The sequence below is a fragment of the Phallusia mammillata genome, chromosome 7 (assembly GCF_965637545.1).
Source record: "Phallusia mammillata chromosome 7, kaPhaMamm4.hap1.1, whole genome shotgun sequence".
In the NCBI taxonomy this organism is placed as follows: domain Eukaryota; kingdom Metazoa; phylum Chordata; class Ascidiacea; order Phlebobranchia; family Ascidiidae; genus Phallusia; species Phallusia mammillata.
Genome location: NC_137258.1, coordinates 8,824,637 through 8,947,135, shown reverse-complemented (window position 1 = coordinate 8,947,135; position 122,499 = coordinate 8,824,637). Strand labels below are relative to the sequence as shown.

At 39.2% G+C, this 122,499-nt stretch overlaps 17 protein-coding genes and 1 long non-coding RNA gene across 28 annotated transcripts; 10 read left to right on the top strand and 8 right to left on the bottom strand.

Annotated features, from left to right (window-relative positions):
- Positions 1 to 2,545: 2,545 nt before the first annotated feature.
- LOC145238509 (U3 small nucleolar RNA-associated protein 18 homolog) lies at positions 2,546 to 3,418 on the top strand. Its single transcript, XM_080101704.1, has 2 exons — positions 2,546 to 2,775; positions 2,896 to 3,418. The coding sequence occupies exons 1-2, from the start codon at positions 2,572 to 2,574 to the stop codon at positions 3,289 to 3,291; spliced, it is 600 nt and encodes a 199-aa protein (XP_079957830.1). The 5' UTR covers positions 2,546 to 2,571; the 3' UTR covers positions 3,292 to 3,418.
- Positions 3,419 to 4,025: 607 nt separating this feature from the next.
- On the top strand, positions 4,026 to 11,872 carry LOC145238507 (galactose-3-O-sulfotransferase 3-like). 2 transcript variants are annotated; one of them, XM_080101703.1, is made up of 7 exons: positions 4,026 to 7,733; positions 7,893 to 8,105; positions 8,955 to 9,106; positions 10,055 to 10,249; positions 10,490 to 10,637; positions 10,703 to 10,828; positions 11,270 to 11,872. In XM_080101703.1, the coding sequence occupies exons 1-7, from the start codon at positions 7,560 to 7,562 to the stop codon at positions 11,501 to 11,503; spliced, it is 1,242 nt and encodes a 413-aa protein (XP_079957829.1). In that variant the 5' UTR covers positions 4,026 to 7,559; the 3' UTR covers positions 11,504 to 11,872. The 2 variants fall into 2 exon arrangements, with proteins under 2 accessions (XP_079957829.1, XP_079957828.1); XM_080101702.1 differs by having other exon boundaries at positions 7,872 to 8,105.
- Positions 11,873 to 15,879: 4,007 nt separating this feature from the next.
- Positions 15,880 to 21,548, top strand: LOC145237423 (uncharacterized). The gene is made up of 11 exons (XM_080100276.1): positions 15,880 to 16,092; positions 16,358 to 16,503; positions 16,698 to 16,867; positions 17,036 to 17,155; positions 17,315 to 17,359; positions 17,637 to 17,711; positions 18,064 to 18,171; positions 18,739 to 18,837; positions 19,211 to 19,372; positions 19,672 to 19,764; positions 20,740 to 21,548. Exons 1-11 carry the CDS (start codon positions 15,952 to 15,954, stop codon positions 20,985 to 20,987), a joined length of 1,407 nt encoding a protein of 468 aa, XP_079956402.1. The 5' UTR covers positions 15,880 to 15,951; the 3' UTR covers positions 20,988 to 21,548.
- Positions 21,549 to 21,630: 82 nt separating this feature from the next.
- On the bottom strand, positions 21,631 to 24,523 carry LOC145237424 (uncharacterized). The gene is made up of 4 exons (XM_080100277.1): positions 23,391 to 24,523; positions 22,677 to 23,086; positions 22,295 to 22,494; positions 21,631 to 22,133 (listed from the first exon to the last, which is right to left on the bottom strand). The coding sequence occupies exons 1-4, from the start codon at positions 23,596 to 23,598 to the stop codon at positions 21,920 to 21,922; spliced, it is 1,032 nt and encodes a 343-aa protein (XP_079956403.1). The 5' UTR covers positions 23,599 to 24,523; the 3' UTR covers positions 21,631 to 21,919.
- A 58-nt stretch (positions 24,524 to 24,581) lies between these two features.
- Positions 24,582 to 39,784, bottom strand: LOC145237422 (chromosome-associated kinesin KIF4A-like). Its single transcript, XM_080100275.1, has 23 exons — positions 39,620 to 39,784; positions 38,785 to 38,899; positions 38,501 to 38,694; positions 38,329 to 38,428; positions 37,817 to 37,961; positions 36,059 to 36,273; positions 35,168 to 35,343; positions 33,889 to 34,068; positions 33,404 to 33,589; positions 33,193 to 33,292; positions 32,706 to 32,818; positions 32,214 to 32,383; positions 31,710 to 31,844; positions 31,502 to 31,622; positions 30,688 to 30,885; positions 29,563 to 29,700; positions 29,074 to 29,283; positions 28,408 to 28,578; positions 27,820 to 27,921; positions 27,238 to 27,381; positions 26,702 to 26,971; positions 25,578 to 25,689; positions 24,582 to 25,055 (listed from the first exon to the last, which is right to left on the bottom strand). The coding sequence occupies exons 1-23, from the start codon at positions 39,743 to 39,745 to the stop codon at positions 24,823 to 24,825; spliced, it is 3,654 nt and encodes a 1,217-aa protein (XP_079956401.1). The 5' UTR covers positions 39,746 to 39,784; the 3' UTR covers positions 24,582 to 24,822.
- A 1,415-nt stretch (positions 39,785 to 41,199) lies between these two features.
- LOC145238414 (inverted formin-2-like) lies at positions 41,200 to 54,015 on the top strand. 7 transcript variants are annotated; one of them, XM_080101565.1, is made up of 20 exons: positions 41,200 to 42,647; positions 42,735 to 42,856; positions 42,933 to 43,015; positions 43,084 to 43,199; positions 43,281 to 43,440; positions 43,506 to 43,539; positions 43,799 to 43,822; positions 44,815 to 44,962; positions 45,027 to 45,922; positions 45,993 to 46,134; positions 46,226 to 46,340; positions 46,759 to 46,995; positions 47,206 to 47,327; positions 47,844 to 48,041; positions 48,360 to 48,557; positions 49,115 to 49,249; positions 49,377 to 49,468; positions 49,567 to 50,726; positions 52,614 to 52,657; positions 53,270 to 53,333. In XM_080101565.1, exons 1-19 carry the CDS (start codon positions 42,456 to 42,458, stop codon positions 52,652 to 52,654), a joined length of 4,215 nt encoding a protein of 1,404 aa, XP_079957691.1. In that variant the 5' UTR covers positions 41,200 to 42,455; the 3' UTR covers positions 52,655 to 52,657; positions 53,270 to 53,333. The 7 variants fall into 7 exon arrangements, with proteins under 7 accessions (XP_079957691.1, XP_079957692.1, XP_079957690.1 ...); XM_080101566.1 differs by lacking the exon at positions 52,614 to 52,657 and adding an exon at positions 51,226 to 51,255; XM_080101564.1 differs by having other exon boundaries at positions 52,614 to 52,650; positions 53,270 to 53,330.
- Positions 54,016 to 55,187: 1,172 nt separating this feature from the next.
- LOC145238399 (large ribosomal subunit protein uL6-like) lies at positions 55,188 to 58,431 on the top strand. Of its 3 annotated transcripts, none has more exons than XM_080101542.1 (5): positions 55,188 to 55,267; positions 55,722 to 55,859; positions 55,920 to 56,045; positions 57,644 to 57,857; positions 58,282 to 58,431. In XM_080101542.1, exons 2-5 carry the CDS (start codon positions 55,734 to 55,736, stop codon positions 58,389 to 58,391), a joined length of 576 nt encoding a protein of 191 aa, XP_079957668.1. In that variant the 5' UTR covers positions 55,188 to 55,267; positions 55,722 to 55,733; the 3' UTR covers positions 58,392 to 58,431. The 3 variants fall into 3 exon arrangements, with proteins under 3 accessions (XP_079957668.1, XP_079957669.1, XP_079957670.1); XM_080101543.1 differs by lacking the exon at positions 55,188 to 55,267 and adding an exon at positions 55,274 to 55,365; XM_080101544.1 differs by lacking the exon at positions 55,188 to 55,267 and adding an exon at positions 55,274 to 55,369.
- A 292-nt stretch (positions 58,432 to 58,723) lies between these two features.
- LOC145238394 (uncharacterized) lies at positions 58,724 to 62,184 on the bottom strand. Its single transcript, XM_080101537.1, has 9 exons — positions 62,122 to 62,184; positions 61,915 to 61,985; positions 61,728 to 61,778; positions 61,552 to 61,665; positions 61,391 to 61,438; positions 61,155 to 61,323; positions 60,755 to 60,953; positions 60,542 to 60,683; positions 58,724 to 60,281 (listed from the first exon to the last, which is right to left on the bottom strand). Exons 2-9 carry the CDS (start codon positions 61,976 to 61,978, stop codon positions 58,828 to 58,830), a joined length of 2,241 nt encoding a protein of 746 aa, XP_079957663.1. The 5' UTR covers positions 61,979 to 61,985; positions 62,122 to 62,184; the 3' UTR covers positions 58,724 to 58,827.
- Positions 62,185 to 62,818: 634 nt separating this feature from the next.
- On the bottom strand, positions 62,819 to 66,545 carry LOC145238396 (uncharacterized). Its single transcript, XM_080101539.1, has 7 exons — positions 65,829 to 66,545; positions 65,636 to 65,758; positions 65,470 to 65,559; positions 65,074 to 65,194; positions 64,807 to 65,005; positions 64,371 to 64,512; positions 62,819 to 64,296 (listed from the first exon to the last, which is right to left on the bottom strand). The coding sequence occupies exons 1-7, from the start codon at positions 65,947 to 65,949 to the stop codon at positions 62,882 to 62,884; spliced, it is 2,211 nt and encodes a 736-aa protein (XP_079957665.1). The 5' UTR covers positions 65,950 to 66,545; the 3' UTR covers positions 62,819 to 62,881.
- A 1,400-nt stretch (positions 66,546 to 67,945) lies between these two features.
- LOC145238390 (uncharacterized) lies at positions 67,946 to 73,165 on the top strand. 2 transcript variants are annotated; one of them, XR_013862114.1, is made up of 8 exons: positions 67,946 to 68,203; positions 68,271 to 68,387; positions 68,456 to 68,527; positions 68,809 to 68,914; positions 69,120 to 69,318; positions 69,688 to 69,826; positions 70,141 to 72,563; positions 72,632 to 73,165. XR_013862114.1 is itself a non-coding variant. In XM_080101533.1 (7 exons), exons 1-7 carry the CDS (start codon positions 68,083 to 68,085, stop codon positions 71,673 to 71,675), a joined length of 2,289 nt encoding a protein of 762 aa, XP_079957659.1. In that variant the 5' UTR covers positions 67,946 to 68,082; the 3' UTR covers positions 71,676 to 73,165. The 2 variants fall into 2 exon arrangements, 1 of the variants encoding a protein (XP_079957659.1); XM_080101533.1 differs by having other exon boundaries at positions 70,141 to 73,165.
- Positions 71,844 to 78,596, bottom strand: LOC145238389 (SNF2 related chromatin remodeling annealing helicase 1-like). The gene is made up of 14 exons (XM_080101532.1): positions 77,997 to 78,596; positions 77,827 to 77,941; positions 77,598 to 77,743; positions 77,348 to 77,528; positions 77,121 to 77,271; positions 76,889 to 77,056; positions 76,581 to 76,787; positions 76,108 to 76,332; positions 74,191 to 74,361; positions 73,923 to 74,105; positions 73,482 to 73,586; positions 73,020 to 73,139; positions 72,726 to 72,832; positions 71,844 to 72,127 (listed from the first exon to the last, which is right to left on the bottom strand). Exons 1-14 carry the CDS (start codon positions 78,322 to 78,324, stop codon positions 71,932 to 71,934), a joined length of 2,403 nt encoding a protein of 800 aa, XP_079957658.1. The 5' UTR covers positions 78,325 to 78,596; the 3' UTR covers positions 71,844 to 71,931.
- Positions 78,597 to 78,874: 278 nt separating this feature from the next.
- Positions 78,875 to 80,337, top strand: LOC145238398 (uncharacterized). Its single transcript, XM_080101541.1, has one exon. The coding sequence runs from the start codon at positions 78,896 to 78,898 to the stop codon at positions 80,288 to 80,290; it is 1,395 nt and encodes a 464-aa protein (XP_079957667.1). The 5' UTR covers positions 78,875 to 78,895; the 3' UTR covers positions 80,291 to 80,337.
- A 41-nt stretch (positions 80,338 to 80,378) lies between these two features.
- Positions 80,379 to 84,701, bottom strand: LOC145238397 (pleiotropic regulator 1-like). Its single transcript, XM_080101540.1, has 13 exons — positions 84,506 to 84,701; positions 84,287 to 84,393; positions 84,084 to 84,202; positions 83,910 to 83,973; positions 83,704 to 83,854; positions 83,535 to 83,627; positions 83,317 to 83,466; positions 83,138 to 83,239; positions 82,978 to 83,070; positions 82,139 to 82,257; positions 81,681 to 81,820; positions 80,824 to 81,017; positions 80,379 to 80,751 (listed from the first exon to the last, which is right to left on the bottom strand). Exons 1-13 carry the CDS (start codon positions 84,509 to 84,511, stop codon positions 80,692 to 80,694), a joined length of 1,398 nt encoding a protein of 465 aa, XP_079957666.1. The 5' UTR covers positions 84,512 to 84,701; the 3' UTR covers positions 80,379 to 80,691.
- Positions 84,702 to 91,832: 7,131 nt separating this feature from the next.
- On the top strand, positions 91,833 to 95,135 carry LOC145238392 (uncharacterized). Its single transcript, XM_080101534.1, has 8 exons — positions 91,833 to 91,931; positions 92,075 to 92,188; positions 92,261 to 92,377; positions 92,559 to 92,633; positions 92,712 to 92,877; positions 93,076 to 93,274; positions 93,350 to 93,491; positions 93,573 to 95,135. Exons 2-8 carry the CDS (start codon positions 92,077 to 92,079, stop codon positions 95,027 to 95,029), a joined length of 2,268 nt encoding a protein of 755 aa, XP_079957660.1. The 5' UTR covers positions 91,833 to 91,931; positions 92,075 to 92,076; the 3' UTR covers positions 95,030 to 95,135.
- Positions 95,136 to 100,258: 5,123 nt separating this feature from the next.
- On the bottom strand, positions 100,259 to 101,791 carry LOC145238400 (uncharacterized). Its single transcript, XR_013862115.1, has 2 exons — positions 101,633 to 101,791; positions 100,259 to 100,691 (listed from the first exon to the last, which is right to left on the bottom strand). It is a non-coding gene; the product is annotated as an uncharacterized LOC145238400 (long non-coding RNA).
- A 1,475-nt stretch (positions 101,792 to 103,266) lies between these two features.
- Positions 103,267 to 106,569, top strand: LOC145238393 (uncharacterized). Its single transcript, XM_080101535.1, has 8 exons — positions 103,267 to 103,364; positions 103,508 to 103,621; positions 103,694 to 103,810; positions 103,992 to 104,066; positions 104,145 to 104,310; positions 104,510 to 104,708; positions 104,784 to 104,925; positions 105,007 to 106,569. The coding sequence occupies exons 2-8, from the start codon at positions 103,510 to 103,512 to the stop codon at positions 106,461 to 106,463; spliced, it is 2,268 nt and encodes a 755-aa protein (XP_079957661.1). The 5' UTR covers positions 103,267 to 103,364; positions 103,508 to 103,509; the 3' UTR covers positions 106,464 to 106,569.
- Positions 106,570 to 110,523: 3,954 nt separating this feature from the next.
- On the top strand, positions 110,524 to 114,625 carry LOC145238395 (uncharacterized). The gene is made up of 9 exons (XM_080101538.1): positions 110,524 to 110,606; positions 110,730 to 110,805; positions 110,864 to 110,917; positions 110,981 to 111,100; positions 111,549 to 111,617; positions 111,685 to 111,865; positions 112,100 to 112,298; positions 112,839 to 112,980; positions 113,065 to 114,625. Exons 2-9 carry the CDS (start codon positions 110,745 to 110,747, stop codon positions 114,447 to 114,449), a joined length of 2,211 nt encoding a protein of 736 aa, XP_079957664.1. The 5' UTR covers positions 110,524 to 110,606; positions 110,730 to 110,744; the 3' UTR covers positions 114,450 to 114,625.
- A 4,604-nt stretch (positions 114,626 to 119,229) lies between these two features.
- Positions 119,230 to 121,938, bottom strand: LOC145238266 (cytochrome P450 10-like). Its single transcript, XM_080101383.1, has 6 exons — positions 121,474 to 121,938; positions 121,177 to 121,355; positions 120,874 to 121,090; positions 120,559 to 120,759; positions 119,846 to 120,382; positions 119,230 to 119,740 (listed from the first exon to the last, which is right to left on the bottom strand). Exons 1-6 carry the CDS (start codon positions 121,899 to 121,901, stop codon positions 119,533 to 119,535), a joined length of 1,770 nt encoding a protein of 589 aa, XP_079957509.1. The 5' UTR covers positions 121,902 to 121,938; the 3' UTR covers positions 119,230 to 119,532.
- Between the last annotated feature and the right edge of the window lie 561 nt (positions 121,939 to 122,499).

Genomic DNA, 122,499 nt, shown 5'->3' with positions numbered 1-122,499 from the left:
ATTGGATAAAATTTGGGTAGTATGTGGACTATGCTATTTGTAGGTTTCAATTGATGTGTTTTACCTTGTAGCCCCACCATTTACTTAACTAGCCCCCTAAAATAAATGAAATTTGAAAAACGTCCTAATTATATGAAATTTGCTAAGTTTATTAAACATACTAAATCCTCAAATGTTATGTTTTGCCCTGTAGCACCACAACTTAACCAACTAATCTCTAAAATGTGTAACCCTTTTCACAATGTTTGAATTGAATGAAAATTGGACAGGTTGTAGAATTTGCTATTCATTTTTTGTTTTACCCCATTATGCCACTACTTACTCCTTCATTTCTTTGAAAAAGAACATTAAATAGGACATACTTCAGACAATACCTGGGGTGATCCTAAATTTACATAGTTTATATATACTCTACATAGTATTATTATTTAAGCCCAGTGCCGATCACTGTGTTTTACCTTACATTAAACTTTCACATGGTTATCTCTTGAAATGCATTATCTACAACTTTGCATGTGTGGGGACCCATGAGTTTCTGCTTGCAGAAACAACTAAGGTTATAAAAGATTGGTATGGGATCCAATATAGAATAAGCATAGGAAATATATCAATGTTTAAAAATAGGTTGTAGTGTATATGCAAGGGCAATATGTGCTAAACCACCCTTCTAGTTTACAAGGTTTTTATGGGTCCCCTTCCCTGAAGGGGACACATATTGTTTTTGTCCGTATTTCTTTTTTCTGTCTAACGCTGGCTTGTTAGACGCGTTTGGTTAAAAAGAGTGCTTCAAATTTATTCAAATTTGCACAGATGTTAGTTATTAATCCTAGTTTGGTCCCCGTGAAATTTGACCCCAAATGACCCAGCGGTTCACCCACAGACCCCCAAAACGTAAAATGTTTAAACGCTCGTTTGTAACGCTCGTTTGGTCAAGAAAGCGTGCTTCAAATTTATTCAAATTTGGACAGATGTTAGTTATTAATCTGAACTTGATCCTCCAAAAGTTTGACCCCGAATGACCCAGCGGTACACCCACAGGCCCCCGAAACGTAAAATGTTTAAACGCTCGTTTGTAACGCTCGTTTGGTCAAGAAAGCGTGCTTCAAATTTATTCAAATTTGGACAGATGTTAGTTATTAATCTGAACTTGATCCTCCAAAAGTTTGACCCCGAATGACCCAGCGGTACACCCACAGGCCCCCGAAACGTAAATGTGTCTAACGCTCGTTTGGTCAAGAAAGACACTGTAGGCAGAAGTCCCAAGAGAGTACGTTTACGAATAATAGGGCAGAGCGGGAGGGCTCGGCTTGACGTCGGACAGACGTTTTACGAGAGGTCGTTTCGGTGATTAGATATCAGCTGTTTTGCACAGCAATGCTATGTCGTTTTATTAAGTTATCACTCACATTTTCAGTTTTGGCAAAGGTTTCACACCTATGACGTGATTTAAACCTAACAACCGTGCTTCGGTTTCGTATATGTCAAACAAAACTTTGTTAATCAGACTAAATATGAAAAAATAAACTTGACTTTTTTGGAAGATAATGTTTTTTAAATGCTCGTTGTCAGGTTGGCCGCTGCATGACCACGAGTTACTTAAGGTCAATTAGTAGGTATTACTAACACAGTTCAGAACTTTCTTTCGTCATAACGTAGCGTTTTTTTAATCAAATACTCAAGGCATGTATAAATTAGGTCAGACAGTGTTGTTGAACACTAAGGACGGCGTGCTATTGAAAACGGTGTCAAAAGGCCAAACAGTCGTTTGGTGTGTGCACCCTAAAAGGTTACTACAGGTCAATGGTACTCGTTTTGCGAAACAAAGTTAAATGAAAAACAATTTGTTATGTATACACTTGCAGCAAATCGCTTTTTAATTTAATGTGTCTGTAACACAACTGTTACAGCTTTCTAGAAAAAAATTGTGTTTAAAACCCGACCTTGGACGACAACATCTGGGTCAAAGCAAGAGATTAAATTGAAAGTATTTGTTTCGTTCTTTTTTAATGTTTTTGTAATTATACGACAATATTAGTGCAAAAAAATACAAACAAATTTTTTTATTGTTGGGTTAATGTTTGTAAAAATTTGTTCTTAAGAATTAAAAAATCACCGCAACATTTGTTTACCGTAAATCCGCACAAACGCGCGTGTGGGGACCCATTAGTTTTTGTTTACAAAAACAATCATATGTGTAGATCAAATGATGTGTATAGTAAATTGGTAAATATCGTATAGAATATATAAAATGGAAGTATATCAGAAAGCCACCATTCTAGTTTACTCTACCTGTTGGGAAGCTTCTATTATTATATCGTACCTATATTTTTTCCACTCGCTGGCTTTTTGATTTATTTTTCAGGTGTAAAACTATATTGCATGTAGACATTACATGAAAACATACGCTCTGCTGGTTACAATTATATGACCAAAAACTTTTGACATATACATACAATACAGCAACAGAAAGAACTATCAGGCAACAATAGTCTCTAACAGCACAGCATGTGGCTTGCAATTGAGGGAGACTTCTAGTTGTGGTCCATTTACAATTGACTAAATGTGTTTAATATGTGTGTTTTTAACAGGTTTGGAAAAATACATGTGATTGATCCCACCACAAAAGAGCACATGTCCACATTGAAAATGAATGGGAGTGTAGAAGATGTGGCATTTAAAAATGGTGGAGATGAGCTTTTGTCCTTTGGTGATGAAGGAATAGTTTATCAATGGGACCTTAGATCAAGAAAGTGCATGTCTACATTTGGAGATGAGGTAACAACTGCTCAGTGCTTGAAAATGCAACATGCTAAGACCATACAATTTGTGTCATTGATATATGAGAAGGTGAAAAGGCTTTTACAGCGAATGTTTTAAGATGTATACTTTTTTCAGGGCTGTGTAAAAGGAACTACAATTGCAGTTTCTCACAACAACAAAATTGCATGTGGGTCTTACAGCGGAATTGTCAACCTTTATGATGAAAGCTCCCTGGACAAATCCCACCCAACCCCCTTAAAAACATTTAAAAACCTGAAATCACCAGTTTCAGGTCTTTGTTTTAACTCCACTTCCGAAATGCTGGCAATGGCCTCGGACTCTGTACAAAACGCAGTAAAGCTAGCTCACGTTTCCTCGCTTAGTGTGTTTTCGAATTTTCCAGGCTTCAACAATCTAAATATGAAATTCCCGCAAGAAATTGGATTTTCCCCAAACAGCGGGTATTTCACCGTCGGTAATAACAAGGGTCGTGCCCTTTTGTACCGTTTAAAGCACTATGCCAATTATTAATTTTAATTGGTTTGATGTTAACATCTGTTATGTCGGTGTTATGTTGTGTGTTTTTACATGAACTGCAGTCGTTTATGTCTCTATGACACTGAACTATGTTAATGTGAAATAAAAAACGCAGAACACACCTAGCGGTTGTAAACAAGCTATAGCACTCGTAAAACGGAACAATGACACAGAAATATATAATATAAACTGCGAAAAAAAAAACAAATATTTATTGTGCGCAGAAAGGGTCTCCAACTCAAACGTTGTCCTGGGCTAATTTACGAACGTTGTCTTGTCCTGGGCCAATTTACGAACTACCCAGAAGCCGCGGGACAAATGCAGTATTAGATGTCAAAATGTTCTGAAAGACCTTGATACTACACGTTACACCAATCATAGAAAAATATGTGGTTACATTACCATGGAATTAACACTACGCCAGATGTTTAAAAACTAGATCATTTCTGGTTGTGTGAACAATAATTGCTAACATAGCATTGAAGACTACAGGTTTATCAGTCGTCATGTCCATTGGGAGTTTTAGGTCACAATAACAATAAGTTAGGCAACCGATTCACCTACCGGTCAATGGATTTTAGCAAACAAGTTTAAAGCTGTAACGAAAATTTCCTAATAATTACTAGCATACAATTTCGTTTTATGTGTTTTTTACATGACCGTGATTTCAACTATATAGTTCACCCCGTCACAAGGGCGCCGGCAGATATTTTTTCAGGGGGGGGGGGGGGGCAAATTTTGACAAATACACACTTGTAGGGATAGATTACTATATGAAGTAGTTATGTACCTACACATCGCATAAAATATGTGCAGTAGATTTGCGTCAACGATAAAATTCCCCTCACAGAAACGAAACTATGAACCTATTTGTCAATTTAGACATTTGCTTTGAGAGAAATTTTTTTAACTTTGCGGTACTTTGAAATTCCAAGGGGGGCAAGTGCCCCCTCTTGCCCCTACGTTAGGGTTGCCATACGTCAGGATTTTCCCTGACATGTCAGGGAATTTAGTGTTTAAATCTGCGTCAGGGAGAAAAGTTAAAATGTACTTAAAAGTCAGGAATTTAAGAGAACAAACTATACGCTATGGAATTAATGTACCAACGGAAAAAGTTTCTTGTAGTTAGCTACAATCGCGTCTATGTAACTGGCGGCGCGCATGTTAACGCACAAGCTACCTGTTTCGTTTTGCAGTGTGCGCGCGCATAACAATACCTGTTTGTTACTAGTGGTCTAACAATAAGCGTTAAGTACAGAAATAAAAATCTGCGTCTCAAGAAAACTCAGCATTCGATGTTACGATTTTAGTCTGTGATTTTACATTTGGATCATTGTATTCGCAATTTTGCATAACTAGCTAAAATCTTGCAATCAATAACTAGCTAAAAATCTCCAACGGGAAGGTCTTTCAATACGCGCCGTAAAGAACATGAAAGGGATGTGGCCAAGAAAGATGCCAAAAAGTCGGCATTAGCACAACATGCTACTGTCCTCAACCACACCATAAACTTTTCTGCCGCCCAGGTGTTAGCGAGAGAAACCGATTTTCACAAGCGAGGTTTCCTGTAGTCGTGGAACATACATTCCCACACCAACACGATGAACGTTAAAACGGACGTTCTAATGCCGATAACTTATCGGTCGCTTTTGCACCATTGAGCTAGGTGTTATCACTCGACCATTGGTGCGCACTGCGTTTTTTACCACCGCCCCCCCCTTTTTTGTATGTGTGTTTCGCCGCCTTTTTCGCTTTATAAATACTTGTGTTTGCAATTTATGTCATTACCCTGATGAAGGTGTTTCGTATGGGACATTGAAACGTTGGCATATTAGAAATAAAAAACTGCCGGAAGAGCTGAACTTTTGTTGATACATTATGCCTGGCAGTATATTCATTGAATGCAAAGGTCTGTACGGACCCAACGTCCTTTCCCAACTGCGGAAATACGTTGATTTGAGACATACGATTGTGCATGCCGTACATTCCCAAGTTCACAGACATAATCCGTTGCATGTTAATCGATTTTTGGGTCTCGGCAGGGATAAAACCAGTCAACACCCTACGTCAGATGCTGTCGCACCCCAAAGACTCCATTGATACAAACGCGGCAAGGGGTGTGGTGTATACGCGATCCCACTGCGATAACAATACGTGGCTACTGCGATAACAATACGATGGCGCTAATTCAAAAAACGTCAATCAAAAGAATGGGATACAATAGGGTGACAAATATTTCCTATGCGCTGTACATTAAACATGGTGATGCCACGCATGCACTGTAGATTCTACAACATACGATTTCTGTTGTCAGTTTTATGCAGTTATTGTGATACAATATAATAGTACGTTGCTGTCAGTTGTACTCCCAAATTTTCTGTAAGTTGTAATAATCATTTTGGCTTCGTAACCTTTGCAAGTTGTAATATGCGTGCTGGAGGAGCGCTATAGCGTACGTACGTATGTCATCAGTGTCGTTCCTGAAAAAGTGGAGAGAAGCGAGTGGAAAAAACGCTCAATGATCTATTCTAAACACTCTAAAAGAAAAATTAAAACAAGTGATCCCAAAGAGCTATTAACCCTTTAACTGCCGAATTTGTTTTGACAAAAAATGATGTTTAGACATGCTCTTGCTCTTTTAGGTTTTATGCAAAATCGATAGAAGATAGGCAAAAACTTTCTCTGGGAAAGTTGTTGGGTATATAATTTTCTACAATTTTAAGATAAAAAAATTTTCGATGACGTCATCACCTATGAAATGACGTCATTTTAATTCTATTTTTTCATGAAATTGCAGTTTATTGATGTTTTTCGTTACAATTATTAGTTACAAGTTGTTTTACAAACACTTCGTTACAAAATTTTGTCTGTGTTATTTTGATTACGTCATTAATTAGCTCATGACGTCATAATCATTAATTTCAGTTTGTTATTTTACAGTATTAAATAATAAAATTAATGTTTTTGAGGGTATGGAACTTGTTTTCAATAATATTTATTGGCTAATTTGACATTTCACTGACTTATTATAATGTTTACCAACCAGCTGTACACACATAATGCATTCATAAGTTTTTTTAAATGGAATGTTTATTATGTATTATTACACCACAACATGTAAAATTTGTAAACACAGTGCATATAAGTTTGCAGAAAAAACACAATTTCAAGCCTTCCCAAGGTACTTTGCATTGATTCTTCTGTATTTGTTGTCCATTCGTGAGGCCACATCTCCTCATCATTTGACAAATGTAAATGCATTTGTGGGCCAGATACAATCATAATATAGGTCAGCAAGCACCAACTTCCAAAGTCAAAGTGCTTCTGCAACAGTTGTTTTCTTGATAAATAACTGTTGTCACCACTAATAATAAAGCTAAACTGACTCATACAGTTGTATATTCAAGCAAATCAAGGCAAATTTACAGGCCCGAACTACCCACTTTCAAGCCCAATTCAGCTGCACACATATCAAATTGTAAACAAAGATGGCCGCAACACGCACGCAAAGCCCTGAAATCAACTCCAAGCAGCTGTCTGTGAATCAGTCAAGCGTAAAATATCAAAAAACGGCTCAAAAACAAAAATTTGAAAAAAACTTGTTTTTTTCTGAATTTTCACTTTCTCCTTACTGTAATTAATTTTTTTCAAATACTAACATATCATTTTTTTCAAATAAATTGAAGCCAATATGCATAAGCTTTCCAACGCACCCCAGTTGGAAAAAAAATTCGCACTAATACGATTTTTGTCGCTGTTAACAACGAGGCATGTCTCCATGCGCATTTATGCGCCCGTGGCAGTTAAAGGGTTAACTAACCGTTCACCGTGAACCTTAGTTAGAAGGACAAAAGGAAATAAAAAAGGTTGCTAGTGAAAAAAGGGGTTTATTGAAAAAAAAAACTTAAAAGTTTAAAGCAGGGGTCACCAAACTCCTCCAGCATATCGGCGTTATAACGCCCGAATGTTTAACAATAGCAAAAGACAATTTAATGCGTATATTAAGAAAACGTTTCCTGGTCATAAAACACAGCGATGCCACATGCATGCATGCACGTTATTTTTTTGTGCGGTGATACATTATTATACTGTTACGGTCAGTTGTACTGTCAACATTGTCATTAAGTTGTTGAGGTTATTTTAAGGTTCTTGCCATTTCAACATATTGTACGGTTTGAAACAGAAAGGTAGTTTTCCATGCTTAGGTGTACTGCTGTAAAATATACTGTTGAAGTTTTTGACTTCGTAAACTTTGCGATAAAATGAGGTTAACCCGTCATTGGATTACGTTTGCTCTTTCTGCTTTTGTTACGTCTGTGATTATTTACTGTTATTTGCCGACTCTAAATGATTTGATTGACACCGAATCTTCGGGTATTGTGACTCATGTGGAAATGGGAGAGATGTACCACGAAAATATAGAAGAAGTGAAAAAGGTAGTTAAAGACAGTTGTTGGACAAATGCAGCATGCGTTTGTTGGCAAATTGTCTGATTTTTGACATGTGATTGTTGGTAAACTGCAAATAAACTTTGTAGGCCTACTTAGAAAACTGTTTTTTTCTGTTGTCCTCAGAGTTCTATTTTCAACTTTCAGCAAGCCAAACTACGTACAAAAACGGCGAAGAATTATACCAACGGATCACAATTTCACTTTCAAGAAACTTCATCTAAACGTACATATGAAGTAACAACCCGAAAATGTACAAAACCTGTTTCAAAATTTGTGTTTATCAAAACTCACAAGACGGGTGGAACATCATTGCGCTTTGTTTTGACGCGAATAATCGAATCCTACAACCAAACAAACGTAGGTCAATTTTATAGCACTCTATATTAGCATAGGCCAACTTAAATATTTTTCCTTTGAAAGTACTGACTTTGTGTATGGTCTGGTTTGTATCCCGAAATTTATTAGCTTAAATTCTACGACTTTTTGTTAAAAATTTATGAATAATTAATTAATGATAAATGTTGCGAAATAGTAAGTAAATTGTAAAGTATAATTAGTAAATATAGTGATAGCAAGTAAATAGTAAACGGCATTTTTAAAGAGATCGGTTCTCACCTGATCCTTATGCACATAAATGTGTGGTAAAATTATAATTTTCCCTAAAAAGATAAAAGCGTTTACAATGAATTGAGTACAATTGGAAAGAAACGGTTTTGTTATCATAAAGTTAATGTTTTACACAATTCGTTACATATGCTCGATGATTTTGTTCTTCAACTGTATGTTAACCACTACCACTTGCTCGAAAATAGATCCAATAAATTTTTTTGTTTGCTTTAACTACAGATGGGTTAAACTATGCAGCCTATGTACCAAACATACTTATAGTTTTACTCTCGCCGACACTCTTTATTCATTTTGTATTTAATCACCAATAAACAGGAAGTAAGAAGTATAGGGCTCGAAGTACTGTGGGTGGTGATAAGTTTTCTGTGTTTTAGACATATTTTATATCATCTCTTATTTGGCAATATAAATATATATATACCACTACCAGAATTGTAAAGCACAATTCAGACCGAAGAATCCTTTTGGAAATTACTTATTATAAGCACTTCTAGTCAATAATGTTTTTGTTGAAAAGCAAGCGCGCTTTGGGACAATGATTTCCCCGTGTTATCCGTTTTCGATAAAATGTTTTTACAGAATGTTGCCATTCACCAACCTGCCAAGTTTGTTGGTGGTTATCCTGGACACTTCAAGTGCAAGTTTATGTGGCCGCGGGGCGCGAGTATTCTTGTCAGGCATTCACGGTTTGATGCAGTTGAGATGAAACAGTGCTTTCATTCCGACACAAGGTAACGAATGACATTTGCTGGGGCCACATATCGTTGCTTAAAAACTAGTTTCCCTACTCGACAAAGATGTATTTTCAAAACAAACATGGGCGACGCGAGATGTAAGAGCAAGACGTGGGGGCACTTGGGGGCACCTGGAGATTTTTTTATTGTGGCCTATAATGTTTCAGATTTTAGGCAACGCAGTTCTCTTGTATTTACTTTATGCCCATACGAACATAATTACTTGATATCGTTATCCACCCATGGAAGCATGTAGCCCAATGGTTCTCAACCAGGGCCAATAGCCCCCCCCAGGGAGCCACGGGTGTAGATTCACCAAAAACACCCACTAAAATACATTTCCTTTTTAACTTTATTCCCTAATTTAATTGACTATTTTACATACTATTTGTCTTTATTGAGGTTTTTTACGATTACGGATTCTTGTTTATTCTATTCGACCTGTAAAAAGTCGAAAATAGTACAGAATTCCAACATGAGATTGCTATTTACATTTTTTAAGGGGGTCACAGGTCCTACAGGGTTACTTGAAGGGGGTCACGAGGTCCAAAAGTTAGTTTTAGGGGCCACGGTCCACGAAAGGTTGAGAACCACTGATGTAGGATAACATGTAAAAAGTGTTCCTCCTGCCAAATATTCTGCCCTGTCGGCGCCCATAAACGTCACTATTATTTAAGGAGGGCTCAAAATCTTCGGATCAAGTCTTTCGAGCAGCATAGCTTGTTGCTATATACAGCTCTCTGAGCGATAAGGAGCGGATATAAACTCATAGTCATTCAATGCATTAGATAACGGCTGTTGGCAATATTTTTTTTCATTCAGAATTTGGTGGCGGAGTAAAAACGTTCAGCAGCTCTGCGAGTGTGTGTGTGTTACTGCCTACGTTGAATAGTCAGAAGGACATCTACTATAGTACACTATTTAACTTACGTGTATCTGTTTTAGATATCTGACAATTATACGCGACCCTTGGGACACATTCCAGTCAACTTACAATTATTATGACAAGAAATTCCATAATCACCCTGCTTGTCCCGGAATGCCAATTGCTTACGTCAACGAAGGTCAAACATTGGACGTGAATCAATTTTTGCTCAAATCGGCTCCCCTTCTTAACAAATCTGTTCCATTTTACTTTAGGTAAGTTATAATTTATTTTTTGGAAAAACTACTCATACTTTTGAATGCCCCACCACCCAAAGGTAAATCAAAATGTTTAATAGAAATAAAAGTATATTTACGCACTGTGTAACAACTCTTGGCAGTTTTTTTATATCTGTCATGTAGCGAGCCTGGACCAAAACTAGTTTTAATTGAAAGAGTACCACTTTCAGGTCTTTAAGAAAAATTAAAAGTATAATGACAAACTTTTATTGACAGGTTTAGAAACTACCAATCCCACGATTTGGGAATTGATCCAATGTTAAAAACGAGAGCAGAAATTGAACAAAAAATTCAAGATTTAGATAAAACTATTGATTTAGTTTTGATACTTGAACACTTGGAAGAGTCTTTAGTTCTTTTAAAGGTAACTGGTAAAGTAAAATGTTTTTTTTAATATTTAGCACCATTTCTATTTATTCCTTTTTTTAGGATCTTTTATGTATTCCCTGGAAGATTTTGGGCGGAATAATTAAAAGTAATCAACGAAACTATGCCAGAAAACATACTTTTTTGACAGAGCTTCACAGGACTACCTTCGAATACATGAACAACATTGTAAGTTTCTTCGTTTAATACGTATAAATGGAACGCGATTAGGAATATTACTACAAAGCATTGCTGGTTGCTGGTCTTTAGGTTCTTATTGGCACAATATTCGCATTGCAAAGATGATATCGAGTTTAGCACAGAAGGCTACGTACAAAAAATAGTTGTACGTTGCTTCAGAATAGACATGACTGAGGAGACCTGTATTCCCCCCTTTAAGCCCTGAACCAGGTTTTTTTTTAAGTTTGGTTTGGGTGACCGCTAAGAAGTTTTAAGAGACCGCAAGTGTTTCATTTAAATACCAAAAACTGTAGTTGTAGTTGCAAGTCCAAACTTTGGGAAACCGCTGGAGAAATTTGGGGGACCGTTTCGGTTCGGCTAAAATAATAAATGTTTAAATAGTATGGTAGTTAATCAACCTACATAACACACAAATCTGTTTTTTTACAGGACATTGCTTTGTATGAGCATTTTAACAAAACGCTTTGGCAACGAGTGGATAGATACGGACGCGAAAACATGGCGAGGGATGTGCAACGTCTTCGAACTATGGCGGTAGTGAGTGTAAATCTAGAAAAAGAAGACTCGACAGTGCAACATCAGTATGAAGAGACGTATAAACAAGCAGAACCGTTAATAAGACAATATATGAGTGAAAACTCGGGGGGTTGCTTTATGCCATGAGCTATTTTGAACCAAGTGGTTTTAAAATCAAGAGAGCGCTTTTAGTGTTCATCGTTTTAGGCTCCAGTTTTCTGTTTTTCAAACATAATTTTGATTTCGTTGATAAAAAAACAATAGCAAAAGTATCGTGGTATTGATCGAATCGTATCGGTATTTTTGTTTTATCGGGAATATTAGTTCCGTTGGTTTAAATAATACCCTACAACGAAGCACCTATTGTATATTTTGTTGTATCAGAATCTATGGAGGAAATAATTACAAAAGCTTAATTTAAAAAAGCCTATATGTTCAATGTAGCGTATGTAAGTTTGTTTTCTTTCGTACTTGGTGAGAAAAATGTTTTCTGCTAAATAAAACGCCGAAGTTGAACCACAGTTTTATGGTATTGAGAGTCAAATATTAAAGACACACTTTCGTGATAGATTGTATTTTATAAACTTTGCCATCTCAGACTTTTTACTGCAGCTTAAAGAGTAAAACAAACAGAAGCAAAACCTTAAATAAAGGTAACTGTGAAATAAAGATCCAAACACAGTACTATGTTAAAACGAGGTACCCGAATTTATCTCAGTTTCACGTCAAATAAGTTAGGATATTACCTTCCAAACTATAACACTTTTAAAGTCTAAGTCGAGTTATTACGCACATCGGACTCTAGTCAAGTCAAAGTTTTCATAAAGGCGACTGGATCAAGACCACGGCCAGAACCACAACGTTGTTCCGGCAGTTTTTGTGGAGTTTAGCAGGGCGCTGCAGAGAAACAATTGTGCTGGTGCGGGACATTTTATTGCCTCTTAGAACAGTAATAATACCCTAATTGGCTTATTAGAAATAAAGTTATCATACAGATTTAAATGCTAAACTCGGCATTCAGCAGCAATATTTTTTTAAGCTCAATTACATCCACTTAACTCAATGCCCTTTGAAAAGCACACAACGCTAGATTGCGATAGTTGGTTACCTTTGAAAACAAACAAAAACGGTTATTCGCTCATCGGATATCTGTAAAAAAGAAATTGTAGTAAGTTAGTAGGAGAGGTAGTAGGAGCTAGCTCTTAGCAGTGTACTGACCTAAGAAAGGTAGACAATAGAAAACACTCCATCTGATTCAAAATCTGAATAAACAAACCTAATGCTGAACAAATTGGTCTAAATGACGCCAAAACACTATAGTTAATATTTACAAGTCTATATTTTGACGAAACAAAACAACAGCGCTACAAGCGGCTGAACATACAACACAAGTACCAAACAGCACTGAGTTATTATCTCACTGTCTCTGTCTTCTGTGCATTTTTAGGTTTTAGGCAACGCATTTCTATTGTATTTAATTTATGCCCATATCAACATGATTGCTTGATATCGTCATCTACCCATGTATTAAGCACTTAGCCTAACATGCAAAAAAATGCCCTTTCTGCCAAATGTTCTGCCCTGTCGGCGCCCATGAACGTTACTATTATTTAAGGAGGGCTAGAAATCTGCGGATCGGGTCGTTCGCGCAGCATGGCTTGTTTCTATACTGCTCTCTGAGCGATTAGTGTAATAAGGGATGGATATAAACTCGTAGACATTCAATGCCTCAGATAACGGCTGTGGTCATTTTTTTTTCAATCTGATATTGGTGGCGGAGTAAAAACATTCAGCAGCTCTGCGATAGAACCCACAATTTGAGAGTATTTTATGCATTACGCGTTACGCCACAGTTGCAAGTCGGGCCTGGCTTTGGGAGCCCCGTTCGGACTCGAGTTCATCAAAACAGGCTTGATTAGGCTCTGCCTTTGCACTCGGTATTACTTTTGGGTCTGCTCCGGGCTTGTTTATGAAAAACTAGGTTTGGGTCGGGTTTTGTGTGTGTGTGTGTGTGTGTGTGTGTGTGTGTGTGTGTGTGTGTGTGTGTGTGTGTGTGTGTGTGTGTGTGTGTGTGTGTGTGTGTGTGTGTGTGTGTGTGTGTGTGTGTGTGTGTGTGTGTGTGTGTGTGTGTGTGTGTGTGTGTGTGTGTGTGTGTGTGTGTGTGTGTGTGTGTGTGTGTGTGTGTGTGTGTGTGTGTGTGTGTGTGTGTGTGTGTGTGTGTGTGTGTGTGTGTGTGTGTGTGTGTGTGTGTGTGTGTGTGTGTGTGTGTGTGTGTGTGTGTGTGTGTGTGTGTGTGTGTGTGTGTGTGTGTGTGTGTGTGTGTGTGTGTGTGTGTGTGTGTGTGTTACTGCCTACGTAGAATAGCCCTGATCCAGAAGGATATATACTATACATATTTAACTTAGACACATTCGAGTCAACTTACAATTATTATGACAAGAAATTCCATAATCACCCTGCAAGTTATAATTTATTTTTTGGGGAAAACTACTCATACTTCTGAATGCCCCACCACCCAAAGGTAGATCAAAATGTTTAATAGAAATAAAAGTATATTTTCGCACTGTGTAACAACGCTTGGCAGTTTTTTTTATATCTGTCAAGTAGCGAGTCTGGACCAAAACTAGTTTTAATTGAAAGAGTACCACTTTCAGGTCTTTAAGAAAAATTAAAAGTATAATGACAAACTTTTATTGACAGGTTTAGAAACTACCAATCCCATGATTTGGGAATTGATCCAATGTTAAAAATGAGAGCAGAAATTTAACAAAAATTCAAGATTTAGATAAAACTATTGATTTAGTTTTGATACTCGAACACTTGGAAGAGTCTTTAGTTCTTTTAAAGGTAACTGGTAGTAAAATGTTTTTTTTTAATAGATCAGCACCCTTTTTATTTATTTATTTTCTTTTAGGATCTTTTATGTATACCCTGGAAGATTTTGGGTGGATTAGTTAAAAGTAATCAACGAACGTAGCATATACCAAAAAACATACTTTTTTGACAGAGCTTCACAAGACTACCTTCGAATACATGAACAGTATTGTAAGTTTCTTTGTTTGATACGTGTAAATGGAACGCGATTCGGAATTTTACTACAAAGCATTGCTGGTTGCTGGTCTTTAGGTTTTTATTGGCACAATATTCGCATTACAAAGAGGATATCGAGTCTAGCACAGAAGGCTATCGTACAAAAAATAGTTGTTGGTTGCTTCAGAATAGACATGACTGAGTAGCCTAGACCCGTATTCATTTCCCCTCCAACAATTGTTTTAAAACTTCGACACAGCTTGCCTCGTAATTTAATTTTTTGACAAAAATCTTTTTACAAATTAAATAATCCATCGAATATTTCTTAGGGATTTGCGCCACACCAACAACTTTAAGTTCCTACAAACGTAGAAAATAAGACGCAATTTTGAAAAAGAAATATATGACTTCGGACAGATAATAGAAAACACACTTTCAGGACAGTTTGACTAAAATGATAAATGTTTACATAGTATGGTAATTAATTACACAACACAAACCTGTTATTTTTCTGTTTGTTTACAGGACATTGCTTTGTATGAGCATTTTAACAAAACGCTTTGGCAACGAGTGGATAGGTACGGACGCGAAAACATGGCGAGGGATGTGCAACGTCTTCGAACTATGAAGAAAAGAAGTGTAGAAAACGAATACTTGACGAGTCGTATAAACAAGTAACCGTTAATAAGGCAATAAGTTATATGAGTGAAAACTCGGGGGGTTGCTTTATGCCATGAGATATTTAAACCAAGTCGTTTTGAAATCAAAACAGTGCTTTTATTTTTTTTCGTATTAGGCTCCAGTTTTCTGTTTTTCACGTAGAATTTTGATTTCGTTGATTAAAAAACAATAGCAAAAGTATCGCACCTGTTGTATATTTTGTTGTATCAAAAATCTATGGAGGAAATAATTAAAGCTTGGATCAAAAAAGCCTATGTTTAATGTAGCGTACATAAGTTGTTTTCTTTCGTAGCTATACTTGGTGAGAACTTTTTTTAATAATATGCCGAAGTTAAACCACAGTTTTGACACAAAACATTGCCATCTCAGGCCTAGGCGCTTTTACTGCAGCTTAAAGTCAAGCTTTTGATAAAGGCGATCTGGGCCAAGTCCACAACACTGCCACAAGCACAACGTCGTTCCTGTAGTTTTTGTAGAGCGTGGCGGGACGCTGTATAGAAGCAAGTGTGCTGGTGCGAGACATTTATTGCCTCTTGGAACAGTAATAATACTCGAAATAAATCATAAAAATTTAAATGCTAAACTCAGCAATCAGCAGCAATATTTTTCTAAGCTAAATTACATCCACTTAACTCAAAGCCTCTTGAAAAGCACACGACGCAAGATTACGATGGTTGGTTACCATTGAAAACAAACAAAAATTTCATCGGATCGCTCATCGGATATCTGTAAAAAAGAAATTGTAGTGAGATGAGATGGGACGCAAAATAAGATTCGTATAAGTTTCTTCAAAGTAATTGTATTGCTATGTGTTTGTTAACTAATTTGTTTTCTCTTTTGTAATAGCGAGTTTGGGGCCGTTGTTATTGATATGTCCAACAAGTATGGAAAATGGCTTGACTTCAAGTAATGGAACAGATGGCGCCCCTGATGACGTTGAAGTTCAGAAACTAAAGGATTTGGTGAAAAAACTCGAAAAGCAAAACGAACACTTGCGAAACAGAACAGGAAGATTAAGTTCTAATGTAATGAACCAATTTTAAAAACAAAAGTTGTTTGTTCTACAGAAGCTGTAATTTACTTTGACATTTTATGTCTCAAGTTTAAACAACTTTTTTTCTTGCATTGTGTGAAAAACATCTGTAAATTTACAACACTGTCATTCCCTAAAACCAAAATGACTTGTTTTGATTTTTCATGATTTTTTGCTAGCAAACTAATTTTTTTCCAAACACAGTTTGTACACTCTTTATTATCTAAAGGAAAGTAATGTGTTTTTATTTTGCACAGGCAAGCAAATTTTCCAAGCCAGCTAACGTTGCTGCGGGGGATGCAGTACAAAACCAAACCAGTGTGACAGATGTAGATGATGTACCTCTTTTTGAGGACAATGATGATTTACTGACCAGTGTTTGTACAGATGATGAATCATCATGGTATGAATTACATCTTTTTGCTTTTTGGCTAAGTTAGTTTACTTGTTTGTTTTTGGCATAGACTGCTACTTTTAAATTTTAACAATGGGTTAGATTGTGCAGTAAATTCGGCAGAAAAATATGCAAGATTGCAGAAGAATACTGTTTTTTCCACTGTAAACAAACTGTTAAAATATTTGTTTGTGGATCTTAAGGCTCTTCATGTCACCAGTTGTTAAATCGAAATCATGCGATTTCTTTGATAATGCTGGTAAGAAGCAATCCCCACAAGATTGGTTGACTGATGAATTGGAACATCCCAAAACACCACAGCTAGCAGCTGCCAAGAAAAACATCTTGTCCAAACTTGAGGGTTCATTGGACAGTAAGCAAAAAAATGGATTACTGTTTGATGTGACTGGTTCATGCTGACGAACTCTGTACCATTTTACAAAACATGTTTTAGGCATTTCATCACTACATTTTGGAAAGTCTTGTATCTAGTTTCAATATTACATAGCAAGAACCTTAGTGCCTGTAACTTGTGTTTCAGTTGACATGCCAGATATCAGCTATCTGCAAAAATCTATTGAGCAGAAGCTAAGTTTTGCTGATGAATACAAACACGAAGATGCTACTGATGTACAAGTTACTGCACGTCTTCAACAAGATGGTGTGTATTTATTATTTTTATTATTGATCACCAGTATGCCTTGTCATATGTGGTGTATGCTTGTGATTAAAAACGGATCAAGAAATTACCACTGTATTTTACTTACACATTTGTTTAGCCTACTACTTTTTTATATATATTCTTAACCTTGACTTTTAGAATTAAGAAAAGGAAGCCCATCATACCCCCGTGAAAACAGCTTTGGTAAGTGTTCTTTTTTTAAAAAAACAAAGCACCGCAAAGCACCGAAAATCACAAGCAACGTTTTTCTACAACCTACTGGAGTAATATTCATTCACATTATCAGATAACAATATAACTATTTCCACCCCAGCTAAAGTATCTACAACTTCTCACACAATAGCATTTCATCTATTCAGTTCCAATTCTTTTGTTGCTGGCTTTCATACCACATACTTTGTTGAGTAAACACGGACTGTGTTTGAATGTGTGGTGAATTCAATATCTCTACTATTGCCAGATGCCTCACCGGTTTCGCACAGACCAAAACATGGCTCAGTAGAAGATGAAACAGAATGGAATTCCTCATCTTCTGGTAACTACACTATGATATTATGTTGCATCAAAAATGGGTTTCGTATCAAGATAAAGCAAATTGGAATGGGAGTGCATCAATTGCTGGGTTTGATCCGGGAACACCCTGTTGGATATATGAAGTGCTCAATTACAACTTTTACAACTAAAACAATTATGCTACAAAAATGCGTCCACACCAACAAAATTTACAATGTAAAATGCCATAGCAAATACTGCCTTTTCAAAATTTAATAATATTTCTCGTTGCAAAAACAATAAGTTTAGTTTAACTGACTGGGCCAGGAACCTTGGCTCTTACACATTACTACAATGTCTTTTTAAATCATTATAAACTGGAATTACATGCACAGGGTCTCCACACCATACACACCACCTTCCTGTTCCAAGTCAGACCATGACTACAGCACATGGCCTCTACCCTTCCGCCTGTGTGGATGAAGAACAAAACACATTAAGAAGTGAGTCTAAATAGTGCATATGCACAGAAAAAAAATTATGTGCACAAAAACAATGTTTTGGTTTTGCTACTGATATTACTGCTACTGTATATATGTTATCATGCTACAACAGTGGTGGCAACCTGTGGTATGTGGAGACTTTTGCCAGTGGCACTCCAATGCAATGAATTGAGGTTGCATTAAGAATCGCTATTAATATTGGGTTGGTTAAATAAGTCTCTTTTACTTGGGCTAAAAGCTATTTATGAAATTACTATTGCTGTATTAAGTTTGTATCAATTCAGGAAGGGGTTATGAAAGAACTTTTTGTAAGAGATTGGCATAACTTTCCAACTAACAAGGTTTTTAAACAGTATCATGTAGTACATAAATAGCTTTGGTTTTGAAACTAAACTTGTGGAAATAACTACTTTAGCTAATCAAAAAATGGGCCTATCTGATGGTCTACCCATTACAAAAAGATTTAGGTGGGACAAAGGGACATGAAAAATTGTTAGGTGGTCTGCAATCTTGAAAAGGTTAAGAACCACTTTGCTACACCTTATCAAATATCATCTTTCTAAATAGGGCCACGTACTCCAACGCGCATGGAAAGGTCACATAATGTGCATGTGGAGAGAAGAGGATCTTCACCTCGTGCTCGAAGTCCTGCCCAGAAGCCTGCAGGTCAGTATTGAACTCATTCAGAAACCTAAAAGTGATTTGGAGATGTGTAAAACATTTTGATGGTTCGTTAATGTTTGTGTTGTCAATATTTACCACAGAAACAAGAGCATCGCCTTGTACAAACTAGTGACAGTGATTGTTAAAGTAAATTCAGTCGAAAAGTCTTGTTAAAGTTACCAGATGTAAGGTAGTATGTGAGACAAATTAACATTTTTCCTGTGCAGGATTTGTATTAAATTGTCATAAGAGAGCAGCTGTATTAAAGTTGCTGGGATTAGAATACCAAAATGATGAAAATGCAAGAAACCTACTTTGCCTTTTACCTGCTAGACTAGTTTTAACAAAATTTCAGAAACCAAATAATTTTTTACAGTGAGAAATAATGTGCGAAGGAGCTTACCTAATCCTACAAGAACGCAAACCCCGACATCCACACGAACAAATTCAAACCTTGTCACAAACTCCCTCCCAGGCGACTTTTCACCCAACAATAGTAGAACTGCCGCTTTGTCTAACGATCACACAACTCCTAGTCGTAAGTTTCTTGTTTGAAGTGGGACAGCTCACGAACCCTTGGGTTTAGATGTTATGGACGTTGCACTCATCTCTGAGTATCATATTTGACACTAGATGCGTTTTTATGAACCCAAAAGATGAACTTAAAGTATGTCCTATGACACTTGAATTTCTATACTTGTGTGCCTTTTTAAGTGGAAACTACAGGACTAAGGAAATTAAGTAACATGGCAACAGATCATATAGGATTTAATCAGTTGATTTCACGAACATCCAACATTTATTTGTGTGTGTTGGTAATGTGTTTCTACTCTTCAGCCAACCAACCTCTTATCAAATCAGCGTTAAGTGCTCCACCATCAAGATTATCAAAACTTGCCACCAAGAGCAACTTGCCCAGTTCACTAAGAGGTATTGCTTTAACCATTGTTTTTATTCCTATAACCCAGTGGTTCTTAACCTGGGGTGAGATAGTTCCAGGGGGTCCACGGAGGGAAATATGTTAAGTATCATTAACCAACAGAAGAATATTTTTAAGTTTCTCAACCGTTTTTACAATCCTGCATACGAGTGTACTCTGTTTATTACACCTTAATAATGCCAAGAACAATTACTTTTTGTGATTGTCTTCCCTATTGTGACATCATAACACACATGGACAATAAACTTAGTAGGACAAGTGATTTGTGAAGTTATATTTACCAGAAATATTATGAATTCGAAGCGTTGGCCACTATTATACAGAAACGTCTTTGATTTTAAAGGACTGTAAGGGCGGATTTAAATGCTTCAAAAGCATGGCAGGGTATAATGGAAGAAGCGTGAAACATAAAAAGACTTATGGTAAATTGCATTGGGGGTCCGCAGACTTACAAAATTCAAAGAGGTCCGTGACTACAAAAAGATTAAGAACCACTGCTATAACCCATCTTTTGTTATTGACCCACTTCTATTAATTTGTTCGAATTGGTATTCAGCATGCATGTCAAAGAAAATCCGCAGTTGTACATTTTGTGATTGGATGATCTTTCAACCGTAGAAATGGTTTGGTCAATAGGACTATAATTGGAGAAAATAACTGTCAGGTTTTACTGTTTGGCATAGTGTTATAGTTATCAGGTTTTGGTTGGTGGAATATATGTCAATCTTTTACATTGCTATAGCCTTTAAGGCCATATAGAAACATACTAATTCAACTGTTTTAAACAAGCGTTTTATTATTTGTTTGATTTATGAAATTGATTTGGGACATACGCAGCTTTTAGATTTGGAAACTAGGACATACTATTATTCGGGTTTCGACCAAAACAATATTTGCATTCTCTCATGTTAAATCCAAACCCTTCTACGACACCATTGCTGGACAGTCTTTCACGTGTTTCGCAGGACGTTCAATTCCAGCGCCACGTTCCAAATCACCGATGACGTCACAACAGCCGGCACGACGCAGCCTTCCGCGGCCGAGCCAGACTTCGACCAGCATGAAGTACATGCAAAGCAGCGGCAGTTCCAGCAAACTGAACACAACTCACACACCATCACCGAAATTAACGCCCCTCGCGAACTCCAGCCCGAACCCCGCCCAAAATACGCCCCCCGCCGATATATGGGCCGATGACGACGAAGTATACTGAACGAAGGTGAAAGGCTTAACTGTGACGTCACGCGTGAATGGAGGAGTCACGTGGGTGAATAATATCGACGACAGCGTCCCAGTGGATTCGCTTGTTGCTGTTTGAGACAAATCATATGTTGTAGAGTCGTTGTACGCGGCTTTGTTTTGTTTTTATCATTGCGCGCCCGTCCGGCATTTGCAACTTCTCTATAACCTGCAGTTTATCGAACAAGCTGCTTCTTGCTTTTGGACATTTTTATACAACAATTAACTAACGTACTGGGATTCTTTGACAAAATCTTTGACAATCGGTACGATGTTGTTTCTGCGGTTCCCGTCCGTTGAGCAGATGTCAAGTTTCGTTGTATGGTTACTGTTATTGCATGGTCACTATTTCTCTTAATTGTCGTATTTGCCTCCATTATTAGTTGCAAACAGTTTTCTGCTCTCGCTATTTCCTTTTAAGTGTTCGGTTTGTCGTTGCCACTTAATCTAGCTGAAGAACCACCATATCCTCGCACATAACTAGACCTTTATTGCTGGTAACAGCATGTTATGAATAAAGTATCAGCTCACGGTATGCATGTCAGAAATGGTTTAGGGTAACTGATCATTGCTGTTATTTTTAACCAACTATTAAGCCAGTAAAGGCATACGCATATTAAAGACTGATAGTGTGACCAAGTATTACGAGACGTACACCTTCACGTTCAGAGCTACAAAACGTGTACCCAACACAATGCTGGTCTATACAGTCTACCACGACAACAACAACACATTACAGTTTTTTGTTGATCACTGGAAATAGTTTGGGGTACAAAAGCGGGTTATGATGATCAGTTTGTTCGTAAGGGCAGATCTGATAGAAAACAAATAATTGTGTAAATTGATGTAGCCATTAAAGTTACAAGAAGCCTGCTATGGTCACTAATTTGAATGCAACGTATTGTTTTACTCAAACTCTTTCATCTCCAGTAAGTCAATGGGTCGTTGCACAATATTTGTGGAACCGAGCAGGGCTGCGACAATCACAAAAGTCACACCCGATGTAATGCAGGCGTAAATGCCGGTCCCAGCAATGAAAAAAGCACCATTTTTGGAGTGGAATTCTTGGTAGGATGGCATCAGAAATAAAAGGTTTGTGTCCAGTGTAAACCACCAACAACTGCAAAAAATCGACGAATTGAGTACAATACACCAAGACTATGTTTATTCACTGTTTGGGACAGATAAAATGTAATATATATTTTGTAAATGCTAACCTACTCATATTTGGTTGTAACCTTGGTGTGCATATTTCTACCAATATTAACAAAAAGGACCAACCTGACCAGCACCAGTATCCCACTAATCATTGACATCGCACTTGCCAATACAGAAAGAACATTCCGACTGTGAAAGTGATGGCGCATTGGATGGGATATGGAACGTTCTCGAATTCGCTTGTCGGCTATAATTGACATCAATGTGACCACGACACACAACCCTCCGGACAGAAGTCCCAGCATCAACATTGTGCGAATGCTCTACATTTAACAGAAAGTTACCGATTGTATGCTTTCAGCAGTACGTTTTTATAGTTTGCTGTGTTTCATAACTTTAAAACTAAGACATGCGAAAGGTATTTAATTTGATATTTTTATCAAACCATTACAATTAAGGGTGGCATTTAAATGAATAAAACTTACAAATAACATAACCAATTTACCAGAAGCAGACAAGAAGTTTTTTCCATCACAATTTTTGTACAATCTTGAATATGTTTCCAGTTGCTGGTCGTGGCAATTTTCTCTCTGCTGTCGTAGAACTGATCAGGCGTGATCACAACAGTCTTCTTCGGCGGTTTCGTAACGTTTCTGCCGCTTTCCTCTAACCCACCAACAGTAGTGGCTTCGCTTTCTCCCGTGTTTTGTGGAGTCGTTATTCCATAGGTTACAGATATGTTCTTCGTATTATAGCGAACTGGCATTGTTTCGAAACGATCAACGCTTATTACAGGCAGGTTGATACATTCTTTCCATAACCCTTTGTGGCCAAGTGTGTGCCAACGCTTGATTAGACGAGTCAATTTGGTTTGATTTGCTGCGTGATGGGAAGTATTTTTCTCAGAAATGATTCCTGTTAACACACATAATTTACACACATAAGTACACAACTAAGAAAATTGAGTAAATTCAAACTGGAGAATGTAAATACATGGATTAAATGGTTAATTTACTGAAGTTTTGATTAATAACTTGACAGGCTTTATCATTTACCACTAAGCTTTACTTGATTGCAAAATAAATGACAAGAATCTTTGCAAAAACTTTATAAAACAGATTTAAAATAAAAGTGGCAACATAATCCCTGAAAAATGTCTGTTAATTTATATTGTCCACAATCATCTAAAAAAGTACGCATAGATTAAAAAATTACTTACCGTAGTGAGAAGTTGTTCCGTTGTCATTCGTTAAAGTCGGATTGGCATAGGTATTCAACTTATGATACGACACGCTAACCTCTTGAAGTCGAACAACACTTCGACACCAATCGGAAATCGCTATTGACGATATACATGCTGCCCAAGCAAACAAAAGCAAAATAAAACCTAGTAACTGGCTGCTGGACACTCGAGATAGATACACCATTGTAGAGTAAAATTTCAGAGAATAAAATCACAATCCTTCAACTCCTTTATCAAGACAGTGAAACAACCCATTTGACTTTTGGCCGCACTGAGGTGAAAAGCTAATTAAGTGGCATTGCATTGGTTGCTAATGAGACGCAGGCAAAAAGCAGATTACCGCAATCAAATGATAGTAATGATCGATCCATACAGTTCTCATGAGAATAGTGTCGCGAGGGGCGTGTTCTTTAACCAATCACTAAGTGAACGCAATTTAATTGACAGCTAGTGTTATGTGCTGTCTAGTAATGTCAAACTCATACTCACCTTCGCTATATTTGTTGTTTGACACCAGAAATGATTTTGTAATTATTGGAGGCTGGACTAAGATGCTTTCGTTATTTGTGAAAGATTGGATCGGTGGTGGAAAAAAATACTGTAGCTACTTTGACATAATGTTTTGAAACTACAAACCCTAACCTATTTCTCTTCAAAAGAGCTGAGTTTAATATCTCTCAGTTAAAATAGATGTGGCAAAAATTACTTTAGTTGCATAGCAACAATGGCATTTGAAGACTGTTCAAATTTTTTCAAACTTCATGTACGAGTGTTTGCAATTATAAAAATGATGTCCCCTCTGTTTTATGTACAGAACCTCCTGGCATAATTTACCGGTCCCCTTGATCCACAAAGTCCAGTATGGCACCATGGGCGCCCGCAGAAAATTTTGCAAGAGGGGGCAAATTTTGGCTGATACTTTACCGCATCAAGAATTTGTTACATATGAAGCCATAAATCGTGTACTTCACAATTGAGTTGACTAAAAGTTAAAGCATTGAACGATGTCACAAATCCCCACGCTGCCAAGTTAATTAGGTTTGCTGCTAAATATGTTAAATTGAGGTACACTGAAATTCCAAGGGGGGGCAAGTGCCCCCTCTTGCCCCTACGTGGCGGCGCCCATGTATGGCACAAACATATCCAATACAAAACTCGTTTGGAACCTTGGGTCGACCGGCAAAAGTGTTTTTTTTGCCAACATTACAAATTTATTGCCACTCTACAAATTACAAGCGACATAAACCGTTACATTAAGTTAACGTTGCTAATGGCAACGAACATTAGATCAGTTAGTTTTGCCAAATTGAAGGAAATGGGAGAATGCCACACAAGTAAGTTTAGCAAAAATAAGCGAAATTGTTAGAGGAACGAGAATCCAGCGATGTTCTGTAATACTCCATAAATTCTATCCCAAAAAGTCCACAGGTTCCAGGAGTCGCCTCTTTCTTTGTTTTGTAGGCGCAACAGAAGGTCGTGGTTTTGAGCCAGACTTTACATCTTCGTCCGTGGACATATCGCTGATGTTCTGCTGACGTTCCTGTAAGGGCGAGTCGAAGTACACTGGTTTGTATTTTTTTACTTCCGCGCTGTTCTTTCCGTTTGGAGCTTTGCTTGGCGATAAAGCAGGACTGTTCTCTGCTGTAAAAATATTTCTCGTTCGGTATATGTTTTTTTTTGTGACAGTACAAAACGGTTTTAACTTTTTTTCAGCAGTTAACATGCAATCTTGTACACCGGCAACGTGCTAAGTTAAAAAAAGGCCTTACAAAAATATTGCTCCGAGAAGAGCAGTGGTTTTCGACTATAAGTTGTAAAAAGTTACCATATGTTCCCCAAGTTATAAAAAAAATGTTGAAAGCAAGTTACATAAGCAAACGAATAATATTGGGGGTCGATGTGATTGGAGGTCACTGTTGCGGAGAGAGGCGTACATAAAGTAAATTACGAAAAGAAAATCATTGGAAGGATAAAGACTCAGTTGGCCCCATATTAAGGCTAAGGCTTTGCGTGTATCCTAAGTCGTTTATCTTGTTCAAAACAAAATTACGCGTGAAGCATATACACAAACGACTTGCAACAAGAACACACACAAACTTAATCTTCAGTAAAACGGTTTACTTTTATTTTTCATTATATATCACAAAAGCCATATCCAAGTACCTGATTCGAAAAGGCCAGTTTTTCTTGCGTAGTATGGAGCAGCCATGTTCTCTGATGTTTCGGCGTCTTCCAGTGTTTTCTCTCCTGTACTGCTTGTAGTTTCGTTGCTGTCCTACAGATAAAATAAATGTTAGCAAAATGCAAAAGCGTTGCCCCCCTCCCAAAAATAAACTTCCCCTTTTATTTAGGGAATAGTGTTTTAAAACATACGATTCGTGCAAACGTTACCCAAAGCTGACAGCAAACATTTTGATCTGAATTAGCTTTTTAATGTTTAAAATGTTGAGAAGACTGAATTTATTCAAAACAAAGTCTCTTGGAAGCATGCTGTATTGTCTGTACCTAACATGCATACACGCTGCAGAACAGAACGCAGTGATAGACCAACCTTAGAATTTCAACGTTGTTTAAAGCAAATTCAATGTTTAAGTTAGTGATGGGACGAGTACCCGGTACCCGGTACCCGGTATCGATGGTATCGAACGATTTCAGTGGTATCGATACTCGTACTACGTATCGAAATATTTTGTCTCAGTTTTCGATACCAACGTGCGAGTACCGAAGGCCGATTTACACCATAAGAATACGGGCAACTTCAATATTTGCTTCGGACAGCACAAAATTAGAAAAAAAAGTTCCGCCAGGTTACGTACATTTTTTTCGCTATCACGTGGTGATTACATTTTTCGGCATGTGCGTGTGCACACCTGTACCCCGGCCATGGCAGATAAATTAGCCAGTGATATACAACTAAGTACAACACTACACTTAAGTACTCGGTATCGAAGGTATATACATGTGGTACTCGTACTCGGTACTCGCTTCAAAATCTGTTATCGTCCCATCACTAGTTTAAGTCCAGGCGCTATTCGAGTGTTAGTGTGATGTGGCGCTGCTTGAGTGAGATCTACTGAGCTAGCAGTATTCTTTAAATATTTTTAGACATGAAGTCAAAAACACTCGAAACGATTTTTTTATTTAACTAATACAGTTAAACCGGATTCAGTTAATCCGGATCTTCTCCTATTTTGGAAATTTTTGGGGGTCCAAACGGATCCAGATTAACCGTGATTTACTGTATAAGCAAATAACGTGTTGTGTTGCATGATTAGTGCAGTACATACCCAGGTTTTATCTTTCGATTCAGAATTACAGCAGCTATCTTTGTCGCAGCCACAGGCGTCGGAACAAATTATTCCAGCTTTGCGGCAAGGACAATGTTTAGTCGAGCAATGTAGCTTGGAACAAAAGCACCCGGTTCTTTTTTTCGTTCGTTTTGGTTTAGGTGTCGGTTCATATTCCGATTCCGACTCAGATTCGTAGTCGGATATTTCTTCGTCATCGTCGTCGCCATCGTCTTCGGTTTCGGATTCGTAGACCCCGTAGTTTCGGGCCTGGAGGAAAACGATTTTATGATGTCTGAGTTAAACTGATATAAATAAACCGGTTCCTCCAAGTTGGTGTTGACTGCAGTGGTGCTATGACAAGTGTAAGGCAGGTATATCAAAAGTGTTAAAACGAAAGGTCCACATTATTAATGTGTATGTGATCAACATGGTAAAGAGGAAACATTTTATTTGACTGAAAAACACCAGTTTGTTGGGTGAAAGGCTGGTGGATTAGGTTTTTTAGTAGGGTAATACGTTGTGTTGTCACCAACCTCAATTTTCGGTTTGGTTGGTTTTTTGAAGGTTGTGTCGAGTGGTTGAAAGAAGGTTTGTTTGTCTCCCGCCTCGCCAATGTACGAATCTCTTCTTGCCATTTCACTCTCCTGCTGTTTACGCATTTCCTCGATAACACTTGCCTATAGATAAAAATAAAACGATTAGCACAGCTTTTAAAAAAAGCAAAAAAAAAAACATGTTTTTACAGTCATGACAAAAAACGATGTTTTCGGGCTGACTTTCACCAACACATACATCTACTACACTGAGATAAACGTCGGGACATTTATTTACGTTGCTGCGTTGTTGTTTTTGCAGGCAGATATACACACATGCAAAGTTGTTAATTCGAGTTCTATAGAAAACGCGAAACACTGTCTGAAGTTGTAGAGTTAACCATAGCAAATATTACAACAAAGTGACATGTTGCACAAGCGGTTTAAATTTAATAAGTTCACACATTTGTTAATTCTTTATTACTAAATTTTAGAAGGTTTGTGAACTAAGTGAGGCATTTGGGACCGCAACCGTTTAGCATGAAGGCCACAAATCTTGCAGGTCCTTGTCACGAAACTCACTTGTATTTTAATTTGCGCCTCCAAGTTTGCCTCACGCTGCGTCGGATTCACCAAAGTTCGATTCGACGACGATTGGTTGAGCTGGCTCGTGAGCAACAACATCTAAAATCAACTGGGTTTGAAAGGAGTTTCAACTCAGCTTATGAGGACAATGAAAAAGATGGCTTTTTATATGTAATCAAATGTTGTAAATTGTATGCCGGTCAGTCGCATGTTACGTTTCAAATGCATCACAATCATGAAGCAAAAATCGTAGTACATGTGCAGTAAACCTCGGCCCGGATTCGGTTAATTCGGATCTTCGCCTAATTTAGACAAACTTGAGATATACATGATTTTTAATGCAGTAAGGCTTTAAGTAATCGACATCGGTCCATCTGGAACCTCGCCACATCAGAAATTTGTTTTTAGCCCAAACGGCTCCGGATTAACGGAGGTTTACTGAATACGATTTGTCTATGATAAAGAAAAGTTCATTTTTCGCATACATTTTTCGATTTGCTTTTGCGACATAAAGCAATCATAAAAAGTTTCCAGAACACAAAATTAACATTTTTAAAACAATTCGCATATATATATCCTTCCTACTTGTTCGTGATATGTGGTCTCAAGGGCAGTAATACTGTGTTCCTGGTCTCGTTTATTTTGCTCTATCTCGTTCTCCAACTCCCTGCATACAGCGCGCGCTTTATTGCCTTCCTCTATCGCACGTTTTTTCGCCTCCAAACATTCTTCCTCGGACATACGCGAAGCAACAATCTGTGAGTACAAGTATGTTATCACAGAAGTACTTTTTCCTACATTTCCCAATTAATTCTGAACATCTTCCCCTAACAAATTTAGGTACATGAAAGCAAAAATTTGACAAATACTACATTCGGTTGTGGGAAATTGGGACAAACGATTTTTGAAATCTTTTACGAGCTTAAGCGAGCAGTCGCCAGTCCCGCCGTGTTTTTAAATAACATTTACCACTTGGATATTTTTAATAAAGTGGTAACAAAACAAGTTTGTCAGAGGAAAAAAATACCAACTCTATATTACTTCTATGTTCTTATTTACACATTTGTTTTATTTACACATTTTACCTACATTGCACATATTATAACCACTTTTGAAAACACTCGATAACAAATCACGTTAAACATTTTTTTCAACAGGCCAAATTTGGTTTTCAATAGTTTTGTTTTTAAATGTGATAAACATAATAAAAAGGTCTCAAACCCAAAGTTTTAGAACGCCACGATCTCTCACCAATCCAAAAAGGTGTTTCATAATCGCTCTGGCCTCAGCGATGCTGGTGATTTGAACCCATCGCGTCTGTTGTCGTGTTCGCGCGTCTTTCGCATCGCTTAGCTTGCTTTTTAGATCTTTTACTTGTGCTTCTTTGAGCTCCACTTCGTCTTCAAGCTCCCGTTTTCGCCTCACAAGATCGTCGGCATCCGACTTCACGAACGTTCGTCTCTGCAAAGTGGTAATGGTTAGGGATGGGTCGAACCGAGCCAAAACCCGAGTACTCGGTACCGAGTTAATGCCGACCTTGAAAGAAGTATTTAAGAAAATATGCTTTGAACGATCTCAGCACGTGTGATATCGAGAATCGCGGAAATAAAACGCGCGTTTTTTATTAGTTGCGGTTGTTACTCAAAACAACGTAGGTGCTAGTGTCTTTCACAAAGTTGAACGAAGTCACATTACCACTATTTCATTTGCTCATACACCGAAAAACAGTACACTGCTTACCCGCTTGCTTGGTGAATCACTATTTTCCATGTTCTGTAAATCCTCTTGCAGAACTTTTAGATCTTCTTCCAATCCTTCCAAGTGTCTTTTAGCTTCTTTCGACCGAACTGCAATCTCGATATCTTCCTCCAACCAAAACTGTATGCGAAATATGATGTGATCAACTGGTTGTAAAAATCCAACAAACCATGCAGTTGAGGTTTTTAACTATGTGTTGGATTTACCATGACACATTGTACACTGACAGTTTAAGTGGTATGGCATTTGTAGATAGGAAACACAATAAGCAGACTTTACAAATTTCGATTCCTGTTTAACGCAATTCCAAACTGCCAAGCTCTGTTGCAATTAACCGGAATTCCCCTTTTTTCGGAACTTTATAAACAGTACACAGAAGTAAATTTCAAGTTTACACACAATACCCGTGCAATGACACTTATCTACTGCCACAAAAACGCTTATATCTATTTAGTTTTTTTTTTGCAAAGGTTAAAAATTGCCGAGGCCCTGTCACTACTGTCAGCAAGTGCAACATGTCCCAGTTAGCTGATGGGTAGGACTGCGGTCTACAATGTGTGACACGAAAACCGCACATGCATTTGGAGTAGTGATGGGACGATACCAGATTTTGAAGCGAGTACCGATACCGAGTACGAGTACCACATGTATATACCTTCGATACCGAGTACGATTACCGAGTACGATTACCGAGTACGATTACCGAGTACTTAAGTGTAGTGTTGTACTTAGTTGTATATCACTAGCTAATTTATCTGCCATGCTCGGGGTAAAGGCGTGCGCACACACATGCCGAAAAATGTAATCACCACGTGATAGCGAAAAAGGCGTACGTAAACTGGCGGGACTTTTTTCCAATTTTGTACTGTCCGAAGCAAATATTGGCCAAAAGTTGCCCGTATTCTTATGGTGTAAATCGGCCTTCGGTACTCGCACGTTGGTATCGAAAACTGAGACAAAATATTTCGATACCGAGTACGAGTATCGATACCACTGAAATCGTTCGATACCATCGATACCGAGTACCGGGTACCGGGTACTTGTCCCATCACTAATTTGGAGCATTGCCTTAAAAAAACTACTGGTGTCATTGTTCTGCCAACTTACGCGCATTTTAGTGTTGGCGCTATCCAAGGTTCTCGATTGTGACTGTTGACGCTTTGCGGCTGCCATTTTCTGTTTGCTCAAAGCTTCCTTTAGTCTTCGATTGGATGCCGCAGCTTCCTCGGTCTTGCGACGCAGGACATTCTTTTGCTTGACAAAATCTCGTTCCAACTTCACAATTTCATATTGGCGCTTACGATCCTGTATAATATTATCATAGATGGTCAATACTAATAGTCATTCTTTCAAAACATGCCTAAAACTTCAACAAGTATGCACAACACAAATCTATGCCCCTGTCCACATGCATATAAAACCCTGTATACTGGCAGCCATGTATCAATAAATGATTTTTCACACTACAGCACATGCAGTATAGAAAAGTTGTATTCTCTTGGTCAACGATTACCATTGGTAAACCTTTGCTAAAAACACGAGTCGGGCGTGATTAAACGGTGCAACAATGTTCAACCAGACTTGTAGAGTCTTAATGAAATAAAATAACTTGACTATTACGCAAACCCTACTGTTGAATGATGGTCATGCCCAGGTTTTTTTTTAAGGTTTGGTTTGGGTGACCGCTAAGTAGTTTTAAGAGACCGCAAGTGTTTCATTTAAATACCAAAAAATAGCCATATTTGCTTAAATAGCCATTTTGGGAAACCGCTGGAGAAATTTGGGGGACCGAAAAAACACTTTAAAAAAAACACTGGTCATGCCGGTGCAAAAGCTTATACTGTTGACCTTAGTTTACTGTGCAGTTGTGCAACACAAAAATGAGACAGCTTTACGTGAAATTCACAAAGATGGTAATCACCTTCTCCTTGAGTTGTTTCACTTCCCGCTCCTTCTCTTTTTTCATTGCAAGAAACTTTTGATTTTCCTCTTTTATCTGTCGCATCAGTTTTACTCTGCTACTTTTGATCGCTTGGATCTCGCTGTAAAACAAAAAGACAAGTTCAAGGCAAAACTAATTTGTTTTTGCGGGTTCCAAAACCCAAGTAGTTTTTACAGATTTTGCTTACCCGTTGAGTTTTGTGATTTTCTGGTCGCCTTGTGCTTTCAACTTGGAAACTTTTTCCTTCTCTTTCTTCTCCCGTTTCAATTCCTTGATTTGCGTCTCGAGCTCAAGCAATCGCCGTCTTCGTTGTTCGCTAATTCTGCACGGAAACGCAATGTCACAAATTAATAAAACATAACATATATTTGTTAAGTTAAACATAAATTCATAACTGGGATCAGCCTTGACGCATTCGTGCTGACCAGCGATCATGGTACACTTATTTCGAAATCGTTGTGTGTCAGGCCCAGCAGACCACTAAGCATTCCCATATGGCAAGGCAAGAAAAATCTAGCCTTCAGTGAGGTTCGAACCCATGACACAAGCCTTTCCAGGCCTAACGCTGTACCAACTGAGCTACACTTTTTTAACATTGCTTTGTATTTTTTTACACTTGTCAGCTAAGTGTAAGATGAAAGTGAAACTATAGTTAAGTGATACAGGCCAATAGATTCTTTATTCTACTCACGTTCGATTCTCGTTGTTTTTTACCGCGACTTCAAGAGCGGTAGCAAGCGCGTCCTTTTCCTTCTGCAAACTGTCGATCTGTTTGTCCAGTTTCAAAAGTTTATCTTCGTATTGCGACTTCAACACTCCCATGTCTTCACCACCTGCACACATTCGTTTCGCCAGCTCCTCCTGTCGAACAGCAAACCAAAATTTGTTTCGAATTCGTTTGGTTGAACCAGCGATTTTGACAAAGATTTAACTTTAGCCAAAAAGTTTGTTTTGATTCGGCCGAAACCAAATCTTTTACACACAAAAACAACCTTCTGTAACACCAAAATAAAGGCCTAGCCTTATTTCTAAATGCCATTGCTGAGACAAAGTATCTATTTAGCGCACAAAATGCGTATTTCTCGGCTAATTTATAATCGCAGAACATTAGATTTTGGTCCGAGCCCAATTAAGGCGAATCGGGTATGACTATAGTTTAAACTGGCGGTCAAATCTGGTATACCTTCATAGCGAGTGCTTTACTTAACTCCTGTAGCTGGTTGGACAACTTAGCAGTCCGAAGGATGTGTTCTGCTTTCAGACTTGTGTCCATTCCGGTCTCATCTGCCATTGAATCTGCAAGAGGCATGTTAAGCACTTAATTTTTTACTCCTTTTTGCTGGCACGTTTTACAATATGCTGGTACATGTAATGTGCATTTTTTTTCTTTGGCACGATAAGTGGCACAAGGTGTATGCATGTTTAAAATTGGGCGCTAACCGGCCTGAACTTGGATGTGCAAGTTCGAAATCCGACCTGAACCACCTTTCATTATAAACAGCATAGTTAAAACTAGGCCGGAAAGTCGGTAAAATTACAGCACAAATGGTGTGAATTCAGATCCGAATCAAGCCAGCCATGCTCAAGCACGAGTAAGGCCTGAAGAGCGCGATCGATTTCAACTCTGAAGTGGCGTGCGAAGCGTTCAAAAATTCCATGATATTACTTACTGTTGGCACTGGCTCCCTCTTCAGAATCGCGCCTTGTCGCATGTAAAACAGTGGTCAAGTTGGTGATAATATTTCCCGGGGAGTCTTCGTTGCCATTGACCTGATGAAACATGACTGCACTTGTCAGAAAAGGTATAACACGCCATGTAAACTTTTTTACACTTTTTAATGCCTATTTTTTTGTATAACACACAGATTGACAACACCAAACCTGAACATCAAGCAATTTCTTATGCAGGTTGCGAAGGTTGTGGATGCATTCACGTTGTTCCTCTTCTGAGATCGCTTCCTCGGCAAGAGATAAGTCGTGTGGATCGTTCGCCACCTTTTCGGCTTCCGTACGCAGCTCAACCAATTTGCCCTGGAGCTCTTCGCATACCAGGTCCGTAGTAATGGCCTACGTATATAGCAATGACTGTAAACTTGATCTAAGCTGTTCAGAAGTCCTCAATTTAAGATCAAATCAAAAGCTATGTTTTTAAATAGGAATTTAATTTTTAAATAGGAATTTATATGCATAAATACATGTGATTTCAGTTTTTTTGTGTGAGTAAAACCGATGAAAAAGGTGGAGGTGTGATTTGAATTTAAGCTTTTTTCATTTTTAGGCCTTCAGAACAAAACAATGGGCTATTCGGGTCCAGGACTTATGTAAAAGCTCGATCTGGTATACTTTTCTCACTCTTCCACATTTACCTTCTCACACATCTCCGTGTTACTGTCCACAAGTTTTTGCATCTCTGATACGAGCTGGCGATTCTCTTCCTCCAGACTGTTGAGTTTCTCTCGATCAGCAAACGACTCCCGCGGTGTGCTTGTTTCACTGAATGTTGTGCTGGCACCACTTTGAAGAAGTTTAAGTCGAAGTTGTTGTACCTGAAAACAAAAACATCAAGTGAACTTTAACCTTACAGAGCTCTTCTGGCAATTGCATTTTTGTACAGGTACAGGTTCATCGGGGCAAATAACACTAAATGCGCGTATTACATAGTGCACGATAAACAAAGTAAAAAAATAATAATGAAGTAAGGGTTGTCTTAGGTATACCTTGTTTCTTAATACTAACGTTTTAATAATTAGTCACTGATACTGATTTTTAAGATATCCGTACAAGTGCCAACGATATTTCAAAGCAGTGTTTCTCAACTACTTTGAGTATCGGACAATTTTTGACTCGGTATATTATAGGTATCAGCGAACTCAAAAAAATTGTATTGCAATATGGCAGTGGTTCTCAAAGTATGGGTCGCGACCCAAACATGGGTCGCGCAGGGTCCAAAAATGGGTCGTGCTATGGTGATTCAGTTCTGCCCAAACAAACTATTACTGCATTCAGTAAACACAAACGAATTTACTTAATGCAGAAATAAAGTCGCCTCACTCGACTACGTTGTACAGTAAAACCAATTATTACAACATACAGACAATAGCTTTCTAATTTTATTGTTACGCACATGGCGATTGTAACGTCATAGCACGGGAAATAATAGGACAAGTTAATCTTGCATAACTGAACGGGAGATGTAACAGTTAGCGTTAAAGGATGTGTAAGTATTCGTAGAAGGAAACATTTTTAGATTTGGGATTCACTTCTATCAGTGATCATGGCGCTGCAAACCCACAATGTGTGTTATGCAATTGTCGAACGAATCGGCTTCGACCTCATTAAGCCTGCCGCCATTTTGACATGCTGGGCAGACTCCTATGCGGCGGCGAAAATTGCAGTCCGTCTCGTTAATACATTTTTTGATGTTTGAAGCTTGGGTCGTGAGATGTTCATAAAACCCAGATTTGGGTCGCGGTCAAAAAAGTTTGAGAACCACTGCAATATGGTGTAAAACAGCAAGAATCTGTTTATAAATTTTATCAGGTAAACTTTGCCAGCGATAACAACTGTTAGTGTTATCAGATGCCTTTAATTTTACCACAACGACAAAGGCCTTTCGGTCTATATTTTATAAATGAGGATTTTTACCTCTTTGCGAAGCGACACCAGTTCAGCGGTTTGCGGGTCGCGATTCACCATTGGTTTGTTCTTAATCTTTCGCGCTCGGTCAGCATAACGAAGTGTGTTGATCGTTTCTTCCACATTGCAGTCGGCAGGACTCACACAAGCGATCATAACTGTCAGGCTGTTACCACCGAGGGAATCTGTGAGAAAAATACAACAAGCAAATACTTATGATACAGATTGTCGGCAAAAAGTTGCAGGCGGGGCTAAAATTGGGGCCCTAACCCGGTCAGAATCCGAAGTACAACCTGGAAACGTACGTTTTTATAATCAAAGCCTGAAACAGTCCCGAAAGTTGGTGAAAAAATGCCAAGTCTAAATTCAGGCCCGAATCAAGCCTTTTTTATTTCAATTCTTGTCCGAACCTTACTCGAAAAGCCCGACCCGACTTATAATTTTCATTCTTTTTATAGGCTGTCGATAGTACTGAAGGAGTTAGTAAGGTTCACACAGATTGTCGTCTATTTAACGATAACAATGAAATAAGTATTTTTTTTTCAATTCCGAAGGCACCATTGTTTCGTATTATTGGAGGTGACTTAAGTTACTCTTTTGGTGCCGTACATGTTAATCTACCTCAAGCAAACTAAGTTTACGTTGTGATTCAAATGTTCTCACTAAAATGTGCGAGGGTAACAAAAAACTTTTCTTTAGGGTAAAGACGGAATCGGCAAATTAGTGTAGAATAAGTCGGTATCAGTAAATCTGCAACCGAACTCACGACCCTGTTTATCAACATACCTTCTCGCATGAGTTGCATCTCACATACGAGCTTCACGTTGTGATGCAAATATATACTTACATTTTCTTTCCGACATAGACTTTGGCTAACTAATAAAAAAATAAGACATTCACCTTGAAGAATACGCGTTAGTTTGGAATCCCTGTATGGAATGTGTTGATCAGCATTTCGCCTTTCACCCAAGGCACTTATGACATTGCCCAAAGCCAGAAGACCAGCGTTTATCTTGATTCCCTCCTGTAGGCGCTCACCCTGGGCTTTGGTGCGTTTTTGTCTTTCTGAACCGGCCAAGTCCACCAAGTGAAACTTTGAACATGTGTATTCATCTCTGCAAAGATGCAACAAATAAACAATAAATATCAAAGGATTAGGACGAAAAAGGGAAGCTATTTTAACTAGAAGGGTGGCTCAGCACATTTTGTCGTTGCATTTACACTATAACCTGTTTTAAAACATAAATATATTTCCTATGCTTATTTTGTATTGGGTCCCATATTAGCCATCGTCTTTTACAACCTTAGTTGTTTCTGCAGGCAGAAACTCATGGGTCACCACACATGTAAAGTTAAAAATAGTGCATTTCAAGAGACAACCATAGTCCACATGCTACCCAAATTTTAGCCAATAGCCAATTCGAAAAAGTCTGTCGACGGGCATTTCGCCCGACAATAGTTATTTTGGATCAGGCATCGACACCTATAAATGGCATACTCCAAATTTCAGCCAATTCTGACACTCATAGGCGTCGAGTTTTACAAAAATGCAAGGTGGCGGACGTAAATTATGGCGTCACATAAAGTGACGTCACCAATGCGTACAACCACACGAGCTCCAATTAAAAAATAGAATGCAACGTTCGTCAAAAAATTTTGAAATAATATTCATTTGAAACACTTTGCTTTAACGTTATTTTTGGTTCAGCAACGTTTCGTCAAGTTGTTGCTCTCGTATCACCAAAATAACTATTTATAACAGTACAATAGGATTGTACACAATAATGGCCATACATTCAATGCCAACAATTGTGTGTTTGACGTCATAAACGAGACACTAACCAAAACAGGTTGCAGTTTCGGCAGTACGCTTGTTTAAAAGCCAAAATGCTCCCTGAATTTGCGATGTTTCGTACGATACCGCTACAAACAAATCAAAATATCCGCGGTGGCCGCCACCGTGCTTTACAAATCCAAGGTGGCGACGCCACCCGCCACCGCCCACTGGGCGCCTATGCTGACACTGTTTACAAACTCACCCATTTTAGGGGGCTAGCAGGATAAATACTGGGGTTATCAACAAAAACAAAGTGGGATGCATATCTACATACCTATATCTACCATATGTGTAAGTTTCAGCCAAATTAATCAAACATTTGATGGCAAAACAAGTCGGACAAATTTTGGGAAGAAAAATACCCATTTTAGGGGGCTAGCGGGGTAAATACTGGGATTATACTGGGATCAACAAAACCAAAGTGGTATGCACATCTACCATCTGTGTAAATTTCATCCAAGTCCATCAAACATTTGATGGAAAAATGAGTTGGACAAACTTTGGGAAGAAAACAAACAAAGAAAAACAGAGAAAAAAAACAAATTCGAGTAAAATCAATATGTGTCCCCTTCAGGGAAGGGGACCCATAATTAAGATGCAACAGTTTAAATGCAATTCAATAAGTGGTGTTAAATCTCAAACTTACTGCTGTACTTCAGATATAAATGGCATAACAAGTGAAATAAAACTAAAACAGACTAGTAAGATAGAGTATGCAAATATGATAAGTATTCCATTAAAAAAATATTTTTTTTCACTCAAGGATGTCCTTAAACCATCATCAGTTTAAAACCACTATTTTGTTTAATTTTAATACTTACAAATCTTCTAAACTGATTGTAAAAATTGCATGGGAACGAGATGATGTTGCATTCATTGCAGTGGAACCAGTTGACCGGATGGAGTTACCTTGTTCCATGAACTCAAGAGTTTCACATGGACTGGAAACTGTTACTTCTGTTAGACCTGTAAACAAATTAAACATTGAGTTACAGTCAAAAAACGTTTGTTTTATCAATTATCATTAGTAACAATTTGTCCAAGAAATTTAGGCTATTTTAATTTCAAGACTATTTCTCGCAGTTACATTGCTTTGGGGGGATAGGGCTCGAAAGTGGTATCATTTTGCCTCACATCTCTCTGGACATGTTATTTCTCTGTGTGGATAAAAAAAAAAAACGAAATGCTTTACATTACAGTTAAACCCTATTGCAAGTATTTTTAGTTCTGTGACAGAAAAAGTTTATAAGTACTGCTTTAAAGAGTTATCAGCTAGAAATAATTTAATTATGTATGTGATGGCTTTTTTCGTTCGTGCAAAAGCGAAACAAACCTGCTATTCTAATTGACCCATCAGGGTTTTCTCGAATGGCCAAATTTGATTGACGATTTTGTTCTGGTGCAAGAAGGTCTTTTAACTCTTCTTTGTAAATCTAATTACAAAAACAACACAAAACAATAAGACACCATTCCACAGACATTCACAGTGATCTATTTAAAATTACCTCAACATAAGAAACTTTGATACAAAATTTAAACTTAGAACGACTTTCTATTCCATTAAATAGGTCATTTATGACCCTTGGAATAACGCCAACTCCTTCATCAGAAGCAGACTGTGACACACAGTGGGCAGATCCCATTGAGTAAGTTTTCCCACTACCAGTTTGACCATACGCGATTACCGTCCCATTGAATCCTAAATAAATCACGTTCATTATAATAAGTATTGAGTAAATAAGTATTAACAATTGGTTTCATACAAAAATAAACAAATACTCAACAATACCTTTAAATATTCCATCAATCAAAGGGGCAACACTGGTCTTGTATACTATTCCCTGACTAATTGTGGAATCAAATACATAGTCAAAGGTAAATGCTCTGTTTCTGTTGACAACTACCTACAAAAAACCCAAAAGATCGTGCTTATTCGGCACTATGAAGTATGTGAAAAAGACAGTAAAATTTGAGTATGGTGTCCTAAAAGTAGTGAACTGAAGCCAAGAACTATGTGCAAAACATCTGCCTATCGACAGTTCCTTGATTCAACACTTTAATGTCACTCATTTGAAGCTGGGGTTTGAATTTTTGAAACAAGCACCTTACAGTAAATTTAGTGCTGCTAACTATACCTAAATTTCAAGTCATTTGTTTTACTGTCAAAAATTCGTTCACTGTTTCTTTCCATGTAGGCAGTTAAATTTTGTGTTTATTACTAGATTTGATATTTTGACACTTGTAGATCAAAAGTTTAAAAAATTAATTTTTTAAAAAATGTTTCATTACTTTAACTGAACTTTGGAACACTATATACGGATCTGTTCATAAGTTTAATGGTAAAAATAACGGCCCAAATAGACGTAAAAAGCGACATGCTTTATTGTTCAACCGTTTCGGCAAATGCTCATGCCATCATCAGTGAAACGTTTGAACAATAAAGCATGTCGCTTTTTACGTCTATTTGGGCCGTTATTTTTACCATTAACTGAACTTGTAACCCAAAAAATTTTAAGACAAACAGTAATTATAATTATATAAGAACACTATTGAAAATAAAACAAAATTACAATACTAAGCATTGAAATAACAGCAAAAATGTTAAAGTGCAGCAAATAAATCACCTGCTGTGCTTCTTGCACGAATGTTAGGCATTCCTTTGCGCCTTCATTAAGTTCATATGGAAGCAGTGGGCGAGTGCGCAAAGCAACGCGAACAGGAATTGCTTTTCCAGCTGTAAACTCAGACATTACACCTACTGTTGTTTCTTCTGCAAAAAATGTTATAAATTTTATGTACCGCCAATAAAAGTGACAGAAAAATAAATACTACACAAACAATGAAACAATACACTTCGAAAATGCATGACATTCCTATCGAGCACATTTGCTAAGTTTTCAAAACAATACATTACCAGTTCAAGATTGGCGCTTCAAAAGTCGAGCCAAAATATGCGTCATCAAATATTCACTGAAGCGTGAACAGTTTTCCTGTTTTTATATTTTCAGTGGGGAACAACCTTGATTTAAGTTAGGCCGGCCTACCATATGTCCCCTTTTTGGAGGACATGTCCTCCTTTTTAACAAAAACCAAGAGGACCTCCGAGAACAAGAAAAAATGCCCAAATGTCCTCCTTTTGAAGGAATTTCTGATTTATCAAATACATATGTGACAATTGTGCTATTCAAAACAGCAAAATATAGATCTTCAGCATATTTTTTTAAAGAATACAGGTTTTTCTTTTTAAAAATACAAGCTTATTTTAATGTTGTGGTGTGATAAACGCCAAACTTTATCCAAACTATATTGTATATCATTTAATTTCTGAAGCTTTTATTTTTTAGGGGGCCTTAAATTGTTTTTTTATGTTCTTTTTAACAATGTGTCCTCCTTTTTGGGCATGGAAATATGGTAGGCCTATTTAAGTGCGACTGACGATTAGCGTCAATTTGATTTTTTATTTTCAAAAACAGTCCTTGAAATTTCGTCAAGTTTAAAAATTTTCACGACAGGCGACAATACATGGTCGGTCAGTTAATGAATGTGTGCTGCCCCCTAACATTCCAGTCACGAATATAACCAAAGTCAGTCACGCTCAAATCTCAATTATCAACAAACAATACCAAGGCTTTGACGTTATATGATTACCGAAAATGTAAAAGATGGGATATCGCATACCGGCCACAACGGTTGTTAAGACACGTTTCGCTCAGTGGAACTCCAGCTTGTGAATCATTTCACTTTTAAGTAAAGATAAAGTAAGCATAGTATGCTTAGCATACGCAACATGAATTCTTGGTTAATATACATTTTTTCAGAGTTTCGAGAAGTAATATAAAATGAGGAGCATTATATGCCAAGATATGTGGGTCATTTCTTTAAAACATAATAAGCTATATATGCTTCATATTTCCTATAAACGATTAATATTTAGATCTAGATAAGCGATAATATCTCACATTAAAACAAATTACCATTCCTGTTAACAAGCCAAATTACCGTGTGTTGGTACAGTCAAATAAGTTTATTGTTAACAGGACAAATGGTTAATTACTGAGGGTTGTTGGGCCCACTACTGGTAAGCTGCGCTCTTCACTCACAATCACTCAAGCGCGACCACAGAAAAGTTTACTTTGGCGGCGACCGAAAAAGTCTGTCGACGGGCATTTCGCCGGACAATAGTTATTTTGGATCAGGCGTGGTACTTCACGGGTCTTGACTGTTGTAAATATTCATTAACGCATTGGCAAAAATGACGCGTATGCAATTTTGCCGTACATTTTTGCCGTGAAGTTTGATATTTGGTCGTTTGATACGACATTACAAGTTTGGCTACTGTATTCGTGTTGTGGCCGAGCGTAGCATCATTAGAGCAATGTTTAACATCGGGGAGGGGCGGTTTTAACACAGACAAACGTCGCTTTGTGATACCTTTGTGATGTGACCATATTTGTGCACATTGTTGGGTCTGTATAGAAAGCAATATCGGTCTGACAGTATATTATTTGCCGTGTCATTTCAGTACTTGAAACCAGTCGTTTTACTTAGAATTGTAATCAACCAGAAGTTTTTGTTTTGGTTGTTTAAACTATTGTGTTGGTAGAATTTCTGAACCAGTATGTGTATTTTAGAATGACTCAGCCTTATTGCTCCTTTGGTTGAAACAGTTTCCTTTGTAAGGTGTTTGCTGATCTTTGTGGCGTTGTTGCTGGTCAGCTATGGTTTCGCTGATAGTGCTGACGCAAGGCAATTTGGCCTGCTTGGATATAATCACATGGCCTGAGCGACGAAGAACACGTAGATGTTAACGCTGGGCGACGAACTAAAGACATCCTTTCTCTGCGTGAGAGAAAATCCGCGACGACAGCTAAAATTTTTCGCCCATTTGTAATCGCCGTGGGCACGGCTTTAGCTGATTTGTAACTTTAGCTCTTTAAGAGCACGATTATTGAAAAACAAACCAGATGGCATTCTGTTTTGTGCACTGTGATAAGTTGACTTTACTTTCTGTAACTGCGAGAGATAAAGTGATGAATAGCGCAGCTTGGTTTGTGATGATTAATTCATCACGTTTTTATTCATTTTGTCGCCCGTTTGTCATGTCGGCAATTAGTATTTTCAGCTCAAACTTTCAAAAACGCCTAGTATAAACTTATTTGTTTCTGTGTACACTTGTAGTGGTAAAACGTTTAGTTTTCATTTTACAGGGTTGTTTATTGTTAAAGACAATAACACAGATAGAACTCTGAATACAATGACACAGAACGTGAATATTTGAATTACGGTCGTAAATAGTTGACTAGTTGAAAGGGACAATAACTTCACGAGGTTAATATGTTATGAGTTACTGTACAATGTGACACTTTTTAGTATGAGTTCAAAACAAGGGCACTAGCTGTTTTATTTAAGATTATTCAAAACATTAACTTGACTTATGTGTGGTGATTTTTGTACAAGAAAATGCTTAAAAAACGTTGGTCTAGTATTGCTGCCCAGGCCCAGAAAAAAGAGAGGACAGAGGCCGAAGAAACTCTCTCAAACTTAGAAAATGCAGAACCAGAACTCTGCATTAAACTGTTGCACTTTCCATCAGTGCAAAACTTTTCTGGATTAAGAAGAAAAATTCAGGAGTGTTCAGAAGAATGGATGCTTGTAAGCATATAGCTTCACACCGTATTTAAAACAACGTATTCAAGAGATATGGCAAATATAATACGTTACGTACCATGATATGTTTAGGGGTTTTTGGACTTGGACGGACTGGGTGTTCTATTTACCACCCTGGAACGGCTTTCAAACGAAACAGCCCGATCGTCAAAAACGTCGATACTCAAATCCATGGAGTTGCTGCACTGCGTTGGGTGTGTCAACTATACCTGTCCGGTTGTTACGCTGTAAGTTGCTTTGCGAAGACTAATTACATGCCTGTCCAATTAGGTGCGTCAAGTCCGTGATGAACTCTCGCACAGGGCTGGATCACGTGATCTCAAAGAACGATTACACCCGAATGCTATCTACTGGTATGTGCGAATGCGCCAAGCATATGTAATAAACCCATCTAAGTTTACATTTCGTTGTTTGTATTCAGCCCTGGACAGCAGCAACGTGATGGTAAAAAAGCAGGTGTTTGAACTGCTTGCTGCTATGTGTATTTACTCAGCTGATGGAAAACTACGGGCTATTGATGCCATGGAACATTATAAGGTAGAGTTGGCGGCCACTATGCTCCTGTGACCCTGCTACACAATAAATTAACATCAATTTCACTGTATGTTTGTTTTACAGCAATCCAAGTCGCAACGGTATCGCTTCAGCGTGGCTGTAAATGAACTGAAGGCCACCGAAAACGCCCCTTATCAAACCGCAGTGCTCTCTTTCGTTAATGCGGTCATACTGTCGACAGATTCACTACATGACAGAATTCAGTTGCGAAACGAATTTATTGGTAGGTACGAGTATGTTGAAAAATTGTAACCCCGTACTCAAAATTGCTTTTGTTGTCATATTTAGGTTTGCAAATCTTGGATACATTTTCCCAGCTTCGGTAAGCTTTGTTGTAATAGCTTGTATCGATTTTGGGCACAAACATGTGCATGGGCATTTTTTGTTAGCGTAATATCCGTTAACGGTGGAGACGCTTGCAGTTGCTTTGGGCCCATATTGGTTTATTTGTTGTTTACGAAGCGTGACTAACGCTTTGAATGTTGACCAGGTGCTAGTGCACACGGCATGGCATTTTATACCAGGGTATAACTACTGCACTGCATTTGGTTAACAGTAACACTGCTTTCACTCAACCACAGGGAAACTCAGCTCGTTTCCGAATTGTAAGTTGCAGCTCTGGCGAACGCTCAGTAGCATTGTGTGTTAGATGTTGGCTTTCACGGGTTCTGCTAACCATATTACTAACGCCCATTTCACACAGCAATATACTCCCCTTTTTAACCCTATTATATAGAACATTCGCATGTCCTTCACCATACCCCTTCCTGTGTGCGTTGTTAGGCACTTTTGCACTCTTCGACATTGGTTTGTCGGAGAACTGGGGCTGCATGCGTGTCATACGGTGCATGGCGGTGTGTGTGTTGCTTCCCGTGAATTTCTAACAGTTGTAAACATGCTTATGCTGCACGACGACTGCATCAACATATTTGGTTGAACTTCACTCACAGCATATGTAAACTTTACCAGTATTAATCTTGCATTATCTTATCTACAGGTTGATTGAAAATTACAAAAATATAACATTCCTGATGCATTATAACTTCTTAATTGATGCAATATTATCTAAATATTGTACGAATCATTAGTTCCAATATATATCATGAAAGCAAACGGTTTTGTTACTTTCTAGAACCAAAGCGTTTCAGGAGCCCGACAGTTGGTAAAACATGTTTGAACTTTTACGCTTAAAATTTATAACGCTTGAGGCTGGTTTTGCGCCAAGTTGCAATTTCTGGAAAAAGAATTTGCAAATAGCCGCGTTTATTGCCGTAAACTGGATGTTGGAGTATATTGTTGTTATTGTTTGAAATGTTAATCAAGTGTAATAAGTTATTGGTAATTGTTTGGCATTAAACTGCAACTCATAGGATAAACTGGTCAATGAGAAAATCCCTTCCTACATATTGCACAATCTTGTGAAGAACCTAACGCAAAAATCTGATTTATTGAATTGCTTTTTCGCTCTACAAATGTTTGGCAAAAATTGCATGTTCGTGTTGCCGTGATTTTCACTGTGGTTTATTCAGCGTTGCATGAAGTCGCAAAGCATTTTAATCGCTGGTGGTTACGAGACGAGAGTTCATATTGTTCTCAGTCACAGCGAATCCGAGGATTTGCTAATTCAACTTGAAGTGTTTGAGGAGCGCAAACTCGTTGACGATGAAGAGATAGCTGAATTAACAAACGCCTCTGGCATCGACCTTAACAACCACCAAGACGTGTTTTCGGCGGTTTTCAACAAAGTACGTACGTTGTTGTGGGTAATTTGAATTCACATAGACCGATTGGAACTTACATGGTCTTCAGGTTTGCACGGGGCCGCAGGGGAACCATCTTCTTGCCGTGCTTCAAAGTTTTCTCCAGATTAACACGGAAGATCCATTGGCGGACTCAATATGGGAAGCTGTTGAGGTCCTGGTGCAAAAGGCAGTGGTTATAAAAACTGCACAAGAAGGAAAAAAATTGGCAAAAGGGAGAGAAAATTCGACGCGGCGTGCTCCTAAGAAAGACGTCAAGATCCAGACAGACGCTCCCCAGGAAAAGACAAATGTCATCCCGCAACCTCCAATACCAACTCCTTCAAGTATTGTTTCATCCTTACCGCCCCAGGGCAACATTCCCCCTCCACCACCACCACCACCCTCGGGAAGTGTTACTCCTGCAGCAAGTGGTATTCCTCCACCACCCCCAATCAAAGGAATTTCTCCGCCCCCTCCTGCTGGGACGATACCTCCACCGCCTCCAACGGGAGTTATTCCCCCACCTCCACCTATTGGGGGAATTCCATCACCCCCACCTATAGGAGGAATTCCGCTACCTCCACCTTCGGGCGGAATTCCTCCGCCTCCTCCCATGGGAGGAATTCCACCACCTCCACCTATGGTGGGAATTCCTCCGCCTCCTCCTGTAGGAGGAATTCCACCACCTCCTCCAATGGGAGGTATCCCTCCTCCACCACCCATGGGTGGAATTCCTCCGCCTCCTCCAATGGGAGGAATTCCAGCACCTCCACCTATGGGGGGAATTCCACCACCTCCACCTATGGGAGGTATCCCTCCACCACCAGGGGGAATCATCCCAATGACAGCAAATCAGTCTTACAGCACTCTCCCAGTCCGACGCTCTGTGTCTGTACCTAAACCCAGTTCGAAGCTACGTAAGTTCAATTGGCAAAAGATTCCCAGCAACACACTGCGAACAAGGTAAAGTTCAATAATAAATTCAACGTTTCCTTAAACTGGGTGTATTTGAAACGTTTTATGGTTGCTGCAGAAGTAACAGTGTGTGGGATTCACTCGGCCAGCAAGGAGCGACAGATGTCGAACCGAACTACAAAGCTATTGAAGAGCTGTTTGCGCAAAAAGTTATTTCCAAAGCGCCGGCAAAGGAAACAAAAAAATCGGCACCAACTGAAGTATGTATATAAACACATTTTTTGCTGGTTTAGCTTGGCATTGTTGCCTTAATGATGACAAAAACACCATAATGTTTATTTCTTTTCGAAGGTAAGTCTGGTAGATTCCCGTCGCAGTCTCAACATCAATATATTTCTGCGTCAATTTCGACTCAGTAACGACGTGATCGTGCAAGCGCTGAAGGAAGGAAACAGAGAAATCTTAAGTGGGGAGATGAATTATTTATCATTTGGATGTGAAGCCAGTTTATATGTGCTTTAAAAACGGTTTAACAGTATTAGTGAAAATAAGAAGCTTTTATTAGTAGCACTCATTCCACGGCACTCTAGTCGCATTTGCAGCAGCAATACTTCATAGCTTAAGTAAATGTGAAAGTCGATATTTATTACTGGCACTATTTCACTGCCTAGTCACAGTATTTGTAGGAACAATATACTAAATAGCGCTAGGAAATATTCTTCGTATGTTTTCTAAACTTAAACTAAAGATAGGTAAGTTTTTTTCAGTTTTTACTTTATGGGCGGGCATTCTTTGTGGAATTTCATTTTTGGCACAAAAACTGCTTACGCAAAAGGCGTGCCCGTGACCGCAAGTGAATTCATCCGTGAACGATTTTCTCGCAGCCGAAGAGAAATTACGCAACATGCTGAAATTCCTTCCCGAACAATCCGAAATTGAGATGATTCACGCCTATACTGGAGACCCGGCTCTTTTGGGCAACGTTGAGAAGTATTTCCTTGCCCTATCGCAAATTCCCAGTTATCAACTTTGCATTGAAGCCTCCATTATCCGTGAGAGTTTTGAAGACGAGATGTCAGATATCGAGCCCACAATGCGTGACGTCAAAAAGGCGTGTAAAGGTCAGATGGGCTTTTCAAATCTTTTTCATCAGATTAGCAAAAAAATGTCACACTTGGTCTCCAAACAAAACCGTTGTTTCGACAACGTTGTGAACAATGCATTTTCATGACAAGGCAATTTCTGTAATTTACTGACTTCAGTGTGCCTGTATAAAAAAAACTTGTTGCGCAAAGTTACCTAACCTTGTATGGCATCAATATTTTATGTAGAAATTCGTTCTTGCAAGAAGTTAGAAGACTTTCTCTTGCTTATTCTCAAAACGGGCAACTTCATGAACTTCGGTGCACACTCGGGTGACGCGCAAGGTTTCAAAATAACATCACTGCTGAAGGTAAACCCTTTATTTATCGCGCCGAATTGAAAGATTTAATACAACCCAGAATTTGAACGGATTGATATTTTCACGTAACGGCAGAATCAATCACTACTTTCACTGTATACAATGCACCATATGTCGTTGAATGAGCACCAATAACAATGGTGAGCATTCATGACACTCAACAGTGAATGAAACCATCGTACGGGTTGTAATCAACCAAAGCAGTGACACACCAAATATAATGTCATCAAATGTCACAAAGCTGAATAGTTGGTTGGTAGCCGTCAACCAGGGAAATGCCACTCTTATTAGGGATCAACCAAGCTCAGACAAGCACCTGGTACCCCGGATCTAGGGGTTGATGCTTAAAGTAAACAGGCCGGTTGAACTTGATAAACATCAAATGTCAAAGCGGTAACTTGGCTTGGTTTGCTGGTACAACGTGATTGATTCCCCTCGTGGCTTGGATTAAGAGTGTAAAAGCAATTAACCTTGCGGTGACGTACACATAAAGTTAATTATTCGCAGTTGGCTGAAACTAAAGCGAACAAACCTCGTATGACGTTGCTCCATTACGTGGTGATGGAAGCGGAGAAAAAGCACCCAGAACTTCTCACCTTGCCTGAAGATCTAATCGGTGTCGAGAAATGCCAAAATGTGTCGGTCGAGCAGATACAAAAGGACGTGAAGCGCTTGACCGGCGTTATCAGCAAGCTGCAACGTCAGGTTATTCACACTTCTGGTTACGGTCGATAGTCCAACTATTTTAATATAATTTTAACCACATTGTACATCATACTACTAACCACTAAAGGAAGCGGTTTATCGACGTATTTATGTCGTTACATCAAATTTGCATTTAGTGGCTAAAAGCAAACTTGTTTCATATTTAGGTACATGTAGGCCACCTCAGTTTCTCGATGTGTAGGCACTATGTTTTGTCAAATTAGTCATTCCACTAATTAAAACGTCCATGTACAAATATTAAACTTTGGAGTTATTTCGAATGTCAGAATCACTTTTTTCATATCTAAACGTTCTTAGGTCGATAAAGCATCAGATGAGATAAAGAAGCAGTTTGAAGAATTTCTTGGCAATGCAGCAGACCGCGTAAAACTGCTTGAAGACAATTTGGATGAAATCGAGGTGTTACGAACTGATTTGGCAAACTACCTTGTCGAAGATGAAAGGAAATTCAGATTGGAAGATGGAATCTCGACCTTTGCTAAATTTTCAAACCAGGTACTGTAGTCGTTTCATCGCCAGGCACATGCCAATACACAAACCCTTAAAAACCAATAAATCCACTCTGAAATAGAATTGGTATGTTTGGTCTGTAAATACACGTACTGGTTTTACAAGCAGTAAATCATCGCTATTTGTTGTAGCGGTCTCTAATTGCGTTTTGTCATCAGACAACCTAGTGGAGTGTTTGTTAACTGTTTTGACCCAGCACTATCAATTACCGGGCTGCCAATTTCCCTAGCTTGACACGGTTTAGAAATTTAACATTTCATTAATTTGCTTCAGAAAATGCGCGGTTTTGTTAACAGATAACCGTCGCCATTCGTTTTATGGTACTGTATACCTTGCAAATAGATCCCTGTATAAGGTAACCTGTTGTTTTTCGGCATGGAATTGCTAATTTGCAACAGATCGCTGGATTTTCGCCTGTCAAGCGTGTAACAAGGACATGTGCTTGTTTGCGGGTTAAACTTAATTAACATGGTTAAACTGTTTGATAATGGTAAGACAAACCATTTTTTTGGGAGTCATTGATCACATTTTTTGAATTAAAGATTAAGAAAGCAATCAAAGAGAATAAGGAACGCGCCATTGCCGAAGAAAAGAAGAAGAAAAGAGAAGCCCAGGAGGCTGAAAGAATTAAAAGCGGGAAACCCAAGAGCAAAAGACACGCTCCACCACCTGCTGAGGTACAAAGCCTGAAATAACCCCCTACAGTCAACTATTTTGTAGCGTCTCGATTTTGGAAATCGTATTACACAGTTTTGTACTACTATTTTGTCGAAAATACCGTTTGTTTGTGTGTTGTCTTTGCAGGAAAATATTATCGACAACTTGTTGAAAGACATAAGGAAAGGATTTAATTTGAAGAAATCTTCACCAGACCATGCACCGGCTTCTCCAAAAACGTACAATATGTTATTTGTTTTGCATGAATTTTTGTTTTGTAAACAGAAGCCTATTAACGTTCGCAAACACATTACATTCCTCATTTTTGTTACTGCAGAAGTCCCAGAACCGATGCCCTACGCAAGATGAGTGCTACTAAAGCGATAAACGACGATATTAGTCAAAGTCAAACAAAAGTTACCGAAGCTGAATCGAAGCAAAACCAACAGACTACCAGCAAAGATAACTCTTTATGTACAGAAGCTGATGTCGACAAACCAAAGGTTGCTGATAGTACATCAGTAACGCCCCTTGATCGGTCTTCTGTAGATCAACTCCCTGACGCTAAAAAAACCACAGAGGACAGAGAAAAAACCAGCAACCGTCAGCAAACACCAAACCCACCTGACCCCGTAAGCCAACAGCCGACCGACGTTGTTGATTCAATTCCAGTTGCGGAGGCCAGTCATAAAAACGCTTGCACCAATAAACCCAACAATGTTAAAACTGTTGAAGCTGATGTAATTGCCAAAGCTCCCATTGAAACTAATGTCTCTATCGACAAACCCAACAATGTTAAAACTGTTGAAGCTGATGTAATTGCCAAACCTCCCATTGAAGCTAATGTCTCTATCGACAAACCGAACAATGTGAAAACTACTGAAGCTGATGTTCATGTGGAAACTAACACTTCCGACAAAACAAATGACATTAAAATTCTTGAAGTTGATGTGAAAGCCCACTCAAAATCAAACCAGTCTAGTGATACAGAAACTTGCAGCACGGTGAGTGATGACTTAACCGTTAAAGAAATTGGTCAACTTAACGACGTCATGAGTCAGATTTGCCTGGACAAAACGGCTGCGGTTCCTTCGCCTGATATAGAGACCCCAGAAGAGTACATAGAAGTTGAGAAACCCAAAACACGTTCCGAAGATATTCCTCAAGGCAATGAAGAACCTTTGTCGGCCAACGATATCGGTCTTATCGTCGAAGAAATGCTTGAAATGGAAACCACAACTATGTCAAACGGAAAAATCCCAATTCCAGTCACTTTACCAGAGAGCTCGAAAGACATTCCGACTGAACCACCCAAAGACGTCTCTCCCACATTAAACAAAGTCCTCGCAGCCTTTAAACCAAAGCAAGACGCAGTTACTACCGAAGTCAACACGTCTCATGATACTCAAGTACCGACCAGTGGTTCGTCTGTAGATTCTCGAGCAAAAAGTGTGGCATCGAACAACAGTGATAGCGAGGACACGCCACAAATTGCTGGTAGGTTTTCTGCATGAAATCGTGTTAAATATTTCTTGCCACACAAAGGTTAAAACCGTTAAATACGTTATATTTAAATGTCTTTCCAACGTTTGAATGGTTTTTATGTAAAACGACCTTGCAGAAAGGGTTAATATTTACTTTGGTATGTTAAGTTTTTGTTTTTGCAAAACTCATTTAAAATGGCTGTGCTCTATTTTATAGCAATCTATAAAAATAACTGTTTTTCCTGTTTTGGTTATGGCTTTCCTAGCTCGCCAACAGAGGCACCAAGAAGCACAGGCTGATGATCGATGTTCTGTGTCTTGAGTAGCGGCTTGTCGCAAATAGCGTAAAGTTTGTGCAAAACCACTTTTGTTTCACTTTAGCCTTTGGTTGCGTGTTGCAAAACGTTCTGGTTTGACTTAACGATTCAAACCTGAAACTTTATGCATTAAAGATAAACCTTGTTTTATTTATTTCCCTTGGATTTAACTAACTTAGTAACCGTTTTTTACAGAATGTCTTAAATAATCTCATCAATAATAAGGTACGCATACAACATCGGTAAAAAAAGGATGGGTGAAGACTGGTTTACCAAACGAGTCCCTATTGCATTATAGCATAGTCATCCATAATAACCTAAAATAGCGAGTACATTTTTAACCATTAACAACATGTTCATGCCAGCAAATTGCAGCCTGGCATTAATGGTGTAGGTGTTACTGGGGTGTGCCGCACGGCGTGATCGTAAATTCTCGATGCCATTGACAGATGTGACATTTGTGACGTAACTTCGTTTCATTTGTGTCGATTTAGGCGGCGAATGCGGTTATCGGGCGTCTCTGATCGTAAAACAGTGCAAATGTTAACTGGGAATTTCCATCATTTGTCACAAGCCTTTTGATTCGCCTGAAATCCCAGAAAATATTTTAGAAAGGCAAACGTGGATCGATGTCCATAGCGGACGTACAGCGCCTTAACGTTTCATGGCCCGGTTTGTTTTCAGGCATTGATCAAGTGCATGTAGCCATAAAATCACACTTCGTCTCGCCGCTCTCCAACCAGCCACCGTTTTTCAACGAGAGCTCTTCCGACGACGAAGAATTTGAGGACGCGCTTGATTATATTGATTAGCCCGTTTCGATCGTTCCTGGTCAGTACAGGAACCGGTATTGGTCTGTTGTATAAGTTTGAATCATAACAAAATCACGCACGTTACTGAATCAGCGACTCCGAAGGGCTGAAATTTTTTTATCGCACCAGTTGTAAACTGCCACAGCCGCGGAATGCGCTTTGCGGCTTGTTGGTCTGTTGCACTGGTTAGCATGAATTTTGCTTTGAACGTGTTTGTATTTTGCTAAGTTCGAACTGCCACGTTTGTTGTATATGTAAAGAAATGGACGACACACCGGCAGCAATTCGGCTCCCTGCTTCGAGCACTCAAGGCAGCAGAGTGGCGTCGAAAAGCAACCACATATCTAAGCTGGCTGCAGATAAAAAGAAGCAACACTGCGCGCTGCAGTAAAAGCGGGGTTGGTTTCATGGGCTTGCAAAATTGCCACCCTCATTAAAAACGCAATGTCGTAAAGTTCATTTACGGTTGCTTTACTCACCACAAGAATGAGCGATAACCGAACGCTCTGCTGTATACAGCCATGGCTTCGCTTGATTCTAATTTCTAGCGATGTAATTCACACGGTGATGATTGTAGCTAAACATTAGCAACGCGGTTCTTGACACACCAAGAACTGCTACTGGACAAAAATTATTGTCTTGCTTTGCTTGCTTTAAAAGCTGCTGGTAGGCAACTGTCATTAAGGAACAATTTATCACTATCACAAGATACACGATAACCGCATGTCCAGAGAAGCATATATGCTCAAAAGGTTGTTCTGTTTTTTACAGAAACATGGATAAAGATCAAGCATTGGTTTAGGAATTTGTAAGTGGTGTGTACATCACAAGAGATCTTGAAATTCTGTTTGCGCACGTTGTAGCGTTTGCGCTCGTTGCGTTAAGCAACCTCACTTTCGCATCACACAGTAAATAGTAGCAGGCGTCGGTACCTGGCTATGTTCCACTGTGTGCGTTCTGGTCGTCTTATCTCGCCAGTGTAATCATTATGTCGACCAGCATTTCATCAGTGTGTTTTGCCGTAAGGCGTCTTCGCTTGGCCGTGTCGGTTTTATCGAACCGACAGGTCGGTAATTCTATGTACATAACAAACCAGGTCGATAGTTTGACGTGCTTCTAACCGAGTTCACCATAGCATTACTGCGCACCGATTGTTTGCTAGCGTTTGGGTGTTGACTTACAACTAACACATAAAGTTTCCTGCCGGCGGGTTTTGCTCCACTGCATGTTGTAGAGTAGTTTCATCATTCATGCCCGAAAACCTTGCATGCGTAACAAAGTGCTCATGCTGCATTACTAGATTGCATTTAGCTTTGTTGTTGTTTTTCCATCTGCTCTTTTACCATCTGGGTTCTTTTATGTATAGTTAAACTTTTAAAAGGGTGTTGTGCTATTGGTGTTTTAATTTGTTTGCCAACATTTTCTAGGTGAAAAGTCAGGCGACGCCACTTCGGACAATCCAACTTCAAAGCGTAAACTCAGGCCCTCGCAGATTCCTATATCACCGCAAAGGAAATTCGGAAAGCTTTCGTTTTTATCAAGAACAAATCGCGAATTGGCGACGAAACAGCCAGAAAAGGATGTTTCTCGTCCATCTTCTAGCACCCAAAGATGGAAGTCTTTGTCTTTTCGAAAGAAAAAGGGAAATCAGTCTGCTGATCGGTCGACTACAGTAAACATTACTTCGCCAGTAGGACAAAATCGCCAATCAAAAAAACAACGTGCTGCGGCAAAGCCGTCATCTTCTAAGGAAAAAGACATAAACAAGCCACCTCAATCACTTGCGAGGAATTCTTCGCTTCGTCGCTCGATTACAGGCATGTTTCGAAACAAGCAACGTCCCACAGCAAAACCCGAATTTAAAGCATCCACAAGCCGCGTTAAAGTTTCTTCCACTAAAAGAAATGAAACAAAAGCTAAGGCGGTTTCTACGGAAAAGAAACCAAAAGTTGCTGTGAACACACGAAATTTTCCTCGAAGATCATGATTTCAATTGTTACCACTATTTTTGCTTCTCGTGTTGATGCCATTCGACTAAATCCATGGCTGTGTTGCTGGGATAGGTTCTGTCATGAGCCAATAGCGAGCCTAATGTTTGATTTCTTTGCATGTGGTGTGCGGTACAATATATTTTGCGCTGTACCTGCCTAATAAAAGTAGTTCTTGGGTCGTACGTGCTGATCATTACAAAATTCTGTATTTTTTGCTATACGGGAGGGTTTGTTTCACAAAATATGTATAGGCAGAGAACAAAACTGACAGCGACAGTGCGACATTTAGCGGACAGAAATAATCAGATAAAATATTAAGGCCTTAGCGAACATTGAACAATGCATTACAAAGTTTTATTGAATCATGTATTACAAACCAACATTGAATGGTGTATTAACGTGTACTACCAACCCACATGCTAATTTTGCCTTAAAGAAATGCTCCTAAACCTCGTAAGACTCGCATTGAAGGTTAAGAGACATATTTTACACATTTTGGCTCAAATGACTGAAAGATAATGTGAAATGTTTTCGGCTCAGATGACTAAAAAATATGTGAAATGTCGACACTTATCAATAGCGAAGTCTAGATGTCAAATGATGTTTGCGTAGCTAAGCATCACGAAATGAAAATATAGCAGTTCCCCATTTGGTGATACGCTGGCCATCAGTTTGCTTTATAGCCTAAATGTTAAGCAATAAACATGGAAATTGCTCTCCGAGTAAACCGCTTCTAAATGCCCCACCCAGAACGGTCAGTTTCACTGCTCCATTTTGTGGCCAGAACCCGGATTTCTATCAAAAACAATCATCTTGGGGAGAGGTACAAACTTGGCCCATAAAGTTTTTTTTTACATTTTACAGCCTATAGGCCTAATATAGGGGAATCTGTTACTCTTGCTATTTCTCTGCAAAATGCGTTTGCTTTTACATCGGCATTTTACATATTACTGCCGTTGTCATGTCAAACCCTTTTTACCAGCGATTATTTTCGCAAAATAAATAACATTGACAAAAAATCACATTTAATTTACAACTTTTTTGGCCCATGCCGGTAAAACCGTACGCAATCGGACTGTTCTAAAATTCGATGACCTTTCGATACGTAAGGAAAATTTTTGCGTACCTTACTCGATTTTAATCCAGGACTTTTAAGGGTGCAGTTTTGTAATGTTGCAGTAAATTGATAATTGTTAATTGTTGAACTTTCATCTACAGTCAGAATAGCTTTTTTCACATAAGTTTCTCAAAGTACCATTTTCGGTTATTTTTACAATATATGGCCTCTTCTTATAATAATTCCCTAAAAAAAGAAAAATTCCTGTTAAAAATCACAAATTTTTCCGAAGTGCACTCTCTTGCGGTATGTTATAAGCCGGATACCATACAATCGCCGAATCGAGCAATGGTCTTTTTCTAGTGTGTGGCAGTGAGGTAAGTTGTTTTGAGAAAGATCTGAGTAAATCATCGTTGTAATTGAAGAAATAGGGTTAAAAGTTACAGTAAATTAAGTGGCATGGCTTTAGTAACAGGTTGGTACGTAACTTTCCACGTTTGGTATGTTATCATGGGCATTTATGTTCGATAACCAACACGACTTATTCTAGGGCTTTTACATTCTGTTGCTATTATATGTTGGTCATAGGGCCCGAATTCATATTACACGGCATTGTAACCCACAAAGCAGTTCTAACCTTAGTTTAACAATCAATGTCGGCTAATTTGATTTTTTTGATGATCTGTGATGATATTACTCAGCTCACTCTGAGAACTTCATGAGTGATGAACAATACATATCTGAGCTCAATCAGCCGTTGTGTTGCAAGTCAAAACCACATTCTTCATTGTAAATGTACAACAATTAAAGACAGCAATGGATTTTTTGTAGGTGAGCGCCACCATGAAGAACATTCACTCGAATGAAGTTGTTACGCTTCCAGATAACGTGAGTGTCTGGGTAAAAGGGCGCATTGTCACCGTCAGAGGACCAAGGGGTCGTCTTGTAAAAAACTTTGGCCATCTCAAAGTAAGTTGCTTTATATCAGATTAGCTAACATAGTTTATTTACCGTATAATTCTGTTTTAGGTCGAGCTGACAAAGGTCGGCAAGAACAGTGTCAGGGTGGACAAATGGTTTGGAACACGCAAGGACCTGTCATGTGTGCGTACAATTTGCAGTCATATTAAAAACATGGCTACTGGTGTCACAAAGGTATGATACTGTCTGTACTAGTGTTTTATAGTAATTGAGCGCTAAGAAAAATGATGTAAAGAAAAGTATTTACAACATGGAGTTTCTGCTCAACCAGCCTTTGCAGCAATTTTGAGATTTTGAGTATGTTGTGTTGGTTGTCATTCATATGAACAAATTTGTGATCCAACAATGTCATTTGTCTTGTACACCACTTTCCTGTTTTTCATCTATCGGTCATTTTGAGTAATTATGGGTCCCCTTCCCTGAAGGGGATGCATCTTGATTTCACTATGTTTTTTTCTTTTCTTTTTTCCGTCGTGAAGTTTGTCCATGCACTTTTGGCAACAAATCTTTGTTGGATTTGGATGAAACTTTCACAGATGGAAGATATGGTTATGTAGATGTGCCTTTTGGTTTGTTTGACTCGATAGCCCCAATATTTACCCCGTTAGCCCCCTAAAATGGGTAAAATTTTAAACAATGTCCGAATTGGATGAAATTTGGTCAGTTTGTTCATTTTGCCATTTTAAGGCCTCGATTGTTGTGTTTCACCCTGTAGCCCCAATATTTACCCCACCAGCCCCCTAAAATGTGTAAAATTTTAAACAATGTCCGAATTGGATGAAATTTTGACAGTTTGTTCTTTGTGTCATAATTAGGTGTTGATTATTGTGTTTCACCCTGCAGCCCCAATATTTACCCCACCAGCCTCCCAAAAAGGGTGATTTTTAAACAATGCCTGAATGGGATGAAATTTTGACAGTTTGTTCATTTTGCCATAATTAGGTGTTAATTGTAGTTTTTCACACTGCATCCCCAAGATTAATGCCACTGGCCCCCTAAAATGAGTGAATTTCTTAAACAATGTCTGAATTGGATGAAATTTTGACAGTTTATAAAATACATCATCCATTGATCTCTTTTACCCTGTGAGCCCCACCTTCACCCCAGTAACCCCTAAATGGGTGTAATTTCTAAACATTGGCCAACTTGCATGAAATTTTGACAGTTTGTGCAATATGGCATTTTTAGGTGTCGAATTTGACGTTTTACCCTGTAGTCCGATCAGTACCCCACTAGCCCCTTGAAAAGGGTTAACTTTTTAAACAATGTCATGAAATTTAGAAATTTTTTATAATATTCTATTTTGAGGTGTTGATTGTTGAGTTTTGCTCTGCAGTCCCACCATTTACCCCATTAACCCCTGCAATGGTTAAATTTTGCAAACAATTGCCGAATTGAATGTGACTTGAATAGTTTGTACCTCATATAGCATGATTGTGTCTGCAGACTTTTTTATCGCCCTGTTTAAACAGATAGCACCAAAATTTATCATAGTTTTTTTTTTGCAAAATGCATTATTTACAACTTTGCATGTGTGGGGGACCCATGAGTTTCTGCTTGCAGAAACAACTAAGGCTATAAAAGACAGTGGCTGATATGGGACCTATTAAATAAAGTGTATGTAGTGTATGTGCAATGGCAATATGTGCTGAGCCACCCTTCTAGTTAGTGTTTTGTCTTTTTTAAGGCTTAAGTAACAAACTTCTACATAAAACAATTTTGTTGACCTTTTTTGTTCTTTTCAAATTAAATTGACTTTTCTCCATTTTTAGGGATACAAATACAAAATGAGATCAGTTTATGCTCATTTTCCCATCAACTGTAACATCACTGATGAAGGAACTAAAATTGAGATTAGGAATTTCCTCGGTGAGAAGTTTGTCAGGCGAGTGAACATGAAGGAAGGTGTGGTCGTGTCTGCCTCCCCAAAACAAAAGGATGAGCTCATTTTGCAAGGAAATGACATTGAACAAGTTTCCCTCTCAGGTTTGTGGTTATTATTTAATTGCAAAATATTGAACTATGTTGTTGTGAATTTAAGACAAGGTCTTACAAATCAATTTTTCCCCCACACAATAGTGTACATCATTTTTTTCCAAATCAAAACTATATGTGTGATCCATGATGATTAACTCAGCTCACTCTGATCAAATGATGAGCATTTGTACGTCAGTCTGAGGTCACACAATGCAACTTGCACTTCTTGACTAAATCGACATACATAACCTTTCGATTGAAAACATATTTTGGAAATAAATTTATTGCACATGTTTTGAAAAACATTTTCAACAAACTCACCTAAACTGTATATTTCATTTCATGAATACCCTTAAACCTGCATTTTTGGTTTTGTGGGGAAATGTATAAAAAAATTATAAATATTTCTTAAATTTCCTAATGTGTATTTTAGCTGCGCTCATCCAGCAGTCCACAACCGTAAAGAACAAGGACATCCGCAAGTTTTTGGATGGTATCTATGTGTCACAAAAGACCATAGTTGAGGAGGAAGAGGGAAGTTAAGGCACTAAACTGTTCTAATACATTCAAAGAAAACAATAAAGGCGGGTGAATGTTTTTGTTAGCAAAACAGATGGTACAGTTTGAAGGTATAATGTAAGCTGCGAATTAATTTAGCCAAGTGTGGTAGTCTAAGGCAGTTTGCAGAAAAAGTTCAATAAAAGGTTTTTTGTAGCATTTTACAGCACATGTAAATAAATTTGATTTTGGCTAGGCTTTGCTGGGAAAAGGCATATTTGACTAGCTTTTCAATTGTTCGCACTATTGAGTTTCTGCTCAGCCTGTTGTGTACAGCAATTGTGGTTGTCACTGACTCATTGTAACCAAAAACACGCTTTATTACACAAGTGTAATTTATTGCAAAACTGGTAGAGTCTTCACCAAGGACAAAAAGGCGCTTAGTACTATACAGCAATAAAAGTTATTTTGCTCTTTTTACTTATTTTCCAAAGCAGCAATTTACCACTCTAGTCGGACTAAAATCTGCACAATGCGGAGTGCCTCCGTTATACTCGCAAACCCAGGTCTCGGTGCTAGTGCAGGTGTACATGTCGCAAGGACTACTGGAGATTCGCACCGGCTTGCCACAGAACACTTCACACTGTTTCGATTCCACCAGCGGTTCGCTGACGCCTTCACACGAAAACGCGTTGCTGGATATGCACTCTCGCATACGTTGCTTTGACCCTACACCGCATTTCACGTCACAGCGGCTAAATCCGGACCATTGGGTTAAGGTAGGACAGGCACCTCGTTTGCAAGGTCTGTCTTCTCTCTGTTTTCCGGCGCATCCCTGACCATTGGGTTGACACACGCGCTCGCGAATTTCGACACCATTGTTTCCGCACGATTCACTACAGCTTGCCCACAGACCCCAGGGTGTGAAAAAAGGGCAAGGTTCGTTACCACAAGACTCCGTTTCCTCTTGATTTTCGTCAGGACAGTTGTCGGTCCGTTTGTATGCGACACATCGTCTGGTTCTGGTACGAACTCCGCCCCCGCAAGACTTTGAGCACTTGCTCCAAGTTTCCCAAACGGACAGGTAAGGAGATACGCCAGAGCGTTGCAAGACAATTTGATTACGCGGGATGTAACACAGGTTTCTTTCACAGCAACCTTCGAAACTTCCTGTTAGTTGGGGAAAACCGCTGTAGCCGAGATTGTAAAATGGACATTGAGGTTGGAAGCCAGTACCGGGAAATGGCTGAAACGGCGAAAATGGGTTTGTATATGGTCGCATCGGAAACCCGGTGCCCATGTTAGGATAGCTTGGAGGATTAGGAAAACCACCGAAGTTTGGTGAAAAGGGGTTTGGATTGCCCGGAAATCTCAAGCCGAGTCTTGACTGTTCCCCGCTATTTGCATTTGAACCTTGATCGGGCGTAAATGATCTTCCCGCTGTATTAGAATTCTGGTTGTTTTGCAATGCAAGCGTAAAGGCTAGTAAGTTCATCGGATTGGAGGTTAACTGGGACAGAGGGCTCGCATTTGGGTACTGGCGTTTCATTTTGTTCAACTCGTAACGCCAGTTGTCGGCCGAGATCTGATTTTGCTGCACTTTCGTCCAAAATCTGTAGCGGAGGTGCTGAGGAACCATTGTCATTGTAATATTGTACAGGTTCTCTTTAATCACGCCTTCATTGATAATGGGATCGACAACACAGCCCGATTGACGACAGCTGTGGTAAGCGTCGAGAAATTTCGCGGCCGGCCAGTTGATGTCTAATGGTTGGCATAGTGGTTGACCAAAGGTGTTGCCATTTGACGGAATCATTCTTCTTTCGGGATCATCTCCAGAACGCACAGTAACTTGGTTCACTTCTGATGGGTAAAAGCAACCCAGGGTTTGGTCAAAGCAGGCGCCGATCAACGAACATTCGGTTTTACTGATACCTGTAAAAGTAGATTGACTTCTCATTCGTTGTTATTCGCCTGGCACTAGTGTCAGTACTGTGGCTTGCTTCAACACATTATAGCTTGGTCACATAGGTTTTTGTTTTTAGTTAAAAAAAGATTTACGCATATCGTGGTGCTAAAACTTGATTAGTGTTACGGAATGGTATTATATTGTTTTTCTAAATTCCAATTTTATATGCAACCATATTGAGGGTCAGATAATATCTCCCAAAGCTAATAAATATCAGTTGTCTTACCCCGCCATCCAGCAACTTTTGGTCGAATCCCCATGTAAAGAAAGGCTGAAACCATGTAACAACCAGCTGGTTGCTCATGAATCTCTTCCAGATTTTGCTGAATCATGCAGTTTGTAAAGGCGATATTCCACTGTTGATTGCTCTGCAAGCCAATAAACACTTAACATCTGGGGCAAAAAAATCCAATAGCCTACCAAAGGGGGCAAAAATTACCGTTTGTAGATATTTGTTGACAAGGGTGTGAAATCTGGCATTGCGTACAACTTTGTGGCAAACAGGAACACCCGGCAGTGTAGCGTATCCGAACGAAAGGCGATAGGCGTGCAACTCTTGGTCGAAGTAACAACCCGGTGTGGCGTGGCAAGCATTCGGGTTACTTTCTAATGATTGGTCGGACATCGAACAGTGTATTCTTCAAAAGCAAAAAATAAAATTTAAGGACGCGTAACTATCTGTTTATATGTCACCAAACTTGACCAGTAAATTACCAATAAATGCGCATGGTACCTGCTGCCTGCAGTACGGGATTATACACTTAATTGTAGAGTAGACAAAGCGATTCAAAATAAACTGCTTTTGAGATGTATTTGTGGAATCGTCAGAATAAAATTACCTTTGGCAGTAGGGAATATTTACGGGCGGAATTGTCAAGCTGTTCCAATCCAAGCTGAATGGGCTGAGACCACAGTTGTTGGGAAAAGTCGGGCACTGTGTGTTGGGGCCAAACGGTGGTAGCAAGCCTGGTGGCAACAAGCCGTTGTTTGGAAACGGGTTTCCAGTACCTTTAAAATATTTGTTAGAGTTTCCTAAACTTATCATACAACTTTTGCGCAAGCATTTTAAGCTTACCAAATAGTCTTGCATCCACACCTGGGCCCTCCTCACTAGGTAGTGGCACTGAAAACAAAGTGCCGCATTAGTTAACACCTAAATTGAAATTGAAAGTTCTGTATATTAGCAACAGTCGTTTTAATTGCACCTATAGTGTGCGAAAAGGAATGTGCACTTACGCATTTTCAGGTTGCAGTTTCCTTTGTGGATAAAGCAGTGGTTAGGGCAGGACGCGAGGTCCCTGATCACCGCGGAGCTCGCGTTACAAGGGTCGTCCATGCACTCAACTATATCTAAAAAACATGTTGTTGATAAATGTAATAAAAAACCAGCTATTGTAAAACTTTATGCTTACTGTCATGCTTTTCGCCTGAAGCTGCGAGGCTCTTCGCGTTCGCCCGGCAGTCTGCAAAAATGTTTTTTTATGTAGCTTTTTCGAGATAAGCGATTCAAGTTACTTTAGTGCAATAGTGTCTATTATCTTTTTTTTCATGGCTTTATATGTCAGCGCAAACATGCTACTAAATTGTCTGGTTTCTTACCTCCATCGCCCTTCACTGCAGTTTTCAGCAATAATATGGTCAGTGCACAAACAAGAAATTTCATTTTGAATCTAAAAAATAAATAAATTAGATTTGTCCAATGCGAGATCACTAAATAAATTTTGCCACACTAAACCTAGTCAAATATCACACGTTTTGCATTAACATGTAACTTATTTACATGTCACCACACATAAATACATTTACCTGTTTGCTTGTAGTTATCCTTCGCAATAACAAGCGAATATGATGACCGTTGACGGCCGACACCCGTATATATTGTATTCGGGTCAAAAACATTTACTTCGACACCCATCCCTGAGGGCAGACGCCACCTATGGCAACTGCGTCACAACAACTTACGTCACAGGCCCTGCATGCATTTGTTTTAGAAAGCGAAACAAGCACTAATTGTCGCGTCAACGACACCACCCTTTTGCATTCGCCACTATTTATAGCGCTAAACTGCCCTGCCTTGCCACTTTAATTGCGTCACTTGTCCGATGTCACGTGGGTTCAATAAAAATCTGTTTGCGATTTACCTGTGTTTGAAAACGGTGTGACGTCGGATGTTGGCTGAAGTAGTGTCTTTTGCTACTAGAGCATATGACTCGTGTTTTGCCATAGCGTTGTTTTAGGTTAAACTCCTTATGTAATGTGCTAAGGTGAATACATTCGTGAATTGCTTGGGAGACGGGCTTGATTCGGTATCACGCCTTTAATAGGGCTGGTGTCCTCATGTAATGTGTTTAGATTATAAACAATGTGTTTTGTATTTAAATGTGTTCTAAAAGGTAAATAGCCTACAAGCGGGGTATTGAAAGTGTTTTAGCCTGCTGGAGCTTGCCTGATTATAGCCTATATTTTTTTTTCATCTATAACTTCAATTGCACGCAGAATCAAATACGGTAATAACGTGATTTATTTTGAAAGCAAACATAACATATTTTTTTACTGTATACATTAATTACATATCGACTTCATCGCAATCGTTCCACCAACGACAAAGTCGGCATCGGAAACTTCCAAAGCATCGTTGTTTTCTCTCGGCTTTAAAGTTTTCACAGTGACCGTCGACGTAACCACGTGAGGTTTTCATCTTGCACTCATATTTACGAACGATCGCACAGGTGGGAAAACCCTGGCACTTTGACTTGCTCTTTTCCACAATACTGCCGCAAAAGTCGTCACAAACTCGAACCTCTGCAAGAGCTTCCGGCAGGGGGCAGGAGAGAGTCGTCTGGCTGTCATCACAGGTACGGCTGCGATGTTGAAGTCCTGAAGAGCACGATGCATTGCATTGACTCCACTCCGTCCAGTTGCCTAACACCGGACAGTCTTCCGTCATACAGATTTTGCTTTCCTCCGATTCTCCTCTGCAGCCGTCTTCTTCGCATTCTCGGTTTCTTATCGACATTCCACCGCCGCATGTTTTACTGCACGAGCCCCAGCTGCCCCATGCGGCCCATTCTGGACATTTTTCGATAAAGCAAGCCTGCTGCCGTTCCTCCAAGCCTTCGCAGGTGTCGCTTTCCCTGAAGCGCACACAACGTCTTGTAGATGGTCTGATTCCAGGTCCACACTTTTCTGAACACTTACCCCAGGCTCCCCACTCGGCCCAGTATGAAGCTACACCTGATGTTCGACCCGATATGCGGTGACGTGGCGTATAGCAAAGGTGCTGTTTGCAACACCCTGCGAAGGTACCTTTAAGCGGAAAAAGACCGTGAAAGCTGAAAATCTGAAAGGGGCAGAAAGGTTGCACTGGGCCTGTAGGAAAGTTAAGTAAAGAAATAGGCACTGGAGGTTTAGGTACGTCTGATGGTTCTGCAGAAGCAAATTCGGGATGAAGCAACAAAAATCGGTCACTAGCGGTTAGTTCAGGTTTTGTGTTATCTCCTCTTGAGTCGTCCACAAAAGGCCGTTCATTCATGATTTGACCAAGGCGATTTTTGAAATGCATCCAATCAACACTTCGGAACACCTCAACGAAATCATACGGATTTCTCATAATCTCATCAGCTTTGCTTTGCCAATTGTCGGGTCCGATGATTTTCGACTGCACAAGATACCAAAATAACAGGCGTAGGTCTGGCGGCAAGTAGGTCAAAGTAACATTCAATAGATGCTGTTTGACTTCGATATCAACGCCTCTGTCCACAACACAGCCTGATTGCTTGCATTGGTGGTAAGCGCTAAGAAAATGCTCCGGAGTCGACGATCGGTCAAGAGCTTGACATCTCTGTGCCCCAATGCTTTCAAGTACTTGATAGGTCGGTTCTTCCGGTTCGGCACGCAAATTTACTGCATAAGTTTTCATTGGCGCGTAACAGTCTTGTCTCATGCATCCTCCAATCAAGTCGCAGTCCGTTTTAGTGATATCTGAAAAAATGATAGACTTGTAAGTAAGCTGCATAAACCGTTTTGGCTCACTTTTATTGGTATGGCTGACTTACTTTCCCAACCAGCCAGTTTCGGTTGACCTCCCATGTATTCCAGCACATCGATCATGAAACAACCCGGATCAGGGGAGTAAATGCTTTTTCTGTTTTCTTCAAGAAAGCAATTTGTAAAGAGACCATTCCACGGTTTTGCACCCTGTTTTGCATAAATTTTGAAGTCATTAAAAACATTGTGTTTGTTACTTAACAAAAAATACAACTTCTACAAATGAACATGCAATCACGATTAGGATAAAATAAAGGGTTTAAACTCAGCCAAGATTTTTTAAGAGGCATTTGTCTTTCCACAAATGGTATTTGAAACATCGACTAAATTTGTGTAATGCCAATCGTGATTTCTCATGATTTTATACTACACAACGGTTAAGAACAAACGGGTCTTTTTAAGGAAATTCCAAATAACGCATCAGGACTGGTCACAAATGCTCACGTTTTCTGTGTACTCGTTAACCAGCTCGTGGAACTTCCTGTTCCGGATTGCCATTTGACAAACTGGCACCCCTGACAAGATTGAGTGACCGAAGTAGTGCCTCAGATTGTAGAGCTCCACATCGAAGTAACACCCGGGCACTGAGTGGCAAGCAATCCCGTCAAACTCAAGACTAGGATCGGTGTTACGGCACGGTATTCTGTGCAAAAACACAACAGTTGTTGCGCTGTTGATGTTGAAGATAATTGTGCCATTGAAGATTCCTACCTCTGGCAATACGGAATATCAACTGGGGGATCGAGCAAATGCAAATTGTTGGGATCGAATGGTTCTATTTGGCACGAAGCAGGAAATTTCAGGCACCATGGTGGAGTCAGTGGGTTAAATCCTGCGAACAGAATAATGGTAAAACACTAATTAATTCAACTCAAATAATAATGGACCTGGAGTTAAGTAATAATGGAGTTAAGTGGGCGTGAAGTTGGCGCCCGAAACCGAGAATAGCCTACAAGCCCGAAACCTGTCATAAACCCTTTCAAAAAACAACAATCCGACCCAACAATCGGTAAAAATGTGGAAAAAATGATGCCGAGATAAAGTCTGGCCCGAATCAAGCACGAACCTGGTCCAACTTACAAGTCTGTAACGGGGTCTGTAACTTACCAGGCCCAAATCTGCCGCCATCGTCTTCTTTGAGCTTTTCTGCCAAGCCCCGACTGAGGTTGCTGTTCTTGTCGAGCACCACCGTCGTAACTATTTTGTCAAAAACAACAACATTTAAATCACCAAAACTAATTTGGTCAATACAAACGTCAAAACTTTTAAATACCTGTTTTCAATGAGCAGAAGCTTCCGTTCCAGTGGCAAAACGTCTGGTTTTGACAGTCAATTTGTGTTGAAATTATTTGACCAGATTCGTCGCAGGGGTCAATACAATGAAGGCCCGAATTAGCTGGTGAACAATTTTACTCGTTAGTCATTGTTTTCTACATACAAAGGTCGTTTAATCAAGTCGTTCCCACCTGAGTTGTAAGTCCCGTTAACTGCGAGATTTTGTCTTGCATCGTCACACGGTAAGCTTCGTACAAACCCAAGAAATATTATCACCACACATGACACAGTCAGTGCGAAAACTTTCAACATCGTTGCTGAAAACAAAAACTGCCCAGAGGTCAATGAATTGCTCAGATCGTCTGAATCAATCCAGAAATAACAGTACGAATACTAGAGGGTCGTTTATAAGGCTCTGATCGTACGTGTATAATTGATCAGTTCGTTGCGATTTGTGTTGTTAAAATGCAGGATGTAGCTGGAAGGATTCATCAGTAATTGCTTGTATCTCGTTGTATACTCGCATAGTTAGTTGTACTCAGATCATTTACACAATTAGCCAGCCAGTTTCGCGAATTGTCGAACGAACACACATGGTGTGGACAACTTCATTCGTTCGCCTTATTAAAGATTACATCGTACAAGGTGTATGCAAAACTATTTTTGACACAACAAAACTGGACTATGTATTCCAACTATGTATGCATTGCAACGTGAATTTTGACATTAATAACCTAATGTTATAAGGCATCACCGATGATTTTACTCTTCGGGTTCGCAGAAAAACCTGTCGTCGGACGCACGCTGCGGTAGCGACCATAATCGTCAAACTACGGCATCAGTCGAAAACAACTGCGCTAGCTGCCGGAGTTATATACTTTAGATTGTCCTGTTGCATATAGGCATGCAAGACTTGGCTAAAGATTGATTTTTTGTTATGTCAGTTGTTTACGTACAGAAAAGTGTTAAAAATTGCTAGGTCTAGTTGAATGTTAAGCTAAGTGTGAGACCTATAAAAAAGCGTATTGATTCGCACGCAGCCATTTTTGAAGCCACGTCACAAATTTAGCATTTTGCCTGAGGCAGTAAGGTAGTCGCTCAAGCCTAACTATGTTTTGATCAGTTCACATATTTAAGTAAGTTTTGCCACAACAAATACGCCCTAATATACCCTTGACCACACTGATGGAGGCTCCTTAAAAGCTGAATTTATTCCATATATGCTACAGTTTAAGCTGCACTTCAAACTATAGTGATGGCCCAGAATTGCCACAGCCTACTTCTGCGCAAATTTAGGCCCAATAAAAACTGCTCAAAATGCACTCTTTATAGCGTTTGGGTTTCCTTGCTGCGTCACTGTTTATAGCCATATTTGGAATGCTCTTTTTCCGCCAATGGCGTTATACGAAGCGCAACATTTCTTGGGAAACTGAGTCATATTCGCAACAAACTAACAAAATGATTCATGACGTGGGTGTCATCACTTTGGGGACGTGAGTTGATTCTACACCATGTGTGATGTCAATCAACTGTCCATTTCCGCTGTTAATAGTTCAGGGTAGTTTCCCTCAAATTGTGCACCCACTTCATGATTTGTCAAGTCGTTTAGCTCGACAAAGTCGCTCAATTTAACTTTTTTACGTGGTAAATACCGTTTTTTCAATTGGATGATCCCGAATTGATACTTCTTGCTCAGCTTCTGCCATTTTTACTTTTGTCTCTGAAAATGTTTTTGTACGCTACCGGTCCGGTACTTGCAGTCGCCCATTGTCTTTTCGCGCATTCTTGCAAAAAACGTTGGAGGTGTGGCAGTGCTTCACATTTTGTTTAAAATACCCGTAATTGTACTGGCCACTTGAAACTCCTTTGTCCTACAACCTAAATTTGGTTTCTCAAACTTTTTTATGTCGTGACAGCATTAAATTACGATGTTATGGTGTAAATTGATGTGACCAAACAATACAAACGTGCCACCGAATCACAGATGCCTTAAGCACTTTATTGTTGTTTAAATGCAAATTACCGCTTAATTACGCCTTGATGTTGCCCAAACCTGTTAGCATGGCTCTCCTATCTGTACGTGGCCTATTGTGTGACCACTAAGTCCTTCTGTTGTCTATGATTCATGTCGAAAGATTGGTCACGATATGAGACATTACTGTGTAGACCGCCATGTCCACGTACAGATTTCTCCAACAAGGTGTTTGTGTACGCGGGGGCTAAAAATAAGTCGTGAATGTATGCGAATGTCGTTCTGACTCCTCGTCGCTAAACACCGTACATACATACATATATTTATATACATCCGGAAAACACCGCGGGCGGCTGTGGTTTGAGCTGAAGTTGAGCATTCCCGGCGGCACGAAGTTTGAGCCAAGCCATTGCCAAAGTCAACCTATTCGAATGCTTACAGCTTAGGTTATTACACCAAACTGTATAGGAGCAATGAGCGCGGTAGAGCGTTTATGTTTTTTAACGGCAGTCTTTTTTGCCATACTGTCTGCTAGCAAGGCATGCGAATCACCAGCACAAAAACTATTGGAAACGCAAGGAACTTGTTCAGACAGTAAGTTTTAGTTTTTTATTTAATACATTCAAACCTAATTGATGATAAAACGAGCTTTTTGGTTTAGCTTCGCCCCTGCAATGCAGAAATGTTTGCACCGGTGATGCCATCCAAGGAGCAGCAAACTGTGCCAAAGCCAAGCATTGTTGTTGGAAAAGAAACAAGTGTCAACTTAAAATACCGAGTATGTGGCATTAGTCCTGCAGTTTGTAAAGCAGCTATGAGATTTTAAGATTTCCTATTTTTCCGCAGAAAGGCCATCAAAACCAGAAATTACTACACAAGATATTTTTGCTCGTCTTGGCATCGCAGAGCGCAGTCTCAGTAAGTTATGGACACACAATAATATGCTATCATTCACAATAATTTGCCGCAATTGTAAGCTATTTGATTGTGTTCTATTGTATTAATGCTCTTGCTGTTGTAGTTCCCGCCACAAAAAGGGAAAGCAACTTGTTTATAGTTTATCTCGTGTCTGTCGAGGTGTCAATTTAATTCCAATACCACAACTTGCCTTCGGAAAACGTTGTTGCTACATACCTGACCTTTAATTCGACATGCTGTAACCAAATAGCCTCAGGCAGAAAAACATTTATTCTTAACAGCTGTCCCTCTACCACCAATCGGATGCGTCAAATATCCAGATAACTGCAATTCGCAAGGGCCGACTTTTGATATCGAGCCACCTATCAACATACCATACTGTCAAAGGTAATTTGATCAATGAAGATTTCCTTTTGAAAATTCCAAATACCGCTCCTTGGCTTCAGTAAGTTAAACGCACAAAAATCATGATACCTAATCGTTTTCTTTATAGTTCAATGCTAGAATAGACAGAAACAAGATAGTACCCCCTGAAAAACTACCTCCCACAGAAAATAAAATTGTTGTGTGACTTCGCTTTTATTGAATGCAGAATTCCTTGTTCTGCAACCAATGATGTTCTAGATGGCGATTTTGGACTGTGTTTGCTTAATCCTGGATGCGCGTTCGACTTCGAGCTTTTTGTTCATCGCGAGTCGGTTGGACATGCTGTCGTACCAGGTGTACCTGTGTGTCACCTTGCCATCAGAAACCAAGCGTTTCATAAACGGGCTCAAGAATACATTGCTGAGGTAAACGAACCTGTTTTATAATGAAGATACATCTACTGTGTAAAATCTGGACAAAAACATTCCATAAACAACTAACAAAATGATTCTTGACCCTAACCAAAACGGACGCCTTCATTTACCTTTTTGACAAAGTTAAATATATGTATTCGCGAGGTTGATACCGTCCCAGCACCGGTTTAGACTTTAGTTTAGTTCGAAAAAATGTGCTGAAATATTTGCAACATGTTTGAGGGAGCATGAAAATAGGATGTAAAACCTTCTGATAACGGCGATATAAAACACCAAATTTGATGGCAACAAGTTTTTACTGTTTCCTGTAGTAAAAAGACTGTCAAATTAAATTTTCTGACAAAAACAAAACTTGCACAGCATGGACCTTGGGCACCGTCGCTGGCGAAGTGCGTGCTTAAAGAATTCCGTAATGAGACGATGGCTAACAGACCTGGATGTTACATGATCAATGTCCTGGAACATTTTGGTATCAAACCAAAACTGGCAGGATGGCCAAGTAAGAACTTGAATACGTGGGCTATAATTAAAAACACCCAAAATATATTTGTTGCTATCTTTTACTTGATCCAGGTTTTTTTGTCTGTAATTTAACCGCTGATTATATTTACCAATATATATGTTTTAAGGGTATTTCATTATTTTTTGGTTTTAGAAACATTTCTTGTACTAGTTTACAAGTATGGTTTCAAAATGTACTTAAAATTGACTTTAGGGGTTTAGGTTTTTTTTCATAAGTTTCCAAACACTATTCTTCATCGTAAAACATAAGTTAGTTGAAACAGTATATAAAAGCGAGTTATTGCTGTCTAGGCATCAACGAAACGGATTGCTACCTAATCGACGGATGTTGGCGAAACAACATATGTGTGTACCCAATGGATACAGAAATCACAACAACGAGATCTCTAAACGACAATAAGACAGATATCCCAGAAATCTTTTTGCCATCAGGGCAGCCCAAGTGCCAAGAACTGAAAGACGATTCTGCTGCAGAATACTTTCTTGATCAATACAACTCATGTTTATCAGCAGGTTGTGCCGTTGGTGTTGCTGGTAGTCGCGTCCAGAAAGAAATCATAAACACTGTATTTTCCTATCTTCCTCTACATTTACAGTTTCACTTTTGGAAAATGGTGAAATCTGGCCAAGTCCGCGCCGATAACTGGAAAAAGTTAGCGGACGAGGTAATTGCTGATAAACGTAATCTAACTGAGAAGTTTTTTGGTGCCGTGTTTCCCCTTGGCAGTCAGCTCAACCTCCCGGAAGGTGCCAGGATAAGGGTTGTGCCGTTTGCTTTCAACCTTTCGGACCATACCACCCCAGCACCCGAGGCGGCTTCCGAACCAGTGGGAAGACGGTTTGGTTTGTTTCAAGCTGCAAGTGGTCCAAGATACACGGGCAATGGAGTGTACCCAGATCTAGGCACCAATGCCAGTGAAGTATCAGGAAGAAGCGGAAACCTTCCGAATACTGGAGGCGACGATGAACTTCCACCTGGGGCCAACCTTGCGTCGATTACTGCCAGTTTAAGCGGTTCGGGCTTTGCAACATCAGCCTTACTATTAAATTTCTTTAACAGTCCCTTGCAGCTCCAAATTCCGCCGCCTATAGTCCTACCATGTCCGTACCTTCCTTTTCAATGGACTTTTTTTCCTGTTTTGAAGGGTAGCTATGAGACTTGTTGCGATAAACCATTGTGCTACATCCCCAAAGAAGAACTCTCCGGTACGATACGATCTGGGGTTGCTTCCTATCTGGCCGGGTGGGGATCATGGGGTCCGTGCACGTTTTCGTGTGGTAACGGCACCAGCACAAGGCAACGACGCTGTGTTGGTGGCAGCTGCGCGTCGATTGACGAAGAGAGTCAATTCTGCAACACACAATCGTGCACTGGCTGGGTAACATGGTCACCGTGGGGCGAATGCAGTAAGTCGTGCGGCGGCGGTGAACAGAAGAGAATTCGTACTTGCCCGGGTGGTCCAGGAAAATGTCCCGGGAATGCAGAGGAATCAAAACCCTGTAATTCCGGAGTTTGTCCATTATACTCTAATTGGGGGGCGTGGACGGCTTGCAGCGCGGAATGCAGAAAAGATGGAACCAAAACAAGGCACAGGCGGTGTTTCCAGGTTAGCCACCTTCCGTGTCAAGATGGCAGTGAAATTGAAACTGACGACTGCAAGGGGCCATGTGAAAGCGACATAGTACACACGCATTGCGACCAAACGTATTGTCGCTTTATCGAACGGATATGGTGCAAACCGAACCAGAGGAATTGCATTGGAGGGTTTAGAACGCGGGTCACGAACAACCGGTGTTATCAAGGACGTTGTGCGTTTCTTGGATGACCGACAAGGTCGTATTTCTTGTTCCTTTAAAATCCCTTTCGCTATATTGACCAGTGCGCAACAGCAGAGCGTTGACTGCTTTAGAAACTGATTATTTTTTCGCTTTTAAATGTTATTTCTTTTTGTGCAATTCTCTATGGGAAACCACACAATAAAGCAATTTTGCGGTGCAGAAAGGTGATCTTTATTCATTATAACGAAAGACAGTGGAAGTAAGTGGAATAATCGTGTAACCAAAAGAAAAAAAAGTCAAATCCTAAGGCCATGTAGGTGGTACTTTGGCTGAGGCCGTATTGTTCTTTACGGGTGACTTCCGTGTTTTTCGTCGTTTTTCCCGCGATTGGCCTCCGTTTATCTTTTTCTCCCGTTTCAGCGTTTGTGGCCGCGGGCGGTCGTCCGTCTCGATGACGTCACAACCCTTGCGGCCATGTTCAGACGTCGTCAGAGGTGTGCTGCGATAAACCGTGTTATTTATACATCACGATCATTGACGCCAAACACCCGCGCGTACACAGTGATGTAATAATCAGAGGAAGCAAGTCACAACACGTGCCCGGTGGTTAAACGTCATTTAATAGTTACGTGACAATTGTAAAAAGTCATTTCGGTTCAGTTGGAGTAGTGGTTCTCAAACTTTTTTATTGTTTTGGGTGAAATGGTAGTTCTTTAAGTCTGTAAGAAGCCGCAAAAAAAACGAGACCTCAGAAAATCACTAAAGATAATTTCCTTGAAAGCTAAAATAGCAATCTTTGGTGGTTTTCTGAGGTCTGGTGCGAGTCGCAAAATAAGTAGTTGGGAGCCGCATGTGGCCCTGAGCCGCGTTTGAGAATCACTTTTGCAGGCTAATGAAAGGGTAAAATCGTATTTCACGTGTTACACCGGAGAAGGGTAAATATTTCTTGGATGTAACTATAAGAATATGAGATTGACATTCCCTAAGACATGACTTCTTTCAGTAAACCATGAAGGCAAGATTTTGTCTTCGCAAAAGATGTATAAGACGAAAAAGGTTGAGAACCTCTGTGTTACAACATGGGTAAAATTCGATACCTATCTGAATTCGATTCAACTTTTTCTAATGCCTCCAAAAGCAGAAGATCTTCATCTGTGACGTCATCACCAACCTCGGCAGGATTTTCATTCGCATCACGTGATACCTAAAAATGGAGTCCAACAGATTTTTTGTGATTGTGATCATAAAAGCGCTTCGACAAGACTACAACGCATGACATTTCTTGAAACTAATTTTCCATCACATAGTCGATTTCCTGTGCATCATTTGTAACGCAAATTCGGAAATCACCAGATTTGGCAAATTTAGTTTTTCGATTACGCGAGCCGTACTTGGAAATAGTTGAGAAGGTCATTTTGCTTGGGAACTTTCGCCACGTGGCTTTCTGCGTCTTCAAAGTTGGTTTTGTTGAGACCGGCTTTGCCCAACACTTCCAGTTTGTCTTTGACCATCTGCATAATAAAACAGTGTAAATTTATATGTTGATTTCTGTCTATAAAAGATAAAGATGTCCTAGTTACCTACACTTCAAGCTTTGGCTGCCTTTTATGGTGTGCATTTGTTTATTAACAAAATTACATGTGTGCCTACATAATTCTTCAAACCACTTGCATTTTTACAAACGAAGCCAAAATGATACAAAAGACGTACGGATAGTTTTGACAAAAGTTATCTAGGTAACATTATATTTTGTACATGATTATTCATCGGGTGGTGTATCGACTTAGGCTAAAGTGTTTTAACACATAGTTTTCACCGCGGGCAAAAACATTTGCATGATTCACCGCCAGCACCTGCCAAATGTAGTCATCCGCCGTTCCCTTCGCAACAAGATAATGAACGTTAACCACGTCTCGTTGTCCGATGCGGTAACACCGATCCTCCGCCTGAACCAGGATCTATGAGAGAGAAAAATAGGCAACTTTGTGTTGATGTTATGACTCAATCGTTAGACCCTTTGTGATAAAGCCATGGTTAATGATTTGACACATACAGCGATTTGGACCTCAATAGGCACGTTATATCAACTTTTCAAAAGCTACATATTGACTGGTTTTCAAACAAACAAATATTTTAAAAAAGGTGGTTTGCTTAATTGCTGGAGAACTGCATAGCTACTACTTACTGTGGAAGCAGATTATCATCTTCAACAACCACACAAAAAGCAACACTGCATGTACATAGTGGCACAACAAAGAAGTAAACGACACGTAGCCACAATAAACGTTGCGTACCCCAGGATTCCAAAATAACTCGGCAAAAATAACAAGGGACGCTGCGTTCAGGGTAATTCCCATGTTTGCAGCTGTGATACTCAGGAGCGCCACCTTGCAGCACGACTTTTCCTGGAATCTTGTAACTTCCCTTTGGCGCCGTTCGGAAGGAGTGTTGCCGTCAATACGTATGTATTCGCATTTCTAAGTAGAACACACACAAACCAAAAACAGTTAACAGATTTAGATGACCATTACAGTAAATTAATACAGGTACTTGAGGTCATACCTTTTTGTCTAGGTCTTGACCTATGCTGTCTAGCACCATCTTGTGATGCGCGAAGAGCAGAAATTTTCTGTCAGATTCAAGCATGTCCACGACATACGCCTTGACAGCTGGCAACTTCAAATGAGCTGTTTCGTTGAAGTATTGTAGCAGAATGCCATGCTTTTCAAGCGCCTGTAAGTGTAGAGGGTATTTTAGACTATCATAATATAATAAAGTGGTTTCGCGTTCATAACTTTTTATAACTGACAAAAACGTATATGAATTGTATTGTATCGGGCCCCGGGCCAAATTTAATTGTTTTTTTTTAAATACCGATAGGCTAAAACCTATAATTCGTGACTGTTATTGCGCTACCGAGCTTTTACGTGAATGTATAAATAGAAAATACATTTCCAACATAGTAGCTTAATTTGTATGATATACGGCACTTACAACAACAATACACACTTGTACATGTAAATAAACGTCTAATCAAGTAGTTCTCAACGGGGGCGCCGGCGTGTCCCTGGGGGCGTTTGCTATCAACAAGGGGGCGCTGCAGAATAAATGGGCGATTAGGGGGCGCTGGGAAAAGATAGAGCAGATCACGATGATGTCATAATGCATTTTGTGCAAATCACAGTGCGTTATTTGTCGGTCAAAATTTGCAGGTAGTAATTGAGTTGTGCTTGGCTTGTGCTCGGTCGCAGTAACTAAGCCGAGCGTTAGACAATCACTGCAAATATGAATGGATTACCTACTTATTACACAATAGTGTAACAGGCAAGTCACAAACGGGTTTGGTGACATCACAATTCAACGTGTGATTTGTTCACTGCTGACATACCAAAGTTGGGTCCCCAAGAATAAACGTGACTGTTTTTAAAATTGTCGAATAGTGGGAACACGCTTACTCAAAAGTGCTTTCAATTAGTTTCTGTTTATTTCACTTATCGTCGGCTAACCTCATCAGTCATATGCTACGCAGAAGGGCTAGAAAGGGGCCTTAAAATAAGTAAAAACCACCGTGTAAAGGTGTGTGACCGTCACAATACACCGAGCGTGTTCGACCGGGCACCAAGCGTTAAAATAAGATGCTCGACCAAACAATTGCAGTTTTGGCCCATCACTGGAACCAAGTTAAAAGCAATGAGCACTGTCTGCAGTGATATCATGTTGATTAACCATTAGCATGTTATTATAAGTGCCAAAATATAGATTAAAGAGTTGCCTCTAAATTATCGCATTTATATTGTACGTGAAATAAAATCGTTTTGATTTTTGTCAGCTATAAGGGGGGCGTTTATAAATTATGCAGACCTAAAGGGGACGGTAGAGGAAAAAAGGTTGAGAAAGACTGGATTAAACGGACTATTCAAATATCGAACCGGAATATTCGTTTAAACAGAATACTTGATTATCAGGAATATTTGATCAACCGAAATATTCGATTATCCGGAATACTCGATTATCCGGAATATTCGATTAGACGAAATACTCGATTATCCGGAATATTCGAATATGATTAAACGGAATATTCGATTAAACGGAATATTCGATTATCCGGAATATTCGATTGAACGGAATTTTCAAATATCCAAAATATTCGGCTAAACGGAATATTCGATTGAACGGAATATTCGATTATCCGGAATATTCAAATAAACGGAATATTCGATTAACCGTAATATTCGATTCAACAGAATATTCGATTCTCCGGAATATTCGATTGAACGGAATATTTGATTATCCGGAATAAACGAACGTTGGATTAAACGGAGTACACGATTATCTCCAATATTTCATTATCCGTAATATTATCGATTTGATGTCTATCGTGAAATTTTATGGTGGGCGTTTATTAATTACGTTGACGTAAAAGGGGCAGTACAGGAAAAAAGGTTGAGAAATCACAGTCAAATCAAACGGTATTCTCACCGACAATCCTTTTTGTTTTACTGCATTTTTTACTTCTTCTATTGCTTTTTGTTGTTGTGACGAGGTTTTCACTTTGCCCACATCTAATGCCACAGAGCGTCGAAGTTTAGGAGGAAGTTGTGTGAGAACGTCTTCCTTGGTGCGACGGAGCATGATCGTTTCTTGCAAGACCAGACGAAGCTCGTTCATGTTCGAAGAACCCGTGTATTCCCAACCCCAGGGATTCTATAGAAACCAAGAAAGGCAAATTTAACCAAACTGGGTATTGCAATTTTGAAAGGGTTTTGTGTGAGCAGATGTATCTAAAACAGGAAGAAATGTTGTTTACATATTCTTACCACAAAGGAGAATACAAGTTTGCTTACATTTAATACTAGCTTAAATGCATTTTAACGTGCATTATATATTCTTAACAAAACTTTATAAAGGATGTTTACTGTATAGTAAAATAATAACCTCCGTTTCTACTTTACCTTTTTGGCTGCGCAGTACCGAACACCAAAATCATGAAAGTATGGAAATAAATCAGGACGCACAACAGAAAGTTGAGTGTAAAGTTCAGCAGGTCGTGATAAAGCTGGTGTTCCAGACAGCAGCAAAACGTGCTGAGCGTTTTTCAATACAGCTGTAGCAGCTTTGGCTCGAGCTGTTTTAAAGTTCTTGATGAAGTGGGATTCGTCCTAAGAAAGAAAGAATCAAAACGATAATAGGATGTTGAACTTGGAACACAATTTCTTGACCTTGCATTAATGCTCAAACATTTCTCAAAAACAATTTTTACCAATATAACAACTCCATATTGTTTTGATGCAAACTGCTTTTGCTTTTTGTTCAGTAGATCATAGCTAACTATGGTAACTTTGTATTCCTCTGATGTAAAATCTCGGCCAGTAAGGACAAGCTGAATATCATCATCAAAAACCTGACTTGGCAACCACTTCAGCAATGCCTGTAAAAACAAGTGAAAAAGCATTTAAAAAGTATAATCTTTATTTTCTATGAGATCGTTATACCTCTTTCCACATAAGTCGCACAGAAGAAGGACAAATAATAAGTAAGGGCCACTTTTCCATGTAGTACGCTGCAATGCAGATACTTTGAACTGTTTTGCCCAAACCCATATCATCAGCCAACAAAATCCTTCCATTTCTTGATATTGCAAAGCTGCAATATTTAATCAACATGGCTTCAGACTAGTTTCTAGATTATTATTATTAATGCCACAACAAAACACTCATACTTAACACCATCTTTTTGAAATGGCATCAGTGAAGACACAATTTTCTGATCTATATCAAAAAGGTCAAATTCTGGTTTAGATATTTCTGCTTGTTTTCCCAACATTTGATCTTTAAAGACTTGAAGAACAGTTGAGGAAAGTGGTTCAACATAAATGCTGGCTTCTTTTGCAAGACCAGACACTAAAAACAAGTTAGTATGTCATCTGTGATGAATGCAAATATAAGAAAAGAGACAAAAAGGCTACGTACTAAGTTTAGGATAATCTGATAAAGCAAAGTTCCATCTTCGTGTTTTGGCATCATATTCCCTTGATGGTTGAGTCTTAAACATCTCAATACATATGTTGTTATAGGGAATATCAATTTCAAATCTTTGGCGACATATTAGAACACACCTAAAAATCATTTTATAAAATGAGTTGCAGCTATCTATTTGAAAAAACAACATCAGAAAGATAAGGTTGATAATTTTACTTACAATCCTCTACAGACATCATTTAAAGGAACTGTTGACAATGTTGATTCTGTAGATTTTACCAGAACCCCATTGTTCAAATTTGGCAAAACTTGACCAATGTTTTTAAGTTTATTTTCTGAAAAGCAATAGTGTTACAAAGTATGCATGCATTGGCTGAAACATTAACTTACCAAGGGCTGTAAAATCATCCATATCAAATGACCATCCTTTTGACTCGGGATCAAAACGCCTGGATGATATGCTTTTGAAGATGGTCACATACTTTGCATTGTAAGCGCAGCACACCAAAAACCTGTTTCCTCCAATTGCAGAACATTTAAATGGAGATGCAATACTGCTTTTAGCAATACTTTGACTTTTAGCAACAGTTTTTGCTTTAAGAGTGTTCAGTTGGTTTGTGTGTTTGTCAGCACTTGCCAATTTAGCAGCCTTGATGGCTAAAGCTCGTTGTCGACTTGCTTCCATCCTTTCCTGTTGCTCTTTGGTGATTCCAGACATTGTTTTGCAGCATGTAGAATGGTAAACTTCAAAAAAAAGCAAAAACTCTCCAACATGCACAGTGGAAAAACGCCACACACAGTTTGCTTTAGTTGAATCACATCGAATAAAAGATATTACTGCCACTTATGCTCCTAACAGTAAACAAAAAGTCCTACAATTCCAATCATGTAAGCAAACTTTACAGTAAATGCGAACTTAGAAAATCCTGGCTTAAAAACTGACAAAATCAGAGCAATGAAAATCACTTTAAACAAAACAAAACTCCAAGATTAAATGTCCCGGCATCAAAACATAAGTTTAAAGGTTCAAAGGTTGCCGTTCCGCTACATTTAACTTAGAAATCATCTGCAAATAACGTGTTTCGTTGTTGTCTGTCGTCACTAAGTGATGATTGTTTTGGCAAATGCACAAAAACAAAAGATAACAATGGTTTTCCTAAGACAGTCAAAAAGTTTATAGCTGGGCATAAGTGACAGGTTTATTTATTGCACGTGAGAACGTATTTTTTTAGTAAATGAAATTTTGTTGTCTATTAAGGTAAGTCTTCGACTTGATTTAAGTGACAAAAATGGCTAAATCTAAGCGTTCAGTCTACAAGTCTGTACCTGAAGTAAATTCCTGCTCAGGTGATTGTAAAGTTAAAGTGGTATCCATCACGAAGGGGAAGCAACGGTACACAATGTTTGTGAACAAAAATGACCCAATTAGAAATCTTAAAACAATGAAACCAGCAAGGTCAATCCTTAAAAAAGACGTCGAAATTGAAAATGACTGCTCAACGATAAATATTAGTCGCCCATCCCAACTTAGCCCAGAGCAACGTCGATTGACTACCCTAAAATCGATTTGGGATCACACGCAGTGTTCTCTTACGCAAGAAAAGAATACTGGCAGTGAAGAGACAAAACCTACGTTTGCAGCTGTAGTTAGAGCCTCAGCTACAGACCCACGCTGTTTTCGTGCTTTTAAAGCTAACGAAGAACCGGTGGGAATTACAAAACTACTCATGGACTACAAGGCCGGAAAGCCACTATACTCGCCTCCGGGTCGATGTTGGAAGCCAGGCAAAAGCAATAACGGCGTATCAGAGTGTATTGACAGTCGTACGGCCATGCACCGGCTTCATACGAAAGTTATGTCTATGCTCCGAAGAGGTGTAAAGCGTCCTGCACGGATCCATATCAATATGGAAAGTAATAATCATGATGCTGAAGAAACGCTTCAGCTGTGTAAGAAATCCAAAGAGCAAGACTTAAAGAGCAAAAATTTATTTGCAAACATTGCAGAGAAATCATCTTGCGAACAATTACGGTTGAGAACAACTAAAGCCCCAAAACCGGACACGAAACTAAATCCAAGCTATAATGCGGGTTCAAAAACTGTATTCTTTGTGCCTCATATACCTAGCAAAAAATGGAATTTGAAAATGAGTCCTCCGAAACCTATTGAAGGGCGTGACTATTTGTTTCACTTTCGCGAAATTGTGGGCTCGATCCCGATTCAAACTAATTTGTGTGACTTGGTTGCTGAAGATGCACAATGGCCCGCAAATATTCTCGACTATAGACAGTTAATAGTCAACGGAAATAAAACCCAAGCCAAGTACAGACATCTGCAGGGCAAGGGCGACGCAGGTCAGCGTTGTTTACCAAAATGCATTCGCTGTATTAACCGTCGAAAGCAATCACAAAAGCAGACTAAAAATGGACAGCGTCAACACGCATGCCAAAACGTTACCAACAAGGTACGGATAGCATTGGTGGCACAGGTTCAAGAACAGCCGGCGGATACCACGGATAAAGCAGAGTTTTTAAATAGGTGGGATGATGAATTGAAGTCTCAAAACACCAACCCACCTCTAGCGTTTATTAACAACTACCACTGGATGATTCGCCTTTTGTTTGCCTCGCTTAACCTGAAGGAGGGTCGAATGGCCTGTCGCACTTGCACCATCATCAACTAACACAGGATTACGCAAGTAAAAAAGAATGTGGAATGAGTTTTTTGAACTGGAACTGACACTGCTTAACGACTGCACGTAAAACGCGGTATTTGCTGGGCGTCGCCAAGATATTGTAATAAAACAAATGTACGGTATTTGGTATTCACAAAGTGATTTTATAGACATGGGCTAATGTCATCAATGTTAGGTCAATTGTCCCCTAACCAACGATTACCAGGATCGGGAAATTGTTGACCTCCCCCACAATGACAGTGCAATATACGACCACAAAAGTTTGAACCCAACTGTCACTCAAACATGTCGCACAACATTAGGCTTGTAAAGTTTGTAAGGTGGCCGTAAAACGTCACTCCAGCGACTGGCATTTCCAATGGAAAGAATGCGTAAAAATACATTTCTCCTCAGAAGCGTTTCTTGCGCAGGATTTCAGGTTTCCACTGTACGGGATGAGTTTCTTCACTCTACGAGATAAACAAAACACAATTTTGACGAAATTTCACCATTTTGGTGATACAAATACTGGTGCTGCTTACCGCTTCGTCATCTTCTTTGTAGATTTTAATGGTTTTGTCGGCTTCGCACGTGATTAATCGACTCTCGCTCTTGTCGAAAGCCATCGCAAACACTCCGCTCTCGCTATCAAGGGATCCAGGCTGCACTGGGGCTTTCGTACGTTGAAAGTTGTATCCCGTTCGCCAGTCCCACATATGGATCGTGCCGTTGTCAGCTTTATACAATATAGGTCAGTTAACGGTGGGGATTTGAGCACTGGTATTAGCGTCGACCTGAGTTGTACGTCGGACCGGGTTCGGGTATTCAACAAACAGCCTTAAATTCAGGACTGATTTCACATTATGTGTCCGTTATTGTTTAAAATATAAATTATCTAGCAGCTAGTTACTGGGCTAAACCTTACGCCTAACAGCTTTAAAAAGGCTTGTTTACGTTATTGTCTATTGTGCATTTCTTCTTTTTATATGCCTTTCTTTCAAACTTGAACGCGGGCTTCTTAAAACGATTCGGGATCGGGCCCGGTTGCAACTCTAACGTGGACATGGAACGGAGTCATAAACTACAATAAACTAGGTGGGGAGCAGTTTTCGCGACAAAACTACTTTATGATTCTCATTCGGTGTTTATCACTTGAGGACATGGTACATAGTGAATCTAGAATTTTGCGCAACTAACTGTAATTTGTTTACACGTGGACTAAAGCCCGTTTTTGTTATACAGGGACTAAATCGAAAAGCGGATGTGTAAATTTTGCCTATAAAATTAACAACAAAAAAACAGAACGAAAACGATTTCCACCCGAAAGTTATTTCGGAACAAAATAACAAAGCAAGGTTGGGGCGTCTCCCAAAATATGCGTTTTTCCAAGTACTCCTACCTCCTGAAACCAGAACGCCGTCGGTATTTAGTGCCAAACAATTAACAATAGCATTATGACCGGACAAATTCTGTATAAAATCGCCATCGGGAAACTTCCATTGCTTGATATTATCGGGTGCCCCGCTGGCAAACGTGTACCTAAAAACAACAGAAAAGGTTTTACGAGTCCGTTTAACTGCTGGGAATCTGAGGCCTAAAGATAATGTTTGATTTCAACTGTAAATGTTTGCGTTTTCAGTTTCCGCCGCGCGGAGGAAATCTGAAACGTCACTGTATTTGTCAGGGGATTTTCCCAATAAAGATATTCCTCAAAATGCTCGGCCCAAAGGTCCAGTGTGTTTGGCTGTTTGCTACTGAACAGTTTGATACAACTTTTCTAAGATTTATTACACAATTTATGTGACCAACAAATCATGCAAGCAAACTAGGCCAAATAAAGGAAATATAAATGCTTACTGTGTTGGATGAAGGGCAATGGAGCGAACACTTTTCTTGTGGTTTGTCAAAACGGATCTGCTCTTTCCAGCAGCCAAATCCCATAAGCGCACTGTGCAATCATGAGATGCAGTAATCACCTGAATAAAATTTGTTGTAGAACATGTTATGTTTTCAATCTTTATTTTTGATGTAAGTGACTACACCAGGGGTGGGGAACCTGCGGCCCAAAGGCCGCATGCGGCCTTTTAGGGCACTAAGTGCGGCCTTCGATGTCAGAATACCTTTTAGGATGTAGATAATTCACCGTGCACCAGGCACTAAAAACTAGACAGAAACGTATTTTTTTCCTTTATTCCACATTACTATTTGATTGGTTCTAGGGCAGCTGTTTTCAAACTAGAGCCAAGTGGTGCATACTGGTACACAAAGCGATTTCCGTAGGTCTGCCAAGAGACCCAGGTTCTACATACAATATTACTTGTGTTGCAAAAGAACAATTGTTTGCGCATAATCGAATGTCTTAAACTTGTCTGTGATGTCACAAGCTGCTCTTAGATTAATATTGGTAAACAAGCATGTTTCTACATTAATAAAATCCCGAATGTTGTAGTGAGGGTTGAAATGTAGGGAGGAATTTTATTTAGCTTGGACCGTAAGTTCAATAGCACATCCACCAGTCTGTAAGTCAAAAAGTTTGAACACCACTGTCCTTGGCCTGGCAAATAGTCTATGCGGCCTAAACGAGTGTCGATAAACCGTTTGGCGGCCTTTATAAACAAAAAGGTTCCCCACCCCTGGACTACACAATTCAACTATGTTTCCATCATATGATTAGAAACACATTAAAGCAATCTCACCTCTGGAACAGCAGCTTGACATTTAACATCAGCCACTGTGTTTGTGTGGCCAGAGAGTGTCATAATGTTTGATTTTGTCCTCATGTCCCACACCTAAGCAACACAGAGATGTAACATCAGAACTACAAATTTAGCTTGTAGGGTCGTTAAAAGCACCCACCCTTGCAACAGAATCTCTTCCACATGTCACTAAAATGTCAATTGTTGGATGTAGGTCAATTCCATAACATGCACTAAGATGGCCATGGTAATGTCTAACCACCTATAACAATACAAGATAACATGAAATGCCTGTTTAACAGGATTCTTTTTGCTGACACATATAAAACAACATTTTACCTTGTTTTGTTCTAAATCCCAACATTTGACAAGCTTGTCTTCTCCACATGAAAATAAGTAAGGGTTTCTGTCACTAACAGTAAGACCTCTGACAGAACTAATATGACCAGTTAGAGACAGTTTTAATTTGCCACTGGCAAGGTCCCAAATCTAAAAAAGTTGAACTTTGATTTATAATTCACAACAATGATGGTTTTGGCAAAGGTCATTTTAACTACCTTAATAGTTCTATCATTGGAACCTGTACAAAACCATTCATTTCCAGGCTCAAAAGCAATGCACCGTACCCATCCCAAATGACCACTTATAACCTATAAAGTAAAAAGTGTCAACATTTGTTACTTGCGATTTTGCAACCAGCAACACACACTAAAGTCCCATATGTACCCGATAAAGTTTCCATGGTGCATGCCATCTGGGTTTTGGCATAATCTGTGCTTTCCTTGGGGCAATTGGTCGAGTGTTCGCTGCTAGTAATGCTCTGTTGTTTTCTTGAACATTTTTGATGTCTTGTGTTCCGGGTTGGTGTTTCACAGAACTAAATGTATACATGGTGTCAGTTTTATTCAAGTTTTACACAAAAGATTTTCTACCTGGTGTTTGTTTTCGCCGCACCATCAGAAGTTGAATCTGCAGGCATAATGGCAAGCTGTGTACCTGTAAATCAAAAATTATTGATTTAAACATATATTTAATAACAATGGATCTAACTTTCGCATATTGTTTGAATTTAAACAATTTTACCCAAACCCAATTTTCAGACTTACTTTCTGAGCGTCCATTTTGTATTTGATCCTGCTTTGCACTTTGTTTCATCTGCATTTTTGCCAAATGTAAAACAGGTCCATACTCTGAAAGTGCTTTTATTTTTCTACCTATTCTTGACCTAACCATAACAAAAAATATAAACATGCATGCATTTAAAAGTTTATTAAGTTTTGCTTGAAAAAAATATTAAAATATTACTTACGCAGCTTCATTGTCAGGTAACGCAGCACCTTGGTCAGATATAAACATGTCATGTGTTCTCTTTAGACTTCGAAACACCAATGTGTGCATGGAATGCTTTGGTATATCCTAAAATAAATAAATAATTTTGATAAAACTTAGTAGTTACAAGCTTAAGAAATTGTTTAATTTATGTTTCAAGTCAGTTTAGTGATGTTGCCCATAAAAAATAAACACAAACCTCCATACTGTCCAAATTGAAACGTACGTTCAGCAACCCAGAGGAAAGTCAAAATTCCTTACACTATTTTTGTGGAATGTGAAATATATCCACAGAGACTCGTCAAAACTTAAATAGTTAAATGAAGTATATAGTGGTGATGCTAATTCCAAAAAACTACACAAACAAACAAACGTATCAAATCGACGTAAAAAGTTCAAAACGCACACTATAGTCCATAGAGAACGTATACTTTTGGTACTTTGAAGTAGACCTTTAAAGGTAAAAACTTTAACCCACCCACGAAAACTTATGTCTTTAAATTATCTTTTAAATTGGCTTCGAGAATAGAAAAGTGGAATAAAACAAACAAATAAATCTACCACAACATTGAAACATTAACAAAATATCACAAAAAGGATATTACTCATAATTTTACATTTTAAATTTAACTTAAAATAAGTATTGGATTTAATCAAAAATGCCAGAGCTTCGAATAAATTCTTTAAAAAACCTAACATCTATCACAGATGTTTAAACAATCGCTGTCATTATTATTACAAGGAGTTTTTGACAATGTGTTACTTTTTGGTGTGTGGTTTAAGTCACAATGTTTTCAGTCACAATGTGCGTTTGGCCAGTGTGGTAAATACCGCTCGTAAAATTCATTAAACTTTTTTTTGCAAAAATCCCCAATTGTACGACGAAATATTACCGAAACCGAGTTTGCCTGGTCACATTATATAAGCTTAAATCCAACACATTTCATCCACAACCTGATTACCACAACTACTGATAGGTACGAGGAGAACAAGCAACTGTACCGGACGAGGAAGACCTTTATTATTTACACCCAAAATTTCACTGAAAATCGCCGACGTGATGAAATTCATTCTTTTAAATTTATTTTTGGTACTTGTTCTGGCTCCATCTAAAACGTTTTCATTTAATCCAACAACACTCATATCAAGAATGGAAGTACAAAAAAAGTGCAACCTTGTAAAATATTTTCTTGAAGACATCCGGGTATGACAATTTTCATCTTTATATTTTATAGGCTTTAAAATTTTTGGCAAACTGAAAAATTCAACTTAATCTTTTTTTAGCAAGCATGCCCTGCACGAAGACTAGCATCTGTACATTCCTGCGGAGGAAAGAACAGCTCCAAGCATTGTTTGATTTCAGTCTACAAGGCGTTGGACAATAAAGTGGATACCTGCCAAGACACTACACACTGCATTAGCACAAACACGTTTGAACGCCACCACGTTGACGATTGCTGTCAGGCATTATGGTTGCAAAGAAAAACTTTTGATTTTTTATCACGTCTCTACGGTAGTGATTTCAACGCAAAACATATCAAGGTAAAGAAAAACCTAAAAAAAAGTAATTTCTACTTAGTTTAAAAGGCATTTACAGGCAGTATTGCTTTTGCCAAAATTAGCCCAACAATTTACGATATAGCCAAAATGAATATAATGGTGACTTACCAAGCCAAAGTTAAGCATCTTGGACTGTATACCAAATGTTACGTAAGAATTCCAAGTGAACGAAAATTTGTTTTCAACTTCATATTGTGCTCTTTGATCTCCAAATTGTTGCCTAAGTTTAATGTTAAGCGCACTGCCAAAAAAATTACCCAACTAATCCTTTACCTAATAAATTCCCTTAAGGAAATACTGAAACTGCAATCGTTGCAGGGTTATCAAGTCACCCTGAATAGGACAGTCGTTTGTCATAACCTGTTTTTAAGCATTCTAAACCAATCTTTAGCGAAAACATTAACATTATGCTAAACTAACGTTTTCACCAGCGTTTAGAGAAGGAAGTAGCCAGCAATTTGTGCCTCGACATTATACCTTCGATTGTCGATGGCTGTAACCGGGATAAAATGTGAAAAGGGTCATTAAAATTTTAGGGCATGGTAGTGAAAATTCAACCGTAAATTTGTGGATTTGTTTACATTGGAGACCATAACACAGTTTTTTTTTAATTTAATGTTATTTTTAAAAGAGACGTTTTGCCCACAAAACTCTGACGCAGTATTTAATTTATGTAAAGTACGAACCGCCGATTTTTTTTCCTAAACGCCTATAGCATATCTTATGAGCACAATACTGGGAGATACCGCTAAAGTTGTTAAACTTAAACCACTCATTAACAAAGTCGATAGAGGAACACCCTAAAAGCTTTCAATTGTAAAAGATTTAGTGTAACCCGTATTTGATTTACAATTGTTTGTTTTTCACAGGCTAAACGAGATTGGTCGGGTCCCTGTTCTCTTTACAAGGCGGTGTATGGGGTTCTGCAGAAGTTTTGTCATAACTAATTGACGAATTTCAAGATGGACGCTAAGGAAACCAATAAATCAAGACTTTTAGTTTCGATTTTATTTATTGTGTAAAATCATATTTTTTGCGGTTTTTCCCGTTTTTTGCATTTTGCACATGTAATTTTTGGTCTTCTGTTTTGCACAATGACACAACTCTCTATTTATATTTTTACGCCATTTTAGCGTTTTTTAGCAAATAATAAAAGATTACCAGAAGATGATGTATCACCAACATAAAAAAAATGAATAAACCACTAAGGAATCAACAAGGCAAACGCAGGTGATACGATAAAAAAGTCCAGTAAAGGGAAGTGGAAGCTTTATTTCGTAAAAACAAGGCAACATCGTTACTGTAAAAAGAGTTTGTGATTCAGAATCATGTGCTGACAAAACCACGGAGCTGCCAAGGACTGTTTGCATATATGTAACTTTATTACATTTATGACAAACGATATAGTTTTAATACTCCCCTTGAAAAAAATTCAGCTTTCCATAGCAACGTTAGGCAGTGTAAGATAACGAACGAAGCTTATTAACAAATTTGTCCAATCCAACTCCAGTCAACTCTTATATTTTTTAGTCCCTTTTTTATTTTTTTTACTTTTAAATTAAAGATGTACTAATACAGAAATCGTCCTGATCCACGGATGCTTAACAGATTTCAGTCACATATATTGACATATAGCTGACAATTTCAGCACACTCAATTTGTGCATGCAAGGTAGATTTGCTTTCATCCAAAAAAATATATTGGATGATTTATTATATGTCCTGAAAAGTGCAATACCAGTCAACAAGCAAAATCCTTAAATTACACACGAACCGCTACAACACAACATAACTTGGGTATTTTTGTCACAAATTTAAGCCATAAGCACGTTTTTGTCTTCGTCGCCGTACACAGCTATAACCATTCATCGTTGAGCTTTATAGCGATTTTTGGTGCTGTTAAAATTTAATATCCTTTGGCGTTTTTCAATAAATAAAAACAATACATTTTTGTGTACCTAATTTGCTAAGTCGTTTATATCATTTCAACAACTGCTTCATGGCCAAATACTACCAGTCTTTAACTTTCCTCCCATAATAGTGTATGTTTGTAATTCTTGGAACGATTTCTATGAACTATCTAAGACGTAGCACAAACTGAGCGCAATGTGATAACTTAATGAGGCAAAAGTTTATAAACCGCTTGCATAAAAGTTATTTTTAAACATAGTGGAGAAATTATTTCTAAGTAGAAAGAATGGCTTAAACTCTATATTGCCACTGTGCATACCATACGACTTCGTTATTGCTTTTTTCAAATACAACGGATATGTGGTAATTGCGTATATTTGCCTTTCACTTTGGTACCATTGCATGACTTTATTATCTCAATTCTATGTTTGCAGTGATTTACAGCAGAAGCCTGAACCTTTGATCTTTAGTTGTTGTTTCACTATTTTAGTAGTGAACTTACAGGGAATCCACAACAAAGCTTAACATAAAGCGTAACATAATATTGGCCACGGTATAATTTGATAAAGATAAAAATTCATTAAGAAAACCCAGCAGAATGCAACATTCTTCAGAATGCATACTAGTCAGCGTTGATCAGGAATTCGATAGTTTAAAAACTAAAAGCAAAACCTTGTTTGGTGTGGCACACAAGAATTTATATAAACCTGAGAACGCAGTGGTCACAGCGTGTAACTAAATACGATACTATGTAAAACTGTACTGATCCCCAATTTGACCATTTTTAGGCAACTGTGGCAATGAAAGGTGAAATGCGGGCGTCTCACGTCACTAACCTGTTGCGGGCTACAACTGGTTTACCAAATTCGGACATAAAAATAATTGTGGCAGTGTTTTTCATATTTTGTCAAATATTGCAAACCTGGAACAATGCAAACACCACCTTTTGTAGCCTAAAGCTTACATTTTTGTGTAATCGTGATTTGTCCCTTTTTATTGCATATAAATAATCCAACGCATTTTATCGCCGTTTTTTTTTTGTTAGCACGGCAACAAACAGTTGTTACGCAAAATCTTTAGAGCGTCTTTTTTCAATTATTTTTAGAAAAAAACAATTTGTTTTTCTGTTTAATGATGTAGTTGGCACTCTATTATTTTCGTATTGTGCATTCAAACAACTTCATTTCATTTTTGGTGTTTTTACGTACTTTTGGCGTTAGCTAGAAAATAAAAAATAATTTGCACAGAAACGTTCAGTAATATACTAAAAGGGAAACAACGAATTTTTACTGCAAACAACAACAACAAAGAAACAAGTGCAACGGTAAAAAGTGCTTTAAACGGACGTGGAAGCGATACTCTGCAACGACTTATACACTGCCATATCGTTACCATGAAAGGGAGTTGGGGATCCAGCATCCTGTGTTGGCAAAGCTGCATAGCTTCCATTCAAATCACTACCAACATCTGAAACTTTTGTACATCTGCAAAAAAGGTAATAGTCAAAAAGCTTTGAATTGCACAAAAATCATGTCTTAATAACATTGCATCTAAGCAGTATGGGGAAATGGGTTTCAGTCGAATCCAAGTTGAATTAATTTTGTCTCAAAATCAGCCAAGGTTCTTTCATTTGGTTTAGCTACAAGTTATAGCCACGTGAGCGCTTTGGCATTTCGGAATTTTCAATGCAGGTTGCAAATATAAAAAAACATTTAGCAATAACACAGCAATCAAACAAAACCGCCTAGTAAAATGTATGTCAAATTATTGCTTAATGAGGTTGAAGACCCCCCCAAAAAAAAATAATGCAAAATATCTATCGGTTTTGAATACAAAACACGGTTTATGCTAGTGTTTAAATCAAGTCAATCTGCAGCAAGTTTGAGTCGAGTGTAGACTTTCCAACCTGTGACTTAAGTCAAGTCAAGGATTTAGAAAAGCGACTTAAGTGAGGCTCGTATCGAATTAGTGATTTAAGTCTAACAATGCATCTTTGAGATTCCAATGCCCCACTAGTGTGGGCAAGACTGAAAAAGATTCAACCCAAAACAGTTTACCACACTAAATTTAGGAAGACAATAATGAAACTGCTTTGTTACATCGTAAAAACAATCAACGTATTTGTTTTTGATGATATCAGCGTGCATAAGGCGCGGCTTTCCGTCGATGTAAACGCGAAACGGTCGTAACACCAACCACCAACTTATTCAAACATTTGATGCTATACATACACACAGCAAACAAGAAAGACTGTGAGTATATTTTATCATAGTACGGCTGTAGCAATGTTCAGGTACGACAAATACTGAAATTTGGGTATTTATGTTACAATAAAACAGCCTCCTTGTTGCATACCGGAAAACCAAGGCTCCCACACACTTCATAACTACACGTTATATTGGTTATACACACGTAAACTTACCGTCTTGAAATTTCGTAGGCGAAAAAAACTAGGTAAGCTACAACAGTGACTGACACAGGGAACCATATCCGAACGTCGGTTGCCATTTTTCTATTCTTCTTTGCTTTGTTGTTGGCCTGAGTTGTGGACATGACTACTCTCAGGCAAGCAAAAACGCTCACTGCTGAAGCAACATAGTAAATAGGCTGTAACTGGTTAATTGTTTACTCAAACGCAATGTGGCACCTTGTGTGATGTTGGTTCAGAATAGAAAGCTGTTTCCGATGCTATTCGCGTGACTTGTTAAGTCGCAAGCCTTTTGTTTCACTTGATTTGTCGCGCTCTGATGATATCAAATAGGCTAATCATTTTATTGTTGTTGGTAGCTTTGTAGGCAACGCCTTCAATAGGGTATTGATGTAAGTGTAGGTATCCTGAAATGGAACTGGGTGCCACACCTGGAAAATTAATTTGCTGGACTAAAACGTAATGTAAAAATTGAAACCAAAAGCACGACCGCAAACATAAGTGAATGCTTCAGCGTTGACCATAATCAACATTTTCTATTGATTAGAGGTTGCAAAAAGTGCAGTTGCTTTTCATAACTGTCATGGGCGTTGGCCGATGCAATTCAAAATTACTAAATATAGTACCCATTATGCAAATTTCAAAATTGTTCAAAAAAGTACGGTCAACAAATTTGCCCACCAAGAAGAAGTGCCAGGTGACTGCCTTCGTCATACTAATGCAAAACAAAACGATTAAAACTTCAAGTTATAAGCAAAATGCCGCAATAATGTTCCGGGCAATTCCAACATTCGTACACGAATGTTGACGCCTATAGGCGCCAAGCCAAACTATAAGTAGGCGTGAATCACATTTCGCGGGATTTGTCGAAAAAGTCAAATGACACGTCAAAGCTTTATGACGTTCGCGGAACTTGACATTCTTTTGGCGAAAAATAGCTACAGGGAAAACTTCAAGAACGGCCTTAATTTTGCAGCAATACAGCGAAAAATACCATGACACATCAACGCAATATTGCACAGCTTGTTGACTTACTTTTTACTAAATATAATTAACTATAATTACTTCATAGAATGTTTTGAATAATATACAGGGTATGTGGCGATTTTTTTTAAAGGTGCGTTATCTGAAGTTATGCTTTCATAGTCAGGAACAAAGGAGTTATTGCTATTAGTGTAATAGTTAATTCAATGCCGTTTTTTATTTGCCACTCTTGATATCAACTTCCTGAAGATTGATGTTTGCGCTTGTCCCGTAGGTCAAATACGTCAAAATACGTCAAGCGCCTTGCGCCGACCGAGTGCAACAGTTTTCCATAAAACCGCAAATTAAGTGCGATTTAATCCACCGAGTGATTCATATCTGACCACCGTAAACAGCGAATCCAATCAGAAATCCTGTCGTTAATTAAAAAACGTTTTATTTTTGTCTCGACGGAATATTATCGTTTCAAGTTGTTTTTTATTTTTATGGCAAAGTTTGCTTCAGGGAATCCATTACCATTATACGCCTCAATTTTCCCGCCTTTAGGCAAAATCTAGTGACACATTTTGACGTCACATTCCCCTCAGGGCGCGGTGGTTGGTGGCGCAAGCTGTTGTAGCGTATATAAGCAACGCGCTAAGGCTAAGAAATCATTCAAATCGAATTGATAACTGGTTCACCGTTACAATTCAAATTGACACTCAAGAGTTGAAGACAAGTTGGGTACCTCGAAAAGAGACAAGGTAAATGGAGCACGTTTTACGAATACGTGATGTACATTCCGCTTTTGAAACCATTTTGAAATGTTGTAATATCGACTGGTAAAAACTATTAGCGTACGCTAAATTAACATCTACTTCTAATACTAAACCTTGGTTTTCCACAGATATGCATTCGATACTTATTGTTTTTGTTGCCTCGTTGGCTGCCTTGGCCAGAGGACAGCAAAGTAATTGCACTACACTGAATGATTTGGTGAAATACGGAGAAATAGTTCAAGGTAAATACGTTCTAATTGACTGTGAGCATCTTAGACCAAACAATACTTAATTAATCTTTGTTTTAAAAACAGATTCCGCCGTTCCCTGTGTTGAAGATCCTTGTGACGCAAACAGCACAACCATCACTGATCAATCTGCATGTCCACCTCACTGCTCTGTTTACAGCGGAGGATGTTTCTCGAAAATAAGTACGGTTTACAGAATTGCAGCCACTACAAATCAATACTTATATTTATGGCAAAAATAGATATTAAAAAATGTAGGGCGGTCTTTTGAAAATCAAGAAAAAAAGAATACCACTTATTAATTAAAATTAACCTGTGTAATATTTCATGAATTGTATGATTATATTTGGCATTATTTTTGCAGTACCATTTGCTAAACTTGAGGAACTTTATGGAGAGGGAGACTTACTTGGTCGATCTGGTAGCTACTACCCACCAGGTAAGCAAAAACTAGATTAAAAAATTTGAGTACATCTTGTCATTTATCTTATTTGTTAATATTTTTCTGTTTTTAAAGGCGGGCCACCATCTCTGTACAATTACCCTCCTGTGCACATCCCTCCGTTTTTCCCACCAATTAACCAGTGCCCACCAGTGTTTCCTGACAACTGTGGAATTCATGAACATGACCCAAATCTTTACAAGCTCTTTGAGCCTCCAGTGGATGTCCCATATTGCCAAAGGTACGAAAGAACAACTGATAATTATCAGTAATTATCTTATATTATAATATAAGTAACTTCAACCACAAACTCCGGAAAGTATTATATCACAATTTTATTAAAAAAGTTTCTATTTTATATTTACACTTTATCTAAAATATGTTATTCTAACACAAAATATATTTTTTTCTAAAAACATCTTTTATGTCCTTTTGACAGAATCCCATGCAGCGCAAGCGATCCATCTTTGGAAACCAACCCCTTGGCCTGTCACGCAAAACCGGGATGCTACTTCGATACTCAATTGGCTACTGTTCGTCGTGCTCTCGGTCACAGCGTTCTTCCTGGTGTACCAGTGTGCCAGCTTGCTATTCGTAATAAAGAGTTTCACCGTCTGGTCAAAAAATACACAGTCAAGGTAAGATTAAAACAAACAATAATCCTAAACACAAACAGATCCAAATGGTTAAGCAAACTTTCGTATAAATTCTAGAGCGGAAAGCCGTGGAACGGTCTTTACACCAAGTGCCTTATTCAGCAAAACCTTGAGTTGGTCCACAGACAGCCCGCTGGATGTTACATGGTTGATGTTCTTCTTTACATTGGAATTAAGCCCAAGAGAGCAGGATGGCTAGGTACGCTTAAAAATTGTTAAACATTTTTTGGTATCACTATAAATTGGTTGGACTTTGTATAATTGTGCTTTTGATTTTTAGGAATTGCGCCTCAGCAATGTGCATTGATCGGAGGCTGCTCCAAGGCCGGAATTGGCTGCTTCTTTGCTGCGCAACTACATAATGTAAAGGTTCGCTCGGGAAAAGATCCCTACCGCAGCTCCACTCCATCTGGTAGAGACATGTACGGCCAACCAATGTGTCTTCCCTTCAACCAGCATTCGTCTCCATCCGACTATCTCAGCAGCTACCACTACTGTCGTCAATCAGGATGTGTGGTTGATCCGTCTATTACCCATCAAGCTATCCAATACCAGCTCTTTAACATCACTGTCAGCCACGTTCCCGATCATCTGAAGCAATCTTTCTACAAATTAGTCCTTGATGGAGTGATCGCACCTGACAACTGGCAATACTACTTGCAGAAGCTTAAGTCCGAGTACGTTCCAAACACATACGGAAGTCATTTCCCAGGCTACGGCAATTCCATTGACCCAATACTGGCTTACAGTCTTAATCTCACTGGCGGACGTTCATACGGAGGAGTTAATCCCACAAACCTACCCAACAACGGTCCATATTACCCAAACCCTTATCCAAGTGGTCCAAGCTACCCTCAACCAAACCCTTACCCCCAGCCGAACCCTTACCCCCAGCCGAACCCTTACCCTCAGCCGAACCCTTACCCAGGATACAACCCCTACCCTCAGCCACCAGTTTACCCTCCATTCTACCCACAACAGCCTTCCTGTCCATACCAAAATTACCGACTCGGAGCCCAATTTGCTCTGAAGGGAAGCTTTGCCGGATGCTGTGAGAGGCACATGTGCTATATTCCAAGACACGACATCGTTACGCAGTATTCCGGAGTTGCTTCTTACTACGCAGATTGGGAAACATGGGGAGCTTGCTCTAAAACATGCGGCGGCGGTCACCGAACTAGGAAACGTCGTTGCGTCGCCTACAAGAAAGAGCAGTGCGACGGTGTGGACGAAGAAACGGCGGTATGCAACGAGATGCAATGTCCTGTCTATGGTCAATGGTCAGACTTTGGATCTTGCACCGCATCGTGTGGCGGCGGAACCCAGGTCAGACATCGCCAATGCATTCCAAGCGGAGCAACTTGTGGTGGAGCGGCCCAAGAGTCCAGACCTTGTCGGGAGGGACGATGCCCGAGGCTGAGCGAATGGTCGACTTTCAGTAAGTGCAGCATCCACTGTGGCGTTGGTGAAAAGACCCGCACACGCCACTGCACTGATGGCGGCGACTACGGATGCCATACCTTGACCGAATCTCTCTTCGACGTCGTCGAATGCCAAATCTATTGCGGCAAACCTGTGGAAACTCAGACAACCGCTTGCCACTACCCAGTTTGCAAAGTTAACAAGACCTACGAGTGCCGTTACCAAGGCGGAATCGGTCACTGTCATGATTTCCAGGCTACCAAAGTTGTACCGTGCTATGAAGGCTGGTGTCAATATCAAAATCTTGGAAAATAAAGTTATGTAGAAAATTTTTATTTATGCTGATTAAACCGTTTATGCCATTGAATACCGTTACCATGTGTATCGTCTAAATAAATTATTATATATTGCATGAAATGAATGTTTGGTGGTGTCTTTTAGAGTTTTAGCAATAATATTGTCTAATTAGACATAAAGGATTAGGACTCAGTTACAAGATACAGAAAACTTAAAAGGTTAGGGCGAGAAGAAGAATAATAGAAATCCTGCGGGTAGTCGCACAATACGTCATAAAAATCGTGATCTTGAAGAAAAGACAAAACAAATATTTGGTTATAAAATTTAGACTTGAGTGCATATGAAACGTTTTCTAGTCCATTTACGGTTGAGTGATAGGCACGTATGCCTTTAAGGCAGTGGTTCTCAAACTGTGGTACGCGTACCACTAGTGGTACGCTAGAACTTTTTAGGTGGTACGCGAGTAGTTTTCTGCTATAGCTATTAGGTCCGTTTTAAAATTGCAACTCAACTGACCCAACTGATCGGCCCTGGTTTGGGCGAAACTCTTGTTTTGGACATTCTTTTAAAATTGCTAAATATGCTAGCCGGGTTGAGGAAACGGGCCTATTTCTTGGTCTATCTATTCAAGCAAGGTTTAGTGGTTCGCAGCGATAGAAAACGTTGTCAGGTGGTACGCGATCCATATAAGTTTGAGAATCACTGCTTTAAGGTAAACAATGCAATGGTCAAAATATACAGTAGGCACAAATAAAGGCAAAGCCCAAATTAAATCAAAGATTATAAACTCTGTTCTTTTACTTGAAGTAGTAATCGACGTGTCTTACACCATATAGTCATTTGGTATGCTGATTTAACCAAGCAAGGAGTAAAGGAAAATTTTGGAAACGCTGCAAACAAGTATGTTCTTGTTTTCACCATCGTCATGTGTTCGTCTGAAATAAAGTTGAATTAAAAAAGTTTGAACTTGCAAATAACTTATCGTTCCTATAAAGTCCATATGGTTGTTTGCGACATATGGCATTGAGCGGTGTCATTTACGTGTTCTCATGATTCACTAACTAATGGAAGTCCATGTTCAGTGTCGCTATTCCCACAGTAATTCGTGTACCAAATTTCATGTTGTTTTGAACAGCCTTACCATATGCTGGGCAGTTCGGTAAGCCGGTTATTTCGAAATAGTTGTGCAATCCTTTGCAGCAGATATTTTGGTGCTTTATATTTTGCAATCTTTTCCCTTAAACCAACTAATAATTATGTAAGCAAAAAATGTACTGTAAAAAGGAAACCTCAATTATAAAAAACAGTGTTTTATTGCTTTTCGTTCTTTTTTGTTTCTTAAAATAATGAGACTTGATGTATGATAAGAACAAAAGAGAAAGATTAATTATGTGGACAATGTCATTCAGCACAGGTAAAAAAATGTCGACTGTTGAGAACAACTTGTTTGCAAAATTTGCAAAAATGTCTACTGTTGAGAACAACTTGATCGAACAAGAAGAAATAGACGACTCCGAGAAACTTGTTTTGGGCAATGCTGTGGCTCGCGAACCCTTGTTTCCTATGTACGAGTGGTGTGTTCCTACAGGAAGATGGATGTGGAGTCTCAAGACGTGTGAGCTCACAAATGTTCCGAAGTTCATTGAATTTTACGACGGTACCATCTTGGGCCCTGACTATCACCTGTTGAAGTATCTCCAGCAATTTCGTTCCATACTATACAACAAGAAAATCACAAGAACGGACTTCTCCCAGTTGTGCGGAGACAGACGGTATACCAACAAGAAAGCGATGCGGTTCTATCAACAAGTGCATAGAGAGTATCTTGATTGGCTGGCATTTGATTTTGCTATCCCAGAAGTTCCTTCTTCGCCACGCTTTGGAGACCAACACTGGGTTACTGGATTAGAAATTCCTGTTGATAACGGTTCCCCACGACCCCGACTCCGAGCGAACTTGCCAATGTTTCTGGACGCCGTACTGGTCTACAACGCAACAGAGAATATCATGCCGGACGGAGCTATAAACTTGGAGATCTTTAGCATCGAGGTCACCATTATCAACGCTGCGACCAGTTTCAATTTTTTTTTACAATAAAGTGGATACCTGCCAAGACACTACACACTGCATTAGCACAAACACGTTTGAACGCCACCACGTTGACGATTGCTGTCAGGCATTATGGTTGCAAAGAAAAACTTTTTATTTTTTATCTAGTCTCTACGGTAGTGATTTCAACGCAAAACATATCAAGGTAAAGAAAAAGCTTAAAAAAAGTAATTTCTACTTAGTTTAAAAGGCATTTACAGGCAGTATTGCTTTTGCCAAAATTAGCCCAACAATTTACGATATAGCCAAAATGAATATAATGGTGACTTACCAAGCCAAAGTTAAGCATCTTGGACTGTATACCAAATGTTACGTAAGAATTCCAAGTGAACGAAAATTTGTTTTCAACTTCATATTGTGCTCTTTGATCTCCAAATTGTTGCCTAAGTTTAATGTTAAGCGCACTGCCAAAAAAATTACCCAACTAATCCTTTACCTAATAAATTCCCTTAAGGAAATACTGAAACTGCAATCGTTGCAGGGTTATCAAGTCACCCTGAATAGGACAGTCGTTTGTCATAACCTGTTTTTAAGCATTCTAAACCTAATCTTTAGCGAAAACATTAACATTATGCTAAACTAACGTTTTCACCAGCGTTTAGAGAAGGAAGTAGCCAGCAATTTGTGCCTCGACATTATACCTTCGATTGTCGATGGCTGTAACCGGGATAAAATGTGAAAAGGGTCATTAAAATTTTAGGGCATGGTAGTCAAAATTCAACCGTAAATTTGTGGATTTGTTTACATTGGAGACCATAACACAATTTTTTTTAATTTAATGTTATTTTTAAAAGAGACGTTTTGCCCACAAAACTCTGACGCAGTATTTAATTTATGTAAAGTACGAACCGCCGATTTTTTTTCCTAAACGCCTATAGCATATCTTATGAGCACAATACTGGGAGATACCGCTAAAGTTGTTAAACTTAAACCACTCATTAACAAAGTCGATAGAGGAACACCCTAAAAGCTTTCAATTGTAAAAGATTTAGTGTAACCCGTATTTGATTTACAATTGTTTGTTTTTCACAGGCTAAACGAGATTGGTCGGGTCCCTGTTCTCTTTACAAGGCGGTGTACGGGGTTCTGCAGAAGTTTTGTCATAACTAATTGACGAATTTCAAGATGGACGCTAAGGAAACCAATAAATCAAGACTTTTAGTTTCGATTTTATTTATTGTGTAAAATCATATTTTTTGCGTTTTTTCCCGTTTTTTGCATTTTGCACATGTAATTTTTGGTCTTCTGTTTTGCACAATGACACAACTCTCTATTTATATTTTTACGCCATTTTAGCGTTTATTAGCAAATAATAAAAGATTACCAGAAGATGATGTATCACCAACATAAAAAAAATGAATAAACCACTAAGGAATCAACAAGGCAAACGCAGGTGATACGATAAAAAAGTCCAGTAAAGGGAAGTGGAAGCTTTATTTCGTAAAAACAAGGCAACATCGTTACTGTAAAAAGAGTTTGTGATTCAGAATCATGTGCTGACAAAACCACGGAGCTGCCAAGGACTGTTTGCATATATGTAACTTTATTACATTTATGACAAACGATATAAGTAGTTTTAATACTCCCCTTGAAAAAAATTCAGCTTTCCATAGCAACGTTAGGCAGTGTAAGATAACGAACGAAGCTTATTAACAAATTTGTCCAATCCAACTCCAGTCAACTCTTATATTTTTTAGTCCCTTTTTTATTTTTTTTACTTTTAAATTAAAGATGTACTAATACAGAAATCGTCCTGATCCACGGATGCTTAACAGATTTCAGTCACATATATTGACATATAGCTGACAATTTCAGCACACTCAATTTGTGCATGCAAGGTAGATTTGCTTTCATCCAAAAAAATATATTGGATGATTTATTATATGTCCTGAAAAGTGCAATACCAGTCAACAAGCAAAATCCTTAAATTACACACGAACCGCTACAACACAACATAACTTGGGTATTTTTGTCACTTTTTTGTCACAAATTTAAGCCATAAGCACGTTTTTGTCTTCGTCGCCGTACACAGCTATAACCATTCATCGTTGAGCTTTATAGCGATTTTTGGTGCTGTTAAAATTTAATATCCTTTGGCGTTTTTCAATAAATAAAAACAATACATTTTTGTGTACCTAATTTGCTAAGTCGTTTATATCATTTCAACAACTGCTTCATGGCCAAATACTACCAGTCTTTAACTTTCCTCCCATAATAGTGTATGTTTGTAATTCTTGGAACGATTTCTATGAACTATCTAAGACGTAGCACAAACTGAGCGCAATGTGATAACTTAATGAGGCAAAAGTTTATAAACCGCTTGCATAAAAGTTATTTTTAAACATAGTGGAGAAATTATTTCTAAGTAGAAAGAATGGCTTAAACTCTATATTGCCACTGTGCATACCATACGACTTCGTTATTGCTTTTTTCAAATACAACGGATATGTGGTAATTGCGTATATTTGCCTTTCACTTTGGTACCATTGCATGACTTTATTATCTCAATTCTATGTTTGCAGTGATTTACAGCAGAAGCCTGAACCTTTGATCTTTAGTTGTTGTTTCACTATTTTAGTAGTGAACTTACAGGGAATCCACAACAAAGCTTAACATAAAGCGTAACATAATATAGGCCACGGTATAATTTTATAAAGATAAAAATTCATTAAGAAAACCCAGCAGAATGCAACATTCTTCAGAATGCATACTAGTCAGCGTTGATCAGGAATTCGATAGTTTAAAAACTAAAAGCAAAACCTTGTTTGGTGTGGCACACAAGAATTTATATAAACCTGAGAACGCAGTGGTCACAGCGTGTAACTAAATACGATACTATGTAAAACTGTACTGATCCCCAATTTGACCATTTTTAGGCAACTGTGGCAATGAAAGGTGAAATGCGAGCGTCTCACGTCACTAACCTGTTGCGGGCTACAACTGGTTTACCAAATTCGGACATAAAAATAATTGTGGCAGTGTTTTTCATATTTTGTCAAATTTTGCAAACCTGGAACAATGCAAACACCACCTTTTGTAGCCTAAAGCTTACATTTTTGTGTAATCGTGATTTGTCCCTTTTTATTGCATATAAATAATCCAACGCATTTTATCGCCGTTTTTTTTTGTTAGCACGGCAACAAACAGTTGTTACGCAAAATCTTTAGAGCGTCTTTTTTCAATTATTTTTAGAAAAAAACAATTTGTTTTTCTGTTTAGTGATGTAGTTGGCACTCTATTATTTTCGTATTGTGCATTCAAACAACTTCATTTCATTTTTGGTGTTTTTACGTACTTTTGGCGTTAGCTAGAAAATAAAAAATAATTTGCACAGAAACGTTCAGTAATATACTAAAAGGGAAACAACGAATTTTTACTGCAAACAACAACAACAAAGAAACAAGTGCAACGGTAAAAAGTGCTTTAAACGGACGTGGAAGCGATACTCTGCAACGACTTATACACTGCCATATCGTTACCATGAAAGGGAGTTGGGGATCCAGCATCCTGTGTTGGCAAAGCTGCATAGCTTCCATTCAAATCACTACCAACATCTGAAACTTTTGTACATCTGCAAAAAAGGTAATAGTCAAAAAGATTTGAATTGCACAAAAATCATGTCTTAATAACATTGCATCTAAGCAGTATGGGGAAATGGGTTTCAGTCGAATCCAAGTTGAATTAATTTTGTCTCAAAATCAGCCAAGGTTCTTTCATTTGGTTTAGCTACAAGTTATAGCCACGTGAGCGCTTTGGCATTTCGGAATTTTCAATGCAGGTTGCAAATATAAAAAAAACATTTGGCAATAACACAGCAATCAAACAAAGCCGCCTAGTAAAATGTATGTCAAATTATTGCTTAATGAGGTTGAAGACCCCCCCCCCAAAAAAAATAATGCAAAATATCTATCGGTTTTGAATACAAAACACGGTTTACGCTAGTGTTTAAATCAAGTCAATCTGCAGCAAGTTTGAGTCGAGTGTAGACTTTCCAACCTGTGACTTAAGTCAAGTCAAGGATTTAGAAAAGCGACTTAAGTGAGGCTCGTATCGAATTAGTGATTTAAGTCTAACAATGCATCTTTGAGATTCCAATGCCCCACTAGTGTGGGCAAGACTGAAAAAGATTCAACCCAAAACAGTTTACCACACTAAATTTAGGAAGACAATAATGAAACTGCTTTGTTACATCGTAAAAACAATCAACGTATTTGTTTTTGATGATATCAGCGTGCATAAGGCGCGGCTTTCCGTCGATGTAAACGCGAAACGGTCGTAACACCAACCACCAACTTATTCAAACATTTGATGCTATACATACACACAGCAAACAAGAAAGACTGTGAGTATATTTTATCATAGTACGGCTGTAGCAATGTTCAGGTACGACAAATACTGAAATTTGGGTATTTATGTTACAATAAAACAGCCTCCTTGTTGCATACCGGAAAACCAAGGCTCCCACACACTTCATAACTACACGTTATATTGGTTATACACACGTAAACTTACCGTCTTGAAATTTCGTAGGCGAAAAAAACTAGGTAAGCTACAACAGTGACTGACACAGGGAACCATATCCGAACGTCGGTTGCCATTTTTCTATTCTTCTTTGCTTTGTTGTTGGCCTGAGTTGTGGACGTGACTACTCTCAGGCAAGCAAAAACGCTCACTGCTGAAGCAACATAGTAAATAGGCTGTAACTGGTTAATTGTTTACTCAAACGCAATGTGGCACCTTGTGTGATGTTGGTTCAGAGTAGAAAGCTGTTTCCGATGCTATTCGCGTGACTTGTTAAGTCGCAAGCCTTTTGTTTCACTTGATTTGTCGCGCTCTGATGATATCAAATAGGCTAATCATTTTATTGTTGTTGGTAGCTTTGTAGGCAACGCCTTCAATAGGGTATTGATGTAAGTGTAGGTATCCTGAAATGGAACTGGGTGCCACACCTGGAAAATTAATTTGCTGGACTAAAACGTAATGTAAAAATTGAAACCAAAAGCACGACCGCAAACATAAGTGAATGCTTCAGCGTTGACCATAATCAACATTTTCTATTGATTAGAGGTTGCAAAAAGTGCAGTTGCTTTTCATAACTGTCATGGGCGTTGGCCGATGCAATTCAAAATTACTAAATATAGTACCCATTATGCAAATTTCAAAATTGTTCAAAAAAGTACGGTCAACAAATTTGCCCACCAAGAAGAAGTGCCAGGTGACTGCCTTCGTCATACTAATGCAAAACAAAACGATTAAAACTTCAAGTTATAAGCAAAATGCCGCAATAATGTTCCGGGCAATTCCAACATTCGTACACGAATGTTGACGCCTATAGGCGCCAAGCCAAACTATAAGTAGGCGTGAATCACATTTCGCGGGATTTGTCGAAAAAGTCAAATGACACGTCAAAGCTTTATGACGTTCGCGGAACTTGACATTCTTTTGGCGAAAAATAGCTACAGGGAAAACTTCAAGAACGGCATTAATTTTGCAGCAATACAGCGAAAAATACCATGACACATCAACGCAATATTGCACAGCTTGTTGACTTACTTTTTACTAAATATAATTAACTATAATTACTTCATAGAATGTTTTGAATAATATACAGGGTATGTGGCGATTTTTTTTAAAGGTGCGTTATCTGAAGTTATGCTTTCATAGTCAGGAACAAAGGAGTTATTGCTATTAGTGTAATAGTTAATTCAATGCCGTTTTTTATTTGCCACTCTTGATATCAACTTCCTGAAGATTGATGTTTGCGCTTGTCCCGTAGGTCAAATACGTCAAAATACGTCAAGCGCCTTGCGCCGACCGAGTGCAACAGTTTTCCATAAAACCGCAAATTAAGTGCGATTTAATCCACCGAGTGATTCATATCTGACCACCGTAAACAGCGAATCCAATCAGAAATCCTGTCGTTAATTAAAAAACGTTTTATTTTTGTCTCGACGGAATATTATCGTTTCAAGTTGTTTTTATTTTTATGGCAAAGTTTGCTTCAGGGAATCCATTACCATTATACGCCTCAATTTTCCCGCCTTTAGGCAAAATCTAGTGACACATTTTGACGTCACATTCCCCTCAGGGCGCGGTGGTTGGTGGCGCAAGCTGTTGTAGCGTATATAAGCAACGCGCTAAGGCTAAGAAATCATTCAAATCGAATTGATAACTGGTTCACCGTTACAATTCAAATTGACACTCAAGAGTTGAAGACAAGTTGGGTACCTCGAAAAGAAACAAGGTAAATGGAGCACGTTTTACGAATACGTGATGTACATTCCGCTTTTGAAACCATTTTGAAATGTTGTAATATTGACTGGTAAAAACTATTAGCGTACGCTAAATTAACATTTACTTCTAATACTAAACCTTGGTTTTCCACAGATATGCATTCGATACTTCTTGTTTTTGTTGCCTCGTTGGCTGCCTTGGCCAGAGGACAGCAAAGTAATTGCACTACACTGAATGATTTGGTGAAATACGGAGAAATAGTTCAAGGTAAATACGTTCTAATTGACTGTGAGCATCTTAGACCAAACAATACTTAATTAATCTTTGTTTTAAAAACAGATTCCGCCGTTCCCTGTGTTGAAGATCCTTGTGACGCAAACAGCACAACCATCACTGATCAATCTGCATGTCCATCTCACTGCTCTGTTTACAGCGGAGGATGTTTCTCGAAAATAAGTACGGTTTACAGAATTGCCGCCACTACAAATCAATACTTATATTTATGGCAAAAATAGATATTAAAAAATGTAGGGCGGTCTTTTGAAAATCAAGAAAAAAAGAATACCACTTATTAATTAAAATTAACCTGTGTAATATTTCATGAATTGTATGATTATATTTGGCATTATTTTTGCAGTACCATTTGCTAAACTTGAGGAACTTTATGGAGAGGGAGACTTACTTGGTCGATCTGGTAGCTACTACCCACCAGGTAAGCAAAAACTAGATTAAAAAATTTGAGTACATCTTGTCATTTATCTTATTTGTTAATATTTTTCTGTTTTTAAAGGCGGGCCACCATCTCTGTACAATTACCCTCCTGTGCACATCCCTCCGTTTTTCCCACCAATTAACCAGTGCCCACCAGTGTTTCCTGACAACTGTGGAATTCATGAACATGACCCAAATCTTTACAAGCTCTTTGAGCCTCCAGTAGATGTCCCATATTGCCAAAGGTACGAAAGAACAACTGATAATTATCAGTAATTATCTTATATTATAATATAAATAACTTCAACCACAAACTCCTGAAAGTATTATATCACAATTTTATTAAAAAAGTTTCTATTTTATATTTACACTTTATCTAAAATATGTTATTCTAACACAAAATATACTTTTTTTCTAAAAGCATCTTTTATGTCCTTTTGACAGAATCCCATGCAGCGCAAGCGATCCATCTTTGGAAACCAACCCCTTGGCCTGTCACGCAAAACCGGGATGCTACTTCGATACTCAATTGGCTACTGTTCGTCGTGCTCTCGGTCACAGCGTTCTTCCTGGTGTACCAGTGTGCCAGCTTGCTATTCGTAATAAAGAGTTTCACCGTCTGGTCAAAAAATACACAGTCAAGGTAAGATTAAAACAAACAATAATCCTAAACACAAACAGATCCAAATGGTTAAGCAAACTTTCGTATAAATTCTAGAGCGGAAAGCCGTGGAACGGTCTTTACACCAAGTGCCTTATTCAGCAAAACCTTGAGTTGGTCCACAGACAGCCCGCTGGATGTTACATGGTTGATGTTCTTCTTTACATTGGAATTAAGCCCAAGAGAGCAGGATGGCTAGGTACGCTTAAAAATTGTTAAACATTTTTTGGTATCACTATAAATTGGTTGGACTTTGTATAATTGTGCTTTTGATTTTTAGGAATTGCGCCTCAGCAATGTGCATTGATCGGAGGCTGCTCCAAGGCCGGAATTGGCTGCTTCTTTGCTGCGCAACTACATAATGTAAAGGTTCGCTCGGGAAAAGATCCCTACCGCAGCTCCACTCCATCTGGTAGAGACATGTACGGCCAACCAATGTGTCTTCCCTTCAACCAGCATTCGTCTCCATCCGACTATCTCAGCAGCTACCACTACTGTCGTCAATCAGGATGTGTGGTTGATCCGTCTATTACCCATCAAGCTATCCAATACCAGCTCTTTAACATCACTGTCAGCCACGTTCCCGATCATCTGAAGCAATCTTTCTACAAATTAGTCCTTGATGGAGTGATCGCACCTGACAACTGGCAATACTACTTGCAGAAGCTTAAGTCCGAGTACGTTCCAAACACATACGGAAGTCATTTCCCAGGCTACGGCAATTCCATTGACCCAATACTGGCTTACAGTCTTAATCTCACTGGCGGACGTTCATACGGAGGAGTTAATCCCACAAACCTACCCAACAACGGTCCATATTACCCAAACCCTTATCCAAGTGGTCCAAGCTACCCTCAACCAAACCCTTACCCCCAGCCGAACCCTTACCCCCAGCCGAACCCTTACCCTCAGCCGAACCCTTACCCAGGATACAACCCCTACCCTCAGCCACCAGTTTACCCTCCATTCTACCCACAACAGCCTTCCTGTCCATACCAAAATTACCGACTCGGAGCCCAATTTGCTCTGAAGGGAAGCTTTGCCGGATGCTGTGAGAGGCACATGTGCTATATTCCAAGACACGACATCGTTACGCAGTATTCCGGAGTTGCTTCTTACTACGCAGATTGGGAAACATGGGGAGCTTGCTCTAAAACATGCGGCGGCGGTCACCGAACTAGGAAACGTCGTTGCGTCGCCTACAAGAAAGAGCAGTGCGACGGTGTGGACGAAGAAACGGCGGTATGCAACGAGATGCAATGTCCTGTCTATGGTCAATGGTCAGACTTTGGATCTTGCACCGCATCGTGTGGCGGCGGAACCCAGGTCAGACATCGCCAATGCATTCCAAGCGGAGCAACTTGTGGTGGGGCGGCCCAAGAGTCCAGACCTTGTCGGGAGGGACGATGCCCGAGGCTGAGCGAATGGTCGACTTTCAGTAACTGCAGCATCCACTGTGGCGTTGGTGAAAAGACCCGCACACGCCACTGCACTGATGGCGGCGACTACGGATGCCATACCTTGACCGAATCTCTCTTCGACGTCGTCAAATGCCAAATCTATTGCGGCAAACCTGTGGAAACTCAGACAACCGCTTGCCACTACCCAGTTTGCAAAGTTAACAAGACCTACGAGTGCCGTTACCAAGGCGGAATCGGTCACTGTCATGATTTCCAGGCTACCAAAGTTGTACCGTGCTATGAAGGCTGGTGTCAATATCAAAATCTTGGAAAATAAAGTTATGTAGAAAATTTTTATTTATGCTGATTAAACCGTTTATGCCATTGAATATCGTTACCATGTGTATCGTCTAAATAAATTATTATATATTGCATGAAATGAATGTTTGGTGGTGTCTTTTAGAGTTTTAGCAATAATATTGTCTAATTAGACATAAAGGATTAGGACTCAGTTACAAGATACAGAAAACTTAAAAGGTTAGGGCGAGAAGAAGAATAATAGAAATCCTGCGGGTAGTCGCACAATACGTCATAAAAATCGTGATCTTGAAGAAAAGACAAAACAAATATTTGGTTATAAAATTTAGACTTGAGTGCATATGAAACGTTTTCTAGTCCATTTACGGTTGAGTGATAGGCACGTATGCCTTTAAGGCAGTGGTTCTCAAACTGTGGTACGCGTACCACTAGTGGTACGCTAGAACTTTTTAGGTGGTACGCGAGTAGTTTTCTGCTATAGCTATTAGGTCCGTTTTAAAAAATACGCGAGTAGTTTTCTGCTATAGCTATATAGGATCCGTCAAAAATTGCAACTCAACTGACCCAACTGATCGGCCCTGGTTTGGGCGAAACTCTTGTTTTGGACATTCTTTTAAAATTGCTAAATATGCTAGCCGGGTTGAGGAAACGGGCCTATTTCTTGGTCTATCTATTTATGCAAGGTTTAGTGGTACGCAGCGATAGAAAACGTTGTCAGGTGGTACGCGATCCATATAAGTTTGAGAATCACTGCTTTAAGGTAAACAATGCAATGGTCAAAATATACAGTAGGCACAAATAAAGGCAAAGCCCAAATTAAATCAAAGATTATAAACTCTGTTCTTTTACTTGAAGTAGTAATCGACGTGTCTTACACCATATAGTCATTTGGTATGCTGATTTAACCAAGCAAGGAGTAAAGGAAAATTTTTGAAACGCTGCAAACAAGTATGTTCTTGTTTTCACCATCGTCATGTGTTCGTCTGAAATAAAGTTGAATTAAAAAAGTTTGAACTTGCAAATAACTTATCGTTCCTATAAAATCCATATGATTGTTTGCGACATATGGCATTGAGCGGTGTCATTTACGTGTTCTCATGATTCACTAACTAATGGAAGTCCATGTTCAGTGTCGCTATTCCCACAGTAATTCGTGTACCAAATTTCATGTTGTTTTGAACAGCCTTACCATATGCTGGGCAGTTCGGTAAGCCGGTTATTTCGAAATAGTTGTGCAATCCTTTGCAGCAGATATTTTGGTGCTTTATATTTTGCAATCTTTTCCCTTAAACCAACTAATAATTATGTAAGCAAAAAATGTACTGTAAAAAGGAAACCTCAATTATAAAAAACAGTGTTTTATTGCTTTTCGTTCTTTTTTGTTTCTTAAAATAATGAGACTTGATGTATGATAAGAACAAAAGAGAAAGATTAATTATGTGGACAATGTCATTCAGCACAGGTAAAAAAATGTCGACTGTTGAGAACAACTTGTTTGCAAAATTTGCAAAAATGTCTACTGTTGAGAACAACTTGATCGAACAAGAAGAAATAGACGACTCCGAGAAACTTGTTTTGGGCAATGCTGTGGCTCGCGAACCCTTGTTTCCTATGTACGAGTGGTGTGTTCCTACAGGAAGATGGATGTGGAGTCTCAAGACGTGTGAGCTCACAAATGTTCCGAAGTTCATTGAATTTTACGACGGTACCATCTTGGGCCCTGACTATCACCTGTTGAAGTATCTCCAGCAATTTCGTTCCATACTATACAACAAGAAAATCACAAGAACGGACTTCTCCCAGTTGTGCGGAGACAGACGGTATACCAACAAGAAAGCGATGCGGTTCTATCAACAAGTGCATAGAGAGTATCTTGATTGGCTGGCATTTGATTTTGCTATCCCAGAAGTTCCTTCTTCGCCACGCTTTGGAGACCAACACTGGGTTACTGGATTAGAAATTCCTGTTGATAACGGTTCCCCACGACCCCGACTCCGAGCGAACTTGCCAATGTTTCTGGACGCCGTACTGGTCTACAACGCAACAGAGAATATCATGCCGGACGGAGCTATAAACTTGGAGATCTTTAGCATCGAGGTCACCATTATCAACGCTGCGACCAGTTTCATCGCCCTGTAAAAAAGCGTGCTTTGATGTATTGCTGTGTTTGGCAAATGCTATTGCGTGCATTTTATTATTAAAAGCGAGTCTGAGAATTTTTTTGACGAATTTTTGTATGTTGACCGCGCAAGAACTTAAACTGTCCTACAGTTAAAGTCCCTATTCTGACGTCCATATGTCTATCCGACTGCAGATGTCATCTTTGACTTGTTTGTTGACACGTGTTTGTTTGTTTGTTTTGTCACTGAACTCATAAAGGGTAAGAAAAGTTATTTTCGTATTTTTGTCATCATGGGCAAATATGTGTATTCCTCTCACATGGATATGCTGCTACCCTGTGTCGATATACTGAACCCAGTTAGGTTTCTGCACAAAAAAGGTTGAAACCCCCTGCTTTAGGGTAATTGATCAGTGGGTTTCGACGACGTGACTTGTATTTTCTTGTTATTATGACTGCGAGCTTTTTTGGGATGTTTCAAGCCTTTTGATAGCCACGTGCTTTGGGAAGTTAATTGTTACCATGATGATTAATGTTAGCTTGTACCGAATTTGGTGTTGCGCAGTAACTTTTGTAATATAGTAGTGTTTATCTGCTGCTTTTAAAAGATCATAATCCTCGTTCTGTTGGTCTCATTGTCGCCTCGAACGTCGTTACCAGTCTGTAAATAAATTACTAATCTGTTGCCTGCAGTGGGCAATACAATGATGTTTCTAGCGCGATTGTACTTAATACGCAGTTTGATAGAGAGTGATGTTCTTAACTGGCAGAAAAGGGTTTTACGCATCAAAATTTCCTCGTAAACATTCGGTTTTGGCCGAATCGCAACAAAATGTTAAAAAATACGCTTTTGGCAACCATTTAATGGGGCGCCAGGGTCCGGCTGCACAATTCTAATGCAAAAAATCGCTTGCGTTTGACATGTGATCCAAGTGTTTATATAATCAAAAACTCTCATGGCTTCAACTCTGAATAGTCCTTTAGATATCTTGATATTGAAGTTCCTGTCACTGAGCCCAAATTGAATATTTGGTCCGAGCTTGGTTTGGCTCTTTTGGGCCGTATTTATATGTAAAAAAACTTTAATTATCCTTATGTTGATTTATAAAGGTATTGTCCTCCCTATCACCTTACCGGCTGTGGTTTTGTGCAAAATAAAATCAAACTGTTTCAGTTTGAAATGGGAAGAAGTTCACGAAAAACGCTTATATCAAACCTGGAACAGGGAGTGGCAAATATGCTAGATGTGGACACTTTTATTGAAACCTTAACCTTTAAATGGGAGTGTAATATTTTATTGAGAATTACATTGTTCCCTGAAAACATTTGGAAACAAGTGAGCTAAAATGCAGTTAAAATGATGACTTTTAGGCAATCATTAACAGGCTCAAAACAATGCGTACAAGTTATCCCCCTTCGAACAGTTAAAAAAATCATTACTGATTGCAGAAAACTAACACAACTAAGTGTGTCGACTAAAACCTATATCAGATAGTTGTCGTGCAAGGTATAAATTTAATCGTTGATTGCAAAACTCATTATCTTTGTTGTAACGTACTTGGCTGGTTATAAATAACTGATGACCAAAAAAATTCGTGACAAACAACATGCGTTGCAGAGTTTTCATTCGAAGTCGCATTTACATTTTTGACCATGCGTTTTTAAAAATAAGTTTGTTGTAGAGCTGCAGTCTTCTTTTCGTCAATTACCAAACATAACAAACAATTTGACGTAACCTAATTCTGGATCGTCGTGCACGAGCCCGAGTATGCAACAATCATATGTGTAATCTGGCATTGCCGACATAAAACTATGTAGCCAAGTTTGTAATCATCCAACCGTAATTGTACGTGGGGTAACATATCTTTCCGCTGCGAGTCCTTTACACCCGTAATTTGTTCGTTGGACGCTGCTTAATCCACGCGCTGGATAATGGTCACTTGTGTCCACGGCGCTAGTATATAAGGGGAAGTAGGAAGGGGGTAAAATCATTCATGAGAGCCACACTCCAGTCAGCAACAAGGTGAACACTCGCGAGGCCTGGTACGTATACGATTTTTAAAAGCATAATTGACTTTTTGTTTTGTTTCGTCGTGCTTTCAATGTGTAAAATAATGGCCTTTGATGCTACATGTGTCGTTTACCTGATTGTGTTTTTGTTTACAGTGAAACTTCGAGACAATGTTAAAGTTTTTTGCACTTCTTGCGCTTTGCGCATTTTCGCTTGCAGTCGGAGGCACAGGTATGTCCACGTGCTTATTTAACGTAATAAAACGTCAATCTAACTTGTTTTTTTGCAGAAGTTGAAAACTGCAATATAGACGAACTGAGAAGTGATGGAATAGTAATTCCAAGTAAGTCGGGTGGATATTGATTTTAGTTTGCCGTGTATTTACAAACTGTGTTATTTTTTACAGCTGCAAAAGTCCCTTGCTACTTTGATCAATGCAATAAAAATCCAACTGAACTTGCTGGTCCAGACAGCGAGTGTCCTGATCACTGCGCATCGTATGCAGGCGGATGCTATTCGAAAATAAGTAAGTTTCGTCTCCAATAACCATGTCAATCAATCAATCGTTTATTTTTACCCGCGAACGCAAACGTTAAATTGAAAAGAAAAGTAATGGTAAGAAGGAATCGATTAACCTATCGGTTTTCTAGTCAAGATGCACCCCAAAAACTTATTTAAACAAATAGACTGGCTTGATTTTTTCGAAAACGAAAATATAATGATAAACTCATGAAACAATCCTTAAAACGTCACACATATAAAGTTGTTTTTAATATAACCGTGTTAATTTATGGCTCGGTTGTCCATCTGCATATATATGGTAAAAATACTGCACCAAAATGAAGGTTGTAAAACCACTAAAACACTTTGTTGTTTGTCATATAATTGCCTTTAAAAGAAGATAATTGTGTTTGCCGAAAATAGGACCATGATAACAAAATCATAGTGACATACGAAAACTTGCTTCGTTACAGTTCCAAGACAAACACTCGAGAAAAAATACGTTAAGCCCGAAGAAGTATCCGGAAGGAACTTTCATGCAGGTACAAATAATCAGGAAGAAGGTTTCTTTCCTGCAATTTCAGCAAGTAACACAATATTTCATTTCAGGTGGCCTTGTTATCGGCGCAGGTGGACTTTACCCATTTTCGTCTTCAGGCCTTCCACCGGTTCTTCCGCCATTTCCCCGACTCTGTCCCAAACAGTTTCCGGACAATTGCGGCGTTAATCCACATGATCCACATCTGTACAAACTCCTGGAGGCCCCTGTTAATGTACCTTACTGTCAAAGGTGAAAATAACCTTCAAATGTTATTTTGGTCAAAACGTAAAATTGTGAAAGTTGTATTGTAAAAAAATGGTTGCAAGCTACTGCGTTTTTTTATTTGTTCCGAGTATTGACTAAAGTGGTACTGCAAGGTCGCTTAGTCCAGATAACATATAATCGGATAGATATGCGCTGGTCACCACTTAATTCATGTTATTTTTATTGCCGCTTTGTCAAATCTATTTTTTTAATTTTTAGAACACCGTGCAGCAGCAGCAACCCAGCATTTGAAAACGATCGCTTCGCATGCCACTCTCAACCTGGTTGTTATTTCGACGTGGAATTGGCTACACTTCGACGGGCAATCGGTTACAGCGTTCTTCCTGGTGTTCCAACTTGTCATCTTGCTATTCGCAATGTGGCATTTCATCGACTTGTCCAAAAATATGTCAAAACCGTACGTGATATCAAGAGTCATTGTTTTTTGAATTCAAAGATTTTTTAAATATATTTTACGCTTTTTTGTTTAATTTTTAAATACTTTAAATTATAAGGCCTTGCTTAAATTAGCGCGCAATTGAAAGAGGCGATGGAGATCAAATTTGCACTTTAAGACGCGCTGAGAGTAAAACGGGACGGCACAACGGGTTGCACGACAAGCCAAAAGTTCTTGTATATATTTTTAAATGGCCAATGTCATTAATCTTGCAAGATAAACGTTTCCACATTGTTGGATACTTTTAACTTGAAACCCCCAGTTAACAAACTAAAGTTGTTATTGGTTTTACTTACATTTTTACAATACATTTTTAATTCAACTAGCTGTTCAGGGGCAGTACAAAAAACCACTGATTATGAAATATCTCTTGATTTATAAACTTCAATAATATTGTGTTTACGTAACTACTCTTTATTACGCACATTGTGCATGTTAGAATTACATAGGACGCGATTTAAGATTATTGCTAAGTATTAACATAAAAATGTTTACTTGTAGAGCGGAAAAGAATGGAGTGGTTTGTACACAAACTGTTTACTCGATCAAAACCAGCACGAAATCGATGAAGCACCTGCTGGGTGTTACATGATCGACGTCTTGCAGTTTATCGGTATCAAACCGAAACGAGCTGGATGGAGAGGTATTAACTCGTTTCCTCATGTTAAAGCGCATTATTATAAACCATTTTACTCTGTGTCTACAACATATGTTGTTTCTATTTTAGGTATTAATCCCAGAGAGTGTTCTCTTTTGGGAGGTTGCTTTAAATCCGGCTTAGGCTGCTACTATCCGGCTCAGCTGCGCCACGTGAAAGTACGATCCGGTGAAGACCCTTACCGCAGCACCACACCAACAGCAAGAGACATGTACGGTCAACCGCTGTGCCTTCCGCTTAATCTCGAGTCGTCTCCAAGTGATTTCTTGGACAGTTATCACCACTGTTTGCAATCAGGATGTGTCGTTGACCCGTCGGTTACTCAGAAAACTCTATTCCACAAGCTGCTGAACATTACTCTCACATTGGTCCCACAACACTTAAGGCAACAATACTACGACCTGATCCAGGAGGGTGTCATCTCCGCTGACAACTGGGAATATTACCTCAATAAACTACAGTCTGAGCCGCATTATCCTGGGTTTCCCTTTGGCAAACAAACTGGCAAACAAGGTTCAGTGGACATCCTGGCTTACACTTTGGCACTGCAAGCAAACCGCAATCGATCAAGAGGTGCATCACTTCCCGGACAGTATCCAAACGGTCGCTTTCACAACAGCGGTCCTGGTTTCCAATTTAACTTTCCTGGTAGCCAGTATCCTTCTTTTGGAAACCCAACCGGCCACAACCCAATCCACGCTCATCAATGTCCTTATCATAACTACAATGTCGGTTCTTTTCACCCACTGAAGGGAAGCTTTGCGGGCTGTTGCGAGCAATCTCTGTGTTACATCCCCCGCAACCAACTTACCCGCCAATATTCGGGTGTTGCTCCTTACCTTTCCAATTGGCAAAAGTGGTCCGACTGTACCGTTTCTTGTGGAGGAGGTCGACGTACCAGAAAGCGACGATGTGTTGCGTATAAGAATCAAGTATGTGGCTCGGATGCTGACAACACCCAAGTAGAGGTTTGCAACAACAACCAGTGCCCACACTACGGCCCGTGGGGTACCTGGGGTTCTTGCGATGCTTCCTGTGGAGGTGGAAGTCAAATCCGTGGACGATCCTGTATTCCATCCGACGGAGAGTGTTTCGGTGACAGTCAGGAGACCAGAGCTTGTCAAACAGGAAAATGTCCAACCTTTAGCCAGTGGTCGGCTTTCGGAAGTTGCAGTGCCACCTGTGGAGTCGGTGAAAAGGTTCGCACACGCAGCTGTACTAATGGCGGTGCGTACGGTTGCGATGCGGTGACTGAACCACTTCAGGAAACAGTGCGCTGTGAGATCTTCTGCGGCAAGACGGTGAAAGTGGCTACAACCGCTTGTGAATATCCCGACTGCCAAGTGACCACTGCATACAGGTGCGAGTACCAAGGAGGAGTTGGCCACTGCCCCGACTTCAAGCAAAGTGTCACCACTCGGTGTTATGCGGGTTATTGCTATTACGGTAAATAGTTTTTTGACCACTCCCGTATATTTATGATTAAGGTGTTTGTCGGTGTAAACGTATATCTTTATGTTGTTGTGACCTGTCAAGTTAACTCAGTCTCAATGTGATTTAATCGTTTGTTGATAAACAAGTGTATGTTATGTGCCTTTGTGTGAATAAAAATGATTTAGACTTGTAATAATCCCACTAAAATAATCCGGCTATTTTGAAAACCTTTTAGTCAGGTGCGAAAATTGGGACGAATGTTACTTGAGTCGATAGAGAGAGAACTGGATGTACTTGAGATGTAGTTGCTCGTCCTTGTAAGCCTACGTAAGACAGGCGACTTAGTAAAACGTCGACACAAGCGAGTCAGTTTGACCAAAACATCTAATATTTGTTGATGGCAATTATTGTTCTTTAAACATGTGTAGGCTTCAGGGTAGCGTTTAAAATAATGGAAGCATTTTTCTTTATATTTATAAAACGTTATTTAATCATCCTTCAAATGCCTGTTAGTAGTTCACTGTGATCTCGGTAATTCATGGTTTATGTAAGGTCTGCACACATGGTCCATAAGATGTCGCTAGTAAACCGTATTTTTTTTTCTTTTAGTTTGGAAGAAAATCCTTAAAATTTTGTGGCATGTAAAAGCGTTCATATTTCTATAACCGCTACCAGCGCCAAAGCTATAGAAAACTCGGAACTCACTGTTTTGCCCTCTACACGCTCCATGCAATTGCGACAACATCAGTTTTTGTTTTGCCAGTTTTATCAAAACGGTTTCGAGTTACCACAAAGTACTTTAACGCTCTGTTTGAACCGGTAACGGTTGAATAGGTTTTCCATTCCTTGAAACAGATGCTTTCGGAAGATAAGGATGTTTTTATTTCAAAGGTGGTAAACACTCAATATTTTGTAAGTATAAACGCTATGGCGTTTGATTTACTTTCATCAAATATTTTCTCGAAAAAAAATAATATATTGTCAAACTTTGATCTTAAACTTTAAAAGATTTTACCGGAAATTGGCATCGACCCTTATCAGCAGATGCAATTCCGTATGCCTTTTCATGCACAAATGCCAGTGTGGCTTCACAGTAATCGGAATAACTTTTGTTCTAACTTTTATACTTCAGATGGGGGAATACACTCCAACCCATAGTCATTTTAAAGATTTTAAACGATGGTCCTAACTTGTTGCAAATTCGCAAGTAAAGTATTATAATGTGGGATCCTGATTGGAAAATAACTACAAATACGTTCGCCCACGCGATTAAATAGATGGAAAACGAGTCTATAAACCCATGAAAGCAAACAAGTTGTTTCCGAAAAGAGAAATCCGTCGAGGCGTTAAGGGCATTTTTTTCGGGCAATTAAGTACAAGTGAAGTTCACTAGAGGTAATTGGTGAACTTGACTTGTTAACAAGACTGCCTTGGTACATCGGATCCGGTACTTTCGATCGGCGGGTTTACAAACGTTAGATTATCCGTCTTTTGGTGACGAAGCGCGAGGGCGGGACCCAGTCAACAAAGACACCTCAGAGAGGGACATAAGAGCAAGTCTTGACTTAACTTTTGCGGTTGACAGTTGGTCTTGTGTGCTCCACATAGATTATCTGGCAGCTACTGCAAACTCTAGTATCGCTTAAAAGCGGATTACTTCGTCGATTTGCGACGGCTGCGGATGCCACCAGCCCATTCCGCGGCAGATCGAGAAACGTCATAGACTTAAGACGAGATATGACGCGATATTGTTTAGCGTCGCAGCTCGATAATCGCCTTTGTCGCCGGCGTTACGATTTGCAAACTATGGCAGCACGTCGTTTAGCGTCACTTTTATCGGTCATAACTGTCGAGTTCCAACGTCTCATCAACAAGGTCAATCGAGCAAATGTCAAAGATCGAATTGAAAAAAATCAAAATTGCCCTTTGCCAAAAACAACAACTGTGGATTATATCCGACCGTGATTTCTAAGAAAATAACAAAGCTCGCAAAAAATGTAGAAACACTTGGATTAAATTTTCAAAGGCGTAAAAGTTGCAAAAACGTAGTTCCCTAAACAAAATAGTTTGATTACTGCTCTTACAAGAATATACATCTACGTGCATCACCAACGCCGTAGTGTTTTACATTTAATTCAATACATTAACATGTGACATAATACGACAGGGAAATTAATTATCGCAGAAGTTGAGTGCGATACAATGCTTACTAAAAGCGTTGAACCTTCAATCATAGCCCGGTTTGTGATTCCATTTAATTTCGTTGATACAAACAAGATGGCAAACCTCTAATAATGAGATAACACGCAATTTATAGCCGCAATTCACGAAGCGGGGCATTGCGATACAGTTTGTTTTGAAATGCCTATTGCCTTTGGCCCCAATGGCGCGTGCCTTGCACGAAATGGTGACAATAATTGACCGTGAAGGGCTGGAGTTTTTTTTTACATTTCAAACGAAGTGTTTTTTAATACGGAAGAAACATCATGACGTTAGGCCGACGTTCGATAGGTAAATCGTGTGAACATATTGAACCGTTGTATGTAGACGTGATTGTTTCGACTTATAAGGAAGCGGGTGTTGCGAGCGTTCGTATACATGTGGGTATTTTTACTTCATGACGATACCACGTAGCTTATTGCTTTTTTTAGTCTTGATGTGGTTTGTAACAAGGTCGCTGACTTAACATTCAAATCTGAAAAGCCTCGCACAAAACCCTTGTATGTCACCCTTACACATTGGAAAACAGGATACAAGGTCTATGATGGATGTGGACAAAACACCGACCAGATGTCCTACGATGGGGGCGTTTTCGAAATTTCTCGAAACTCGTGGTCAAAATAAAAAGGAAGCATCCGGAAAGTGGCAGATCGTTCCTATTACGTCCGCAAAAAAGATACGCCGGTTAAGGTGTTTATTCAGCGCTGATACTCGGCCCTTGCTTATCGCCGACTTGCGTACATCAGCGCATTGAAACGGAGCTGGGTGACGAACGACCCTGGGCCGCTTGCGAAATTGCCCGGGCAGCAAACCTTCGATCTTGCGTCAAAACTGCCTGCTACCGGCCGTCGGCACACATTGCCGGTTGTCTATCGCCGAACATTGTATTTGCGGATTCACATCGTGACGTCATAGAAGCGTGAGTGACGTACATAATGCCGGTTGCTGTTTGTTCCTCTGGCACCAAGTCTACTCCGCTTGTGTTTTCTCTACAAACAATCAGCAACCCAATAAGCAAGAGTGCGCGTACACGCCCGACGCAACGTATTACGAAATTTGCCAAAATTTTATCGTAAACGTTTCGCAACTATTGCAATCGACAGATCCAATATTCTCGCGACTTTTCGAACCGCGCTTTTCTTACCTCGTGAGACAGCGATGCGAGTACATAGGGGATTACACAACACGAAATTCGATATTTTCTACTAACATTCTGGCTAAAACCTTTGTTTTCCGGCGTTATCAGAACTCAAATCGGAGTGACACATACAAGGTCAATAACACATTAATCTCCAATAATGTAAGACACGTTACAGCTACAATGAAAACGGCTCATTCTGTCGCAACAGTGTGGAGGTTAACTTACATCGAATTATACAAAATGACTGCATGACGAAATCGAAATTGGGATACTCGTAGATCCTTGATATTTCCTTTTCAACCATAATTGCCACATTACCTCACCGGCGAGGTGCCGTAAGATCAAAATAGAATCGTCACCACATGAAAAAAATACTCGACATATTTTTTGTGTAGGTGTATTGTTTAGATGTTGAACCCCCTGAAAATGACTTTATTGAAATTGATAAGTTGTTTTTCGACAAGATTATTGGTCATATTTTTTGGGGCGCTTCTCTTTCTATATTTGTAAACTTACGCGAAACAAAGTCTGGAACGTTCTTAGTTTTTCCCATATTCGTATACGTTAGCTTCTTACGTTTTGCAAATACGTGTGTCAACTAAAATTTCGCGCTTCGTTAGCAACACAACTAGATCAAAATCAAATGCAACGATTTTAATCACGCGATTTGGACGTGACAGACCGACAAATTCACGAAATTAAACGGATGAACGGAATTCAAAATACAACTTGTGCTATCTGTTGTTGCTTTTTTATTTGAAAATAAACGCGATGTTTTGTAAAATATGGCCCAAAAGTGTTCTTTTATTTTTCACTTTTATACTTCACCAATTTACGCACCGAAATTACGTTACAAGCAAATAAAAGTAACATCTCCTCAATCACGCAGTTTCTGTTAGCTTCAACTTGTCACATAGCGTGATGAAACGATCATTTTTGAAGCGGTGGTTTCAGGCATAGATTGTCCCCTGCCACGCAAAATCGCGTTGGAATGAAAATTGGACGCATGTGCTTCGCGGCAACGCTGCAAAAACCCTATGCTTTATTGGTTGCGATCAAGCTAGTAAATGCTGTTATCTGCAGTCACGGATATTTTGTAGCTAACTCAACGGTGCCGACAAATAAGCCACGGCCAGGGGCTGTGTACGCTTACTGCACGCGAATTCTGCTTATACTTGGAAAGAACCGAACGAGCGGCCAATGTGGGCTCACAGCTTCCATCAGATTAACGAACTGTGGAAAATAAACCGAACAAAACCAACGCGAGTTCCATTCCTCGGCACTCTCAACAATGGTCAATGCGTGGATTATGTAAGTATACAATCATGGTTTTTCGGCTGCCTACTTTCAAACAAACGTTGTTATGGGGCAAAAGTTTGCCTTTCGCTGTTCTGTGTTCTGATTTAAAGATTGAAGAAACTGTTTGTCAAAGTTTAAACTTTGCTTTAATAACAAGCGCACAAGATATCACACAACCAAAATGCACCACGTAGCCAGGATTCTACGGCGTACTATTTATAGATGTATGCATATACGGACGCAAATAAATTAAAAATAAAATAATATATATATAGATGAGCAAAACTTCGAGAAAAGCGCAAACATTCTGGAAAAGGTAAAAATCAGAAATAAATAAGTGTAGGAAAGTCGATGTATAAAAAGGGCAGTGGGGCGCAGAAGAAAAAAACAATAATAATGAAACCTGAAGTTATGGCTGTGATAAAAAAGATTGCTGTTATCGCTTAGAGGGGCTCAAAGCTGAATTGAGCCGGCTTGTCGGCTTTGTTGAAGAGACGAACTTTTGTGCCCATCTTTCCATGTTTGTATCCAACTTTGTAGTTTTTGAGGATGGCGCGGAAGAGCAAGTCCAACTCTTGCTCAGCGACGCGTCTACCAGGGCATTGGCGAGCCCCGTGTCCGAATGGCGTAAATGTGAATTGTTCTGTACATCTGAAATACAAGTCATAGGTCAGATTTGTCACACGGGATAAAATTTGCAGTGTTTAAACTGCTATGTTAAACGATCTCATTATTTTATTGCACATGAGTAATTACCTGTGTTCAGATTTTCTGTCCAACCATCTCGAGGGCATAAATTCCTCCGAATTGGGGAAATATTTTTCATTTTTAAGGTTCATCAGATGCGAAGTGTAACGGACGGTTGTTCCCTTAGGCACTTTGTAACCGGAGAGTACAAGATCCTTGCTCGTCCGTCGCATGTTTGCGTAAGTCAGAGGGTTAATTCGGAGAGACTCCCAAACGCATGCTTTTAAGTACTTGGAAAACTCGGTTGTATGGACCTTCATTGGGCAACCGGTGCTCACTGGACCTTCGGCCTCTTCTTGTTCAAGAAGCTCACGCAGATGTTGTTGGTGCTTCTGGTTTACGGATAGGTGGTAAAGTGTGAAGATCGCGGCGCTCGCTGTTGTGTCGATGCCCCCTGCTAATAGTTCGAGGCACACAGTCAACGCTTCGTCACGCGTCAGTGATTTGTTGTTGATCACGTGCTCGAGTAGACTAGCAGGTGCATTGCTGTCGCGACTTTTTGCAGAGCCCCCAAGCGCCTGTTTCTGGGCCAGTTCCTTTAGCTTTCTGTAAAAGATAATATCTAAGATTAGAATAAGGTTCGGCGCTTCAGGCTAAAACATTTTGCTTTGCGCTATCGTAGGCAAATAAGACGAGACGCATCCGGGCAAATAATTAACCCAACGCTTATGTGTGAGTCACGGGTTTAACATGCGGTACGAACAAGAAATTATGTGATTTACCTGTCCACAAAGAGCCCGGCGTATTGAAATTCATCGCGTTGACACTGGCGAAACACTTTCCAGTCTTTGGTGTTGAACAGTTTCCAAGTGGGGACGCCGAAAGTCAATCTGGCTCCATAGTCGAAAAAGATGTCCATGCATTCGCGAAGTTTCTCTGCGCTGGGGTTGACTTTGGCCTCGGATTTTTCAAGCAAACCAAGTCTGCGTAAAACGATATGGATTAAAACCCATTCCGCTAACAACAATATTCTTTGCGTAAAAGACACTTTTTGTATCAAATTTAATTTCACAATCGCGTACAGCATTTTTGCATACCTTGAATCTAGAAGGACCACGCCAATTGACTCGAGGGCCCAACGGTTAAGCCACTGTTCGAAATTCGGGATTTCACCGGTTTTGCAGTCACGTGTCCTTTCCATTTGAGCCAGGAAATCGTCGGTAACAGAGCTTTGAGCTTTGCGAAACTTTGTAACCATTTGCATGGGCGAGATGGCAGGGTTGATGGCATTACGATTTCGCAACCATTCTGCGCCTGTTCGGAGAAAAGCGAATCGGATTGCTTATTGAACAAAGAGAAAAAGCTACCTCATTGGTTGTATAAACAGGAGTTTTAAATACCTTGCATTGCTGTGATTCCGACTGGGAGGTTTTCTTGGTGACGACATCTCACTATGGCTTCGAGATGGGGTCGGAGTGGTGTTTTACCCTCGTTCTGGACAACGACTCGAATGTCCTTAGGGTCGGAAACGTACACAAATTCTTCGTTCATTAGTTTCTCGCGGAAAATGGTTCCGTATCTGTACAGGTAAATTGCGTTTAGTAAACAATCAGTGACGCGTATCTGCGTAGTAGCCAGTAATTTACATGCATTTTTAGAACTCGTAGTATGTAAAAATCTTGCAAAATGATGCTTACCTGTTATGTCTGTGACGTAGCGCCTTGTCGAACTCTTTGGGCGAGAATCGTCCGAGAGCTGTGTATTCAAGCACCGAACCCAAAAATGGAATGCCGCGAGGTCCGGGGATTTTGGCGTAGCTTGTGGCTTGTGTCTCGCATTCCGTTTGTCCTAGAACTTGCATTTTCAACCTGCTGCCGTGCTCTCTTGCAACGCGTGCAAAGTCCTTAACAGCCTCGGCTAAGCTGCGTCGAGGGATGTGCCTGAGGCATCTTGCTTCGGAGCTGGGATACACCACGCTTGCTCGGCGCCTTTGATGATGTGTATTTTGCATGTTAGTCGTTGCGTCCAAGGTGCTTGATCTCTGCATACTTTTGGCGGCATATTTCAAGACTTCAGTATTAGGCATACACTTGCAGAGTGCTTTAGTCGAACCGTTCGTCAACATATTCCTATTCTTATCAGTGCTTTAAACTCTTTAATGTAGCTTTCTAAAGAAACATAAAACAGTTTTATATTTGTTACAACATAACAGCAATCGTAATTGAAAGCTCTGTTAATCCTGACTGCGGCCCACGGCGGCGGCCCATGCTATACCTAAATGTCATACCTTCTTGGCTTTATATACTTTACCTTTTGTCAGAAGAAAAAGTCTGACGAGAGAGAGACGCTCACAGGCTCCGATCATATTACGTCACTCGCCTCCTGAAGGCTTCAAAATGTTTAATCGCCAGATACGACTGACGTATACCGCAGTAGGTGTTTTTTCCCTGGCCAAGCAGGTAGCGCACAAACAAAAACATTTAACAGATTAAACGAACAAGCTACAAGCGACAGAGCGTTACACAAGCGACGTCACAGCGGTTGTGAATCACTTGCGAGGTTGTCGGCAACACGATCACGAAACGAGGTTTCTCCTTAAAGTACGAAGGACGCTTGCCGCTTTACGGAAACGCGAACCTGGCGCGAGATGGCCACCGGGGCAGGTCTACAGACCGATTTAGCGTAACTGTATCCGGTTGAATAAACTCGCGGATTTTGACCCA

Coding starts and splice junctions, on each gene's coding strand:
- LOC145238509 (XM_080101704.1), top strand. CDS start 2,572: ATGTGTGTTTTTAACAGGTTTGGAAAAATACATGTGATTGATCCCACC. Junction 2,776..2,895: donor TGTCTACATTTGGAGATGAG/GTAACAACTGCT, acceptor TACTTTTTTCAG/GGCTGTGTAAAAGGAACTAC.
- LOC145238507 (XM_080101702.1), top strand. CDS start 7,560: ATGAGGTTAACCCGTCATTGGATTACGTTTGCTCTTTCTGCTTTTGTT. Junction 7,734..7,871: donor ATATAGAAGAAGTGAAAAAG/GTAGTTAAAGAC, acceptor TGTTGTCCTCAG/AGTTCTATTTTCAACTTTCA. Junction 8,106..8,954: donor AATCCTACAACCAAACAAAC/GTAGGTCAATTT, acceptor ATGTTTTTACAG/AATGTTGCCATTCACCAACC.
- LOC145237423 (XM_080100276.1), top strand. CDS start 15,952: ATGGAAAATGGCTTGACTTCAAGTAATGGAACAGATGGCGCCCCTGAT. Junction 17,156..17,314: donor TGCACGTCTTCAACAAGATG/GTGTGTATTTAT, acceptor CTTGACTTTTAG/AATTAAGAAAAGGAAGCCCA. Junction 17,712..18,063: donor ATGGAATTCCTCATCTTCTG/GTAACTACACTA, acceptor TTACATGCACAG/GGTCTCCACACCATACACAC.
- LOC145237424 (XM_080100277.1), bottom strand. CDS start 23,598: ATGGTGTATCTATCTCGAGTGTCCAGCAGCCAGTTACTAGGTTTTATT. Junction 23,087..23,390: donor CGGAACAACTTCTCACTACG/GTAAGTAATTTT, acceptor GTGTGTTAACAG/GAATCATTTCTGAGAAAAAT. Junction 22,495..22,676: donor AAACTTCTTGTCTGCTTCTG/GTAAATTGGTTA, acceptor TGTTAAATGTAG/AGCATTCGCACAATGTTGAT.
- LOC145237422 (XM_080100275.1), bottom strand. CDS start 39,745: ATGTCTGAGTTTACAGCTGGAAAAGCAATTCCTGTTCGCGTTGCTTTG. Junction 29,701..30,687: donor GCGCCAACACTAAAATGCGC/GTAAGTTGGCAG, acceptor TTTCGCATACAG/TTTTGGTTGGAGGAAGATAT. Junction 27,922..28,407: donor AGACCACATATCACGAACAA/GTAGGAAGGATA, acceptor AGTTGATTTTAG/ATGTTGTTGCTCACGAGCCA.
- LOC145238414 (XM_080101559.1), top strand. CDS start 42,456: ATGCTTAAAAAACGTTGGTCTAGTATTGCTGCCCAGGCCCAGAAAAAA. Junction 47,328..47,843: donor AAATAACATCACTGCTGAAG/GTAAACCCTTTA, acceptor AATTATTCGCAG/TTGGCTGAAACTAAAGCGAA. Junction 48,042..48,359: donor TCAGCAAGCTGCAACGTCAG/GTTATTCACACT, acceptor AAACGTTCTTAG/GTCGATAAAGCATCAGATGA.
- LOC145238399 (XM_080101542.1), top strand. CDS start 55,734: ATGAAGAACATTCACTCGAATGAAGTTGTTACGCTTCCAGATAACGTG. Junction 55,860..55,919: donor AAAACTTTGGCCATCTCAAA/GTAAGTTGCTTT, acceptor ATTCTGTTTTAG/GTCGAGCTGACAAAGGTCGG. Junction 56,046..57,643: donor TGGCTACTGGTGTCACAAAG/GTATGATACTGT, acceptor CTCCATTTTTAG/GGATACAAATACAAAATGAG.
- LOC145238394 (XM_080101537.1), bottom strand. CDS start 61,978: ATGAAATTTCTTGTTTGTGCACTGACCATATTATTGCTGAAAACTGCA. Junction 61,439..61,551: donor AAACTGCAACCTGAAAATGC/GTAAGTGCACAT, acceptor CTTTGTTTTCAG/TGCCACTACCTAGTGAGGAG. Junction 61,324..61,390: donor TGTGGATGCAAGACTATTTG/GTAAGCTTAAAA, acceptor AATATTTTAAAG/GTACTGGAAACCCGTTTCCA.
- LOC145238396 (XM_080101539.1), bottom strand. CDS start 65,949: ATGTTGAAAGTTTTCGCACTGACTGTGTCATGTGTGGTGATAATATTT. Junction 64,513..64,806: donor TTAACGAGTACACAGAAAAC/GTGAGCATTTGT, acceptor TATGCAAAACAG/GGTGCAAAACCGTGGAATGG. Junction 64,297..64,370: donor GAAACTGGCTGGTTGGGAAA/GTAAGTCAGCCA, acceptor TCATTTTTTCAG/ATATCACTAAAACGGACTGC.
- LOC145238390 (XM_080101533.1), top strand. CDS start 68,083: ATGAGCGCGGTAGAGCGTTTATGTTTTTTAACGGCAGTCTTTTTTGCC. Junction 68,388..68,455: donor GTGTCAACTTAAAATACCGA/GTATGTGGCATT, acceptor ATTTTTCCGCAG/AAAGGCCATCAAAACCAGAA. Junction 69,319..69,687: donor CTCAAGAATACATTGCTGAG/GTAAACGAACCT, acceptor AAACTTGCACAG/CATGGACCTTGGGCACCGTC.
- LOC145238389 (XM_080101532.1), bottom strand. CDS start 78,324: ATGTCTGGAATCACCAAAGAGCAACAGGAAAGGATGGAAGCAAGTCGA. Junction 77,272..77,347: donor TTTCAAAAAGATGGTGTTAA/GTATGAGTGTTT, acceptor TAAATATTGCAG/CTTTGCAATATCAAGAAATG. Junction 72,833..73,019: donor ACCTTCTCAACTATTTCCAA/GTACGGCTCGCG, acceptor CTCCATTTTTAG/GTATCACGTGATGCGAATGA.
- LOC145238398 (XM_080101541.1), top strand. CDS start 78,896: ATGGCTAAATCTAAGCGTTCAGTCTACAAGTCTGTACCTGAAGTAAAT.
- LOC145238397 (XM_080101540.1), bottom strand. Junction 83,974..84,083: donor ACAAAATGGACGCTCAGAAA/GTAAGTCTGAAA, acceptor TTTGATTTACAG/GTACACAGCTTGCCATTATG. Junction 83,628..83,703: donor CACCATGGAAACTTTATCGG/GTACATATGGGA, acceptor TTTACTTTATAG/GTTATAAGTGGTCATTTGGG.
- LOC145238392 (XM_080101534.1), top strand. CDS start 92,077: ATGCATTCGATACTTATTGTTTTTGTTGCCTCGTTGGCTGCCTTGGCC. Junction 92,189..92,260: donor ATACGGAGAAATAGTTCAAG/GTAAATACGTTC, acceptor TTTTAAAAACAG/ATTCCGCCGTTCCCTGTGTT. Junction 92,634..92,711: donor TGGTAGCTACTACCCACCAG/GTAAGCAAAAAC, acceptor CTGTTTTTAAAG/GCGGGCCACCATCTCTGTAC.
- LOC145238393 (XM_080101535.1), top strand. CDS start 103,510: ATGCATTCGATACTTCTTGTTTTTGTTGCCTCGTTGGCTGCCTTGGCC. Junction 103,622..103,693: donor ATACGGAGAAATAGTTCAAG/GTAAATACGTTC, acceptor TTTTAAAAACAG/ATTCCGCCGTTCCCTGTGTT. Junction 104,926..105,006: donor CAAGAGAGCAGGATGGCTAG/GTACGCTTAAAA, acceptor TTTGATTTTTAG/GAATTGCGCCTCAGCAATGT.
- LOC145238395 (XM_080101538.1), top strand. CDS start 110,745: ATGTTAAAGTTTTTTGCACTTCTTGCGCTTTGCGCATTTTCGCTTGCA. Junction 110,918..110,980: donor TGATGGAATAGTAATTCCAA/GTAAGTCGGGTG, acceptor TATTTTTTACAG/CTGCAAAAGTCCCTTGCTAC. Junction 111,101..111,548: donor CGGATGCTATTCGAAAATAA/GTAAGTTTCGTC, acceptor GCTTCGTTACAG/TTCCAAGACAAACACTCGAG.
- LOC145238266 (XM_080101383.1), bottom strand. CDS start 121,901: ATGTTGACGAACGGTTCGACTAAAGCACTCTGCAAGTGTATGCCTAAT. Junction 121,356..121,473: donor CTACGTCACAGACATAACAG/GTAAGCATCATT, acceptor TTACCTGTACAG/ATACGGAACCATTTTCCGCG. Junction 119,741..119,845: donor GACAGAAAATCTGAACACAG/GTAATTACTCAT, acceptor CTTGTATTTCAG/ATGTACAGAACAATTCACAT.